The following is a 144,179-nucleotide window of genomic DNA, read 5'->3' on the forward strand; positions in this document are numbered from 1 at the left end:
GTTGCAATTAATATTCGTCGGATTGTTAAACAGAAAGATAGATTTTAGACGATCGGAGACACCATCCTTTGTTACCTACACATTGTCTTAATCTGTTATCGAAATAAAATTTTTTTTTACTATTTTTTATATATTTTTTTTCGATATCCATTTGGGGCAGATGTCATGTACGCAGAAAACGAATATGGTGCTTTCGAGAGGATGTGTTTCTATTAAATAATATTTATTCGTTACAATATTATAAGAAAAATAAAACAGACTAATTTTATTCTAAGACTAAAAACCTTTATTTACAAATATCACCCAGATCGCTAGGGGAGGCTGGTTTACTCGTTGTATGGCAATGCCAATACGTTGATCGAGGAAAGAGCCAGCACGGTTACCTACCTGTGGAACAGATACGACTTTATTTTTCAAAACACAGGCACACCCAAACAGAAAAACACATCAACGTACACATAACAGATCGTCAGACAAGCTTCTTTTTTAGAAAATTAAAAAGTTTTTGAGCATAGCCTGTGTACTATTCCAAAGATCTATCTTGACTTGACAAAATTCATCCAAATTCTACCTGCTGTTTGACTAGAAAAAATAACATACACACACAAAAGCTTTCACAATTATAACACAACTAGTATAGTGTCATCGTGCCTAAAACGTGCTCTAAGTGCTCATCACTCCTCTCCGCTCGGCAATTTAACCATACGTAATATCACTGGAATTGGTCCTTGATTAGGCAGACTGTCCCGCCCGTGATTAATGACCCCCGTGGGCAGTGGGAGGGGTAAATGTTGAGGCATTTTGGGCGGTGTATATTTTATATTCGCTAATGTTTCGGAGTGTAAGAGCTTATAATACTTTTGTGTTCAAATCAGTTTTGGTTTTAGAAGAACTATTTAATTTGTTTGATTGTGTGACGTCGTTTAAGCTGCGCAGGTTCACGGTAAATGCAGCTCCTTCCAACTGAAACAACTGGAAGTCTATGGGGCAGGCCTAGCTATGAAAAACAGTGTATGCCCTACAGCTGACATGATGATGATGATTTACAATACAATACAATAACTCTTTATCGCACACCATCACATAGTAAAAGTGCAGAAAACACAGAGATTTTCCGAGGTAAGCGATGGGGGGGAAACTGAAGTTTCTCAATTAAACTGATACACAAATCAAAATTCTGTTATGGCTACAAATATTGAGTCAGATGCTGTCTTCTTCATCATTAACACAAAACGTTCTCGCTCGTCCTTTATTATCCGGACACCTGAGGAGTGGAATGCCCTGCCTGCATCTGTGTTCCCTGATCGCTACAAATCTAGGATGAACGGTCATTTATTGGGCAAGCGTGCTCCATCTTATTCATTCATACCCACTGGAGGGCCCAGCCCTCTCAGAATGTGAAGTTTTGGGCCATAGTGTAGTCCCCACGCGGGCCCAGTGCGGATTCACACTCAGTGGGTTTTTCACCGTAAACTTCATTAGAAATTTCAAATGTAACTTCGCTAATACATTCCGAAAAACTCAGAGATGCCAGGCTCGAACCCACGACTCTGCTTGAGAGGCCATAGGTCAAATCACTAGGCTGCCACGACTTAAAGGGGAAACGGATCAGAGGACAGTCACCAACCCGATGGTTGGATCAAATTAAGGTGATCACGGGGAGACGGGTGTGGAAGCAGTTCGTCAACGTCTCCGTAAAAGCTTATCAAGACGGGCACGACCTTCAGAAATGAAGAATACGACGAAGAAGAGACCACGACTTAAGTTGTCTTTATAAAACGCAAATAAAGACTTTTTGCCTTTGTTCCACCCAGATGTCATTCACGATGACGCGTGCCGTGGTTTTTATTACAATGTCATTAATGTCTAATGTGTCTAATGGTGGCCTAGTAAGCCGTGGTGGCCTAGTGGTTTGACCTATCGCCTCTCAAGCAGAGGGTCGTGGGTTCAAACCCCGGCTCGTACCTCTGAGTTTTTCGAAATTCATGTGCGGAATTACATTTGAAATTTACCACGAGCTATGCGGTGAAGGAAAACATCGTGAGGAAACCTGCACAAACCTGCGAAGCAATTCAATGGTGTGTGTGAAGTTCCCAATCCGCACTGGGCCCGCGTGGGAACTATGGCCCAAGCCCTCTTGTTCTGAGAGGAGGCCTGTGCCCAGCAGTGGGACGTATATAGGCTGGGATGATGAATGTCTAATTTTGTCAAAATCACGCGTCTTCGTGGATGGCTCTAGGTATAGGTGGAACATTTCTGCTTTCTTCACCTTGTTCATCGTACATAACCAGCACTGGTAGGAGTCAAATTATTTTCTGATTAGGTCCTGGCGCTTCGCTCGCTCGGCTCGCGCGTTTGGAGCGCAATTGTACACAACACTTCTCTAATCGCTTCGCTCGTCGTCGTACCTACCTAATTTGCCGGATCTTAAATTAACAGTAAAAGTGGCCAAACATTACCGAAATCTCTTTGGTGCTCCACTTAGTAGGTAGTAGGACATTTTTACTGACGATTTTTATGACGCAACATAACTTTTATGTCAGAATTAGGTAATTCTGGATTCTCCTTACTCAAAATCACGAGTACTATTGGTTTAAATGAAGAAAAAAAGTGTCCCAAATTTTTTTGTCACTTTTGTGACTTTTTATTCATACAGTTTATATGGGTCGTTAAGAAATGGACACATCAATTTTTTATGGAAAATTGGGGACATTTATTATTCGTCAAAATCAATAGTGCTCGTGATTGTGAGTACGGTGAAACCTGGATTACCCAATTCTAAAAAAAAATTAACTTACGTCATTTAAAGTAGAAATGCCCAGTAATCTAAGTAAGTAGTAATCTAAGTTGGTTATCTGTACCCCTAGTGTAAGTTTTCGGTTACAAAATACGTCTCGATCGCGTTCGCGTAAAATCTCAAGTTGTATGGAAACACGAACATCGCAAACGTTCCGCTAGAGGCGCTGCTCATGTTTCCATACAAATTGAGATTTTAACGCGAACGCGATCGAAACGTATTTTGTAACCGAAAACTTACACTAAGGGCACTGGACGGATAACCATTTTTGAAATTTCGGAATCTCAATTCAATTTCCGTCTAATGGCTGACTTGAATGCACCAAATCCGGCAGCTGAAGTTTGTTAACATTTAGTTAAATACCTATCCAAACCAAGTAGGTATACCTTCGTTTTGTACAAATTAAACATCTTAAGTCTCGTTTACTCAATTATTTTATACTCTAAATTATCACGATGAGCCCACAATTTTTGTCGCACAAGTTGGCAATGCTCTTAACAAAGTCAAAGGTCTTGTCACCTTTACAAATGTAAGACCAAATCAATGTCGCACAATCTCTCAATACCAAACACTTTAATTCAAAACAAGATAGAAAACAAATCCTCAGTATTATTTACATTGTTTAATTATTGTACAGTAACTTAGGACAATCCTACAATCGCCATTTCACTAGGTACTAAACCACAATATACTAAACCGCCAGTCCGCCACATAAAAACAAAACGTCGTAACTAAAACCGCTCGAACTATTTCCAACCTTACTCACTTTAATATAAGATCTATATATAATTTATTAAAATTGGAGTTAGTGCGTTTGGTTCGTTTCCGCGTTCTATGTGGCCAGTTGTCGACATTTCCAAAATGGCGGTCGTCATCTGTCAGAAACAGCCGCGTTGTCGTTGCAAATGGACGTGTAATATTTTAACGCAGTTTTTGATAAATATACCAATGGAAAGGATTACGGTATTAAAGGGATAGAAAAAAGGTGCGCGTCGGAAGAGATTTGTTATATTAAAACGTTTTTTTATTCTGGTTTGACGTTTTGGACGCGTTAACTATTTACCTACATTGCCATGAGATTGCCATGAACATGTGCCACACAGACAAATCTATGCGAAATTTAAGGTATTAGGTATTTACCTATATTCAATTTGTAGGTCTTTTTATGTTTTTTCCAATGTAAAATGTCCCCTTACTGCGTACATTTTGCTTAGAAGCAGCAGGGCTCTGCTACCACTACTCTGGTTACTCATAGATGGGTCTATATCGGTTCGCATAATTGTTGAAAGTCATAATGTAATGTTTGTCATAACATATTGATTGTAATAACTCTTTTTTTCTCTGAATCCATTTATTTTCCAGAGTTTTTATAACACAAACCTAACCTAACCTATAGAGCTCTACAGGATATGACCATTTAAAAAATCATGAAAAATAATATTCTATGGCTGATTTTTTATGTACGCATTGTTACCTAGTTTTTGGTTTAGAATAAAAAGAGCTTTTATTTTGTTCGTTCATAAACAGAACGCTAATCAGATATCTGTCAGATAAAATAACGTGGACTTATCAGAAAATAGTGCATCAGTTTCCAAATTAGTCATACTTGTTAAGGCCATTTTTTGGCCGGATGCTGCACTTCGTGAAGAAAGCAAGCCGCTTTGCACAGTGATAGTACAGACTAAACTGAGTGATTTGACTCGCAGCAGCGGAAGTTTCACCCCTTAGGAACAGAGATGGCGCCACTTCTTTAAAAAATATTTCAAAAAATTCTACAAGCTAAAGTAATAAACCGATTTCAATGTTTAATATCTCAAATGAGAGCCTATTATATACGTTACTTATAAAAAAATACAAAAAAAATATTTACAAAAAACTTTTGTCAAAAAACGCCATCTTAAGTTTTTTTTTCTTACCTGATTTGTAGTTTTTACTTGATTGCTTAAAAAAACTGTATGTAACATGAATGGTTTAATGCATGTTCATATTACTGAGTACATAACAAGTATTTTAAAAAAAATCCGACACCGATACCTATCATATTTAACGAAATATGAAAGTTTAAATGTGAGCACAAATTTCTTTAAAAAAATTCAATAAATTCTACAAGCTAAACTAATAAACCGATTTAAATGTTTAATATCCCAAATCAAAGCTCATAAAATTCATTATGTAGAAAAAAATATTTAAAAAATATTTACTGAAAAATTTTGGCAAAAAACGCCATCTTAAGTTTTTATTTCTTACCTGATTGGTAGTTTTTACTTGATTGCTTAAAAACATTGTATGTTGTATGCAACATGAATGGTTTAATGCATACTTATATATATTTCTGAGTAAATAACAAGTATTATAAAAAAAAAACTACACCGATACCCTTCATACTTCACGAAATATTTAAGTTTAATTGTGCACGCTTTTCTTACAAATAAATTTCAACGAAATCTTCAAGTGAAACTAGTACTCTGATTATAATGTTTAATGTTAAATGAAAAGAAGAACGAAATTACCTAATTTATTAAAAAAAAAGTTTTTTCCTGGTGTTACGAAAAAATATAATTACTTTAAAATTAGTAATTATTAAGACAATAAATAAAAACTATACCGTTTCCGGCATAGTTGGTTCTGAGATGTAATATATATTGCTTAGTAGTTGGCGAATTTATTTAAAAATTAGCTTTTTATGTGATAGGTAGGGCTACAGCTTATAGATATGTCACATTTGAAATAAAAGACTATGAACATCAATGTTCATCAAATATTTAAGTTAAAACCTATAAGTCCTCTTCGGGTTCATCGGCAGATGTAGAACTGAAAAGGAAAAGTCATTTTGAAGTACTTGTGCTATTCCAATACTACAAAATCACAGATCTTTTAGACACGGACTGTGTTGCTGTAATTACTGTTGAATTATTTTTGTGCCTAGTTGATTACCATTAGATCTAAAATTTTGTGCCTACCTGTGGAAATCAGTGGTCAGCATACTAAATAACCCTGCATTGAATATTATATTAACTTACTTTTGATTTGTACAGCCACCTTTGCAGGATTTACACTGGGCAGTGCATGGTAAGCTGACCCGACGACACCCACAACGCATGGTATCGCAGCCAGATTTGCAGCCACAATGGTCCAAGAGGCTTAATTGCGACCAAATCGCTGTAACTGCCGACAATTCTGGAGTCCTTCTCTTTTGCCTTAGTCCATCCCCAAGAAGATGGACATGGTATGGACATGCTCTCTATAAACATACACTGCGTGAAGCTTACCAAGCGGGCCAAATATGGAGAAACGCTCTGAAACCAGAAGTTTCCGTACCATGTCCATCTTCTTGGGGATGGACTAAGGCAAAAGAGAGTTGGCAAAAGAAAGTAAGCCTCTTGGACCATTAAGTATTGTGGCTGCAAATCTGGCTGCGATACCATGCGTTGTGGGTGTCGTCGGGTCAGCTTACCATGCACTGCCCAGTGTAAATCCTGCAAAGGTGGCTGTACAAATCAAAAGTAAGTTAATATAATATTCAATGCAGGGTTATTTAGTATGCTGACCACTGATTTCCACAGGTAGGCACAAAATTTTAGATCTAATGGTAATCAACTAGGCACAAAAATAATTCAACAGTAATTACAGCAACACAGTCCGTGTCTAAAAGATCTGTTATTTAGTAGTATTGGAATAGCACAAGTACTTCAAAACGACTTTTCCTTTTCAGTTCTACATCTGCCGATGAACCCGAAGAGGACTTATAGGTTTTAACTTAAATATTTGATGAACATTGATGTTCATAGTCTTTTATTTCAAATGTGACATATCTATAAGCTGTAGCCCTACCTATCACATAAAAAGCTAATTTTTAAATAAATTCGCCAACTACTAAGCAATATATATTACATCTCAGAATCAACTATGCCGGAAACGGTATAGTTTTTATTTATTGTCTTAATAATTACTAATTTTAAAGTAATTATATTTTTTCGTAACACCAGGAAAAAACTTTTTTTTTAATAAATTAGGTAATTTCGTTCTTCTTTTCATTTAACATTAAACATTATAATCAGAGTACTAGTTTCACTTGAGGATTTCGTTGAAATTTATTTGTAAGAAAAGCGTGCACAATTAAACTTAAATATTTCGTGAAGTATGAAGGGTATCGGTGTAGGTTTTTTTTTTATAATACTTGTTATTTACTCAGAAATTATATAAGTATGCATTAAACCATTCATGTTGCATACAACATACAATGTTTTTAAGCAATCAAGTAAAAACTACCAATCAGGTAAGAAATAAAAACTTAAGATGGCGTTTTTTGCCAAAATTTTTCAGTAAATATTTTTTAAATATTTTTTTCTACATAATGAATTTTATGAGCTTTGATTTGGGATATTAAACATTTAAATCGGTTTATTAGTTTAGCTTGTAGAATTTATTGAATTTTTTTAAAGAAATTTGTGCTCACATTTAAACTTTCATATTTCGTGAAATATGATAGGTATCGGTGTCAATTTTTTTTTAAATACTTATTATGTACTCAGTAACATGTATATGCATTAAACCATTCATGTTGCATACAGTTTTTTTAAGCAATCAAATAAAAACTACCAATCAGGTAAGAAAAAAAAACTTGAGATGGTGTTTTTTGCCAAAAGTTTTCAGTAAATATTTTTTTTTATATTTTTTTGTAAATAATGAATGTTATGAGCTTTAATTTAAGATATTAAACATTGAAATCGGTCTATTACTTTAGCTCGTAGAATTTTTTGAAATATTTTTTAAAGAAATTTGTGCTCACATTTAAACTGTCATATTTCGTTAAATATGATAGGTATCGGTGTCGGATTTTTTTTAAATACTTGTTATGTACTCAGTAATATGAACATGCATTAAACCATTCATGTTACATACAGTTTTTTTTAAGCAATCAAGTAAAAACTACAAATCAGGTAAGAAAAAAAAACTTAAGATGGCGTTTTTTGACAAAAGTTTTTTGTAAATATTTTTTTTGTATTTTTTTATAAGTAACGTATATAATAGGCTCTCATTTGAGATATTAAACATTGAAATCGGTTTATTACTTTAGCTTGTAGAATTTTTTGAAATATTTTTTAAAGAAGTGGCGCCATCTCTGTTCCTAAGGGGTGAAACTTCCGCTGCTGCGAGTCAAATCACTCAGTTTAGTCTGTACTATCACTGTGCAAAGCGGCTTGCTTTCTTCACGAAGTGCAGCATTTTGTCTCTAACAAGTATGACTAAAATGGAGTTTTAGAGGGTTCAACACCTACCAAAAAGCCTTAGGAATCGGCAAAGTATTGACATTCCCGAGGGTTAGAATTGAATTTTTCGAGGGTACTTTGATAGTGCCCCTTGACTTGGGCCAATAACAGGACTCTTACATCTTTTGTTAGCGGGTGCACTGGCGTGCAAGATAATCCGTAATCCTACTATTATTATAGATATATTATGTAGTATGATAGTTAGTAGTGCAGTTCCCGTGAGGTCCGTTTGACGTATATTCATCATCATCCCAGCCTATATACGTCCCACTGCTGGGCACAGGCCTCCTCTGAGAACAAGAGGGCTTGGGCCATAGTTCCCACGCGGGCCCAGTGCGGATTGGGAACTTCACACGCACCATTGAATTGCTTCGCAGGTTTGTTGCAGGTTTCCTCACGATGTTTTCCTTCACCGCAAAGCTCGTGGTAAATTTCAAATGTAATTCCGCACATGAATTTCGAAAAACTCAGAGGTGCGAGCCGGGGTTTGAACCCACGACCCTCTGTTTGAGAGGCGATAGGTCAAACCACTAGGCCACCACGGCTCTTTGACGTATATTAGCTTTAGTTAAATAACTAAATTAGCCAATGAGGGCTATCGCGTATGTATTCGTCGCTAGAGGCGCTAGTGTAGCGAGAGGTCTTTGAAATGTCAAATGTCACTGTTTTGGGGTGAGATACTCGGGTTTATTTATAATTAGAATAATTTTGTAAATATTTTGCAATACCTGAAATTAATTATGACAAATATGCGTTATGGTGCAATGAATGTCTGTGTTTTGAGACAGTTTTGTCTTTCGGAAACCTTTTTCCTCCCTTTTTTCCGAATAAAACGGGACTACGTAATACTGCATGGCATGCTTGATCAAAAATAAAAAAATCAAACTCAAAATGCTTTATTTTCAATAACAATTTATACATAACATTGTTTAATGGCTGGAGCCTCCTTTTAAGCTTGATAAAGCCTGTGTCAGGAGGCACCGCTCCTCCATAGTTATAATCTGCATGTACAGTCAACATCAAAAGCAGCTATATATTTATATTTTTATGGTACGATTTTAAGATATTAAATATGATTTAAATGTAAACTTTGTTTTCACGCCCGTAATAACAAACTAATCACTATAGTAGAGGCAGGACTTTTGTCTACAGTGGCGCCAGTGTCTACAGTGAAGCAACGTCAAACGGACCTCACAACACTAACGCCATCTAGCGATATTTCGCCTGTCAAGTAGCCCTCATTATGATGGGCAAGGTTGCTGGCAGAAGAAATCGGGTGGAGAAAGAAGTATTGGCTAAGCAACATCCGGGAGTGACAGGGATCGCGAACATAGCCGAGCTTTTCCGCCTTCCCTGGGACACAGACAAGTTCGAGCAGAGAGAGAGAGAGAGAGAGAGAGAGAGAGAGAGAGAGAGAGAGAGAAGAATTTATTTACATTATTACAATATTCGATACACATAAAAGTACATTGAGGGAAAGAATATAAAGTTAACATCAATCTGATGCCGATCTTCACTAATTTAAGAGGTACTTAAAGAAGAAGAATATTATAATTACGATTGCATGCATGTTGGGAAGTGTTTGTCACTTCTTCACGTTAAAACAGCTGGAAGTGTTTGAATAAAATTGAGTGGGTAGATAGCTGAACATCTGGATTAAAAGGCTTTCCGAAACCAACAACCTTTGGGACGAAGTGTTCCTCCAGTAACTTCAGTATGTCCTCATATGGTACTTGCTGTAAATCCTTTGGCAATGCTAGATCTGCAGCGAGCTTGTAAGTACCATCGCTGAGTGTGCTTAGAAGTATCGCTCGTCGTTTAACCCCGGCCGCATCCGAAGTTGCATTTACGTCGTTTGCCAGAAACCATTGGCTTAATCGTGCTTTATAGGTTTTCCAGGCTTGCAGATTGTGGTCAAAAATAGGCAAAACGCCGTAATGCGTCGACCCCATTTTATTTTCTTGCCGTGTGGGTAGTTCGTCGCCAATGTTAAATATCGGTCGGGGAACGAGTGAAACAGCTGATGGTTACAAATACACTGTTTATTGAATAGACGAATGACAAGAGTAAACGTTCGTACACGCACACATATATAACAGTAATACGCTGCAGACCACTCTTACATCAGTAGGGCTACTACGAAATTCTAAAATTGAAGTTTGTATCGTACCGTCTCGCTGACGCTAGTATTATTTCATACTAGAGTGAGAGGGACGGTACGATACGAACTTCGATTGTCGGATCTCGTAGTAGCCCTACAGGTCCCTTTGTCGCCTTTTACGACACCCACGGGAAGAGATGGGTCCGTCATATTTTAAAATCAGACACGACACGGAATTATACTGTGATAGTGTATTCCATATACAGTTGAAGGTCAAAAGAACGTTCGATATATATTTGGCTGTATTTGCAATACGGAAACGAACCCGGAAACGTTGCAATGATGACGATATGTAGCTTTTTATAATCTAATTATGTGTTTTTATTGATGTTTTTTTGCAATGATGTTGTCAAGTGGCACTTCTGAGTAACTGTTTGAGTAATGTGATGTGGCTTGTGAAACTAATCATAAAGACAATTCTGATGGGCAAGTTTGTTTCTATCTTTGCGGAGGATCATCCTCAGGAGTGATTGCGGAAGGCTTCCCGAAAAACAGTGTTTATGACTTTTGTAAATTACCTAGCCGTTCTATTCTTAGTGCCTATAGCTAATAATTTGACATAAGAATATACTAAATAATACATTATTTTTCTTTATTGACCCCTTCTGAGTTATATAATTTCAAAAACATGTGGAAATCGGGTCAGCAGTTAAGGCGTGAATACAGACCAACAAACAAACTCATTTTTGAATTTATAATATTAGTAAGAATTTATACGTGGGAGATTAGAGGAAGATATCATTAGGTAAAACAGCGTTCAAATCAACACAGCATTTTATTTAGAAATAAAGCATTTGACCAAGAACAACAATATCATATGCAATCGATTTATCAACGTTCTAGGCAAAGAAGACAAATGACAAGGATGGTGGTGTGAATCTGCCCTCAAGTATCGATCCGTATGAGTTGGCTTACGATAAACTGTAGTTTCCAATTTACCACAGGGTCCCCGCATAACCAAAACATCTAAAAACGGCAACTGCCCATCATTCTCAATCTCCACCGTGAACTTAACCTTATCGTGCAAAGTGTTAAGGTAGTCAGAAAACTGCGACAAACTATCCCTGGACACAATCGCAAAAACGTCATCCACGTACCGCCACCAATATCTGGGAACAACGGGAGCGTTGTTTAAAGCTCTTCCCTCCAACCACTCCATAAAAATATTGGCGGTGACCGGAGCAATCGGTGAACCCATGGCCACTCCATCAACTTGCAAAAAGTAATCACCGCGCCAAACCAAAAATGGCGTTACCTGGACTACGTCAACAGCTCAGAGCACAGCTTGTGCGATGTTCGCAACTGCAGGGCTACTACGAAACTCGAAACTCGAAGTTCGTATCGTACCGTCCCTCTTGCTCTCGTATTAAATAGTATAAGTGTCAGAGGGACCGCACGACACGAACTTCGAGTTTCGTAGTAGCCCTGCTGAATGATATCTGAGCCGTCGGCGGGAGGTAGGCCCTTTTTATAAAAGCGAATACAAATGACGTCACACCGTTTGGGAGCGGTTTAGCGACTATCTTGTTTATGAGCTAATTTGGAACCGTTAAAATTCAAAATATATTAAAAACAACTCATCTCCCACATATAAATAGTCAGTGTATACTTTTCCTGCGCTTACAGTGCACAGAGCAAGCAAGAGGCAAGTTGTAAAAGTCCGGCCTTTTCGCAAGTTGTTCATTGTTAGTTGTTTAGAAGTTACCGATTGTCGTGTGTTTACGTGACGTTAGATATGATCATTAATGATATACGCGATAGTCTTATGAAAGAAAGAAGAATGAAAGAAATCATTTATTCGTGATATTAAAAAAAATAAACGAATAGTTTAAAAAAAACGATTTAAAACAAAACTCAAAAAAGGTAAAAATAACTTCAATTTACCTACGTAATTTTTTCTACTCAATCTATTAATCTTTTGCGGATAATCAATGTATTAGAACATTTTTTTAAGGCGTACCTACACAAATTTTTATTCCTCGCAAAATATTAAATGTGAAAACAAGAACTAAGGTCACAATCAAAATTGAAAATCAAATAAATAATAAACTAATACCAAATGTCAATTAAAATTTAATGTACATACGATAAAAAAAAACACGAATGAAGTTAAATCAATTAGAACAATGAGTCTATCTTAATTTGAGTTTTTGTTTTATTTAGTTTAGTTTTAGATTTATCTTTAGTTTACAAGGTAGTTTATTTGTGACATTAATATATTTCATTTGTTTGACAAATAAATAATAAGTGTTATTATTAAGATTCTCGGTCTGAGCTTATGGCTGAAAGAAAATTATTATTTCATTAAGTATGTCTCAGAAATGTAAGCTATGAGTAACGTTACTATAATATACAATATTTAGGGGCTGTTTCACCATCCATTGATTAGTGTTAACTGGCGGTTAGGTGTGATGTCGTCTCTATTTGTTTTGTTCGAATAGACGGAGACGGCATCACATTTAACCGTCGGTTAACGCTAATCAATGGATGGTGAAGCCCCTTAATGTCAGATAGAAATACAATTACATGTCAAATTACAAAATTAAAATAACTATAGTCAATGCGTCTTTATTTGTGAAAAATCAATTAGGTATTGCTTTTGCTGCCCCGTGGAAACAATGCAATTTTCTACATACATACATACATTCACGCCTTTATCCCTAAAAGGGGTAGGCAGAGCACGTGAAACTTGTGTTCCAGTACCACTTTTAGCATAAATGTGGGTATAAAAGATGGACAAAATGTGATATCGCAGTGACAGGTTGCTAGCCCATCGCCCACAACACACTTCAACCCTGTTCCCTTAGTCGACTCTTACGACACCCACAGGAAGAAAGGGGGAGGTGCTATTCTTACCCGGCACCACACGGGAAATTATTTAGTGTGTTTTCTGGGATGAAATTATTTAGTGTTAATCGAGCTAAACTAAGATAAACTGGGTAAAAGTTCGTTCAAATCCGTTGAGGATTTTTGCGGGATGCGGGATTTTTAAAATAAGTGCTTGCTATTATTTTTGTTTTGCAGACGCTGATCAAAAAAATAGTAATAAAAAATGAAAAATCTTTTTTTTTGTTGAGTTAATGTAATTTAATTAATTTTGTTTTATTTATTTTGTAACTTTATTTAATGACTGTGTTCTATTTAATTTCATATGATTGACTTAATTTTTAATTTTGTTTTATATAATTTTGTACCTAATACGTACCCACTTGCATATATTTTTATTTTTTAAATATTGTACCTACACCATGAAAATGGTAGACAATGAAAGGGCACACCAACACACGAATATCTTATTCATATACCTGTGGTCATGCAATAAACTATTTTATTTCAAAATCCAAGATCGTATAAATAAAATTAAAAAAAAAAACCTTATTTGGAGGATAATCGTGAAATGTCAATATTTAACGTTTTTAGGGAGCCGACATGTATAAATCCAGGCCTCGAACCGAATGAAATTAAAACTAAAAAAAAACAACAATGGCGGTTCCCGCGCTTTCCGCTGTCAGTGCGTGATACGACTCGGTAAAAAAGTTTATTGTTCAACATAGTGTCGCTGCTAAAACGCAACAAAAACGTATCCAATAAATACATTTATGGGTTAATGTTACTTGATAGCTACGAGAATTTGTTCCACTTGCTTTATTTGTGTTGTTCCGTTATACTATTTAGTAGGTTGTAAGGGAGTACAAAGTTTTCGTGAAATGACAATCAGACTAAAAAAAAGCTAAATTTTGTGAATATGAGTGCGTGTGTATGTTTGTTAATCCTTCACGGTAAAACGGCTGGACAGATTTAAATGAAATTTGGTATTTAGATAGCCTAGAATAATATATGGCCTACTTTTTATCCCTATATTCCCATGTCAACGGGATAAAATCCCAAAATTTTCTTCAGCTACATTTTGACACATAAAATATGTTTTATATGTAACGTTAATGAAATCTCCATTCTCCCATTTCCTCCATGGATGTCGTAAGAGGCGACACAGGATATATGTTAAGGTATATCGTAGGCGGCAGGCTAGCAACCTGTCACTATTTTACCTTTTTTTTTGTCAAACTTTAAACCTAAAATTGCTAAAAGTGGCTCCGAAGCGGTAACGATTCGTGTGCTCTGCCTACCCCATTTGGGAATACAGGCGTGATGTTTGTGTGTTGTGCCTAAAATATATTGGAATTCCCACGGGAACATAGTAAAACCATGAATTTTAATCCAACTGCCGGATCTGATTGTTAACGCGAGCAAAGCTGCAAGTAAAGTCTAATATTGAATGAATGAATAAAATTTATTTCGAAACAACAACAACAACAACAAAAAAACAGTTCACAAATTTCTTAAATCTAAAAGTGTATAAGTGTAAGTGTGGGACTGGGCTGGACATGTCTGCCGCATGCATCCAGACCGATGGTCACGAATCGTTACCGAATGGGTTCCGAAGGATGGTCAAAGGAGCAGAGGCAGACCCAAGAGGAGATGGCGGGATGACCTGAGCGCTTTTCAGCTCGATTGGCAGGTGGATGCTCATGATAGGGAAGAGTGGCGAAAGAAAGGGGAGACCTCTGCCCAGCAGTGGGACATATTACATAAAAAAAAGTGTATTGTGGCAGTTGTCTCCAAAAAGGAGTCCAATCGGGTGACACTCTTTCCCGGCCCAAATAATACCGGGATGGAAATACCGACCCTGTTTTTCGTGTACACGCCCATAGACGCTCCTGTCAGTTTCTGTGGGCGTGTACACAAAAAAAAAGGGTCGGTATTTCCATGTCGGTGCTATCCGGGCCGGGAAAGAGTGTCACCCGTCCAATCAGCATGAGTCGAGGCAGGGGGCCGCGACGCTGATTTTCAGTGGGTCATATCATTATTTTTAACCCCGACGAAAAAGAGGGGTGTTATAAGTTTGACCGCTATGTGTGTGTGTCTCTGTGTGTCTGTGTGTCTGTCTGTGGCACCGTAGCTCTTAAACGGGTGGACCGATTTGAATGCGGTTTTTTTTATTTGAAAGCTGGTTTTCTAGCGATGGATCTTAGACATGATTTATCAAAATCGGTTCAGCCGTTTCAAGATCATCAGATCTTTTGTTCGCTGCGGTAGGAATCTTAGACGCATAATGGATATTTACTTTACTTTCAAACATATTTGGGACCTAAAATTTGAAACACCCATGTATGCTATATTTTTGTTTTATTTGTTTTTTTTGTTAGTAAATTTTTTTTATCTAAGCGTTGTCGTGTCGGGGGACCGCTAAGGTTAATACTTTAAAAAATACAACATATTTAGTTTCATGTTAACCTTAGCGGTCCCCCGACACCGACAACGCTTAGATAAAAAAATATTACTAGATACTTTATACTAAATTAACTTAGGCTAATTTTGCGGGAAATCAGCATAGTCCCCGCGGGATAGAGATAACGAATTCTTCGCAGATGAAGTCGCGCGGCAACAGCTAGGTAGCGCATAATTATTTTTTACTTTTTAATTGTCTTTTCAAGCAGCGTTTTTTTCGGGCGTTTTTATTTTTATTTTTGCTGGCGTTTTTTAAGTCGGGGGTTTTTTAAATTTTAAATTTAATGAGTAGCAAACTAAAAACGAAAACTAACGGGCTCGTATCTAAATATATTTGAATATTATGTTTGTACTCGCACAGTCTAGGTTATTTATCTGCGATTTTTAAACCAGAAATCTGACTGACATAATTGAAAAATAAATAGATAATAGGTACATAGACAGAGAGACTTATAGAAGATAGGCATGGTTACACGTGTGCATTGTATGTATAAGTATGCATGTGTGAAGATGTGTTGTTTACCTGTGTTTTCTGTTCTGCCTACTATGTGTTGGTGTTGGTGTTCAATAAAGAGTTATTGTAGGTATTGTATTGTGTACTACCCTAAAATTACCAGAATTAAATTCATGTGTTCTGCCCAGGAATACAGACGTTAGGATATGTATGTATACTTGTTACAGACGCAGGTTGCTAGGCATTAGACTTTTGATTAGTAAGTAGGTGATGTTAAGTACAGAAATATATATCATACTTTTGATTAGTATAAGTAGGTGATGTTAAGTACAGAAATATATCATACTTTTGATTAGTAAGTAGGTGATATTAAGTACAGAAATATATCATACTTTTGATTAGTAAGTAGGTGATGTTAAATACAGAAATATATCATACTTATCACGTGAAATTAAAAATCCTGACCTTTACGGACTTCATTTGGATATTACCGAGTATTTTTATTTTTAGTACAGTATGAAAGAAATGATATTGACTCAAAAATAAAGGTATATTTTCATTTGACGGGGTGACTATGCACATAATAAATTAACTACACTATATCCCACATGTGCTTTTAAGTACTGGCTGGCTGCAATACTGTTTAAGTGATGAGATGTAAGCGTGTCAAAGAGGATATTCAATTAAAAAACGAGATAATGAAATGGAGTCGGACCTTGAAGCTCCAAAAGTAAAATGTGCATCGTTAGAAATGAAAATTAAAAGTGTTTGATTTTTTTTTTATGTTTTCCTTATTATACATATGAGTACGCTGGAACCTATTGGTTATTTCGGAAAAATGTACTCCTACCTAATATTTTAGGATTGTTGCAGTTAATATTGCATTGTATGGACAAATCAATTCTCATTAATAATTATAATTCTTATAATATTCTAATAAGTATTTATAATTATTTTCTTTTGGAGGAAAGTCTAAATTACTTAATTATAAGACTGTGCAGATCATACTCTTGTCAGATAGTCCTGCCAGAGATCAGTTAAGGGGGAAAATTTTACTGGTTTACTAGAGTGTTCTGAGTAGATTCTAGTTACAATCGCTGCCTCTTATACCTTGTACACGATCCAGTTCGTCGATTAATTTACCATTAATTATGAAATATGAGCTTCTTAATTTGCTTTAATAAGCATTGTATTAATGGACAGTATGAAAACTGTGCCCGAAAATGCTGAAATGAATGTTAAACTTTCGATAATTTATCAGTAGGTAACTCGTCAGGATGTGGTTGATGTATGTCCGATAATTGACAACCTGAAATGTAAGTACGACAGTGTGTGCACACCCTGATTATTCGTGACGAAGTAATTTGTAAACAGTACATGAAATAGGTGGCCTTGTTGTTTAGCCTATGGCCACTTAAGCCTCTGTTTCCTCTGACCCTCTGGTCATGATGAGTCCCGGCTCATACTTCTCAGCTTTCTGAAAATTAAAAATCCCTTCATTAAAAAAATCAGATCGCAAGAATCCATATCATTAAATAAGTAATCCATTTATTTCCAGAACAACATAAGTCCAAATTTACAACTGTAATAAATACATACAAACTTGATTATTTACTTACATTATATAATATCTTAAACTAAGTTAATAATTATTAGTAAAGGAAAATAAAGGATAATAAACTATAACTAGATTTTATTTATTTTTATTTTTTCAAAAATCAGTCAATTCATGTGGACAATTTGCCATTCGGACTAACTGACAGTAAATCTTCAAGAGTCCACTTTAAAAACTTTAAACCGAAACCTCTTCGACTCCAAAACTTCCCAGCGACCGCAAACCAACGAAATCCGCTACAAAGTACCGCGTTCTATATCAGTCGAGTTCTTAGAACGCTAAAAAATATTTACAGCCCTAGGGCGCCGGCCCCATAAAATGGACTTTTGGACTCCTACCAAGACGCTATAATGTGGGTTTGCATTACGTCCAGTAACAGCTTGGTTGGTAAATTATAAATGTGTTAGCTCTTGCCTGCGATTTCATCTGCCATGGATTCATATTAAATATATTGACCCGGATAACTCACGTCTTAAATCGAGTTGAAAAATACGAATGTTTGTTCTCGAGTGTTGGGTGTTTAGTATTTATTTAAATATGTATCTCTCTATTTAACTACGTTTATCCATTGCTAAGTGCCTACCCATAACACGCAAGCTTTAATATCTTTGGGACTGGTCAAATTGGTGTCAAGTGTCCCGTGATATATTTGCTATTCATTCTAGCCTAATACGTCCCACTGCTGGGCACAGGCCTCCTCTCAGAACAAGAGGGTTTGGGCCATAGTTCCCACGCGGGCTCAGTGCGGATTGGGAACTTCACACGCACCATTGAATTCTGTGCAGTTTCCTCACGATGTTTTCCTTCACCGCAAAGCTCGTGGTAAATTTCAAATGTAATACCGCACATGAATTTCGAAAAACTCAGAGGTTCGAGCCGAGGTTTGAAGCTGAACCCACGACCCTCTGCTTGAGAGGCGATAGGTGAATCCACTAGGCCACCACGGCTTCCTATTGCTATTATCTGCTATTAATAACACTGAACCTTAACTGTTCACTATTTTCCACCATTTTCCTAGCGTTTTGTAACATGCTAGCTATCAACGTACCTTCAAGATCATCCTGGCATCCATCCCTCATTATCCGAGTTCATTATATCTAGAGCCCTGGTTTGTATGGACGCACTGGCGATTCAGGGCTCAAGCGACGCTGGACCAGTTAGTGTAGCAAACAAATTGGTCTTCCTTCCCAACAGGAACTCGTGTTTGACACGGTTTCGCCGTTTTTGTATGACATTGATGTTTGTATGAGGTTTTTGTATGATTGCTATTTTTCTATTTATCGTTGAGGTCTACAAACAGTGACATCTTGGTATTCTAAAGTTGGTGTTTACTTCTGTGCATCGTTATTATTTTTAGGTAGGTGGATAGATATATAAATGTATTTATACATTCTTAAATTCTACTAAAATATGAATGCGAAAGTGTGTGAGTATGTGTGTGTATGTTTGTTACTCCTTCAAAGTAAAACGGCTAGACAGATTTGGATTTAATTTGGTATGTAGATAGCTGGACATCTGGAATAACACATAGGCTAGTCTTAAAGCAATTTAACATAGGATGAATTACAGCTAAAGAGATCTCAATAATAAATAGCGAGCAGCTAGTGTCGTACTGCATAATCTCTGTTACAAGCATATGGCATATGGCATCCCTAACCGTGGTCATTTGTGAGTGCGGATGTGTGTGTGTGTTTGTGTGTGTGTGTGTGTGTGTGTGCGCGCGCGCGTGCGTGTGCTTTCAGAGCATGACATGAGTGCGTGTGAGCTAACTTTGGGGGCGGCAGACGTGAACTTGCCTTCGAAATCCAAAAGCTTAATGGTTACTTGACCTGAAATGTATATTTCAGAACTAAATTATTGTTCTTATTATTTTAAAATTTATGACGGTGGAAGCATTCTACACTTCCACTGAACGTAGATATAGTTTAGATATAGTTGGTGTTTAGTATTGTAACTAAGGGACCCCATACATCCCTGTATTATTATAATTTTTTTTAATTGTATACTATAGTTTTGAAGTATTTTATTTGTAATTATACCTATTATTATGAAAAAATGACTTTCTGCCAAGTTTCTTGCGGCGCATTCTTTTTGGCAATGATGGTCTTTCCGAAAGCGCTAGTAGTTTAAAAAATGACGTGTAAAAGTGCCCATTGCGGCCTATTTACTGAATAAATGATTTGAATTTTGAATTTGAATTTTGTGTGTGTGTGTGTGTGTGTTGGGTGTGTATGCGCTGTGTGCGTTTTTGTGTGTATTTGTGCGTTATGATGTGTAATGTTACTTATGAGGCAATTGTGTGTGTATGTTTTATTACAAAATTGACATGAACCCGATATTTGACATTTCATTCAAAATATTCAAATGAGTGAACCCGGCTCATCTCCTTTAATTAGGTGTCGCGAGAATAATGAATATTGCTTTAATGATTTCGTTAAATATAACATACGAGACGGGTACGACACGATTTAAACTTAGCACCTTTCTTATATGTTTTTTTATTTAATTTTTTTTTTCGACTGGATGGCAAACGAGCAAGTGGGTCTCCTGATCGTAAGAGATCACCACCGCTCATAAACATCTGCAACACCAGGGGTAGAGGCCTAAGATGGGATACCTCAAGTGCCAGTAATTTCACCGGCTGTCTTACTCTCCACGCCGAAACACAACAGTGCAAGCACTGCTGCTTCACGGCAGGATTAGCGAGCAAGATGGTGGTAGCAATCCGGGCGGACCTTGCACAAGGTCCTGCCACCTGTAAATACTAAATACTTCGCCCGCAACTATACGAAAAATTACAATTATATCCCAGGGTTTCAAACTAACTCCGCAGTAACGGAAACAAAATTAATAAATAAAAATAAAACACCTAGTCACGTCGCGTCCGACCTAGATTTGAACTTGTGTAGCTGCCGAAACCCTGGCTGCTGAAGTAGAGGGTTTCCTAGCGATGCCTGAATAAAACTTCGATAAAGATTCGACTGTAGTATCCGTGTTCTGTGTGTTCGGAGGTAGCCGGTGTACATAGGAAAGTGCCTAATAACTGTGTGTCTTTAGACGGTTACATAGCTTTTTTTTATAGTACATGCGAAGCTGTGATTGGTCAATATTTTAACTTCATGATCTCTGTAGTGCGTTTTGATTTTACTTTGCAGCTTAAGTAATTTTATGTATAAATTTAAAACATAAATGACAAAATAAAAACAGTTGCGTTTGCAAAAACTTGAGACCTCCAGTTTATAAGTCCAACACTACATCGTTTTACAGTCGAGCTCATAGTCTTGTGAGCAATAATTTGATCAAAAATATCTGAACACGACTCTATTGTTAACGGCGTAGAAGCGTGTCCAGATATATTTTTGTTCAAATTTTTTCTCACCAAGTTTATGAACTCGACTTTACCACCACACTGATGACATTAAACTTAAAAAAATATATACCTAATTCGAAAACACACGTTTTCTCAAAGATAGAATCAAGCTATAGGTATCATTCGTTCGCAACCGAAAACCTTGCCCCGAAACAGCAAATTTCGTCGAAATCGTTAGAGCAGGGTTCCGAGGTCCCAGATATAAATTAATATACAATTGCTCGTTTAAATATACCTTTACTATATCCTTATACTGATACTAATCATAACACTAATACTAATAATAAAGAAAAAAAGACAAAGAAAATAACGTTATCATAAAAATTAAATTTTTAATACAAGGTTTTTGCTGATTGTACTTTTTGTTGACTGTACTTGCATTATCACCCAAACTACATTTGCATACCAAATTTCAAGTCGATGCTATTAACCGTTGAAGAGGTCCGTCCTGCGGAGACGATCCTGGCTGGAGTGCCAGGATGTCACTACTAGATTATTGTACTGTCACGCGATTTACATAGTATTCCAAATTTCAAGTCAATCTGACTACTGGAAATCAAATTTAACTTGCAAGATTTGATTACAGACAAACAGCCAACGGGACAGGTAAGTTAATAAAAGCTTGTGAAAAGAACAAAGAGTTTAAAAAATAAAGTTTTACAATACAATACAATACTAAATATTCGTATTCGTATTCTTTTTATTTTTTATTTATATGTATTGTTTATTCATTATTTTTGGTTTATTTGTGTATATATATATATATATATATATATATATATATGTCATACTAATTGTTGTTTATTAAGTGTTTTTATTTATATGTTATATATCTATTCCTTTCTTCTCACTGTGCATAAATTACTGATTACTGTTCGCTATCTTTAAGTTTTCCTTTCCTGTTTAGGTTAGCTTGAAAAGATCCCTTTAGGGATAACTTCGCCTTTGTACTCTTTTGTTTTGTTGTTTTCTTTTTGCATTATTTTTGTGTTTTATGTACAATAAAGTATTTACATACATACACAAATAATACTGATACTGATGCTGTTGATGATGCTGATACTGATACTAATACTGATTCTATATACTAATATTTAAAGATATAAGACATAAACGTGAATTATAAAAGGCCATTGACGACAGTGCGGCGGCAAAAGTATTAAATCGGTTTCCATAATCTTATTATGAGTTTCAAGCCTCGGATAAAGGAATTAAATTAACGATTGGTTTAGTTTGTGTTCATTTGCTGGAATGAATAAATTAATAATTAGTAAGATGTGGTTAACGTACTCGATTAATGGAAAAGTGGCTGCTCGCTTTTGGAAACAAAGAACACAGAATTTTCGCAAGACTGCTTTGAGGCGCCATCCCTGGTTTATGCCCCACTATGCCTACCCTACCGTCTATCGTATTGTTGTCTGTTGTTGTTTGTTTTATTGCCTATTTTACTGTTATGGATGGATGCTTATTTGGCTGATGTTCGTTACTCTTTCACGCAAAAACTACTGAACGTATTTCCATGAAATTTGGCATACAGGTAATATATAGCCTGGATTAACATATAGGCTACTTTTTTTCCCGATATTCCTACGAGATAGGGATAAAATCTTGAAATAACAACCGCTGGGCTCAGAGTCATTTAATTTTGGACAGTTGTTCTTCTGCGCTTGAGGGGTGGGGTAACTCGAACCGGTGCGGGGCGGAGCGTGGCCATTCTGTACGTTAGTACTATTGTATATTCTGTGACTCTAGTAAAGAATATTAGTATTATGTTGTATTGTATGCAGCATGCAGCACAGACCTTATCTTCCTCCTCCTTACTTCCTAGTCGTTGCACTAAAGTCAGAGTGGTCCTCGCGAGAGTGGTGGTGGTGGACCATATCTTAGATGAAGAGAATTGTCGGTTGCACTCGACGAGCACTATAGCCTGCCCACTACCACTTAAATCTGACAACTCTCCGAGCTATGATTCTTCTTCGGATCTCATTCCTGTCTAAATCGCTTCTTAATTTTTATAACCGTTAAAATTAAATACAAACGTAACTCACGTAGTACTTAGAAACGATTCCCTGAAGCTCTAGATGATTTAAATGATTTCATGAAAAGTTTCCACATTCTGCGTATGTTTACCTGTAATATATTTAGCACCTCTACCTCCCCGTATCTGTAAACGATACATTAACTAGATTAAATAGCAGTCAACATATAAACTTAGCTTTATTGCTCATTTGAGCTTAATTGAAATAGCGACATATTAGACAACTATTAACACAACGTAATTGCGTTTACACTTTATTACAGACTAACCTAAACCCGCGGCTTTGCACGCGTAAATCATAAAGCATAGCAATTGAATTAAAATTCCGGGATTTCGTAAAAATTCCGTGGGAATGTCTTGCATAAAAGTTAAAACCCCGCACCAACATGTCTCTAAGACTGCGGTTCAACCAGAGGTGTGCGAGGTATGGTGTTTTTATGAACCAATAGAAATGCTTTATTTACCTCGCCTCGCTCCGCTCAGCTGTTTCCACCAGAGCGGTGCTGTGCGAGGCGAGGTAAATGAAGCGTTCTATTAATTAGTAAGGTATAACAATTTTGTTTGTTACTTGATATGTAAACTGTGTAGGTTATTTTATTAAAATGCTTTGTAACAGACGCATAAACTATTTTAAGAACTATTATTAGTTATTAGATATTATTTTTGACTTTGGAACAATTTGTATGAAAGAGCGAATTCCTCCTAATACAAGTGCTTCACTTAAAAGGAGGATTCAACACTAGTTTTAAAACAAACGTTGAAAATAAATATTTTATTTTTATTGGGTCATGAAAAACACATTTCTCGCAACACATTCTCGCACTTTTCTGGTGGGAACACAGCGTAATCCTTGCGGTTGTAATGTAACATGCTAAGGTGACATTTGAAAAAATTGTAAAGTCATTAACTTTCCTTACAACTATTAATTTTCCGCGAATCTTTTTTTTTCGTACGAACTTTTCACAAAGTATTTGAAAACTTAAAATAAAAATGGATGAAATCGGCTGTCGTTTTGGTTTTGGAAACAATTTTTTTTTTAATTATTATGAGTGAAACGCAAACGGGAAATAATCATCATTGCCTATGAGTACCTACCAAGAACTCAAGTAGAGTCATTGTTCTGTTGCTGGTCTTAAAAGAAACTAAAAAAACCCTTTTATTGAAATCCCCGATGTCAATTTAAAGTGCATTCAATTCTTTTTGAATAATCCCCTGAATCCTGAATTTAAAAAGTCAGAGGCGTGAGCCCGATATTTAATCTACCATTCTCTGCTTAAGAGGTTATTTAAGATCATACTGTTAGGCTGCAACTAGAGGTTTATTTTCATTTGCATAGGCAAATATGCAAATGCATAAAATCCGATGTCACGCGTTACATTGCGGCGCTCGCTTGACTATATCAAATCCAAGCGCGTTACGGCCTCGCAATGTATTGCACGAATTTTCCCGCATCTCTAAACTAGGCTTTAGATTGATTTTTAAATGAAAATAATAGTGCGTTTTCGTTTCGGAAAGCTAGGCGCGGCTGGGGAGGGGCGCGGGGCAAAATGGCGCCGGTTACGTCACTTTCAAGAGGCGTACAACGTTCATTTTGAAATTAGATCAGTAGCTTGCCGCCTTCGCGCAGAGCGTGTCGCGTGCCCGCCATTTTATATTTTAGTCCGAGAAATAACCGCGACCAGTGATTTTTAATTTCAGTTTTGTGTTTTTTTTTTCTGTTTCTCCAGCTTAAACATGGATCTGAGACGTAAGTTTTACTGGCTTAGAGCTTTCCCTTAGCGAGGAACTTTCGTGCTTTTTTTCATGATCTCAGTCAGTTTTTTTGATGTAATCGATATATTTTATATCAAGAAAGCTCGTTCATGATCTAAACTGCGGCCGATAAAAAGCTTTACATATAAGCGTCCGAATGCCAAGTTCTTTTACGCCGTCATGGGAATGGGCACGCAAAAAACGTTTCTTTCGCTAACCCGACCGGCAAAAACTAAGTACATATACTTAAACCCAAAACTGATTCTAATTTCACTTAAAGACTTAGAATAAAAAAGCGAAAAAGTCCATTTAATTCTGTCTTTGTTCGTTAATCTTCGGAATAGCTCAAAAAGATAGTTAGGTTTCTGAAGTTGCGATTCTTTGTTCCGCTTTTTTGACCTTTTGATCGTCCACTGTTGGCCCAGTGATCCATAAAACCGACCTTTCTCTTTGTTTATTCCCCATCCAAGATTGAGAAAGGCATTTTAAAATAACAAGACAAGTATTATTAAAAAGAACTTAAAACTAGAAAAATATGCCGTAAGCGCTGCGGATTTTGAATTTGGTGCCGCCCTTCTTATAGCTCATGTAAAGCTCATAATATATATTGAAGAGTAGTAGAGCTCAGAGAAAAAGGCAGCATAGCTAAAAGTCGTCTATATATCTAATTAACTTTCTTGAGATATTTTACTCGCTAACTTAATTCAATATTAGCCAAGCCAAGCCAAGTCATTTTGTTGAAGAAAAAAAAACGTATACCTAGTTAAATATGATTTACGTAGTTTTATAAATCAGAATTCAGGTTTTAAGACTATTTTTTAAAATCAATTTGTCGTAAAAATATTTCACTATAATTTCACATATTTTTCTAATGAAAGGGAAAGCAATTTACCTTAAGTATTATAAAATTTTATTTATTTTAATCTGCGTCAATAATTATTCATAAAAAATAAAATTAAATGCATTTTTTATTGGTACAGCTAGAGCCACCTCATACATTTAACTAGCTAATTTTAGAATACAAGAAAATGAATTAAAACCAGTAATACTACTCCGTGATAACACGTACAAGAAAACTGCGTCTGCGCGGCACATTACAAAGTCAATTTAAGTTAACTCAAAATAACGCACTATTTTAATTCAGACGTTCCAGAAATTGAATTAAGTCTAAATTAAAATGATATTATTTCGACTTGATTCACTGTTGATTGAGCCCAATACCCAATACTGCTTCACTTAAAGAGACAAACTATAGCAGAAGATTACAAGGACATATAGCTGTCAAGGTCCTTGTAATCGTTTCTTTTTCATTTCACTTCGCAAAAAGCGCAAATCGTTAAAACTGGATCACGATCATTTGACATTGAAAACGGAAAAATCGAACCTCATTTATTATAAGGAGGAAAATCTAGTGGCATTAACATCCGCTTCCCGTCTTCCCATATTTTATTATCTCACCAAAAATCTCGCCGAAAATCCTCATAATACCCCTGAACTTCATTCCTGAGAGAATAAGGCAAATCTGATATATATTTAGGTAGTGCCACGAGAGTTGAAGTGAATGATTAGATGATTACACACACAGCTACACGAAGAACCGATTGCATAAAAGGAGAATGAATTAAATGAATGAGTAAATGTCAAAATTTCGCTGTCATTACATGACATGTTCATGTGTGCGTGACCTCAACACTGGCGCACTACCTATATATGACTAATTACTACTAATACATTATAACAAAACACATAATTACATTAAAACTACGAGTACAAATAAAAAAAATGGAAAATGTGTTGGTTTTAATTATATTTTTCTCTTTCTATTTGTTAATCTATATTGTGTTTTAAAAACACACACTCGCATCAGCATAAAACAGCTAATCAAATCCACATGTGACTATTTAAGTTACTACAGTAATATCTGGGATTTAGTAGTAGACAGACATATGAGGGGTAGGCTTAGTGAAGGGGTCCTTCCCTTTATCAATTTTTGACCACCGATGCAAAAAGAGGGGTGTTATAAGTTTTTAGTTTGACGCTAATGTCTGGTCTGTGGTATCTGGTATCGTAGCTCTCAAACGGATGGATCAATTTCGATGTTGGTTGTTTTTTACGTAAAAGCGAGTTTCCTCAGCTACTTATATGTTCTAATAATAATAATATTTAAACTCAAGGCTTCATATTAAGAATAATAATTAAATAACAATATTAAATGACATAATCACAATCAAAATAAAGTAACTACATGTCGGAGTTAGTCGATCTAAGTAGATTTGTTAAAATTTATGTTGAAAATAGCCTGAATGGCTTCGAGAAAAGTATTGTACGGCCGTGCCTTTGTTTTTGTTTTGCTCGACTTGGCGGGGGCACTCCCGTGCCCCCAGATGTAAGTTCGCCCGTTTTAACAAAAACGAATCATAAGATTTAGATAGGATAGAGCATGATACGAAGTTACCTGAAAATTTACACAAAAGGCAAATAGACGAAAGTATGAGAAGAACTCTTCCTTTTTGGAGTAGTATAAAAAAATAACTGATTCTGGTAAAAAGAACAACATTTCATTACATTACGATAAGCAGCTTTTTTTGCAAAACTAGTTTTCTAAGTTTTCGCCAAAATTATTTTTCCCAAAAATGATTATTTTCCTGTTTCATATGGACGAACGATTTTTTTTAACTGTAAGTGGTTAAGGATTGTTATAAAATCTGACCTAACAGGGTTCTACAGGATAGTCCTGTAATATATCCTGAATAGTTTACAGTTATAGAAAAAAAATTGTTCGTCCAGTGAAACAGTTGGGAAACGGATCATTCGAGAAAAATATTTTCGGCGAAAAGCCAGGTTTGATTCGTTTTGTAGATTGTTTGATCGAATTTAATTTGATTCTTGTCTAGTTTAATAAAAAATATTTTCATTTTCACAGTATAGTCAGATCTAGATATAGAAAAAAAACATCGAATAATAATGTTATGTGTCAAATCTGTGAAGGAATACAGTTGAAAAACATCAGACGAAAAAAAACGACATTTCAAACTTTTAACCAATCACGCTCGCGACATTGTGACAAATGACAGTCGCGAGAAACATTTGTCATTCGGATGAAAGAGTCGTTCACTCCGATTCCGACTGACGGTGATTTCATCCCATTGTCTTTTTTACGTTGATTTTCGCTCACAGAGCACTTTCGACAGGAGGCAACTCTTCTGTCAAAAATGTGACAGACAATGGCCTTGTCAAGGGCAGCGTTAAGGTGTGTGCGTGTTACACTAAGGGTCTGTTTCACCACTCATGGGTAAAATTTATTTAACAGATAAATGTGATGACGACTCCGTCTATTCGGACAAAGCAAACCGAGACGGCATCACAGATATCTGTAACATAAAATTAATCAATGAACGGTAAACAGGGGGTTGACGGATTACGCTAATTTGCCAAACCACTACTAGGCTGCCGCGACCCACGAAGAGGCAGAAAAAATGTAGAGCAAATGTAAGTTACAGGCTACTCCGGTAATAGGTACTTTATGCTCGTGAAGTATGAACGAAACACACGTAATTACGGCGATAACGAATTAAAGAAACCTCGTATCGTGATAACAGTCTCATTAACGTTTAAAAAAGAGTTTTCCTCTCTAACTTAACTATTAAATTAATGGCTCAGAAAATAATAACAATGTGTTACATTTTGGACTGCCCAGTTTGAACTTAATAGCGTAGTTTGGAACCTGTTCACCGCATATATGTACAGTCAAGGGCAAAGATATCGACACGGCCAAAGTTGCAAAAATATGTATACACGGCCTTAATGTTAAGTGTATAAAGTCGTGTATACATATCGTTATCTTTGCCCTTGACTGTACCATGTTGAGTTTCCATTATATTTACCAAAGAAAACCATCGCAAAATTGTCTGTGAAAAGTAGCAGCCTGATGGCTTCGAATTTTGAGATTGCTGAAGTTTTTTTAGATGCCAGTTCAAAAAGATAGAGACATAATTGCGAATGATACTGGCCTGTAATAATGCTTTATATGCAATACTTGTGATAGATGTATCCACAAAAAAAAAATGCTCTGAAAGCAGCTGCAACGTAAAATAATATCGTTTTTCTATCATTATCTACAAATCTGTTCGAAATGCTCGGTGCACGAGTCCGACTCGCGCTTGGCCGGTTTTTGGACCCACCCACATATCTTTTTGTATGTTACTGGCATGTAATACATCGCTTGAACGTCTCACGTTCAAAATTGGAATAGAACGCGCTTCGTATTCGCTTTTTGAATTGAAGAACAACAGAAGCGTTGTGCTGAGGTCACGCGCCGTCCATTATACGTTGAGCCATTCAATGTTCTTCTGCCGAGCATTTGTTTTATTAAGTGGGGGTGTGGGGGGATCTCGGTAGAATGGCCATCGGTCATAGTGGGCGAGCGACCTACATAGTTTAATTATTGCTGGGATGCGACTCGTAGGCGCCATTTGTGGGCGAAGTACAGTCACAACGAAAATCCATCAATTTTATGTGACGCCTTGCGGTGTATGGATCGATGCGATTGATTGGTTGATACAGTAGTGCGGCTAAATCTGATATACTGGCCGGCAAAATTAACACGTCATTTTTCTATACGAAGTATAGAACGTTAAGCTTTAATTAAATTATGCGTCTGGTTACTGAAACATTACTGTAGAATTAGTCACACGCAGAGACGCCAGATTATATTCATCATCATCATCATTAGCGTTCACTGTTGAACAAAGGCCTCTCTTAGAATGCCACCATAGATGACAACTCCCCACTTGCATCCACCGGTTACCTGTAACTCTCGCGATGTCGTCAGTCCATCTAGTGGGAGGCCTGCCAACGCTTCGTCTTCCGGTTCGTGGTCGCCACTCGAGGACTTTTGTCCCCCAACGATTATCCGATGTCCGGGCGATGTACGAAACTCACACACACAACATCACGCCTGTATTCCCAAATGGGGCAGGCAGAGCACACGAAACGTTTCCGCTTTGCAGCCACTTTTAGCAATTTTAGGTTTTAAGTTTGACAAAAACGGTACAATAGTGAGTGTACGAAACTGTCTTAAAATTACTTTACTCGGAAAAGTTGAAAATCCCCGTAATTTTTATTTCAAACTCTAATATCTCAAAAACTATAATACGAGTAGATAGACAGCTGAAATGTGTAGATACATAATGTATGTTTTTTAATAAAAGGAACTAAGTGGAGATTTTCTTTTTATTATACATTATAAAGACAGACAAAAAAAACTGAGAAGCGTTCAGCGGAATATTTGGACGCACGTGTGATGTGTGTGTCTGTCTGTGTGTGTGTGTGTGTTTTTTTTTATTCGACTGGATGGCAAACGAGCAAGTGGGTCTCCTGATGGTAAGAGATCACCACCGCCCATAAACATCTGGAACACCAACCTAGAGGCCTAAGATGGTATACCTCAAGTGCCAGTAATTTGACCGGCTGTCTTACTCTTCACGCCGAAACACAACAGTGCAAGCACTGCTGCTTCACGGCAGGATTAGCGAGCAAGATGGTGGTAGCAATCCGGGCGGACCTTGCACAAGGTCCTATACCACCTGCAACCTACCACCTGCTGTGTGGTGTACATTAATAAAAAAGTAATAAGTTCATAGCGTTCCGCCAGTTATGACTAGTTTATGTCAAAATTTAGTTTACCTGCTTCGTAATGTATGAATGTTTGCAGTCCTTGAGTCACAGTTTGCAGACTCGATAGCGGTAATCTGCAATAGCTAGACAAGCAGGACATTAGGTGTGCAATTAAAGAACTCGGATAACCGTTCTAATTAGAATGAGGTCAGTTTTCGATGTTCAGTTGTTTGAATTGACTGTCTTTTGTTCAAAATTGTATAAAATGATTGGTGCGTTGTTGTCAAAAATTAAATTAGTAGTAATTCGTACCGAATATACTACGTTTGTTGCTTGGGGAACTTCTTCAATTTTATGTTTGGTTCCATTCTGTTTTATGTTTCTACTTGAGTTTACCCGCGGCTTCGCACGCGTAAACTATTCGATCCGGTAGTTACAATTGAAATTCCGGGATTTTACAATATTCCTCTGGGAAATCCCAAAATTTATATCGTGGTCTTCACAACTTTACAAATTTTCATGACTCTAAAGCCAGCGGTTGAAATCTCGAGATTTTATCCCTATCCCATGGGAATATCGGAATAAAAAATAGCGTATGTGTTATTCCAGACGTCCAGCTATCTACGTACCAAATTTCATCCAAATCTGTCCAGCTTTTTAGCGTGAAGGAGTAACAAACATACTCACACACACACACACACACACAAACTTTCGCATTTATAATATATAAGTAGGAAGTAGGATAGGATGTGACACTTTCATTAATAGAACTTAGGCAGGACTAGAGGAACAAAAACATGATGGAAATAACAAAGAAAGAAATAACAATTTATTTTTAAATTATATTCATCACTTCATCATGTACAGGTTTTAACTTAAATCTAAACAAACAAAAAGGTGAGTTTAAAATTATTCCAAATAAAGGATACCACTCAGTAGGTGTATATGTCGGAGCACATAGAGCAATGACGCTGATTTTCAGTGGGTCACGAAACCAAAAAAAACTAGCCTATTCTACCTAACCCCTAACCTATGTCCGAAACGAAATTGCAAGTAAAAATCCAATGTCAATCTTACAATTTTGTTTCCGACATACTTTACCTACTACTACATAATTATGTGTATGTGTTTGATTCCTTTAGATATGGAACCCTAACCCTCGCAAAAGCATGTTTATGCAGAACGTAGCCGCCCCCTAAAGTCAAATTCACCCAAAAAGTTGGTCTCGGTGACTTCCCTGACCCCGTCAGCTGTTGACCTCCCCCCTCCCCTGCCTTCACTCCCCCTTCGCAGATGCCCGCTGACTCAGCGCTGCGCCCGCGCAGGGAACTCGCGCACGAAACTGTTGACGATAGTTGAAAGAAGTTTTAAAATATTTTTTTTCTGAATTGCGACACCGCGAAACGTTGACAGCAAGAAATAAAGAGAATCTTTGGTGAACTTCAAACGTGGATAAAGTTTAAAAAGTGTGTTAAGTTTAAAATGTGTGTACTTAAATAGATTTTAAAATGTGAGTAGAGTTTGTAGAGTTGGAAACGTGTATTAAGTTTACAATCCCTATAGAGTGTAAAATGTGAATAGAGTTTGAATAGTGTTTAGAGTTTGAAACGTGTAGAGTTAAAATGTGAGTAGAAGTTGAAAAGTGTATAGAGCTTGAAACGTATATATAAACTTTTAAATGTGTGCATAGAGTCTACACTACAGTACAGTGCAGTAGAGTTTGAAAGATATTTAAATCGTAAAAGTATTTATAAAGTCTAAATTAAGTAGAGTTTGAAAAGTGTGTAAAATTTACGCCTTGTGTTAAGTTTAATATGTATATTATAGTCCTAGTGAGTATTTTGAAAAAAGAGTTCTAAACATGGTAGAGTTTAATGCCTTAGCGACGTAACAATGGTATTGGTGATTATAAGGATCTGTGTGAAAGCGATTGTTTGTTGGTTGGCTTAAAAAAAAACATTTGGACGTAGCTATTTTCGTGGAGTAGAAAGTTTATTTTTGCAAAATTACCAATTTTTAGTTGGTCCATATTTAAATTATGGAAGATTACGTTATCATTACGACCTTTAGTTTTTATCATTTCAATTTCTGTAATTGTTTGCGTACATAGTTCAAACACTATCTGTTTTACTTCTCATATCACTTGTGATAAAAGTAACAGGTGAATCTTAAATACCGCTGTACTTATCTGCCGTACGCAGAGACGTTGATTAAAATTTAACTAAAGTGACGGGAATCATCTCGGTCTATTAACGTATTACAGCTGGGCCAGGCCCGAATGAGAGGGTTTGGGTCGTAGTTCCCACGCTGGCCTAGTCCGGATAGAGAACTTCAGACTCACCAACAAATTAAAAAAAAAACTACTGTATATAAGGAGTGTTCCTCCCAGTGGGACCCAAAAAACTCCCGCTTATACCCCGTGTCCCCCGTAAAGTTGGTATCACTATCTTACAAGTTTCCTCACACAGATGAATAGATAGTACCTATTAGGACGGCCGGAAAGGGGCCCAAAGTTACCATTGATAACATCGTCATCTTGGGCAGACAAAATGCAATAATCAAAAGGTTTCCGTATCTCGAATTGTGAGTGCTTTGGAAGTTTTTGCGAGAAGGGTTTTTGGTTGTAGATAGTTTTTTAACCGATTTTAGATGAGAAAATGCTACATGTTTTTATACACACTGTTTTTACACTATACTTACTTACTGCTGTGGCACAAATAAAAGCACAAACGTACGCACAGAGGCCGACACCAAACTTAGAACCCCTTTTTTACATAAAGTTTTAGTAGACAGATTTTGCTCAAGAGCATTCAAAAACTAAACCGAACACACATTTGAAATATGGTAGTCATAATCTTGACTTGATTAGTTAATTTTTTCAAAATTCTCACTGGAGCAACCTATTATTTATTTTTTCTCGAGGACAAAGCCACGGGAATAAGCAGGTTCAAACAAATCCCAAGCTAGATTATATCTTATACACTCCGATGAAATCCAATCTCCTACTCATTCAAAATATAACGGCCACAATTTAATTAAAAAAAACCGATAAATTCAAGGTTCATTATGAGCAGAAAATGTTTTATTGGTTTCCAATTTTAATTATGATTACCGGGCAAAAGGTTTGGGGCACGGAAAATTAAAATCACCCTGTAATTTATTACCCGCGTTTAACAGGTATTAAGTACACTGGATCGCCATTGGTATTGCTTTCATTTGACATTAATTTTAATGAATACCTGCAGGGCTACTACGAAACTCGAAACTCGAAGTTCGTGTCGTGCGGTCCCTCTGACACTTATACTATTTAATACGAGAGCGAGAGGGACGGTACCTACGACACGAAGTTCGAGTTTCGAATTTCGTAGTAGCCCTGCGCGGGCGTTACCTTTCTAAGTAGTTTGGATATTCGTCAAAAGATGGCACCACTGATTGAAATTTTTTTTTTTACCGGAAATGTGATTCTTAGACCAAAACATTCTTAACGTAAGATTTTTGATTACTATATTTAAATCTACGTATATGTCTATCTACTATTACATAAAAAGTTATTGCTCGTTTATCTGTATAGATAGGATGATTTTTGAAATCTAACACACGGGAGTTTGTGAAAATAGCCAAATCTTTTGTCTCGCTCACTCACTGACTCTTTTTAAACGATTTTATTTTTTATGTAAAATTTTAACTCATGTTTTTTACTCATCAGATTTTTTTTTGAATAATTTTCTTTCATACAAAACTTATCCTAACAATTTAATATAATAATTTGACTTTTATTTATTTTTTAATCTTAATATATAATGGAACTTTGATCAAAAGGTAATGAACATGTCAGTTCCAAAAGGCCTAAACTATAAAAACAACACAACAGCCATACGATTTAAATTAATTAATTTATTATTATTTATTTATTTGTCAACAAAAAATTACAGCATAAATGGACTTTTATTCAGAAATTCGATTAGTATAAAAGTTTTTAACGTTTCCTGTTGCCAAAAATACACATTAAATTCTAAGATGTCACATTTTTTTTAATAATTTTTTTTTCAATTTCGTATTGCGTAGGTACCCGAAGGACCATAGTCCAGAACCTTATTAATATCGCTGCACTGTACAACATCTGCTCGTTTTTCCGTTGGTTTGTCTCTGTGTGTGTATGTCTAACAATTACAAACACACCAAAAAGCAATAGATAAAAATGCAGTTCCTACTTCAATCGCACGCCAGTGTACACTCAAACCAACTAAATCGTAACCCACTGTGGAACCTTTTCGTAAGAACTCATAGTGACATCGCATTGCTTGACAAGGGAATTTATTATGGGTCAAAAATCAAATGGTTCGACTGTACACAGAGATGTTGGAGCGTCTAATTTCAAAAACTCGCCCCAAAACAATCTCGGGCTCTACATCGCTCTACATTCGCAACCGATCGTATGTCACCATCTAACTCTGTGAAGCCCAACGACCAATTGACCTGATTTTTAACCCAATAGACTTTATCATACGGGTGTGCTCAATAAACGAGGGGGAGGGGGAGGGGGGTCTTATCACTCAGCTGATAATCGACGCATCCCCTTGCAGACACTTCATACGTGTTGACGTAAATGTAGGGGGGGCATGAATGCTGGCAAAGTGGGGACAAAACTATTTACGTTTTTTGTTATTTTAGTTTTATGTATGGATTCACGCGTTGGCAGGCTTCCCTCTAGGACGACACATTCTAGAGTTAGAGGCAACCGGTGGAAGCAAATGCCGAGTTGTCCTTAATTGTGTATTGATAAAGGAAAGGCATTTTTCAACAGTCAACGGCTTCCGGCTGATGATGAAGATTATTTACGAACTCACTTAGTATTAAAAAGATTTTTTATAAAAACAAATGTTATATTATGTGTTTTAGTATCATTAAATCTAGTGGTTTTCTTTTTTTCTATTATTATTCTTATTAGAATGTTTTCGATTTTGAATACTTAATATTATGATTGGTTTTTCTGAAGTCTTTTTGTATTTTTTATTTCAACTCCAAATTTTGTTACTTTCACGGGTATCCCATGAAACCATATCGAAAATACAAACTGAGACTGTGTGAGACTGATTCGTGTCTAGATTCCTGTCCAGCAGTGGTGTAGGGGTTATAGCACGCAGCACGGATTGCTGAGAACCTGGGTTCGATTCCCAGTGCTGGTCTCTATTTCTGGTTTTTCTATGCATCCATGTCTCAGTTTGTATTTTCAAAATACTTAATATGTTTGGAAAACAAACAGACAGGTATAATTGCACTCTTATGAGACACACTTTAAGTTATAATTACATATTAACTCTAAAATCCATCCACCAGTTCCTTGCTAAAGATTTCATTCGTTTTTGCCGTCTCTTTCGTATAATTTCTGCCTTTTGAAGTTTTTTTTGGTCAAATATCAGTATAAAACTTCTGTTATACCTTATTTTACTTCACCATGGTCACCCTAGCTGTAACTTCATATGGCAGCGCTAAGTGCCAACTGATTGCCGCTTCCAAGGGTACACATATATAACATAGTACATTTATATCTCTATGGTATGGGATCGATATTAATCAACTTGTTGGCTTCGCTGTGAGTTTTCATTGCGTTTTAATTGGTGCTTGGTGTTTTTTTTTAGCAGTGGAGTAAAGAGTAGTTTGAGTATAGAAATAAAGAAAGAAAATTTCTAATATATATTTTCCTTTTTTTTGACGTTAAGAGCATTCTTATACTTCCACTGATCGTAGATATAATAGTTAAGATACATAACTTTTTTTATGTATGTTTTTTATTTATTTTATATTGTAATTTATTATAATAAGTATTTTGTTCGTATTTTTTTTACTGTGCCGAGATATCAAGCTTCTTTAAAATCAAGGTACGTGGAACAAAACCCGAATTTAAGTCATAAAATTTGTATTTTTTTTATTTACTTTTTAATTACCTACTGTCTGCCAAGTTTCTTTCGGCGCATTTTTCTTGGCAATGATAGTCTTGCCGAAAACGCTGGTAGTTTAAAAAGTGACATGTAAAGAGCCCTTTGCGGCAGTTAAAACGCTTAGATTTTGAAAGAAAATAAATAAATTAATAAAACATTTATTGGTACATTAACGAAAATAAACAAATGAAAATACTTAAGTATCACGATCACGAAATATGGTCCCAAATCAGCATAATGCCGTCTTTACGAAAGGTCGGTCTTACTTTGGGACCATGTATGGAAGAGTAAAAGGGTTAAAGTTGTGGGTTCACGGTGGATGAAGGCCGCTGCCAAGCGAAACAACTGGAGGTCTGTGGGGGACGCCTATGTCCAACAATGGACGTCCTACGGCTGAGATGATGATGATGATGGAAGAGTAGCTTGAATGATGTTTCATTTTAAAAAACCGGCCAATTGCGAGACGGAATCATGCACCGAAGGTTCCATAGGTAGCCGTCGATAAATCAGTGTTAGCAGAACCCTGCTTCTAAGCAAAATGTACGCAAAGTTGGGTCATTTTAAATTGGTTTTTGAGCTCCCTTGGTAGGTATTTATTGTTGTAGGAGTATTTGACATACACGTCATGTAGGTATATATTTCAAGTCAAGTCAAGTCAAAATATCTTTATTAAATTTTGGCTATAACAAGCACTTATGAATGTCAAAAAAAAACTACCGCCGGTATCGGAAAAACCTCTGTTGAGAAGAATCCGGCAAGAAACTTAACGAGGTATTTTTTTTAAACAGATTTAAAATATTATTAAATTATATCTATGCATCACAACTATTTACTTAACACAACTTTATTGTTAAAACTTTATTGTTAAAACACTGTAGGTTCGCTATTTGAAGGGATCGCTAATGCGGATCGGAATTATTTCCAAATATCCCTGTCCATGATGTAATCATTAACTTTATATACCTGAATAACATATATCTGAATTTTGTATCTGTTTCATTAATAATATTTTTTGGAATTTTATTATAAAAACGTATGCAATTTCCCAGAAACGACTTTTTGGTTTTAGCCAGTCTGTAAGATGGAACTTTAAGCTTCCCTGTGTTTCTAGTAGCCTTTAGCTTATCGACGTTAGTAGGAAAATCACATATGTTCTTCCTTACATACATGATTATTTCAAAAACATAAAGCGACGGCAGGGTTAGGATACCTGTTTCCTTAAAAAAAGATCTTAAAGATTCACGCGTCTTCAAATTATAAATTGCTCTAATTGCTCTCTTTTGTAAGATAAAAATTGACTCAATGTCTGCAGCAGATCCCCATAAAATAAGGCTAAATTTCTGCTGTCTATTTACGGATCTTCTGTTATAGTTCTCTGACTTACAGTGAAGTGACATTAATAGTTCTATTTGTCATCCTTCGGGTAGGTGCGCAACACGCAACCCTTAAAGTTTTAACAAAAACTTTAAGTTTAATCAATATGCTTAATTATTCAAAAAAATTATCATATATTAGAATTTAATGTACCTATGTATATGTAGGTTGTCTAGTATATTATTTTTGGCAACAGGAAATGATAAAAGAATTCGTCGAATTTCTGATTAGAAGCCAAAGGTTATCTGACATCTTGCTTTGTATAGCAAATGAATATTAGGTAAATTAAATGAATATTTAATTAGTGTTCGTTGCTTTTCAAATTTCAAGTCTCTTTCATTTATCTAACTCAGAGATTTTCACTCAGTCAGAATGAAAAGTAGCTGTACACTTTCGTACTTTGTCTTTTTACAGCTACGTACTAAACGCCATGCAAGATTATCAATGTGTCAATGCCACAGAGTAAAAAAGTGATCCGCTACTTTTGATGCTGACTGTACGTGGTTTTACAAACATACGGAGACAAGAAACCAGTTTTGGCGTACACTATTTTTAATTACTTTAGCTTAGTTGCGTTGCGAGTACCTACCTACTTAATGTCATTGAGTTTTTATTTTGTATAAATGACTTACTTGCTTTTTAGCGCAATTAGTTAAGCAGTTAAGACCTGTTCGTTTCAAGACAAACATTTACAATATAAAATAATTAAATGTCATGGGACAATGACACCCATATGGACCTAGTCCCAAAATACGACCAGATGGCCTAGTGGTTAGAGAACCTGGCTACGAAGCTTGAGGTCCCGGGTTCGATTCCCGTGTCGGGGCAGATATTTGTATGAAAAATACGAATGTTTGTTCTCGGGTCTTAGGTGTTTAACATGTATTTAAGTATGTATCTATCTATATTATTATATTTTTCCGTTGCTTAGTACCCATAACACAAGCTATGCTAAGGTTACTTTGGGACTAGGTCAATTGGTGTGAATTGTCCCTTGATATTTATTTATTTATTTATTAATAAGCAAAACACTTTAAAAACGTACTGTAATAATAAAAAGGACAGCAAATGTCGATTCTTAAACAAAAGAAAAACAAAGAAGGCCAACAAAGTGCTTCGATGTTCCCTCCGAACTGAAGACTTCCAAAAATGAGGAAATATTGCTTTACATAAACAAAAAAACGTAACAAATCCAAATACAAATTTAGAACGGGTGCCATACTAATTTTACTTATCGCCTCCTAACTCCACCAAGGTCCAATATACATTTTAAGACTATGCAAACGTAAACTTTAACTGAACGGAAGTAGGTTTAATCTGGGTTGTTCGTAAAACTGGAACACCGTCGAAAAATGTCTAATTTTGTATAGTCAATGGCTATAAATAAAATTACGTCCAAGGAACGACATTTTCTCGCAGGAATGCCGCTATATCCGTTTCCTTTTTACTCGACGTCGAGTCACTGTTTAACATTTTTTTGGTTGACTGTACCTTCGATTTAAGGCAAGGTCGTTTGAAAGGTGTCACAGTTATTTAAGACTAGATATTTCCTGAATGTGGTATTTGTTTGAAGGACGAAATCTAGTCTGCATATGTACAGTCAAGTGTAAAAATATGAACTTATTCAAAGTTTCAAAAATAAGTACCACGGACTCTTATTCCGACGCAATAAGGCCGTAGTAACATGTTTTTGAATGGTTCGAATAGAGACTTATTTCTGACTCTAGAGTCAGAAATATGTACAGTCAAGTGCAAAAATGAGTCTAGAAAAAGGAGCATTCTCTAGAAAGTTGTAACCAAATTATTTTTCGCTTTTTCTAATATTATTTGTTGTTTGCCCCCGACGCAAAAAGATGGGTATTATAAATTTTAATTTTCAACTTTGATTTGATTTTTTTAACTTTTCTTAGTTAGGTTATTATTAGCTAATAAGTAAAGACAAATAACTCTAGGTACATAGATATTTCAAAGGAACTAAATATTACTAATATTATAAATACAAAAACTAAATATGTATTTTGGATGTCAATGCAAGTACACTTAACATAAATTACAGTCAACAAAATAATTATTACCTTACATTAACTTACCTACATATTTAAGAGCCTAACCTTTTTATAACCACTGCATTATAACCTTGACCAATTAAATAGCTATAAGTATATATATTTTTTTGCAAAAACTTACAAATTCGCGACCGCGACCTTAGACGTTCATTAGCCGAGAATGTCTACAGCAGCATACAAAAACGATCGCATAACATTGTGTAAGTCTGACTCACTGTTCGTCACTACATCCTTGCTAAGTCACGTAATTTTGTGCCTTAAAAGGATACGAGAACAATGTAATTGCGATTAACGAGAGGGTAGACTGTAGCCTAGTGGGGCTATTTAATTTATATACTCAAAAAAGATATATGTATATATATTATGTCGACGAGAGCGGAGAAGAGAGATGAGATGATGATGATGGATGGAATGAGACTACGTCCGCCTCACTCATATTAAATATAATGATATAACTAGTACTTAAGTAGTTGAGCTCGACAGTTTCTTGGCCCTTTCTTCAGCAAGAAACATGTCCTAAACCGGTGGATGATTTTTTTTGACATTCATGAAGTGCTTGTTATAGCCATAAACTGAATAAAGATATTTTGACTTTGATTCAATAATAACTTCTTTTGGAGCACAGTTGTTTTATTTCACCAAAGTAAGACGAGCTGACAACAGTACGGCTGACCATAATAAGCAGGGTTTATCTTAAGTTGGACATTATGCACGTGCATAAAGCCGTCTACTTAATATTAAGGGGATCCCATGCCCCAATGACCTTCGATCTGTCGATCACAACTATTTTCCAAAAATAAGTGTTTGATCGGAGTTCGAATTCTGGACCTTTTGCCTCAGATTCAAGTCTGTTTATTTGTTACTTCATCACGTCTAAGCCATTGAACCGATTTAGATGAAATTCGGTATATAGATAGTTTGAGTCCCGGAGAAGGACAAGGACAGGATAGTTTATTCCGGAAAATTGCATAGTTCCCGCGGGATAGCGATAAACGAGTTCTACGCGGGCGGAGTCGCGGGTAACAGGCTAGTAGGTATTATAAATGCAAAGATTCGTGTGCGTTTGTTACTCTTTGATCCTAAACCGACTAAATATATATATATATTATATATATATATATAGTTTTTTTTTCTTTTCCCGCAATAATTACGCGTTCGGTTACGTGGGTGCACACTCACCGGGGTTCACGAATAACTTTTCTGCAGCTCCGGTTACAGGGCTACGGCACATAATGAGGTGAGTCCTTTTGGCATCACACTACAGACAATATCATCTTATTTTCCTCTTTCTCCTATTTATGTTTTTACTGTGTTTTTGTTGTGCATGAGTGTGTTTTTCTGGTCACTAAATGTTGCATAAGTTTGAGTAGGAAGACCAATTTGGATGAAATTTGAAAGAAAGAACAATCCTGAACACTATAGATGCTAACGCGGATATGATCTTTGTTCGGCATAAAATGGGAAAGATCGAGGGAAGAGAGGGATCGATATGCAACGTTAATGAAAGGACGCACGACATAAGGATTGTAAATATGGAAGACCCCAGAATTTTAATACAGGTAAAAGCTATAATATGTTCGTGAAGCTAAGCGTACTAAATTTAGTACATGTCAAAGCAAATTTCAACTTTTCTTTATTGACAAGTTTCAAATTGCGATGGTTCTTACGAGGATATTATGATGACTAAGCGAGACAGCAACACGTAATCGCAGCCTGAGTTACGGCGATGTGCTGACAGAAATAAATCAGAGTTATTTGCATAACAATAATAATAAATCACAAACTTATATTTGCGGTCGCAGCCACTTGTCACCTGTCAGCAGGGATGTCACACTGTTGATTATTTATCTTATATTTGAAACTCAAGTCATTTTATTCGATACTAGATTTTACCCGCGGTTTCACGTGCAATTCAGGTATTTTAGTAAGTTCTAGTGGTAATTCCCCAAAATTACACTTTTCATTGACGTTGTATGCCAAAATTGACAAACAACCGTGCCAAAATGACTCTTGACCCAGCGGTTGAGTTTTCAAAATCATATCCCAATCCCGTTTGAACATCGGAATAAAAAATATACCTATTGTGTTATTCAAGATGTCCAGCTATCGTATCAAATTTCATCCAAATACGATCAGCCGTTTACGACAAAAAATACAGTCGGTAATTAAACTTTTAACATAAACTTATTACAGGTAACCTACCTATACTAAGCTACACTAGAATTCATTGGAACCTTCATATTAAGATCACCATAACAACTAATCCTACTAATATTATAAATGCGAAAGTTTGTGTGTGTGTGTGTATGTGTGTGAAAACGGATGGTCTGGAATAACATATAGGCTACTTTTTATCCCGATATTCCCACGGGATAGGGATAAAATTTTGAAAATGCTACAATGTCTAATGCTTTAGAATCTGGAAATTTTGGACAGTTGTTCTTAACACAACCTCATTGCAGACCACGATGTATATTTTGGGAACTCGCAGGGGAATTTTGTAAAATCACAAAATTTCAGTTGTAACTACCAGATCGAATAGTTACGCGTACGAAGCTGCGGGTAAACTGTAGTAATGAAATAAAAAACATCCAGAGAATACGGTTCATTACAATTTTATGCAGCCGATCCAAACGGAACCCTGTAGTGTTGGTTCGCACGGTCCCAGAAGGGCGTTGACCCCCGTAACCTATAAAGCCGGCTTTACACGACCTAATCCTAAAAAGCCTTTTCCACACGCTCGTGGCGACGTGGCCTAGCTTTTACTTTTATGGTATACTTACTTTGACGGGCTAGTAAATTCTAAAGTTTGTTTTGCAAATTGTGCAAAAATAAATGGCTTTATACCAAAAAACTGAAATATTTGTCAAATTTTGCAGGTGGTAAGACCTTGTGCAAGGTCCGCCCGGATTGCTACCACCATCTTGCTCGCTAGTCCTGCCGTGAAGCAGCAGTGCTTGCATTGTTGTGTTTCGGCGTGGAGAGTAAGCCGGCCGACAGCCGGTGAAATTACTGGCACTTGAGGTATCCCACCTTAGGCCTCTAGGTTGACGCATCTGCAATACCCCTGGTGTTGCAGATGTTTATGGGCGGTGGTGATCTCTTACCATCAGGAGAGCCACTTGCTCGTTTGCCACCCAGTCAAATTAAAATAAAATTGTGGACCTTCGAGTTTTTTTTAACAATTAAAAGTAACGAATGATTTTCTGGATGTAACAAATAAAATAAAGAGATGAACTGAACGTCAATCGGTCAATTATTTTTCTTCTCTCTTCTCCTCTCTTTCTCAGCATATATTTGTCCACTGCTGGACATATGCCTCTTCCATGGATTAGGATTTGTAATTTTTATATGACAACAAATAAACAAATTCAAATGATTTATTCAGTAAAAAGGCCGCAATGGGCACGTTTACACGTCATTTTTTTTTAACTACTAGCGCTTTCGGAAAGACCATCATACATATCATATTTTGTCATCACCAAACAAACTAATAGACATACTAACTTTCGCATTTAAAACCTTAGTGAGGATTTTGAACATTAAAGTGAGACAATCTCTGAAACAATATTGCTATTTCACAAAAACCCTAACGTTACATTTTTACCAAATGCAATTTTCGCACACGTTTTAAATTGGGACCCCTTTCATACATTGTTTGCGAACCCTTTAGGGGTCGTGGCCTTGTGTCAAGAAAAGATAATTTTGGAAATACAAAAGTGAAGCATTGTTCACAGCCCTAATTTTAAATTGAAGTCAATTTAAAATGGTCTCCGAAACAGACTTACACTATTCAAATATGGCTTGACCATGACAATAAAATAAAAAATAAAAACCGTTTATTTCAGACCATGAGATCCATATTAGGTGTTAAAGCACTATCCATAGGTGTCAGTTACAAACACACACAATGCACGGCGAGTTTTTTTTTCATAATACCTATACATGTACTAAGTAATCCGTACTAATATCGAAGATCATCATTTAGCGCAATAAGGAGAAACCCCCTTATTCATAAAACTTAACAAGCCTATGTTAACTAACAAATGCTTTGTCCCTTTCTAACAAATACAAATGTCGAAGTGACAGATAAGGACAAACGAATTTTAGCGGCATTTTAACTAAAATAGGTTTGATTGTCGTTTATGAATAAGGGGGTTAGAATAGGCTAGAAAGCGCTACCAGAAAAGTTGGTTAGGTTAGAACAGTGACCTCGTCAGAAACGACTCGCTACTAGAAAAGTAGGTTAGGTTAGGTTAGAATTGCGACCACATCAGAAAACGAATTGCATGTTTTTCTTGTTAATAAGTTTTATAATAACTAAATAATATGATAATAATGAATATTTGATTTGTTATTCTTTGATATGAATATCCAAACAAAAATTTATATTTATAACAAAAATCAATGTTTTAAATTTCTTCAAAGTAAGTGTTCTGCGTATTGATTATTCTATGAAACAATAATATGATAAAAAATGACTGTTAAACGAAATTCTATTAAAATGTTGTCTGTAAAACAACGTACAACCATTATTTATGGTCGTGATGATAGTAATGATGAAGTACAAATTCGGGACAGTGAAATATAAGCGTAAAGGAGCGACCACACTGCTCAAAATACGGAATCGCAGTGACGTGCCGTAAGGCTGCGTTTCTACCAAAGATGGGCGAGGCTGTGTTGTGAGGAATGTGTTCTTCGTTTACTTATCCTCGCATAGCGCCTCTATGGTGGAAACAGCTGAGCGGATCGACGCTAGATAAATGAAGCGATGCTGTTGGTTCATGAAAAACATATTACTCGCAACACATCCTTAAACATCTCCGGTTGAGACGCATCTTAAGCGTCACGACTTTACCGCATGCTGTCCACTCAAAATATTTGTTTTTTCACAATACCAATTTAGCTCCAATGACATAAATAATCAAAATAATCAATTATATTGTTCATAAGTATAAAATGACACTAATAATTTATGGATTTTACTATTATTTTATGTTTTTTTTTTGGCCTAGTGGTTAGAGAACCTGACTACGAAGCTAGAGGTCCGGGTTCGATTCCGTGTCGGGGCAGATATTTGTATGAAAAATACGAATGTTTGTTCTCGGGTCTTGGGTGTTTAATATGTATTTAAGTATGTATCTATCTATATAATTATATTTATCCGTTGCTTAGTACCCATAACACAAGCTTAAAGCTTACTTTGGGACTAGGTCAATTGGTTTGAATTGTCCGGTGATATTTTATTTATTTACTATCTGAAAAAAAAATATTTTTTTTATTAAAATCGTGACGTTTACGGCACGTCACTGCGATTCCGTACCGTCTCCGCATTTTGAGCAACGGTGTGGTCGCTCCTTTAACAAACAAGCGCCAACTATCGGTCACTGTCTATTCGCGTTTTATTGTGGCCGCGTCGTTCCGGTTCAAAACCGGTTTGCAATCGTGATATAGAGCAACCTTTTGTTCTAAGATTTAGTGCAAGCGTGGTGTTTAAGAGATAAACTAATCTTATCTGCATCTGTGCGACACATGCTTTATGTTTTTATCACTATTGAGATACACTTTTGGCCTCATTTGCACATTTCATCAGGTAAAGATCAAGCGCGGGTCAGTTTTATGTAAAAAACAAAAAGTACTTACTAGTAAAAACATAGATGTCGCTAGTGTCGCTGCTTAAGTGACTAAATAAGAGTGGTGCACACGAAAATTCGTGTCTGTACTCCTGTCCTGTGGTAGTGTAGGGGTATGGCACGCAGCACGGAATACTGAGGACCTGGGTTCTATTCCCAGCGCTGGTCTCTTTTTCTGGTTTTTCTGTGCGTCTATGTTTCAGTTTGTATTTTCGATACTTACTAGTAATAAAACAGGCGATTGATTATGAACGGTCAATAAAGAAAGAAGCGCAAATAACTACATACCTACTGCATAGTACTTATATAAAAAACAAATATTTTTTGTGACTCAGTGAAATTCCGATTTTTCTGTTTACTTCTATCGTGAGGCCATAAAATACTTGTCAATTTTCATAATTCTATTCACATTCCCATATTTTTTATTTATTGATTCCCATATTTTTTATGAAAAAGTAAGGAAATGAGTATATTTCGAAAAGGTATAATATATCTTTATGAATTAGATACTCCCACCCGCATAGTATAACCCCCTTATTCATAAAACTTAACAAGCCTATGTTAACTAACAAATGCTTTGTCCCTTTCTAACAAATACAAATGTCGAAGTGACAGATAAGGACAAACGAATATTAGCGGCATTTTAACTAAAATAGGTTTGATTGTCGTTTATGAATAAGGGGGTAAGAATCTACTAAGCTGTTGCCCGCGACGCCATCCGCGTAAATACATTTATCGCTATCCCGCGGGAATTATGTAAATTTCCAGGATAAAAACTATCCTATGTCCTTCCCCGGGACTCAAGACAACAGCTGCTGGTCCAGCAGTGGTGTAGGGGTTATAGCATGCAGCACGGATTGCTGAGGACCTGGGCTCGATTCCCAGTGCTGGTCTCTTTTTCTGGTTTTTCTGTGCATCCATGTCTCAGTTTGTATTTTCGATAAGGTAACAAACAAACAGACTTACAATGGAATGAAAGAAAGATTTATTTTGGCTCCATAAGTACCAGCACCTTACAATAATGGGTTTCCACTCAGCATGACAATGTGTTGCCGCACATTATGTGCGGTAACGCTGGTTTTCTCTGGAGCAATGGCATTAAAGATTATACCACGCGCCATATAAATCTGCCTAAAAGTTCATTACTTAATACTCAGTTTTGACGCATTGTTGAGATACATTTTTTATGCGACGACTTTACGTTACTCCCGAATTGTGTTCGAATCGCTTAACGGTATAGTGCCTATTCAATTATTGGAATTATACCTTTATAGTTTTTGTGGTACTAGTAGTGGCAATGAACTTTTAGGCAAAGTTACGCGGCGGAAGGTATTGAATGATTTTAATTTCAACGGGTCGGCTTAAAACTCTTGTACGTTAATAACAAAAAAAACTAGAGGTTGTACGCTACTGAACTGAGAGCCGTGTGACTAGCAACACTAAAAAAAGTCCCGGACATGTTCGACAAGCTCCCGGACATACCGAGGGCCCCGGGACATGTTAGTTTACCCAGGATTTATGTCCGGCACCCGGAGTGGATCGACTGAAATTGACAGCGAGGTTGTTTGAGCTCGGTGTTTAGGTTTAGAATAAATTGTAATGGTTTTTTGTTGACTTTTTTAGTAACTGCAACATATGTTACAATAACCTACTGAACTACTTTTTGGAGCTGAAATACGTTTTAAGGAGGGAGAGCCCTGCTTTTAGACATAATGTATGCAGTACGGGGTGATTTTAGATTAGTTAATGATATATACAGAGATATGAAAAAGATTTAATTTTCAAGCATTTATTTTTGGTTGTGCTATAAGAATATTTATCGTGAGGAAACTTGCACATGCCTGCGAAGAAATTTAATGGTGTGTGAAGTTCCCAATTTGCACTGGAACGGGAACTACGGCCCAAGCCCTCTCACCCTGTGCAGTAGTGAGACGTATGTAGGCCGAGATGAGGGAGATTAAATAAGCTAAATAACAACAAATAGCTTTATTATTCTTTAGAGCTTTACATTATATTGTAGCAACCTTTGTAATACGAAACAAAAAGGACTTAATAAAAAACTTAGAACATAGAGTCGGAGGGTAAAGACAACTTTGCCTATTTATTTTAAACATAGTAATAATTTCCAACAGAACGTAGCAGGTGTCCTTCATTACAGGACCCCGAAGTGGGTCACAACTCGGCTTTACGAATAATAAATAGAATTCGTAATCAGTTACGAATTTACGTGAATGTCGGTGTCGGTAAGGGGACGAGACATGACGACAAACAAAATAAATATCGATCACTCATGAGCTTTCCAATTATTCAACATTTTATTAAGCTATCCAAACTAATAATAGATAAAAATAACTTTGTCTGTCCATCTGTCTCTTACATTTTCACGTCTAAACCGCTGAAACAAAGATGATGGTAATATAGAGATAGTTTGATTTCCGGGTAAGGATATAGGATAGTTATATCCCGCAAAAATCTACAGTTCCCGCGGGATAGCGATAAAAAAAGTTTTCACAGATGGAGTAGCGGGCAACAAATACTTATAGGATATGAATTAAGATATCAGTGATTCATTTGTTTTAGTTTTGACAGGCATATTTTGGATAAGAAGAACTGTCATCTAAATACAAATACACAAAAGTTAAAGCGTAAATTAATATTATAAATGCGAAAGTAACCAGTCATTTGCCTGTCTATTACGTATTCACGCCTAAACTACTCGACCAATTTCGATATTTTTCTGATATAGAAAAACGGGATTGTTTTTAAGACGTCCTGTACGTCTATTATATAACATGGAAACTAACAGAATCTTCTATCATGTCAAAAAAATGTGCCCACGTAAATCAAACCGAAAAAACTCTCGAATAAAGACCTAACCAGGATACTTTTAATTCCAGAAAATTGCAATATTTTTAAGAATAACGATATCAAAGTGCCCGGACGAAGTTCTTGGCAACAAACAAATAATATTAATGTTTCAAAATTGGCTTTCGCAACCGTCGTCAAAGGGGAAAAGAATTAAAAAATCGCCAGACGTTTAAAACAAGTCAGATATTTCGCGGTAAGGGTACTCCTCCCATTCCCCCTTGACCCTTGTCCTTACCCCACCTGTCTTTAGGGGTTTCTTTTTAGTATCCTCTTAATAGCTTTTTATATCCCATGCCATCCCCTAAATGGCTCATGGCCGCGAGTAGAATAATCACATTTTAAGCTTATGAAACACATAAAAGGTTTTGTAAGAGAAATAACTATACTCATTCATAAAAAATAGGGATTGATATTTCAAGTTAAGACGTGATCAGCTTCTGCTTTGTCTAACAATTTTTATCTGACGTTTGTTGTGAGATTATTCTCCGGTATGTTGTCTGTACTCCTGTAGAAGTTTTTTTTTGTTGTTGCAGGATCAACAATATGCTGATGGCCTTCTCCAACTATTTTGGTAAGTAGTTTTTTTTAATTTTATACAAGTTTTTTTAATATTTATTTGGAATATTGCAGCAGATGATAAAGTTAATGCATTGAAGATTAATTTAACCCTAATATCAATATAAACTCAAAACAAACAAATACAAAGGTCTCGGCCCTGAATACAACTTTGTTCCATTCGGGCTTGAGACCCTAGGTCCGTGGGTGCCCAGCGCAAAAAATATCTTTAAAGAATTATCCAAACGTCTCTCGGATACCACAGGGGACCGTAGAGCTGGCAGCTTCCTCGCACAACGTATCAGCATTGCTATAGCGAGGAAATGCTGCCAGAATCTTTGGGTCCATTCCGCGGGGGGATACTTTTTCAAATTTCTTTTAGTTATAGTTTAGTTATTAGTTTGTTTTACTTTTATTAATATTTTTAAATTAGTCTTATTTTAATTTATTATTGTGCACATTAATTTATTTTAATATAGATTTTAATTATTTAGTGTGCAATATTACTATTACTAATTATTTCTGCTTATTGATTTATTTTTATCTTAATAAATGTTTATATATTTTATTAGATATTGTATTACAGCCTTTTTTACTCATCTAAAAACCTTAACATTTTCACACCATATCGCAGCATAGTTACGCCACACGCCCAAACTAAAACATAGTAAAATCCCATAATCCAAGCTGTAAATCCTCAGGAATTTGCCAGATACCGCGTCTACGAAACTGTTTGCACTGACATCACTGCGTTAGATCATTCAAGTTTCTGCTATGAAAAATGAAGTATACTGGCTTGAGTGTGATCTCTATAATGTTCTGGCTGCAAAATGGCTGCTGTGGCTGAGTAAAGTTTGATGATGGAAGCTAGAAATATGATGTTTGTTAACATATACAAATTGTTTTACTTGATTTTCCTTTACTGAAAAAAAAAGATTTACTTACAATAACAAAAAAATTCGTTGCTTGTCACATAACTATAGTGACTACAAAACTAAGGCCTACTAGTAGCTAAAAGTTAGGTGATGTCTTACAAAATCAGTTTTGCAATATTAGCATTATTTTGGTTCCTAATTTAATTAGTATCTAGGTAAATTTTGGCTAAACGTCAAGTAGCCAAACTAGTTCAGCAATAAAAAAAATCAGTGTAACTTTAGCTGAAGGCTCAGTTCACTGATACAAACTACCTGGTTATTAACTGTATGGCCAAATATATAAAAAAATATACCTTTGGTATGCCAAATGAGACCGTTATGCATCTATTTTACTCACGTGTGACTTCCATATGTGATTATCGAAAAAAATCCGGACGGATCCGTCACACGGCAGACGAAAGGTTTTTCATACAGATAAAAGCTTCACAGTCATTGCTAAATGTCAAATTGTAAAATTTCCAAATTTGACGAAATTGACGTAACACATGTATAAGACCTTACCGTAACGTGACGAAAGTATGGGATGTCAACATGACATTAGATAACAAAGGTTCTACCCTGGTAGATGATTCAGTTAGTTCGACTGTACACGTCATGTCCCTTTTTATTTCATGCAAATACTTATATCTATATACCTAGTTTCAGAGTGCTACTAAAGTAGAGGTCAAAGACCCTAGCGAGGTAGCGTCAGCAAATTGTACGAGCACTCTTCCCTCTTGGGGTTTGGCCCAATCATCATGATTGGCACGCCGCATTTAAAGAATTGGGCCCGTGTCACAGAATATGTAATAGTGCGTAGAGTGGGCATTATCCCATACCCCATAATCTACAATAATATATATGTTGATGATGATGATTAAAGCACATCTCGCGTTTGTGGTCAATGACATGTACATACCTACTCCATAATTGTCATGTATATCGGAGTAAAGTACCTGTAAATATATAGTTTATAATATGGCTCAAACTATAATAATTATACATCATGTGGATGTACTTTATTAATATACAAACTCTTGAATTTGCCTTATCCCATATATCTTTACATATACATATAATATATACCGATAAAATTAAAAAACAAACAGCGCGGAGAGAAATGAAGGAAAATTGTGTGTTTGTAGCCATCGTCCGCGCGGAGAGTTAATTTTACGATAAAGATATTTTTTTTTTCTGTATTTTACACCCCAAAGATCAGTGTATAGTCTGCAGACAAGCTTCATTCTAACTGCAACATAAAGAACTGTAGCTACCACACTATGACATGACAGCTAGCATGTAGTTTTGCCGATTGCACTGGAATTGCCATCTGCCTCGTCAAAGGCACGACTACACTTTTGAACCAAAAAAGCCCATGAAAAATGAAAAGCTAAACTCGATTTAAGACGTGAGTTATCCGGGTCAATATATTTAATACCCATGAAAAATCTTTACATGGTTCAGTCAGAGTAACCCAATGATCAAGAAAGAATTTAAAGACACCTTTTGTGTATTTAAGGTCTATAACTTTTTAGGGTTAATCCAATTGCTGGTTCTTGTGGGTTGTTCCAAATAATAAAGTGTCTTGTACTTGACTCCATTTATTACTAAGAAACACATGTTAGTATCCGGTGGCGTAACCATATCGCAAGCTAAGCAATCATGTGTCCCTACAACTTCATTGGTTTCGATTTTTTATGTATTTAATCCATTTTCACTCCTATAAGCATGATGTTTTTTATTATTTTCAATGAATAATGCAACTTCATCATCATCATTATATCAGCCGTAGGACATCCACTGTTGAACAATAGGCCTCCCAACTGACCTCTAGTCGCTTCGGTTGGAAGCGGCCTACATCCCCGCGAACCTGCGGCTTTAACCAAGTCATCCGTCCATCTCGTTGGTAAACGTCCTACGCTACCCTTGCCGACGCACGGTCTCCATTCGAGAACATTCGGCCCCAAAGCACAACTTAAAATTTGGCATTTCTAGAATCAGCAGTTTCCAAGCCTCATACTAATTCATACCTAATCTAGACTTACGAAACAAACACCTAATTTTCTAGAGTTCTTTCGAAACTAGGCTACCTACTCTCGACGAACAAAGAACAGTAAATCAAAAGAAAACATTTGCCTAATTAAATAACATTACGATACCCAAAATGGTAACGTCTTTGAAACTCCATGTTGTAACCAGACAAAATAGAACAAATTTAACTTTTCGCTCTCAAAACTCGTCCAAATACTTTCAAAGGCTTTATTGCGCAAGCTCTAAGAGTTATATTCAAATTGCATAGCGTTTTTTAGTTGAAAAAGAAATTTGTAGGAGCCAGATGTAGGACATGGTGGTCTAATTTAAGTTGAGCCGTGGGAAGTCTTTGTACTCCCTGTGTTTTGACCAATATTTGTAGGCGAGGGAGGGGCGCGGAAGCTCGAGATAGGCTGGCACTGTTGTGATTTATTCTTTCTTTGTTTGAACTTGGAACAAATGTTGACAATTTTGATTGGATAATATTGTCGCTTGGAACACTGACGTAATGCCTTAGTCCCGTGATACTTAAAAAAAAACCGTGTTGAAGTAATCGAAATTTAAACGTCAAAAACTGTCGTACAGTACAATCAAAGAAGTAGTTATGTAACCATTAAAGAAACAGATTAGTCACTACTTTGTAAATTCTTGCTTAATGTTTTAATTTATATTGCAAAAAAACGAGAACCTAATTTGATTTGAAGTGGAAATAAGATAAATATTTGCCGATTCTTTTATTTCATGACTCAAGTAACGGAATCTGAGATAATATTGAGATTATTCTTCACCGCGATTTAAGTATTGCGGTTGTGTAGGCGGTTTGTTGTTGTGGTTCAATTTAGAACTTCACTTTGTTTTTGTTAGTAAACTTGTATGGTAGATATTTCGTTTTCCTATTGTTTTTGAGAGTAAAGAAATACTTACGGTCCGCAGTGATATGTTAGCTATTAAACTATGTAGTTTGACATTTCTCATTCATTTCTCTATATATTTTGGCAAATCATTGTACCTATGTATACATATACATAAATGTCATTCGAGAAAATTCAAATCAGTACAAACTGAATGACTCCAGACTATGTGTTTATTCTGTCAAAATACTAAGATAATAATTATAGGTAATTAAAAACTAAATTTAGTTTCTGTAATGTGTTTACTAGGTGTATTTGAAATGGATTATCCTTTTGACTTCATCTTCTCTATAAATAAAAATGAATCGTAAAATGTGTTGCTAAGTGCAAAACTCGGGAACGGCTGCACCGATTTCGCTAATTCTTTTTTTGTTGTGTTCGTTGCTGCCAGGAGAAGTTTTTATGGAAGAAAATACAGAAAAACTACAACGGGGGCGAAGCCGCGGGCAACAGCTAGTTTAGTATAAAGCTAAGTTTGTATTTGAGAAATAATAAAATACCTACGAAAATTAATCAAATGAATTTTCCCGAGATATTTTCGTCGAAATCGTTATAACTGTTTACTTGTAAACTTGTAAATCAATGTCAATACATTAAAAATAACAAGCTTAATAATATTACATAGGATTATATCGTTACACTAAAACATAATGTCAAACTACAAAACATTGCCGAGTCAAATGTCAACGAATACAGATGTAAAGTGTCACATAAATGTCAACGCGCGCATAATAGCGTGCGCGAACAAAGAGATGGGGTTCGACTCCCGTGAGACGCAATAAGCGAAAATAGAATACACGTGTATAGATTTTGGGTCTATGTTAGTTATAGGCATATATACTGCTTAGAGTTTATGCAGAGGTTGTCGAATAGTAAGCCACGTTAAGCAGCCGCTGGGGCTTCTATTCAAAATCAAAGTCAAAGTCGAAGTGAAAATATCTTCCACAAGCAAAAGCAAGCCAGAAATACGACGAGGTATTTTATTTTTTGAAACAGATCTGGATCTTCAACGTGTTACATGACTTTACATCATAAGTTCTTTATTTGAAGTAAGGGATCGCCAATTTCGGAATTGATCCATGATATAATCATTAATTTAAAAATACGCTTTAGATTTTTATATTTATTGCTGCTCATTTACTGCTATGGTTATTTACCAACCACCAGAAAATAAAATAACTACCTATTTTTTTTCAATCGATCATAAAAAACCCTAATGTTTTAATAACAGTTGTAAAAATTATTTACCTTTGGTTTTAGACAGTCTTTAAAAGAGCTAACTTTAAGCTTAGACAATCTGGAGGAAGTGGTTTATAAATAATAGTTGTACCCTATCTCTTTCTAGGCTCCCAAGCTTGTTAGGTTGCGTGACGAAATACTAAGCTGGGTGCGTCGCGAAATAAAAAGTTTTGAAATCCCTAGTGTTAAAATAAAATTTAAAATGAAATAGTAGATTGTTCAACAAGGGACTAAAAAAGACACTACTTTTCACTTTGAATGCGAGGAAAAAAAACGACGTTCTGTTCAAAATTACAAATAACTTTTCAATAACGTACGCTCTATACGACTAATCGACATCTGTTCAAAATTCAAATAGAATCGTTCCGCGGTTTTTTCTTTTCTTTTAATTTTTTTAAAGTGTCGCTTTAATTGCTTGCATGTTTAGCCAACAGATTCAAAATTGAAAACTATTTTAAAACTAATTGGACTATGCATAATAAAATGAATTCATCCTTAATACAATTGAATAGATTCATATTCGTAATCATTACCTGTCTGTTAAAATAGTCTTTGACAAAGTTATTTATAAAAATCTCTAGGCAGTTGAGATATAAAACCATGTACTTTTGATAACACAAAATGGACCTAATTACCTTAATGTTGGGTCACATGGCACCGTCCGTGGATCACGACGTGGACGTCTTCTCGTGACCGCCGCTAAGATATGGCCGGCACGTCGAGGTGGATGAAACATTACGTATAAGTACGTGACCACCTGTTTCATTATGAGATAGTAACAGCAGGGCTACTACGAAACTCGAAACTCGAAGTTCGGTTCGTACCGTCCCTCTCGCTCTCGTATTAGTCAAAGTCAAAGTCAAAATATCTTTATTCAATTTAGGCTATAACAAGCACTTATGAATGTCAAAAAAATCGACCACCAGTTCGGAAAAACCTCTGTTGAGAAGAATCCGGCAAGAAACTCAACGAGGTATATTTTTTTAAACAGATTTACAATATTATTAAATGATATCTATACATCACAAGTATTTAACACAACTTTATTTTTAACACAGTAGGTTCGCTATTTGAAGGGATCGCTAATGCGGATCGGAATTATTTCCAAATATCCCTGTCCATGATAAAATCATTAACTTTATAATACGCCTTAGATAGTCTTCTTGACAATAGATCTAAATTTTGTATCCGTTTCATATGTAATATTTTTTGGAATTTTATTATAAAAACGTATGCAATTTCCCAAAAACGACTTTTTGGTTTAAATATTATTATAATAAACATTGAAATTTACCACGAGCTTTGCACATCGTGAGGAACCTGCACAAACCTGCGAAGATTCAATGGTTCGTGCGAAGTTCCCAATCCGCACTGGGCCGCGTGGGAACTATGGCCCAAGCCCTCTTGTGAGAGGAGGCCTGTGCCCAGCAGTGGATATATAATGATATTAAATAGTATAAGTGTCAGAGGGACCGCACGACACGAACTTCGAGTTTCGAGTTTCGTAGCAGCCCTGCTGAAGGTTCGCTGCGTTTCTACGAAAGAGTGCGTGAAAAGAGTAAGAGAAAGATTTTTTTTTTTTACAATATAGACTTGCGTTTGGCTACAATCACGCTGATGGAAAGCGAGGATGAGGCCTACGAACCCCCGACGCAAAAAGAGGGGTGTTATAAATTCGACCGCTATGTGTGTGGCGTCTGTCTGTGGCAACGTAGCTCTTAAACGGGTAGACCGATTTGAATGCGGTTTTTTTATTTGAAATCAGGTTATGATTGGTTTTTTGGAGTCTTTTTGTATTTTTTATTTCAGGTCCAAATTTGTTACTTATTTGTTTGTTATTTGTTAGCACGGATTGCTGAGGATCCGTGGTGGCCTAGTGGTTTGACCTATCGCCTCTCAAGCAAAGGGTCGTGGGTTCAAACCCCGGCTCGCACCTCTGATTTTTTCGAAATTCATGTGCGGAATTACATTTGAAATTTACCATGAGCTTGCGGTGAAGGAAAACATCGTGAGGAAACCTGCACAAACCTGCGAAGCAATTCAATGGTGCGTGTGAAGTTCCCAATCCGCACTGGGCCCACGTGGGAACTACGGCCCAAGCCCTCTTGTTCTGAGAGGAGGCCTGTGCCCAGAAGTGGGACGTATATAGGCTGGGATGACGATTGCTGAGGACCTGGGTTCGATTCCGAGTGCTGGTCTCTTTATCTGGTTTTTCTGTGCATCCATGTCTCAGTTTGTATTTTCGATTTTAAATCAGGTTTTCTGGCGATGACTCTTAGACATGTTTCATCAAAATCGGTTCAGCCGTTTGTGAGATATTGAACTTTTAAGTAACAAAATTCGGCACGTGTGTTTTTTATGTTTCGTTAAATTCCACTATGTGTATTTGGATGCATTTAGATTTTTTTTCATTCAGTTCAAGCAGCAACGCAGGGGTAGTGTAACATAAGCTAACAGCACCTGGGCGACCGAGCTTTGCTCGGGCTAAAACTCAACAACAAACGTTTTCCCAGAAATAAGACCAAGATAGATCGATTATTCATCCCCGAAAACCCCTACAGTACCACATTTCATCGAAATCATTGGAGCCGTTTCCAAGAAATATATATACAAGAATTGCTCGTTTAAAGGTATTAGATAGATAGATAAGACCACGATTTTATTTTATGGGAATTCTCATTTAAAAGTAGAATCTCAGAATTTTAATTCAACTGCCACACCGAGCGAACTTTGTTATAAAAACATTATCTGATGATAATAACTGTTTTCCGTGAAGAAATATACAAGTCTTCATTCACTTCAAACAAATCAGCAAATGATGATTTATCAAATGCTTGCCATGAAACAGCATCAAACTGGACACCGACAGTTCTAGACCACCCACTTACTAATCTGACCTATTAAATACTATATTAATCTTCATACAAACATACAAACTTCATTCAGTACGACGCCATACATACAAAAGATAACGCTCATTTGTACGTTTAAAGGCCCCATTCACTACAACAACCCATTCTTTGACACGCTTTACAAACATACACGTACGCTTACGCAACATACCCCAGACCCTTATTCTAACTCGTTAAGCAACAATATAGAAAACCTTTCAATTTCCGAGCTGTAAACATAAATTTGCAATAACGACGCCCATTCAATGAACTATAAAGTCACTTACTTGTATTGCTTTGAGGTGTATTTTCGTTTGGTTCCCGAACAGAAGATTCCAATTTGAAAAAGGAACACGTGCGATGCGACGATAGGGTTGCCACTGTTAAAAGGGAGAAGGACGAGTACTTTAATAACATACATTTCATCATAAGCATTTCTGACCCAAAAACACACCACTGCTGGGCATAAGACTCCTGTAAAAAAGAGAGGATTTTTTCTGCAGTTCCCATGAGGGTCCAATACGGATCGGTAACTTCTGACACACTATATTGTACTCACAGGTGTAGGTATAAATTTCTTCGCATGGTTTTATTGCACCGGAACGTCTTAACGGAACGCCTTCGTACGTAAATTTCGAAAACTCAGACGTGTGAGTTCCGGTCCGGTCCGGAATGTGAGTCTTATGTGAATATTTTGACCATTATGGAAGGCTGAACGTATTGAAATCGAGTTTAGCTTGGATTGTTCGCAAAATTCTATTCAACTTCACGTTCACGTGAAATATGATTTTTTGTTTCTTTTCTTTGAACATGAAACTCACTCATATTAAATGATATTGTAAAGGACGTGAGTCTCAAATCGAGTTTAGCTCGACATGTTTCGGGCTAATTCGTAGCCCTTCTTCCTCAGAGCAATGCGACTCGGCGGCTGAGCGGAACTCGATTTTAATATCATTTAACATTTTTGTTTCTTTATCATACTGCTATTGTTATTTAAGAATTACCGATGTAGTCCAGTTTATTTATTATCTAACGCATTTGGAATCGTAACTGTTTAATTTCACCACTTTATCTCTCACGTATTACGGGATGAGGGTAGAAAGAGACCGCGAATACAATTCTTAGAATATTAGGTCCAGGGTAGCGATAAAAGACGTCCATTTGTTCGGAATTATGTTGCAAGAACAGCTTTTAAAAACTACCTTTAACGGAGAATACATAAACATATTTAGAAACTATCCGTATATCTCAGTAGTGAACCGATTCATCGCGTAACTAAAAACTATACCGCATAGTTTTTTTCAAGTTGGCAACCCTAGATGCGACGTGCGGCCCAGTTGCGTTCGGAAACGTATGCAAATCCCTTTGTTGTCTGCAAGCGTTGCGTCATAGTAACGGGGCCTCGGTTTCCGAACGGACTTTATGGCTGTTCGTGATTACAGCCTTTGGCTCGGCGGAGGATTAAAAAAGTGTCAAGAGATTTTTTTAAACAGCGTACTTTGCAAACGTATCGTCTTATTTCGTCTTCTTCCATATGTTTCGAACCAATAAGCGCCTTAAGGCCCGGCTACACGCAACGACTTGCAAGCGCAAACGTTTGTGCAAAAATTGGCGTAAAAACTGTATGGCGTCCACAAGCCATTTGTGCTGTTACCGTTTTGTCTTAACGCACATGTTTGTTTGTGCAAATTGGAATTTACGTTAGTAAGATTGAGCATCTAGCCGGACCTTTAGATGTAATACATTTCGGGATAGCAAGTATGCGTTTTAGAATAACTCTTAACGTCCTACCCGTCATGGCATACGGAGCTGAAACGTGGACACTCACAGTACGGGTAATCCACCACTTCAAGGTCGCTCAGCGAGCTATGGAACGAGCGTGCACGAAGTTTCTCTGAAAGATACACAGAACTAAAGTCATCAACATAGCTCAGAGAATTAGCAAGTTGAAGTGGCAATGGGTTGGTCATATCTGTCGAAGAACCGACAACCGACGAGTTCTTGAGTGGAGACCGCGTCTTAGCAAACGTAGTCTAGGGCACCCTCCGGCCAGGTGGAGTGACGATCTGCGAAAGACTGCTGGTAGAAGCTGGATGCGTCTAGCCGAGGACAGGGTGCAATGGCGCTTATTGGGGGAGGCATATGTCCAGCAGTGGACTGCTATAGGCTGTTGATGATGATGATGAAGAACTTTTTATGGCAAGTGTACTTATTGGATAGTGTCACGAATAAATAGTAAAGCGTACATTTCAAGAAAGCACCGTATTTTCTTCCAAGTCGCTACACTCTAGACAGAATGGTCGTGGTGGTCAGCCAAGGATTAGGAGTAAACCTTCATGAGTACTTTCTTGGGAAAAGAGCGTGGCGATTGATGTTTCACGTTCGCGATGAAATTTCAAAACGTCATCAGAGCATCAGAGTCAAAAAAGTTGCGGACGCTAGGTGGCGCTGATGTCGTGCACAGAGCCAATACTATTACTATTAGCATGCTTAGGAGATGAGCCATGAAGGGATTGCCTTAAAACTGTTACAATTCCTAACTTTTAGTGGATTTGTAAGTACCCCATAAAATGATGCTTTTAATAAGTGGCTCAGGAGACGTTACCATGGCAACACGACACACTAAAAAGTTGCTTAAGAGCGTTTATACCTGCTGAGCTGGCAACGTTGCATTTTTGTTAGTTTTTCTCGATTATTCCATAAATTGAATGAAAATTAAAAATGTGGTCTGTTAGAACTGTTCTTAATATTTAAGTCATTGTGTCTACTGCAATAATTATTCGTGATAGACTTTTATATTCTTTAAAAACTAACAAATGTTTTGTAACGGTTTTTAAAGAAAGTAAAATTATATCACGAATAATTATTGCAGTAAACACATTAACTTATATATTAAGAACAGTTTTAACAAACCACACTTTGAATTTTCATTATATTTTTTATGGAATACTTATTCGAGAAAAACTAACAACAACGCAACGCTGCCAGCTCAACAGGTATAAACGCTCAAGTGATGGCGTCCCTATTTAATTGAACAAAACAGAGATGGCATCACAGGTCCTATCATCCTGTCTCTTCTGTTCATTAGACCGTTTCACGGTTTCCCTGAGATACCTAAGTTTATTCACTTCTTAGTGAGAGCGCACTTCTTCTTAGCCGTACCTTCCATTAAGAAAAGATTTTATATTTCATACATTTTAATAAAACTTACCTTTGACTTCAATTTTAATATTGTAGAGTGCAAGAGGCTTGGAAAAGCTCGAACAGCTTTGCAGAAAGCTTATTCTAAAATTATTCAAGTAGCATGAAGAACTATTTTAAATTCATTATAATGTTATTAGGTGCGGTGTTTCATTCTCACAAAGGGAAGAGATTACTTTAGCCTACGTTTTAGCGAACCAATACGTTTTCAAGAGCCATTATGTTATCATCATTTAGACCTATAATATGTCCCAACTTAACCACAACTGCCGCTGCCCATACATTTTTCGTTGCAGTTCGATTGCAGTCGGCACAACTGCAATTGAAATAGAAAGAAAGAAAGAAAGAAAGAAAGAAAGAAAGAAAATACATTTATTCACAACACAAGACAACAAAATTATTAGGTACAAAAAAAACAACACAAAGGTATGTGTCATTGCGGTTGTGAATCGGACACTGGCTCAGCATAATGCTGAAGCGTTAAAAACACCCCAGCGCTGATTTTCAGCCAGCACCGTCGGCAACCCTCGGGCCGTTATAAAGACATACTACACACCATCAACTACATAAAACTACATAAATAAATAGATATTTTGTAAACTATAAAACTAATTTATTGTGTGACTTTAAAAACATAAAAATAAATGTATTAGGTACGTAGATATATATAATTAATTTTACAACTATTATTATTATGCACTCACTTGCCAAGTATACACCCTAACGCGGGCTAAAAAGAAAAATTAAATTAAAGAAAGAAATCGAAACAAAAAAAAAAAATATGAGCAGTCGGCAGTTGGCAGTTCCGTTGCTGTTGGAATGCAGTCCGTATGTACTGGCCCTAATAGTTTACGTGTGCGAAGCCGCGGGAAAAGTCTATGTATTGCTTATATACCTACGTTTGACACTTTGTGCGATCAGATATTTTTGGCTGGACGTATGCAAAGAAATTATTGAAAAACATCGTGCTTAGATATTTATGGAATTGCAATAGCTATGATAAAAACGGTATTTACAGTGTGCAGAATTTATTGAAATTTGGTCTTCCTCAGAAATATTTGGACACCTTGGCCGCTAAAATATATTATTATCTGATGGCGACATACATTCATTGGGTTCGATTCCCGTGTCGGGGCAGATATTTGTATGAAAAATACGAATGTTTGTTCTCGGGTCATGGGTGTTTTCTATGTATTTAAGTATGTATCTATCTATATAATTATATTTATCCGTTGCTTAGTACCCATAACACAAGCTTTGCTAAGCTTACTTTGGGACTAGGTCAATTGGTGTGAATTGTTCCGTGATATTTATTATTTATTATTTATTGAAATTTCTTGCTTACGACCTCTCATTTCTTCAAATAATGGGACAGGAAACTGATAGCGGCTGAAATGCTTGTAGAACTACCCAAATTTGACTTTTCCATGAAAGGGTTCCACAGCGGGTCACGTCAGTTGTTTCAATAGTACACGAAACCCCAAAAACGCCAACACCTTTTAATTACCACATGTTTCAGTCCATTTTAGTTTAATTAGTAGGTACCTAATTATGGTTGTAACCACTGGCCTTGCGACATCCTTCGAATGGAGTGACGCGATTGGCTGATATGGGCGCGTCGCTATTGGCTGTTTTAGGTCTTCCGTATTGCTAAACGTGACGTATTGGCTGCGAACACGTCATAATGATTTAATTTATTTTCACGGCTGGCTTCCCGTTTGGAATAGTTTGTTACATTAAGATTGGTTTTTTGGAATCTTTTTGTATTTTTTATTTCAATTCCAAATTTTTACTTTTACGGTCATCCCGTAAAACCTAAATTGAAAATACAAACTGAAATATAGATGCACAGAAAAAACAGAAAAATAAGACCATCACTGGGAATCGAACCCAGGTCCTCGGTAATCCGTACCGCGTGCTATACCGCTACACCACTGATGGTCCATCAGTGGTCGCTAGACCATCAGTGGTGTAGCGGTATAGCACGCGATACGGATTACCGAGGACCTGGGTTCGATTCCCAGTGATGGTCTTATTTTTCTGTTTTTTCTGTGCATCTATATTTCAGTTTGTATTTTCAGTTTGTTACATTTTTAAGTTAAGGTTTTTTAAGAAAAAGATGCATTTAATAAATACGCTAGCTAGCTGTTGCCCGCGAGTCCGTCCGCGTAGAATTCATTCATCAGTATCTAACAACGCAATTTTCCAGGACGAAAACTATCCTATGTCCTTCTTCGGGACTCAAGCTATCTGTACTTATTTTCGGAGAACCAACAGCTGTAAATATTTTATAGTAACAATAAAGCCAATTACACAATGTCACAAGTAGAAATCGCGGCGTGTGTATACCGAATCTCATCTAAATCGATTCAGCGGTTTAAACATGAAGAGATAAGAACAAACAAACAGACTTACAAATTTTTGCATTTATAATATTGCGTATTTATAAAAAAGCCGTGGTGGCCGAGTGGTTTGACCTATCGCCTCTCAAGCAGAGGGTCGGTTCAGCGGTTTCGAAACATGTGCGGAATTACATTTGACGATGAAGGAAAACATCAAACCTGCACAACTGCGAACTTCAACAAATCCGCACTTGGGAACTATGCAAGCCCTCTTGTTCTGAGAATAGTTGCGATGATGATGGATGAATAGTGGGATTTAAATAAAGAAACCAACTTAGTTAAGTTGAAAAAATTATTTCCGTCATTGTCATTTCAAAGTTTATAATATCTCATTAACTGTTAAAACCAATTATGATGAAACATAATTAAGAACCACCGCATGGAAACTGGCTTTCACGTTAAAAAAAAGCATTGAAAACGGTCCATCCGTTTTAAAATCTCTACCCACTACAGCGTATCATACCATGGCCGTAATAGGAACATGTCAGACAAAAATATATTCTTTAATAATTGTTTCCACTGTTGCTATTTCTTTTCCTCGCAATCTAATTGAAAAGCAAAGTGTAAAACTCGAGCATTAAACCAATTTTCCCCTCGACGTGTCTATCCACCCTCGCCGTACCGGCTCGGGTGGCTATATGAACGTCTTGGCTTAAATGGCTCGTTTTATGCTCTTGTTGTACATTCTACTATTTTGCTTTTTTGGTGCAATACCCACGGTATTTATATTAAATGCTACAAATACTGCACCTATTTCCATTACACAATATCGTTCTATGACGTCACTGATTGGATCAACGTATCGTTTGTAACAATGGAAACCTACGGCTACTGGTATTGAGCATGACTCATCGATAGAATCGAACTAATAATCATGAGTTTGCCGCAAGGGATGAGCGACGAGCGTTTTTACAAAGCTACGTCTGGCCAAGTGCGAGTTGAACACGCGCGCTGAAGGATCCGTACACATTTGTGGGTTTTATTTACTACAAACGCCCTTATCTGGGTAGTTCTTCAAGCGTTTCAACCGCTATCAGTTTCCTGTAGCTTATACTGAAGAAATAAGTCAGGTAGAATGGAAGTACTTTATAAAACGATGCGGTGTGCTTTCGGTAGTCGCGATTCATTACTTTTTTTGCTGACGGTCTCTCATTTCTTCAATATATGCGACAGGAAACTGGTAGCGGTTGAAACGCTCGTAGAACAACCCCTAAATAGGCCGCATGGTTTAAAACACCAAGTAACTGTCATCTTAACTATGATTGCGGATAGGATGACTCGTGCATTATGCACTGTTGTGGACATTTACAAGCCCAGTAACAGTAAGATGGTGTGAAATTGCTACCTACGAGTTTGGTGCCATCAATTTTGTATCCAATTAATTTATATTTCATTTGAACATTAAAAATGGTTGCAAATTTGTTTTTATTTTAAATGGGATATAATTTAGACCATCTACCAGTACTTTAATTATAAACAAATGACGAACATAAATACAATACAACACAAATATTATTTATTGAACACCACAAATCAGGTCAAAAATACAAACAAACTAGCATTAAAACATGACCGGTAAAACATAAAATTCAATGTTGGATGCCTGCTAGCTAAGTCACAATACAAGTAGTATAATAATATACTTTTTTTTTCTATCGGATGGCAAACGAGCACCACTTGCTCCTCTCCTGATGGTAAGAGATCACCACCGCCCATAAACATCTGCAACACCAGGGGTATTGCAGATGCGTTGCCAACCTAGAGGCCTAATATGGGATACCTCAAGTGCTAGTAATTTCACCGGCTGTCTTACTCTCCACGCCGAAACACAACAGTGCAAGCACTGCTGCTTCACGGCAGGATTAGCGAGCAAGGTGGTGGTAGCAATCTGGGCGGACCTTGCACAAGGTCCTACCACCTGCAACACATACTTACTTGTATTGTGGCTAAGTGGAGAGTGTTCTAATTGATGAACTAATAATCACAATTGTAGGAGAGAAGAAGAAGCTTCTAATTGTCAAGAATGTTGGAGTCATTTCGACTTTACATCATTGAATTAAAGTCGAATCTTATACTTGAAAAAATGAAGCCAGTAGTGTTAATTGGTATTAATTTGAATAGACAGTTGAAGATAGTTTTTATTGTCTATGTTTTAGAGTTCAGTTTTGTTAGTATAGTTGATGGCGAAGTAGGAAGTGTAATGAGGCGTTAATTTAATTATGTTCATTTTTAGAGCAACTTTCGAATGTTAATTTTTGAATCATACTGTATAGGACATTGCCCGTAACTTTATTAGTCTAGGATTGTTCGAATTCAGAAAATTCGGCTATCAATTATAAAAAATCTGTTTTCAAATTAAGTGGCCAATTTTGATAACCATGAGCAAATTGTATCTTTGCTTATTATGTAGGGTAATTTCCACTATTCATGGATAAAAATGGTTTCGAAAACTTTTCTTCTATTTCGTACGTACATTGTTTCTTAAATTTCATTCGGAATTCAGCGTACCTACTGAAACACCTATTAAATATTTTTCTACAAAATTAAACACCATCACAAAGGGATTTAACGGAGGAACTTAACATTAATTTTCGCAGTTTACATCCTGCAGTTTTTGAATCCAAGTCAATTATTTTCTGAAATATTTCGGACTAACATTACCTATAATATTTACGATTCGCAACCGCAATGACGACACTTAAATCGATGCCTGCCACTGAGTCAATTATTTTTGTTTCGGACTAACATTACCTATAATATTTACTTATTGTGTATGTTGTTGAATGAATAAATGTAATTTGTACATTACAAGATGGATGCAAGTTAGGGTGGAGTGTTTGTGTATGGAGAAAAAAAAGAGTTGTTTAATCAGTCTCGAGTACGTCTAAAAAGTTGTATATGGATTAGTTTCTTGCGTAAATATGTTAATTATTATTATTAGTCAAAATAACACCACCGGGACTTATCACGCTAACACACACCAGTAATATTTACCTCGACGTTTCGGCAACATGAAAATCACGAAAGTTTAAAACGTTATATTTTGATTCTTGTATGAAAACTTCGTTATTTTGCATAACAATAAATAAATAATGTTTTATGCTGAAAAGTGACGGGACCATCAACTTGAATCAAAAATTGTATCAATACATACAGGTTTGTGTTACAAGTCACATAAACATACTTAAACGAAAATTGGTGATATTGGTAGTTTTGGTAGTCTATTTTATTTAAAATTTTGACATTCAGTGCGTTACAAAGGCGTTTTGCTTAAACTAAAGTATATTTAAAATAAGATGACAACATAGTTTTAGGTAAAACACAATATTTTACAAAATTTCCCTTAACAGTTATTTCAAATCTTTGAATGACAGTGGAGGGCTCAAAGTAGGTTTAAATATATATATTTTTTTCATAAATCTTTGACCAAATCGCAACTTTTTAGCACTATTCAGCATTCAGAATCCAGTTCTAAGGGAGGCCTTTGTTCCGCAGTGGACGTCTTCCGGCTGATTATGATGATATTACAAGAAATGCATCGCTCACCGTTTGTCCCTTACACTACGACGGAAGCATTATAGTTATTTTTATAAACGACGATTGTTTGAGACGCGCCTTCGATCCCAGACTACTTACGACTGGTGGTAAAATATCAAACTTACTGCCTAAACAATAAAGTATGATTTTCAAATTGCTTAAATGAAGCACGAAGAAAATGTTTTAAGTATTGGTTTAAAGTGGCCATTGATATTTTGACTGATTTATAAGTTTAGAAATATGAGCTTCAAGCTTTTAAAAGCAATGGCTGGAATTCCAATCGAGTAATGATTGATTATGTAAAAATAGAACTCGGGTTGTATGCGGAAATTCGTCAAAGAACTAAACGACATAGCTGGAAAAATATGCAAATTGAAGTGGCAATGGACGGGCCACATCGCTCGAAGAACAGATAACCGTTGGGGGAGAAAAGTCCTCGTTTGCTGACCACGAACCGGAAGACAAAGCGTTGGTAGGCCTCCCACTAGTGGACTGGCGACATTTTGAGTTTCGGACAACTGGTAGATGCAAGTGGCGAGTTGTCGTTCAAGTTGGTGTTCTAAGGGGACGCCTTTGTACAGCAGTGGACGTCTTCTGGCTGATGATGATGATGATGATGATGTACCTAGACATATTAGTGGTATATGGCTTCTGTGTGATATAACATTGAGTACAGTCAAAACCGTTCATAGCGCACCAGGTATAATGACATTATCGGATGTAATGACCTAGGAAAAAGTCCCAGCACGATCTTATATAGGTACCTAACCTAACCTAACCAACAAAAAGTTGGAAAACCCTCGACTTTGTCACTGCAAAGCCCAATAACTCTTGTGATATCGGTTCACCTAGTGGGAGGGTGCTAGGCAGCAACGATATTACTTCCGGTATTTTGTGTAGCCATCCAGGCTATATTTGTGTGCCAAATTACATTCAAATCCATTTAGGCACACAATACGCACCATTCATCAGTAATGTCAAAGTTTAATAACTTTAATTAATTTCAAAAAGGGATGAACGGATTTTTATCAAAAAATGTACTTTTCTTTTTAGCATTTGAAAGAAGGTAGGTAAGCGATCTTGACGTGTCTTTTTATTGCAAAACACTTTTGAAAAATAGGCCACAGGAATGATTATTTACATTATTTTGGTATCATAAAACAGTTCGTGTTTTTTTTAAAACGTTTTTCAATAAAAAGACTCGTCTAGATTGTTTACCCTTTACCTTTCTAATACTAAAAAAAGAAGTATAGACATAGCTAAGAAATACCACAAAGAAACTTGCTTTCAAACGGTCCATCCGTTTGAGAGCTACGATACTACAGACAGACAGATATTGACGTCAAACTTATAACACCCTCTTTTTGTGTCGGGGGTTAATAAACATTCTCATTCATAATGTTAGTAGCAAGTAGACTTTACAGGTGTCTCTAAGTAGTAAAACACACCTTTTTTATTCCCTTCGTAAATTTCCATTTCATCAAAACCAATTGTTTTATTTATAGCTGAATTCTATTTCAAACTCCCCTTTATGTGCGTGTTGCTTGATCAAATATTAACCCGGTTGCCAGTGTCGGGAATAACGCGGAGTTTAAATCATCGCGGCATACCGCCATCTTCCGGGTCCGGTTGTAAACTTGGAGCGTTTGTCTATCGGTTGTTTTAAAATTCGATTTTTTTTTAAATTTAGCGATGGGATGCACCAGAGCAGAGGCAGATCTAGGAAGTGGCGGGACCATTTGGATCGTTTCCAGTCAGACTGGAGAGACTTGTCCAAAATTAGACACACCTTAAGCTAAATAAAAAAATTGCGAAATTGGGTTACTTGATTTATTTGATAGTACTTAAGTGGACACACTACCAACTATCGAAACCAGGAGAAACTGTTTTACCTAACATTTGACAAGGTGTGCAAAGTCTATTATGTAAAATATCATATCATCTAATGTTAAGTGTACAGAGATCTTGGATAGCCCAAGTTTTCAATTATCTAGACAAAATTAAAAAGTATATACATACATTTCAACAGCAGACATGAAAAAGACTTAAGTACCTACCTATGTCAAAGTTGCTTTACACAATAGTACGCCACCTAGGTACTTTCTTTCGTTCTATGAAACAGAGTGTTAATATTAAATCTAATGCAGTAGGTACCTAATCATAAATTAGACTGAAAACAGGCAAAAACATACAATTTTACGTAATCTTTACACTATTATTAACGTTAACTCCAATTGTATAGCTGCTTTCAACATGTTAAGGTTTCTATGAAAATTATATAATATTAAAACAAAACATTATGCCAACTGACCTCTATAACATCTAAATTTATACCAACCCACCTAATCCAATTTAGACGGCGCTGTCCGTTACGTAATTCTTCCAAGCTTGATAAATCAGCGCCCCACCCTACGATAACAGAACCTCCATCTTCACCATTTGCGTAAGGGGAGCGCCGGCCATATAGCTCTATTAGGCCATAATCGCCCCTATCAAGTATTAGTATTAGGCCTGCCCCGTCCAATAAGTCAGAACAACCGATAAAGACTAAACGGCCTTAAACTAAAATAAACAGATGATCTGACCCGTTGCAATAAAGGTGTGTAGCCTTTCCCCTAATAAGGCCAGTTTATGGGGCGCGCTAGCATTTAGTTTATGAGCTTGCGCGCGCAACCCCTTGTGGCTTTAAAAGAAGTGACATTCTTCGTAAACGTTCAGTTTACACGTGACAGCGAGCGTTTACGGAGCTCGCTTGAATCGACAGTGCAAAAAGCCTTCAAAGCTTAGCTTCAAAGTGATTTAAATTTACTTGCTTCTTGGTAAAAAAAGTTTCCTTCGGTATTTCGCATGATTAGAGATGTCACTAGTACGAGGATGATGTTTACTACTTAAATGATTAAACGAAACTATTAACTTTAATGATTATAAATTTGTTTCTTTTTCTCTTTGAAAATAACATATACCTACTTCAAATAGTTTTGAAACATATTTGTCAATATTTTTTCTTACTGATCTCTCTTCTATTACTAAGAGATGATAGCAATATGACTGTGAAGATTTAAGTCAGTCAAAGGCAATAAAACACTAGTGGTATAATTATTTTTTAAAATTTTGCACAAAAATAATCAATTTTAAAATCAGTGAATCGCGCCCGCTCGTGGTTTGGGCGCCAGTTTCGAGGCGTTTTTGATCGGAGATTTTGTCGATGGATAGAATCGTTAGATTCCATTCCACGTTCCATTTGATTCGCGATAGCTTTCGGTCGATTTCACAAGATGGCGTCGATCTAGGGGATCGAGGAACTTTGGTAAGCATTAAGATTATGACATTGCTAAATTGCATTACATTGTTGTAGCATTTACTGTACAGAAATGTAAAGACAACAAGTTTTTAAATAAACGAGTTACACACTTTCAAAAATTGAAAATCCCTCAACTCTGAAGTTCATCTCAAAAACGGCTAAAATTATTTTGATGTTATAGTTCAAGAGAAATCGCTTTTATATAAATAAAACCACATCGAAATCGGTAAATCCGTTTTAGAACTACGATGCCACAGACAGACATTCACACAATCAAACTGCAATTGCGAAGGCGTACCGTAAGGTGAATTTTAAAACCTAGTCAGTGAGTGCGTTAAAATTGTTTAATAATTATTACAAATAATACTTACAATAGAACAAACATAATGATAAACATAAATTACAACTCATCATCAGCAGAAAGGCGTCCACCGGTCTTGTGCTTTCCGCATCCACCGCGATCCCGCGATCCTAACCAGTCGTGGCTCCATCTTGTTGGAGGCCTACCGACAAATTACAACTATTTACGTAAAACTATCCTAAACATAAAATACTTACATTCAATAAAATTCAATAAAACCAAAAACCAAAACAAATTTCTTAGTGTTAGCCCCCTTAGGCAAGGTCCCGAAGATGCTGGCAGCATTCCTCTTTGAATAGCCAAGCTAAGTCTTTGTCCGAGAAAGTTGCCAGCTCTTAGATCCCCTGTGACGTCTAACCTTTATGATATTTCTTTAAAAAAGTTTAAGGCGCTAGGACCCCACGGACCAAGGGTTAAAACAAAACTTGATTTTACTAGCAATATAGATGTTAACATAAAAATGCTGTAAATAGGTAATCTTTAGTTCATAGTTACTTTGCGGGAAAACCATAACTCCGACAATCTTTTATTATCGTTTACGTATTTACCGAAGATTTTCATTTTTCCTTCCTCACTCACGAACGACTAATTATAGGTTTCTTGTTCTCATTTAGGTACTCTTTTCAAGTTACTGTAATATTTTTACGTGCAATTTACTTTTAATGCAATAATTACAGTTCTAGCGTGGTGCGGGTGACAGTTGCGCACCGTTTCGTTTTACTCAAAAAAAGTTGCTGCGGTCTAAATATAATGGAAGTATATTTCAGTTGTAGCCTGAATATGACGGGCGTAAAATATTTGAACATAAAAACTATGTTATGCGTAATAAATTTAACCTATCAGATGTTTATAATCTACCTATTAATAAAATTCAAAGCACAATTAAGTGAAGAAACGTAATATGCATGTAACGTAACACCAGAGACTCGTTTAGTGATGAGGCCTAATGGATCTTGAGTTATATCGGTACTTATTAATTGGTAACTAGCTAACATTCTTGTAAACTTGCGTTGCCTTACTAAAGTGGCAAATAATATTCCAACCTAGAATTTCACTAATATTGTCATCAAAATTAGCGTAATCATCGGTTTAGTTATGACATTAATTTCATATTAAATATAATGACCCGGATAACTCACGTCTTAAATCGAGTTTAGCTCGACATGTTTCGGGCTAATCCGTAGCCCTTCGTCTCCGGAGCAACGCGACTCAGCGGCTGCTGCAACACGCGCACTGATGTGCTAAACTCGATGTAAGACGTGAGTTATCCGGGTCATTATATTTAATATGAGTGAGTCTCACGGTAGTTTCATGTTCAATACATTAATTTCATTTAAAATATATTAATTTAAATATTTAGATTATTAGTTTCGGCGCCGTTTTTGACGCTCCGTGTATGACACGCGACGGCGACGGTTGTTTGAGAAACGTGCTAGTGGGCATAGTCATACTTTTCCATACAAAGAATATATTTTTGCCTGACACGTTCTACGTACTACGGTTTAGGTATGGTAGGTACGTACGGTGCAGTGGGTAGAGACTTTTATGCAAAAATACTTTTTTTTTTTAGCCTATTTTTGTGTCCCACTGCTGGGCAAAGGCCTCTCCTCTCTTGCTCCACTCCTGCCTATCAAAGGCGAGCTCCCGCCATCCCGCAAAAATACTTAACTTACTTAAATAGTCAACGGACTTGGCCAACTGCGGCTGGTCTTCAGTTGTCGCAAATTTGCAAATGCCACACAAAAAGTAATTTAAATGTAACGAGTATGTATGTAGCTGTCATTATGGCATGAACACCCGAACAAACACGTACAAGAAGCTCCAAACATTATAAATTTACCTTTCGTTTATCCCTAGTGGGTAGAAGTTATCAGAAAAAGTACTCTTGCAAGGTCTCAAAGTACAATCGTATTTTTGTTAAAAATAGGTGGCGTGCGAAAAATGGACTGACCCAAATAACTTCCCATTACCGGAGGAGTCCATTTTGTTCATTGGATTTGAAAGAAAGAAAGAAAGAAAGAAAATACATTTATTTAACGCCATAAAAACAAACATAGGAACAAACAGAACAAATAAAGACATACATGACGCTAAACAGGTCCCCACTCAGCATAATGCCACGGCAAGCCGTGGCGCTGATTTTCAGTGAGGACCTTATCTAAAAACTAACTTAAAATAAAAATTTAAAATAAAATAAAACAAATATTAAATTGTATGGCAACACCGGCTTAAACAGTTCAATCGTGTGCAGTTGAAATGTTTTAAGTCACCGCCAAAAGTATACTTTGCAAATATGAATAATGCATATTACTGTTAAAATGGTTATTTAAAAACAACATGCTACATACTTGACTCCTTAAAACAAAAACACAGGTATTTCTATTAAAAGTATCTTACTTGACTAAATAATACGCCAACCAACAGTGGATACATTTTTGAGATCGTAACGTAACGTAATAAACCGAACTCATTCAGTCTACCGCCAATTGGTAAAGCGAAATCGACGTTTCTAGCTTATTAATAAGGACAACAAACATTATGAGCGCCTAAAGTGAAAAAGAAAAATAAATAAAAAAAATCCAAGGTAAGATTGAGAGGTGCCTACTTATTCATTTTCTCAATTGTAAGTTTAAAAAATGGTTTTTACATTTAAATTTAAAACCAGTTGTTGATTTTAGCGCACGAATGGGTGGAGGAATGTTGTTCCAACATTTGGTGGCGGCGTAACGAAAACTACCACGAAATGCAGCTGATTTGTGTCGAGGATAAGTTAGCTGCAGGAACCTGCAGGACCTAACTTGGGGCGATCTTGCGTTACGTGCCCAGGCTAGCTTACTGTAAAGGTACGAGGGCGACTGTTGCTTCATAATGCCAAACATAAGGCAAGCTAAATGTAATTTTTGGCGGGAGTACATATTCAGAATCCTATTTTGATTTAAATATGGTGATACATGCGCACGTGGCGGTATATGGAAGCAAAAACGCGCGCAGGCGTTTTGAACCCTCTGAACCAGCCTATGGGTCCGTGCCAGAAGGCGAGGCCCGTACACAGTGTCACAATAATTTAGTTTAGAGAGCACAAGTGCCTCACATAACCGCACTCTAAGCTCAATATCAATAAAATCACGAATTCTGTAAAGGATTTTAAGCCTATAGAAGCAGTTACGAACTGTGCTAAGTATATAATCTTCAAACCGTAACTGCTCGTCCATTAAAATTCCCAAGTTTCGAGCTTTTTCTACGCGTTCAAGGCAATTATGATTTATGTGTACTGTGAAATTGCTTTTTGATAATTCATCTATTTGTTTTTTTGTGCCTAGTAATAAGTATTTAGATTTAGTAGGATTTAATGCAAGAGAATTTAAAAATGACCACCTAGAAATGTTTTCAAGATCCTCATTAAGTTTTTCAACCTCTGATTTTATGCTGTTTACATCACACGAAATATATAATTGCAAGTCATCTGCATAAATATGATATTGACAATGTTTAATGACTTGCGTGATATCACAACTGTACAGAATAAAAAGAATAGGACCCAAAATTGAGCCCTGTGGAACACCTCTGGGTACGGGATGGATATCCGACTTGCAACTCCCACCATTAGGTCCCTGGATTTCCACAAGCTGGCTTCGATTACCGAGATAGCTAGCAAACCATTTAACGGTGTTAGGCTCAAATCCATAATAAGTCATTTTTGACAGCAGTAAGGATATATTGATGGTATCGAACGCCCTCGAAAAATCCAACAGTGTGAGTATCGTACCACGGCCCCTGTCCTGAGCAGTTAAAATATTGTCTGTTACGTCGAGTAAGGCAGTTGCCGTGCTTCGGTGCTTACGAAAGCCCGATTGAACCACCGGTAGAATCTCAGTAAACTCCAAGTAGTCAGTTAACTGTTGACAAACTATTCTCTCAAGTACTTTAGAAAGGCAAGGTAATATACTAATCGGTCGTAGGTCTTTTACGTATACTGGATTAGGAATTTTAGGAATAGGACGTACCACAGAAACTTTCCAAGCATCTGGAAATGATTGGGTTTTTATCGATAAATTCATCATCGCAGTTATGACTCCTAGGGTACGAGGTAAAGTGAGGAGAATCATGTTCAAAGCTATTTCATCAACGCCCTGAGCATTAGACTTTAGGCTCTGAATAATTTTAAGAACTAGTTCCTCTGTGACTGACTTCAGTGTAAATGTGGAGGACCCAAAAGAGTTAAATTCGTAAAATGTAAGTTGACTGATTGAGATTTCATTGCTACTAGGTAGATTTAGAAAGTGTTCATTAATAGTATTAGGGTCATTAAAATGTTTAGGCAATTGCTTCTCATTACTAATAAAAACATCATTCTTAAGATTTTTCCACAGAACTTTAGAGTTATTAGCACAACGGTTTATCCTGTGTGAAAAATACGCACGCTTCTCATTAAATATAGCACAGGTAACCAAACGCTTTAAATCCTTATAGTACTCCTTGTGCACTTGAGAGTTTGTGCGTTTATACCTTGCGTGAGCATCATTGCGGAGACTAATCATTTTCTTTACCGTATGTGTAATCCAGGGGCTGTTACGGGGCTTGATATAGGTGGACCTAACCGGAGCGTGTACGTCGAACAAGGAGATAAGATTAGCGTTGAATGCGTCTACCATTTCACTCACGTTAGACAAACTAAGAATATTTTCCCACTCAATGTTGTTGAGATCACGGTTGAAGTCGGGCTCGTGGATGTCTTTTAATGGTCTGTGTGAAATAAGTCTTGGGACAGGTTTTCTATCTTAATGTTAAGTTGGCAGGTAACGAATGCGTGAGAGCTAAGATCCGGTATGTAATTAACGTGAGTGCAGCACACAGGTGCGTCGGTACAAACCAGGTCCAAAAGCGTACTACTGTTATCAGTGAAGTGAGTAGGCTCATTTACACATTGTAAAAGGTCAAAACAGCGTAAGAAATTCGTAAGTTTTTGCGTACGTATATCACTAATATTTGTCATGTTAACATTAAAATCCCCAAGTAGAATAATGAAGTCGTACCTTGCAAATGAGCTGACAGAACCGGTTAATGCGTCAATAAAGGTATCTATTTCAAGCCAGGGCGGACGATATGCAGTACCAATAGCGACCCTCGCACCCCTGACACTAAGGCTAAGCCACATTTGCTCGACGAGCGGTGCAACAGGATGTTTACAAACGCGTGCATTAATACCGTGTTTAACAAAAACCCTACCCCTCCACCCCTCGAGCGCACATCCAAAGGTCGCGGCACGTGTTTTAATGTAAATCCGGGAACGACTGGTGCGCGCGCATCCTCGCCCTCTCTCAGCCAAGTTTCGTTTATGGCCATAATGTCAACGGAATGAGTTTGCATTGCCACTATGAATTCCTCATGTTTTGTGCCCAATGAGCAGGGATTTAACAAACCAACTAATAGTTTGCTGCATTTATTTACCATGATGATAAGTTCGGAGTGATTAAATAGAATAAATACAAGTAACAAAGAATGGCAGATGGCGAAGAGAAATATTGACATAATTGTAGTAAATGTAGACAGTATAGGCATAAGCACAAGTAAATAATCGACGGAGTACACACGAAGTATGATAATTGTATGATAATATTGAAATAGGCTATATTGTTATCTCGGTTATGAACATAATTTTTTATTGCGATAAAGTGCGATTTTTCCTTTTTATAATGTTGATAAGAATTGTTTTTTTTGCACAAAAGTAAACGTGACATATAAATGAGTATGGTTGAATAAATTCATCAAAAAGCACCCGTGGCAAAAACCTTCCCAATATCCGCCTCCGAGCGTATCCGACTGGCAGCAGAGTCCTTGTGACGACGAACATAAACCCGGCCGTCCTTCGTCCAGTGGAACCTCCACCCCAGGCGCACACACTCCTGCCGCGCAAGGTAAAAGAGCGACCTATTTAGTCTGGTGAGTCGCTCATTCACATAGAACCTGCTCGGATTACCCGGCAGGTCAAAGCCGGAGGTGTCCGCTCCCCGGCGCACACGCGCAGCGCGCAGCAGCTCACCTCGCGGCCCGCGGCGCGCGAGCCGCACGATCAGTGGGCGCGGGCGCGCGCTCATACCAGAAACTGCTTGTCCAGTGCCATCCACAGAGCTCTGCGTCAGCGGCGACATCGCGGACGGCATGGACTCGCCCGCAGGCAGCCGACGACGCGGACCCACTCGCTCAGCAAATACGATGTCGCGTTCATCCAGGCCGACACCGAGCTTATGAGCAACTAAACACACGAGATGGGTTGGACTCTCATTGGAGTGTTCAGGTATCCCCGTCAGCTCGAGGTCATTTAAAAGGAGATCCTGATCGCGGTCGCAGAGCTCGAGCTTAAGCGCGGCGACAGTGGCGGCCAGCTCCCCGTCGGCGGCTGCCCGCCGCCACCGGCCGCTCCTCTATACGCTCCTCCAAGCGCTTCACTCTCTCCTCCATACCGACGAACCGAGCCTGGAAACCCTCAATAAATCGGTGCAGTTCCACCATCTCCTGCCGAAGGCCCGCCATCTCATCCCTCACAGCACTAAATTCCGTGCGGAAGAGGCGAAGTTGTTCAGCGACTTCCTGGTTCTGACTGGGCGATGGCGTGCCGCCTCCGCTCTCACCGAGCTCACTGCACTTGATAGGCGTGTCCGTATCTGCGGACGGACACCTGCGGGGGGCCTTTGCCTTACATGCGGCACATGTCCAGGTAGTGGACACGCGAGCGGTTTGCGGGATGCTGACGCAGCCCTTATGGTACACCGCCGCGCATTCGGTGCATTTGGCGACCCCTGACGACGAAATAAATTTTCCACAACCTGAACAGTTAGCCATATTTATAATGAAGCAAAGTTAGCTATAATCACACAGCAATTTGTTCACAGCCTCACAGATGCAACCCACCAGTCCAAACGTACGCGCACTCACTATTTCTAATTAATCTTTGACCGCGGGATTACGGCGGTTGAATGACAAACGATCAATCACAGCGCGCGCGACTTTCGCACTTGAGTCAATCCCGTGAGCCGCGTAACTTGCGTGCAGAGCGTTTACTTTATAATATTTGCGCTTCACTACCCGACGGTGATCACAAGAACTTGTTTATAAATTGTCTAGTTTTATTGATGTTTGTCACAAATCACTTATCATAACGCTTAGTGTTTATTGTTTAAGTCTTATTTATGTTAGTTTCACGTTTCAACTAGTATTAAAAACTGTATTTTAAAATATACTTTATAAGAGCAGTGACGCAGTGATGTTTACTATCTGACAAGCCGGTCAAAGATTTAATGGAATGGGTCAAGGGTGAGCCCATGTTTAAGCCAAACTACTAAACTAAACTGGTTTGAATTGGTTTCATCCGGTTTGTGAAAATTGTAAGTCCCATTTTACACATAAAACAATAGTGCTCCTGAACACGGTACTATAGAGAAAGTAGAGAAAATGAACAAAATCAGGAATTCTAACTATAGGCTGTTATGATTATTCATCAAGACGTCCACTGCTGGACAAAGGCCTCCCCCTTAGAACGCCACAATGAACGACAACTCGCCACTTGCATCCACCGGTTTCCCGCTACTCTCACGATGTCGTCAGTCCACCTGGTGGGAGGCCTGCCAACGCTTCGTCTTCCGGTTCGTGGTCGCCACTCGAGGACTTTTCTCCCCCAACGGTTATCTGTGTGTTATGATTATTAATCTTCTGAAATTGTACTAACTAAAATGCCGGGCAATAGATTAAAAAGGACCAAGATAATTATGCCACGGAGGCCATTTCTAGATTTAGTTTAGTTTTAACGAACTAGTATTATCGAAAATACAAACTGAAAAATAGAGGCCCGAAAAACCAGAAAAATAGACTAGCGCTGGAAATCGAACCCAGGTCCTCGGCATTCCGTGCCACGTGCTATATCTATGTTTCAGTTTGTATTTTCGATATGGGTTTTACAAGACGACCGTAAAAGAAACAAAATTTGGAGTTGAAATAAAAAAATACAAAAAGACTCCAAAAACCAATCTGAACTAGTATTAATTATTTTAGTATTCATTTATTTAATGTAAGCGAGCTATGGAGAGAGCTATGCTTGGGGTTTCTCTACGGGATCGAATCAGAAATGAGGAGATACGTAGAAGAACAAGGGTCACCGACATAGCCAAGCGAATTAGCTCGTTGAAGTGGCAATGGGCAGGCCTTAGCACGCAGAACAGATAGGCCGAAAGGTTCTCGAGTGGAGACCGCGGATCGGCAAGCGCAGCGTAGGACGTCCACCAACGAGATGGACGGATGACCTGGTTAAAGTCGTTCACGGTGGATGTAAGCCGCTTCCGACGGAGGCAACTGGAGGTCTATGGGGGAGGCTCTTAGTGTCATCAAAATCGGTTGAAATGACAAAGTCGGGGGTTTTTAAACTTTTTGTTGGTTAGGGTATAAATGAAACATAGCTAAGAATCATCTCTCAATCTCATCAATACTGTCGTTAATATTTATTTTATACTTGTTTTATTTTGTGTACTTACTTATAATATGTAATTTGCGAATTAGCGAATAAACGTTTCTATTTCTATTTATTTATTTCTATATTTCTATCACAAGGAAACTCGCTTTTACTCTAACTAAATAAACCTATTAACATTTATTTTGTTGTTTCAGGTATTATTATTTTCACTGGCAAGCGGGAAAAAATCTGGTAATGTAATAAGTAAAAGTGTCACCATCACTATGTTAGTTATTTAGTATAACCTTAGTTAACCTTTTTTGACGACCGGATGGCCAAGTGGTTAGAGAACCTGACTACGAAGCTTAAAGTCCCGGGTTCGAATCCCGGCCGGGGCAGATATTTGTATGAATAATACGAATGTTTGTTCTCGGGTCTTGGATGTTTAATATGTATTTAAGTATGTATTTATCTATATAAGTATGTTTATCCGTTGCCTAGTGTCCATAGTACAAGCTTTGCTTAGTTTGGGACTAGGTCAATTGGTGTCAAATGTCCCATGATATTTATTATTATTATTATTATTAGTTACGAAGTCTTAAATGCAATCCACCAACTGAAAAATAAGTATAATATCCTTGGTGCTAACACAACTACGAAGCAATTTAATGCTATGTGAAGTTCCCAGTCAACACTGGATCCGTATGTGAACTTCAGCTTCTTTATAACCTAACCAACAAAAAGTTGGAAAACTCCCGACTTTGTCACTTCAACGGCTGAACCGATTTTTATAAAACATATCTAAGAACCATCGCTAGAAAACTTGGTTTCAAATAAAAAACCGCATTCAAATCGGTCCACCCGTTTAAGAGCTACGGTGCCACAGACAGACAGACACACATAGCGGTCAAACTTATAACACTCTCTTTTTGCATGCTGTATAGTATTATGTATGTTTAAGGGTGTATTGTATGTATATTTATTTTTATGTATTTTCGTTTTTGTTTCTACCTATACAGGGTATCTCTGACCACGGGGCTTCAAATTCAAGGTTAGATTCTACACGCATAACTAAGTTACTTTTGTTTTATAATATTTTCATATAATTTGAATTTAGATAATTTTATTCACCCACAAAGTTTAATCGTCAAAGCAATGTATGTGACATGGCGATGTTACCGCTGTCTCTTGGTACAGGGTCCTTTAAATAATTTTTGTCATTTCTTAGGTAAACATTTACCAATGTGCTGTCAATTTTGTATTGTATCGCATACATTGAAAATAACATCTAATCTGTATGAAAAAAAAAATTGCAGAATAAAAGTACCTAGCTCAGTTATGTGAGTAAACTCGAACCTTGGATTTAAAGCCCCATGTTCAGAGACACCTGTATATGCTCTAAATGCATCTGCTTTAATTTATGCCTCTCTTTGTTCAGTTGCGATTGTTCTGAAGCGATTTGTGTTTTCCTTATTGCTTGCTTACCTACTAGCTTATGCCCGCGACTTCGTTTTTTTTTTATTATTTTTTATTTGACTGGATGGCAAACGAGCAAGTGGGTCTCCTGATGGTAAGAGATCACCACCGCCCATAGACACCTGCAATACCAGGGGGATTGCAGATGCGTTGCCAACCTAGAGGCCTAAGATGGGATACCTCAAGTGCCAGTAATTTCACCGGCTGTCTTACTCTCCACACCGAAACACAACAGTGCAAGCACTGCTGCTTCACGGCAGGATTAGCGAGCAAGATGGTGGTAGCAATCCGGGCGGACCTTGCACAAGGTCCTACCACCTGCAAGATCGTCTGCGCGGATCTAGGTTATCGCGCGGTGGCGCCCTCTACCGGAATAAAAGGTATCCTATGTTGGGATTCAAACTACCTATATACCAAATTGCATCAAAATTTGCGGCGGCAAAATTGCTAAACTCGGCTTTACCGAGGGTATAGGGTTGCTGTATGTATGTGGTGTATCTAGTCTTCTTACTTGATATAACTTCGACAGTAAACATCCAAATCCCACTCGATCATTACGCCAACAAGTTATAAAAATAGTCTCGAGTGTTGTCCAAACATTTGACCAAACACGAGGTGTCAGACCATTACTATTACCCTTAGAAGGACTCACAAACATTGTTACGCTTGGCAAACATTTGTCCACAATTTGTATGACTGACTCACAAATAGTGATAATTTGTTTACTTCACCGTTTGTGAGCTTTTTAGAGGTGTCGTGTTTATTTGAGTGAGACGTAACGATGAATGAGCAAGTGTTAGAACGTGGGCGGGGTTTTTGGGGTTGCGTGAGGTAAAGGACAATAGAAACTCGTATAGAGTCACTTTGAAGCCGTGGTGGCCTAGTGGTTTGACCTATCGCCTCTCAAGCAGAGGGTGGGTTCGAACCCCGGCTCGCGCCTCTGAGTTTTTCGGAATTCATGTGCGGAATTACATTTGAAATTTACCATGAGCTTTGCGGTGAAGGAAAACCTGCGAAGCGATTCAATGGTTCGTGCGAAGTTCCCAATCCGCACTGGGCCCGCGTGGGATCTATGGCCCAAGCCCTCTTGTTCTAAGAGGAGGCCTGTGCCCAGCAGTGGGACGTATATAGGCTGGGATGATGGATGATGATAGAGTCACTTCGTTGTCAGTTTGTCTGCAGATCATGACCAAACCCCGTACATTTGGTGCCGTTGACATAAACTCTCCACTCGAAAGAGTGGTCCGGTTTAAGTACTTGGGCCACATTGTTACGACCGACCTCAGGGACGATGCTGACATAGAACGGGAGCGGAGAGCGCTGTGCGTCAGGGCAAATATGATAGCTCGCAGGTTCGCGCGATGTTCCAGGGATGTGAAGATAACGCTGTTCAAAGCGTACTGCACGTCGCTTTACACGTGTAGCCTGTGGGCTAACTACACACAGAAGGCGTACAACGCTCTTCGTGTCCAATACAACAACGCGTTCAGGGCGTTGATGGGCTGCCGCGCTGGTGTAGTGCGTCGGGCATGTTCGCGGAGGCGCGCACAGCGTGCTTCCACGCGAGCATGCGCGTGCGCGCTGCGGCCCTGGTGCGCCGGGTGCGCGACAGCTCCAACACCGTCCTGGTGATGATAGCCGACAAACCGAACTGCCCCTACATTAGGCACTGTTGTAGCCGGCATGTTAGTGGATAGGATAGGTAGATTTCAGTGATTCAACGACTATTCTTTATAATTTTAATTTTAATTTATTTTCTGTAATTTTGACTGTTATTGTATTATTTTTAATTTTAGAACTATGACATCCTATTTTATTTTATTGTTTTGATAAATTCAATCGCAACTAATTAAACTACTAACATTATCATTATAAGACTGTAACTAACACGAAGTATATGGGACTAGAGCCTGAAATAACGTTAAATTATTATTATTATTATTATAAAATCCACGTCACGCTTCGTATAGGCTGATTCAATTTACTTTTTTCGTAATTATTAATTACGTTCATATTTAACCGTTATCGATATTTAAAATAAACAAAGATATGATATATATAAAGCGCCTGTGATTGACTTTGACTGATTGTCATTCACCTACACAGTACATTAATTATAAAGTCATATAAACATTTAAATAGTTATTTTTGGAATTGTATGTATGTATGCATGTAAATACTTTATTGTACATAAAACACAAAATAATACAAAACAAAAGAGTACAAAGGCGAATTGTGATTTACGTTTGGTACAGTCAACGTCATAAATGATTGATCACTTTTATACCTTGTCACTTTTAACGTCATGTTTGAAAAGTCATACGAAATTGTGTAACGACTGAAAGCGACAAGGTACAGACATGATCACTTATTTATGACGTTGACTGTACCATTAAAATAGGTATCTCGCCGGAAGACCAGCGCTGGCTCCACTAAAGGAGGCATTTTATGCTGAGGCGGGACCATTTCGGGCGCATATATATAAGTATATATTTTTTTCTCTTTTTTAATTATTTTTGTATTTTGTAATCTCATTTTATTTTATTTCACTTTATTATTGTTCCTTTTATGGAACTCTCTTCCCCTAGATGTGAGGAAAGCTAAATCTCTTCCTATTTCAAAAATCTCGTCAAAGCTCACTTCTTGACACTGCCTTCTTAGCTCTGTCCTCAGTCTTTCTGTGTTTATCTATTTTATTTCCTAATTTCTTATCCTTTTTCTCCATTGCGGCCTTATTGTTAATTTATATTGCTGTATTATGTTAGTGGTTTATGTATTGTATAGTATTGCGTGTATGTATTTAATATAGTGTTTCATTTGTATTATTTAATGTTATTGATATTTTGTTGTTTTTATTTTCTGTTTCTGTTTCCGCCACCTATTTTTGTAACATATATAATTTCTTGTTCCCAAATGGTTGTCTGGAAGAGATCGCTTTTAAGCGATAAGACCGCCTATTGTCTACCGTGAATCTAAGTGTTTATATTATAAAGTATTTTTACTGCTTTATGGTGTGCAATAAAGAATAATTTCTATTGTATTGTATTGTATTATTATGTTATTGTTCTGTATCTATTATTTATATGTGTGTGTCCGGAATAAATCTTTTCATTTTCATTTTTCACTTTCATTTTATAATCATAATTATCACAGTATCATGTTTAGAGGAATTTTGTAACAAATATCCGGCTTTAATTGTAAACGGCGGCAACGTGTTTTGCTCTAGTTATTTTTTTCCTCGTTGTTTTATTATTAAAAATATTGAAATGCCAAATGTGTATTATTGTTTAGGTACATTATTAATACATTCATAGGTTTTAGTAAATTTAAAAAACGATTCAGTAACTTAAATTGCCTTTTGTGTTAAAAATAACACCATGTGCGTGAAAATACGCCACTTCGCTCCCGTCGTCTGTATTTCCGGATAAATACAATCTAAGGCTCTTCAAAGCTAGAGTGAATAGGCTGTTACTGAACCAGCGTGAAACACTTTTGGCCTCATCTGCACTTAACATCAGGTGAGATGGTTCAATCACGGTCAGTGCCCTTAGTGTATTTTTTCGGTCACAAAATACGTCTCGATCGCGTTTGCGTTAAAATCTTAATTTGTATGGAAACACGAACAGCGCCTCTAGCGGCACGTTTGCGCAACAACTTTTGCGAGTGTAGGTCTGCTTGTCAAATTAACGTAAACTATTTCGTCCGCGAATCGTAAAGTTAACGTAAACCCGATCGACTCGACTAATCAAAACGAATGGGGATGCCAGATGTTTCAGGTTTCGCGGGATTCTCCCGAATTTTAGTATGTCCTCCCGACTCCCAACAAAGTCAAAAAAAATCATAAAAACAATATAATATAATACAATACAATACAAAGACTCTTTATTGTACACCAGAAATAACAACTACTAACAACAACCACAACACCTACAACAACAACAACTTCATTTTATAAAACAATAATTTTAAGTTCCAAATGCTTGCACTGAATGACATCAAATCCCTTTTCTTGGCATAGTACCTAACACCCAGTAACAGCCGTGATGCAAAGAATTTTAAAAAATCACGGTTTTTTTTAAGCATTTTTTTACTGATTGTTTTCCTGGTTGTAGTAAATGTGAAAAAAATACTTTATTTAAGAATTATTTGATCTTGCCATGATAGCGGGTAAATGGTGAAAAGGGACAAAAATGTAATATACATACTTATATGAACAGTAACACGATATTCGAGTAAAAAATAAATGACGTAGGTAACAAGAAAACCGTTTTCTGATTTATTTATTTATTTATGTAAACACTAGCTGTTGTCCGCGACTCCGTCTGTGTAGAATTTGTTTAGCACCATCCCGCGGAAATTATGCAATTTTCGACATAAAATGTATCCCATGTTCTTTTCCGAAGACTCAAACTATTTGTATTCCGAATTTAATCTTAATCGGTTCAGCGGTTTAGACGTGACGAGGTAACAAACAAACCGACTTACAAACTTTCACATTTATAATATTGGTGGGATTTCTCTCGCAGCACACAAAATGTTAAATGGTTTTGTTTTTAATATACTTACTTATATTTGAATTTATTATTGTTTCTCCCGTCCAAAGTACCAAAATCCCGATAAATCGTTATTTTTATCGATAATAGGGTCATTCGATCTGGCAACCCTACCTAACTACAAAACAAATGTCAGACTGACACCGCCCTAATTTACATCGTCTCAGTTCAAGAAAAAACTTAAATGTTATTACATATATTATTTGGTCGCGCTGTCATCGTTGTAAAGTGGATGCTCCATAGATGTGAAGCTGGAGGAAGATGCTTGTGATATCATGGACGGAATTTCGCACCAAAGTGCCCATACTCCATAGTTATAGACCATAGTTTAGTATACAGCACATACTGCAGTACTTGGAACTTCTTCAGGCGGGATGGATGGCGACTCCATAGAACAGCTGGTCGTGCAGGGAGGAGTGGAAGGAATCAGGTTGCACGTCAGGTCACCTCTGGACTGACCAAGTGAAGGCCACTGTAGAAAACCAAAAAGACAGTTTGCCAACAGAGAGATATGGTAGGAGATCGTACGAAGAGCTGTCCGCCTCTACCCATGACGCGGACGCATCAATATGCCTACGCCTGGTCTGCCAAGAGCGAAACGACAAAGAATAAAGTTTCATACTAATGGTTTGAAAATGTCATTCAAATACAATTGGTTGACACTTCAGGTGGCATCGTTTTTTAAATTGAGATCCGATTTTTCCAGATAGAATACATTGTTCACTATTGATACCATGCACAAACTATGGGCTTGGACTTTAATTAACATATTGTGTCACAACTGTCAAGTGAGAAGTAAGTAAACATTGTATGGTCAAACAAATTGAATCATGACCCAGGGTGGAACCTTTTTATAATCAATTTCACTATGATTTTCTTGACAAAAGTATGAGATGTCAACATGACATTAGTAGCACAAAGGTTCCACCCTGAGTCATGATACAAATTGTGCGACTTTACCTAATAATTTCACTGAAATCTCATGATATTTGTTAGACAATTCTGGATGATGATTTCAATTATTGTAATAGTTTTCAGTTAAAAATTAACTTGCTTGTTTCAGAAATGAGGTTTTGTGCCATAACCCATGAATTTCTTCTTATGGCAATTATACACTTATTTCATTATTATTTTCTTTTGCCACCATGCTTTTAGAAATCTGTAGAATTTGCAATCAGTATTCTTGCTTGTGTTTTTGTAATTCATAAGAACACATCATGTTAGGACCATATTTATTTACTCATCCTCGCCCAAACTAAGCATTGACTATGGATACTAGGCAACGGATAAACATACTTAATAATATAAAATCATTTTTATTTATAGGTATAGATAATACAAATTTCATATTAACATTTTCTACTATCATGGAACTCAAGAGTAACACAATATGTTAATCAATCAGGCATTCCTTCTAGATTAACAAGTAAAAGTTGTCAATTCAACAATTTTTTTTTTCAGATAAATTGAAATGCTCACCTATTCTCAAGATACTGTAAACCTCACAAGGACTAAGAAATGCACTGAGAAATTGAAAAGAGATGCAGCGGCGGCCTTAGGGAGTGGCGAACAGGGCAATCGCGCAGGGCCTCGCGCAACAACTTAAGCTAATTAAAAAAATATAGATTTTTTTAACTATATAGACCTGCTGCCCGGGGCCTCGCAATGGGTAAGGCTGCTGCTGAAGAGATGTTATTGAATATTTACATTTACTTACCAGTGATGCTTAGATTAAAATTTGTTTGAAATCTTGCCTTCTTTGTTTTATTTACATTCCATGTCTATAAAAAAGATATATTGAACCAGGTTTCTGGGACAGCATTTCCGGAGCGAGCGACGGAGGAATTTTTAAAACTCGAGCCTATCAGTCTCTAAGGACTGAACACACCTGTGATATAGGTAGTGCCACCAGAGTTGAGTTCACACACACAAGAATATATGTTGCCTATGTAATGACATCAGATTTCATTTTATTTTTCGATTTTCCATGTATGAAATGTGATTTGGTGCTGGATGATAGAAGCGATTTCAACTACAGAATAACAGTTAACTTGAATAATTATTTACCTACTTACATACTTTATTATGGACAGTAAACTACCTAATTATTTTTATAGGCTACTTTTTATCCCAATATTCCCATGGAGTAAGGATTAAATCTTGAAGTTTCAACCACTGGGTTTAGTCATGAAATTTATTTAACTTTAAAATAATTTATTAAATGTGATTTGGTGCTGGATGATAGAAGCGATTTGAACTGCAGAATAACAGTTAACTTGAATAATTATTTACCTACTTACATACTTTATTATGGACAGTAGACTATCTAATTAGTTTTATTGGCTACTTTTTATCCCAATATTCCCATGGAGTAGGGATTAAATCTTGAAATTTCAACCACTGGGTTTAGTCATGAAATTTTAATGAAATTTATCTTTTCAAATATAATTTTTTTAGATAAATAAATTTTTTAAATAGATAATTATTAAAATTGCTGTATTATTATTATTATTTCATTTAAACTGCAAAGTTGTTGTTGCAAGTGCAACTAATCAGTGTTACAGACTTATAATAAGTTCCTTTACTAATACTTCAATAGAAGTATTAAGATTCTTTACTAATTACTACCACTTCTTTCATTCTTTCCACCATTTTCACCCCTTGTAAAGAAACAAGTGCAAAAAAAAACAATACTTCCATTGAACAAAAAACTAAGTACAATATTACACAAAACATTGATTTTCTTGGAAGATATATGATGAAGCTTTGAGGGGGTAAATAAAAAAAACAAGTTTAAGATTTTAAAGAAACTTGAAGGCATAAAATCAGTTTTTATTACACTTATCAAATTTAAGTTTTTGTCAGAAACGTAATCCATACTTATATTATAAATGCGAAAGTGTCTCTGTCTTTTTGTTAACTCTTCACGCTTGAACTGAATGATTAATTTAAGATAGTTCGAGTCCCGGGGAATCAGATTTTTATCCTGGAAAATACACATTACCCGTGCAAGAGTGATAAACAAATTCTGGTCAGACAAAATCACAGGTGAAAACTAGTTTAAAACAAACTACCTTAACTAATTACAAACAAATAAACTTAAGAAATGGGAAAATTAGACTTACAGATTTTTAAAACAACTTGTGTTTAAAGTAAGTTAAAAACCTAAAGCTTGTAAAAAACAATAATAAACAAATTTGTGCACACTAATATATTCTTTCTGCTTTAGGCAATTGTATATTAACAAGGATAATTTGTATAATAAGATTAGAAGTTGAGCACAGGGCAGACATCTTGTGTAGCTTTGTAAATAGAATATAATACATATGAAAGGATTTGAAGAACAGATGGCAACCACAAACTGGAAGATACTGCAGCCCTCCCACTAGGTAGACCAGTAATGTCGGGAAAATTGTGTTGTTTTACAATCTTCATTCAACAGTTGGACCCCTTCTGTTTTTGGTGATGATCCAGATCCATGCAGTCTCCTAAGAAAATATCAATTGACAATATTAGATAGGCAGTCACTGAGTCTATAATTTAATTTTTGCAGGTGGTAGGACCTTGTGCAAGGTCCGCCCGGATTGCTACCACCATCTTGCTTGCTAATCCTGCTGTGAAGCAGCAGTGCTTGCGCTGTTGTGTTTCGGGGTGGAGAGTAAGACAGCCAGTGGAATTACTGGCACTTGAGTATTTTATCTTCGGCCTCTTAGGATTTTAGGGCGGTGGTGATCTCTTACTATCAGGAGGCCCACTTGCTCGTTTGCCAACCATTCAAATGAAAAAAAAAATTGCATTCCTGAATTGCAGTTAGTCTGTCAAAAATAATGGTTACATGAGCGAAGCTATGTGTAAAGGCAAGTTCATAATTCCATACTATTATTTAATGTTATAAATGCGAAAGTGGCTGTCTATCTGTCTGTTCCTGCTGAACCAATAAAAATGAAATGTTGTACAGAGATAAACAGTATGTACCTATCAGGGCCGTGCGGAGGCCCTGGCCTGGAGCACACAAGAACTTGGGGCGCTTTTGAAAATTAAAGAAAGTTTTACTTAAAAACATTTTTTCTCCGTTTTTTGACCTTTTGGGTGTCCCATTGGCTGGGGGGCACTGATGGGCACGGGTCCCGTGTGCCCTTATGGTATAGATAGGATTAGTAAAGAGGGAAAAAGGATAGTTTTTATCAAGGAGCGATAAACGAGTTCGAGGTAGACCAAGTCGCAGGCAACGGACAATATTATGTAAATTTATATTACCATCTTTTCAAGAGATAAAGAACCGTTTTTCGAAATCTGTTTGTCAACAAAACATAGTGTGTAAAATTGAGATATTATTGAATTCTCGAGAACTATTGATATGGAACAGGAAAATATGAGAGAAAAAAAATGCATCAACAGTACGATTGGTAAATAAATAAACAAAATTCTTACCTACCAGTCAAAGCTGCGAACATTGGTCTCAGCCTCACCCAACAAACAGTTGCAGGAAACTTCCATTTCTACAATTTCCACATCCTAAATCTTCAACTTGTGGTAAGGTACAGCAGTAAATAAAAATTGATCATCTTCAATTCAATGATTTTGTCCTTTAGCAAAGGTCGTACACATCATAATCACTTTTTTTCTGCGGCTACTATTTTGTCACATACAATAAGAAGTCAATTTCAGAAGGCACAAATTTATGCCCAAATTCCTTTGATCCTGTTATCCTGGAAGATGACAGATTATTAGAGCAGCTGGTCTTGTTACGTACAATGGCCTCCATCTTTAATTTACGTTACTTCGAGTCGATCGAGCACACGCAATCGAAATAGTGACAAACGGAAGACGCGAATGTTTCGTTTAAAATTCGTACGAATCGAGTATCGAACGCTCGCCGCGGCAATAGTTGCGTTCAGAAAATGATCAACGGAATTATGTACGTCAACTTAGAGCTACCTCTAGTTGCTTCAAGTTGTTTTGGCCAATGATCACCATTCATTCTTTGCTTTTCGCTGTGCGTGCACGACATTAGCGCCACCTAGCGTCCGCGACTTTTCTGGCTTGTTGCTCTGACGTTTTGAAATTTCATCGCGACATTGTGACCAAAATCAAACCTTTAACCATCCTATAACGTATCAATTTATAATACAAAATTACTGAGATATAATTGTTCTATATCGCTAGTAATAAATGAAATATCGTTTTCAGATCAAAATGAGTATCATTTTAAAGACCGGTTTTGTGAGTATCACTTAATATAAAATTTCAACAATTCATAAGGAAAATTGTTGCTGGACATGTCCGAGATGTAAAGGAATTAAGAACAAAATAGGGACAGTGTTCAATAATTCAAGCTCGCATCATAACAGTAACATCTATTACTAGAATTAGGTAGTTAAAGTCTATACAAATTGCTTTGTTAATGACAGATTCATATGAGTATGACAGATGACAGAGCCAGAACTATTTCTACTTTTGGCCACCATGAGGGCTGCGATAGATTTCATTACCAATAGTACTTCGCACCCTCCCAATAGAGATAAAAGCACAGAATAAGTAATAGGACAAGTGCAGAAGCTTCTCTGCCGTAAAAAATCTACTTTTAGGCATAGGAAATAAGAACTTTATGCTTCCCTGTCTGTTCTGATACGATATGCGAAAGTTTGTAAGTAAGATAAGATATTACTTGTACTAGTTGTACTTACGTGAATTATGACTTGTACCTATTATTTTCTGGAATTTCCTTTTACTGAGGTAAGTACTAGTACTACTGGTGTATAGGTACCTAGGTACCTATACACCAGTGGGGACATGTTTCTCCTACGTTTGTCCTACGTTTTATACTAAGTTTATATTTAATTTAAAACATTACTACACGTACTCACTACTCATACAGATTTTTTTTCTGCGCAAATACAACGGGAAGATTATTTTATATCTTCCCGTTGTATTTGCGAAGTTGAACAATTTATAATTACCGTGCGAAAATTCGACTTCCAATAGCAAGGACACAAAAACACACGGTTTGATTATCCGAACTTTTGATTGTCCGATCTATTCTCAATTATTTCGGATAACCAAGGTACGTGCTAACTTGACGCACATTGCTTTCATATGAGAAATGAAATCCTACTGCGTGTGTGTGTGTGTGTGTGTGTACTTGTGGTTGCGTGAGCGCGTGTATATGTATTATTTGTTCAGGAATGGTGTTAGATCGTTCTAAATGGAAAGTAATTTCTTCTTCCTATTCTCCACATCACTTTTTTCACAGGATATGAATTATGACAGCAGTCATAAGGCAAGTGACAACTTTACTTTAAAATTACGCAGCGTTAGCGAGCTCCTCGCAAACTATTGCGAACGTGAAAATCGGTAGGAACTCACACTCGCAATTGTTCGTCTCAAACATTACGCAGTCGAAGTGAGTTGCTATTCTATTCGAAAAGTGAACCGTACTCACTGTATTTCTTAGGAAACGTATCGACGATCGAGGGTTACGTATCGACGATCGAAAGTTACGTATTCGACGATCGAACGCTCGATTTACGTCGTCGAATAGTAAACGACTGTTTTGTGAAAACGCTACACTAGAGGCACAGTATTTAAAAAAAAAACTTTTACGACGGAGGCACCAAATATACGCGGTCTGTGCCCTTAGTGTAAGTTATCGGTTACAAAATACGTCTCGATCGCGTTCGCGTTAAAATCTCAATTTGTATGGAAACACGAACATCGCAAGATTTTAACGCGAACGCGATCGAGACGTATTTTGTAACCGATAACTTACACTAAGGGCACTGTACCAATAGTAAGTTTACAGTGACCGTACTCGATAGCGACGGCGTAAATTATTTGTATGGAGAATTGTACAGCGCCTCTACAAATAATTTACGCCGTCGCTATCGAGTACGGTCACTGTAAACTCATAGTAGTGGTAATGATCAAGACCTTTCCTCAGGCAGGCGTGGAAAATTATTATTATTATTGCCAGCTTACTGAGCAAAGGCCTCCTCCCCCCCTCTGATTCCACTGCTCTCGGTCCACTGCATTACAAGGGCCAGTCCTTCCGCAGTCGGCAGTATCGACATGGAAGTATAGTCAAAATAAACAACTTGACTCTGAGATCTCTTGGATCTGTGACGAAACAAGAACTTCATGCGATCGATTTTTTGATTGTGTTTTCATGCAAAAACTGAGGCAGTCAGAACTTATGGGGTAGAATTCCGTTGACATATAATTATGAAATTCGGCAATTAAGACGGGAGACTTCACAGCATAATTAATAGAAAAAACCATAATCTGCATGTAAGCTTTCCTGTGACTTGTCTATGACTAGGTCTATATATGCAATCCTCAAGAGCAATTTGCTTGTTGGGAATAACTTTTTTTTTTATAGAAATTTTAAGTAACAAACCGTCACGATAACGGTAATGCCGCAAAATGGTCTCGAGCGTGGAAAAAGGACTAATTTAATTGATCAGATTTTTCATACTTCGCTCCGCTTGTATATAAGAGCATATAGTGGAAATATTATATATATTATAATAAGGGAATAGTGCTTATTCTAAGGAGCGTACTTAATTTTTGAAACAAAAATTACATTTCCAATAATTCTCAGACGAACTATTTAGGATATCAAGTTTATCTTTCAAACGTCCTGCCAAAGCGTATATCACACGGACGTTAACGTGGAGCTTTTTATACGGCGATAAATGTAAAAGCTTTGCAATAAATAAATAAAGCTTTTAAGCTTCTGGGATTTTATGCGGCGAAAAAAGCTTTTCACCAATGAAGCGTGCTCAGTTCACATTACATAATGTATGATCGTGATTGTATTTTTAGTTATGGTATCGTGCAATGTCCTATTTTTAGTAATGACGGTTCCTTGACATACCGCTAGATGGCGTTAGTATCGAGAGGTCTATTTGACGTTACAGCGTTGCTTGCTATTGGCTCATTTAATTATTTTTCATCACACTTGCTCGTAAACAGTGTCGTAACATGCAGGCTACCTTGGTTGCTAACCCGCAAATAAAACCTTAATGTGCTTGTCATGAAGCCCGTGGTTGGTAAATGAGTCATTGCCCGTACTAATTTTCATGTCATGAAGCCCAAGGTCGGTAAATGAGTTTGATACTGCATGGCGTGCTGCAGCGCGGCGCGCGCACGGCGGGCACATGCTGCGTGGGGTGGGGCGGCGCGGAGGCTGGCGCTGCCAAGAGCGCAGTCAGCGGTATCGGCAATTTTTGAAAAAATATTAGTTTTTCTTTTACAAATATACAATTTTACTCGCAAATGTGATGAAAAACATTGTATGTCGCACGGGCGGTACTAGAATTACGAACATCGACTCATTAAAGCCCTCAGTCTTCGACTTCGGGCTTCTAATAGACTCGTTCGTAATTCCTTATTTACCGCCCTTAAGACACAATGTACTATAATCAATCATCAACGTGACACAAAGTTGTCAAACACACCTCACGATATAAGCACCAACTAGATTGTCACAGAAATTCTCATTTAATCTAGATTTTTTATTTACTTTGGTTGCTTGAACTAATTAAATCTGTCCGATCGATTTTGGTCATAGTGAACGCTTAGTCCAATATGACCTAAAGGCCAGTATCTAACAGTATGTAGGTACAGGCTGCATTCCACCTGCAACGTACCTGCCATTTGCCGACTGCCCCATTTTTTAAGTCCTTTTGTGCCCTAAGATAATGTACCCAATTTTGGTGGTTAAGCTGCTGTAAGGAAATGGCTGCAGAAGGTTTAGCCTTTAATTCGTCGTGTTTGACTTCGGATATTCATGTCACCAATCTAAAAACTTTATCCTAAAAACGTAAAAGTCTAAGTATGTCGTCCTTGTTCCTTGATTCCCGAGGACAGCAACGGACAATCACTTTTTCTTGGATTCCAATCAGTTCAAATATGAATGTGGTGTGAGAGCATTTTGCAGGGGTCTTTGCATAAGCCTGGGCCTTGCCTTGGACGCCGCATCATCAGCTCTCCTTCTTCAATCCTTTCATGCTGCTTTACCAATATTATCATCCTATGTGGCTACAGGAAGACCTGCGCTACTCAGTGACATGCCATGGAAGAAACATATGTCCAGCAGTTGACACAGGCTGATGATGATGATGATGATGATGAATTTGGCCACACTGTACTCTCAGACCTTCCAAAACCTGCAGTATTCAAATCGACGACATTTAATTTAAAAACTAATAAAATTGCTGAAAAAGTGGTGGTTTAACTGATTTGTTTAGTCTAGGTCGATGATAAAAGAAATTTTAAATTCCCCGGCTTTGAATTGCCGCTATCCCGCATTCCAAAGCTTTTGTTTCATTGTATAATGACGTCAATGTCCCACGGGAAATCTAATATAAAATGCAATCCGCCTTTGCCGTTTACCTCTAGATCGTCTTTGATTCGAGAGCTCTCTATGGACTTCGTGTATGGATTAAAAAAAATCTCTTTTGTCTTTTCCTTCTTATTGAAATAGGATCTAAATCTTGGCTAGACTAGCTTTTAGCTTTATTGGAACTTAACAAAATTATTATATTGTATATGAGTTTAAAAGTACCTAATGAAAAAAATATAATAAGACAATAATATAAAACGCTTTGTGTTGAAAAGCTTAAAGAGGCCGTGGCCCCACTCAGCATACTCTACTCATCTTTGAAACAAGTGTCGACTTTGATCACAAATTCTAAATATACGGGCAGTATTTTCCTGTTATTATTATTTTTTACTAAATTGATAGCAGAAGATTTATTATCTTAGTTAAAACCAATATTCTCAATTCCGTCTAATACTTTTATCACAACTATTTAGGGTTACCAGTTCCCTTTCAAGCGTTTACGCGTGAGCAGGCAACCATGCCACTTAATTGGGCGAACGGAAAATATTTGAGACAAGGAATTTAGTTTATTCTTTGAAGGAAACTATTATTCTTAGCCATTAGTTGGTCTTTTGGTTGACTACAAAGGCAAAGTTGAGGATGGATTTTCTGAGAAATGTTTATAGTTGGAATAAGTAAGTTGAAGAAAGGTAAAAGGGGAGTACAAGGGGTTGTTGCATCTTTTTAAATACAGCTTTTTGTCGCTGACTGTGTTAAGTTATCACATCAAGATAATAATTAAACACGAACACGTAGAACTCAACGCCTGGTTTTGTTTCGATATTAGCACGACCATTTAGCTATCATGCTCTCACCTGATGATGAGTACTAGATTGAGATTGAAGTCTAAAATATTATTTTTGTTTTAAATATTCTTCTTCAAACAAAATAAGCAACGGTAAAATTATTTGGCATAATGCCTAGCATCCAACAATTACGACAGTATAGCGCTAAATTACATAATCATGCGCAAATGTCAAATTATAATTTTACTCGTTCATTTTTGGTCATTTAGGCTGGAAACAGTGCTCGACCGACGGTCAGCGCTGACCGTCCGTCAGCGTAGCTATATCTATGCGAGTCTATGAATGCGCACACAGCTACGCTGACAGTACGCGCGTTATTTGGTGCGCGAGTACGGTCGGTCGAGCCGTCGGTCCGGCTCGTCGGTCGCGCGGCGTCGGTCGACCGTCGAGCTATGAGATTGTATGGATGCGTTCAGTGCTTCGCTGGCGGAGCGACCGACCTGTGAACTGTACACACGCGTCGCAGTTCGCCGTCAGCGTAGCACTGAATGAATTTTCGCAACCGACGGTCAGCGCTGATGGTCAGGACGTACGGTCAGGACGTACCGTAAGTCGAGCACTGTTTCCAGCCTTATAAATACACTTATTTCCAGGTAATAGAATAGATGGAGTTTTATTTTGACAGGAATTATTGGGACTTATTACCATAAAGGAAAGAATATAAAACACCTATTCAACACGATAGCATATTTAACAAATAATTTGGAGACGCTGGTGGTGGTGGTGGAACAGTTGCATGTTAGATTTTAAGTCCTCATGATAATTTTTATGTTAGTTAACAATTGTTTGTTGTTTTAAGCCGTGTATGTGTTTGGAAATAAAGTTTTTTATCTATCTATCTGGTGGAAGGGAGCGATAAGTGGCAGTTGCTCCATCGAAAAGAGTACAATCTTGGTTTGCTATGTTTTGATGATGATGACAACTTAAATTCTGCACAAGTCAGAGTAATCAGAGTAATCGCATAAAGACATTATCCATACATTCCAATGTAAAAATTATAACGCAGAGCCGCTCTTAGCAAAGAAACTTGAGTGTGTGCCAAAAAATATTAATCTTGCCTCCCAAAATACATTAATGCGAGATCGATCCGTTGCGTACACCAAACTGCGGCGGTTTATGGGAAGAGGGCGTGGAGAGTATCAAAATGTAGTAAATTAAACTTTTAAAAGTTGAGAAGATAGATTGGTTGTGGTTTGCTTATTTATATAGTATATAGAAGACTATAAGATCCGTAGTGATGATAATTGTTTAGTTATATTATCAATATACCTATGTCATTTCATTATACACTTTGACATAAGCAAGTTCTGGTAAATATTCTTTACATTAGTAAAAAAAAACAACTAAATAGTTCTTGAGAGATGTTTTAATCCACTATCAGAACATTTAGCTCAATTCTTAATTCATTGGCTCAAGAATAAGGGCTGACAAAAATACAATTATACTAAATGTAATCGGTTTCCATTAAGTGTATCTACGAAAAATGTTTAAAAGAGAAAACAAATATTGAAAGTCTAATGCTTCTAACTTGGACCACACATGAATGACGCCGACACAGCCGTGTCTGGCGCATGTCCGTCAAATTGTCGGCGCACGCGCATGCCACGCACCAATCAGCTTTATCTCTATCATCATAAGATCTTTTTTCCAATGAAAAAGTATCGCAAATTTTCAAATCTGTTATCTGTAATTTTTAAACGTTGCGTGTTGTAAAATAGAATGGGATCCATTTTGAATTAAATTAATTGCATTTATCATTTTATTTTACAATGCACTCAAGAGATTTGGTTTTATTACAGTATTTTATCTTCTTTATTTAGAAATATAATAATAACTGATTGCAATGACGAAGCCCTTAAATTTGAAATTATTACCGTACATCCGCTAAATATACTCTTCATGATCCCAGCCTATGTACGCCCACTGCTGGGCACACGCCTCTTCTCAGAATGAGAGGGCTTGGGCCGTAGTTCCCACGCGGGCCCAGTGCGGATTGGGAACTTCACACACACCATTGAATTGCTTCGAAGGTGTGGGAAGGTGCATTACGCTTGAATCACGATATTTTTGCACAAACCGAAACGAAGACGCATCTCCCGGTGTATCTAAAGCTATTTATTCCTAAAGTCTCTATGCCTTTAGACGAAAAGACAATGCGAAGATCCTTAATAATAATGAACACTAATGGGACTTAGTCATCCATTAGAGCGCGCGACTCATAAATTGATAATTAACCTAATTTTTATCATCTAGCCGCCCGGTCCATTATCAGGACGCCATTTTGGGTTCAGAAATGCTCTTGAATTGTTGGTGATGGAGGGAAAATAAAAAACCGGCCAAGAGCGTGTCGGACACGCCCGAAATAGGGTTCCGTAGCCATTACGAAAAAATTAAGTAATATTTTTCTAAGGATTTCGTATTTTGTACGGAATATTCCAAGTTTATAGGTACCTATATTTTCTCTTAAATTACTTATAATTCTCAAGAAAACTTAACTGTTATAGTTTTTCTTGTAAGTTTGAGATATCTACTACCATCCTGAATTTTTTCAAGTTTCTCCACCCACCGGTTTAGATTTTAGAGCGGGGAGGGGAAGCTCTATTTTAATGAAAATTTGCACTTTAAAGTTGAACATTTTGCAAACAAATCACTGAACCGAAAAATCGATTTAGCAACCTAAGACCTATTCAACGATACCCCACACTACAAAGTTGGATGAGAAAAAAAAATCTCCCCCACTTTACGTATATTTGAGGTACTACTCTAAAAAAATTTGCATAAAGGCAATCTAATCACTGCTAGGTCATCTTTCAAGGAAAACAAATGTGGCGTGCCGCAGGGAAGCATACTTGGGCCACTGCTATTCCTTCTTTACATAAATGATCTTCCAAATGTTACGAATCACAAATGTGTATTATTTGCAGATGACACCACAATTCTGTTCAAATGTAAGGATAAAGACCGTTTTGAAAATGAAATAAATCTGGTAATTGGTGATGTGGTGGATTGGATGCATAAAAATAATCTGAAAGTTAACATCAGCAAAACCAAAGCGATTCAATTTAAAACTAGTAGAGGTCAGAAATTACCCCTAAATTTGACCTCTGCTGGTAACACAATACATTTGGTCGATTCTGCTGTTTTTCTAGGTATAACTCTTGATGAAAACTGCAATTGGAAAAAACACGCAGATCTGGTTTGTCTAAAAGTTAACCGCTTTGTTTTTGCTCTTCGTCGTTTGAGAAGGATTGCTTCCTTGCAGACAGCACTCAATGCGTACCATGGATATGTTGCCTCGGTCTTGCGCTACGGCATCATATTCTGGGGCAACTGCACAGACATTGAAAGAGTGTTTAAGGCGCAAAAGAAATGCATCAGGGCATTGTGTGGTATTGGGACTAGAGAATCATGCCGACCTATGTTTAAACGGCTTAAAGTTCTCCCAGTAACTTGCATATACATAGCGGAAATGTGCATCTTTGTTAAAAACCACAGTGAGTATTTCACTTCAGTCTCACAATTCAATCCTGAGGCTAGGAGTTCGCGCAGATACAAATTGCTTGTTCCCAAAGATAGACTAGCTCTGTGCCGCAGCAATGTGTACAGCATGGCTATAAAAATTTATAATAAGCTTCCGCTAACGCTTTTGTCAATGCCGCGAAATAAATTTAAAGGGGGCATATTACATTGGCTTGCTCTGCATAATTTTTATAATTTAAATGAGTATTTCGATAAAAGTTTGCGAGGCGAATCATAATGGTAACCAGAATAGAATTGAAATTCACTTTGATTATATATTTATTTAATTTACTAATTTTCTCCATATATTTTATAGTTTCTTTTCAATTAGATAATTTAAATTTCTGTAAACTTGACAGTGAATCAAGTTATTACTTATTCCCTTTTAATTTTGTCTTTAGTTCTGTAATTAATTTAAGTAAGTATTTCAGTAACAAATTGCGTTACACGTCATAATTACAACTTAAATAAAATTGTATCTTACGTTATTAATGATGTTTCGTTTAAATTGACAATTTGGATTGTATTCATACTTAAATAATTGTGTTGTTGACATTGAATTTAATTATTATTATCCTTGTTTCGTCTTATTTATATTCAACATTTTTTGCATGCCTACTCTTATAAGGTAATTGTCATCATTGAGACTATCAGTCTTATATACTTTTAACATCTCAACATGAACATGATGTTTTGCAAATAAATTTCATTTCATTTCATTTCATTTCATTTCATTTCATTTCATTTCATTTCATTTCATTTTTTTTATTGTAATTACCATTTTGTCGGCATAGTTTACATACATATATACTCGTGCAAAATTACAGCTTTCTAGCATTGATAGTCCCTGAGCAAAGCCGCGGACGGACAGACAGACAGACCATGACGAAACTATAAGGGTTCCGTTTTTGCCATTTTGGCTACGGAACCCTAAAACAGTAATACTTTACTTAACCATGCATTGTTTTCATTCAACTGATGCACCAGTACTTAGACATATATTTGAAATACCTACGATATTTCACTACGCCTAAATTTGATTACACACAAATATATAGTGACGATTTTTTTTATCTATATGTCGGAGTAATAGCCATAGACTATGGCGCTAAACGCAAGTAACACAATGAGTGTTGCTTTGGCAGTCTCGGTGTAAAGCAGTGAAGTACAGGAGACGGCTTGAGACAGACGCTTCCCCGAGGAACTGTCTTAAGTTTAGTAGTGTCCATTAATTAAGATAATTAGTTACTTATAAAAAATAATCAAGTTAGTAATTAACAATAACCAAGACATTTAAAACTGTTATTTAAAGTTATAGTGTTTCTTCTATGAGAGAAATATGAGTGATAATCAGCAAGAGACACCTCCTTCTCCGTCATATATAATATGTTTTTTTTAATGCTTTTCTCTATGCAGTAGGTTAAGCGGTACTTACTTGCAAGTGTCGTCCCACGCTATTATTTATTTGTCTCTATAATCTTGAATTGCAAACCTTTAATAAATCTAAATATTAAGTATATGTAAGGGAAGCTTAAAAAAGTTTCCGTCCGCACACGCATTGGCAAGCTTTTGATAAGTATGTTTATCCGTTGCCTAGTGTCCATAGTACAAGCTTTGCTTAGTTTGGGACTAGGTCAATTGGTGTCAAGTGTCCTATGATATTTATTTATTTATAAAACAAATAAAAAATAGTTAAATTTCAAATTTCAAATCATTTGTTCAGTAAGGCCGCAATGGGCACTTTTACACGTCACTTTTTAAACTACCAGCGCTTTCGGAATGACCATCATTGCCAAAAGTCATTTTTTCAAAATAAAATAATTAAAAATAAAATACTTAAAAATTACAGTAGGTATAAAATTAAATTAAAAAAATACATGAAAAGAACACTAATAATAAATAGGGATAATATATGGGGTCCCGTACTTACAAAAATAAAACTAAACATGTAACTATACTATCTACGTTCAGAGAAAGTGCAGAATGCTTCCACCATCACAAATAAAAAAAAAATTCTGAAATATACATTTCACGTCAAGTAACCATTAAGCTTTTGGAAATATTATGTTTTAAACTTTCGTAGTTTCCAATCCTAGTTATTATTAAATTCAAGACTTAGACGTGACTATATTGTTAAACCACAGCTTTTATTTTGTATTTACTGTTAATCAATTGTACACACACAAACACAAACATCACGCCCGTATTCCCAAATGGCGTAGGCAGAGCACGAATCAATAATAAATCAATTGTCTTGTCAAAATATTAAAGACCCTAATGCGGCCTGTGTCGTAAGTATTTTGACAATTTGACTTAGAGCGTCACATTATCCGATTCGATATCGGTTCGGACAACGATGGACGACACCAACGACAAAATCGTTCCACTCTGTCTCTCTCACTCGTCACGCATAGCACACATACAAACATTATCGTCCGACTGCCCACGGGCGTCCGATGGTTGCGCCAACATACCGGTGTCGGTTCCGATATCCGATATCGGGCCGGACAATGGGAAAGACTCATCATCCCATCATCATCCCAGCCTATATACGTCCCACTGCTGGGCACAGGCCTCCTCTCAGAACAAGAGGGCTTGGGCCATAGTTCCCACGCGGGCCCAGTGCGCATTGGGAACTTCGCACGCACCATTGAATCGCTTCGCAGGTTTGTGCAGGTTTCCTCACGATGTTTTCCTTCACCGCAAAGCTCGTGGTAAATTTCAAATGTAATTCCGCACATGAATTTCGAAAAACTCAGAGATGCGAGCCGGGGTTTAAACCCACGACCCTCTGCTTGAGAGGCGATAGGTCAAACCACTAGGCCACCACGGCTGAATGGGAAAGACTGGTACATAAGTATTTCATACATTTTACTTGCCCCGATATCGTATCGTCGTCCCGAAAACGCTCTTACCATTCCAATAATGTTTAAAATTTCGTGATTTTCACTCATAATTTACCACACGAGTAATATTTACCTTGACGTTTCGATCACATAGGTGACCGTTGTCACGAGTAGAATTTGGAAAGACTACTTGTAACCTCGTGAATGTTGTCGAAACGGAGAGGTAAATATTACTCGTGTATTTAGCGTGATAAGTCCTGTTGTATTTTAATTAAGTACCATTCCATTTCTATTCTTTCTTATTTCCAAGTGAATCTCCTTACAAGTTCAAATCCCACCAAGAATCACTCCAGCCCAAGTCTTTGGAAACACAAGCTTTTGTTCTTGTATAAATTACATCAGTATTTGACTCAGAGCCGCAAACTTTGCAATCTCTTCTATCCTCAAACCATGTTACTTAAAACATTGAATGCTGACAAAATATTATTAACGAAGTTACAAATTACAACCGAATAGGGCTACCATCTCTGTCTTTAAACTTTCGTGATTTTCACTCATACCCATTTCAACACCAGGGACTTAATTATCACACTTAACTAAACTAGTAATATTACCTCGACGTTTCGGCTACATTACAGTCGCCGCGATCACGTGTAGACCACGAACTTAGTGGTAGAGTAGTTAAGTCTACTCATCTCATGACCACGGCCACTGTAATGTGGCCGATACGTCGAGGTATTTATTACTCGTTTCGTTAAGCGTGATAAGTCCCGTTGGAATAGTTAAGAAATCTCTAGAGACATAATGAGATCGGACGTATTGTAGGAAAAACTAGCTATGGATCTAAAACTGTACTCTGGATGGGCTTTAAGCTAATACTGCCTTTAACATTCCAGATTTAATATAACGGGTGTGGCCTGATATGCGCAAATAATAAAAACATATATCATAATCGTCAAACTGAACAACATTAGTTCAGCGACTTTTAAAAATGATTAGCTTTTTAATTTTTATTACACTTTAAACTTTATGCGAAGAAGCAATGTAAAGCAAAAGGCTTGTTGTTTGCAGGGTGACAGGCGATGTCAGTTGTATTCTAGGATGGCGTACATTGATAGCAGTATTTAATTTGTATGAAAAAGGGTTAATCTAAATACTCAATTATTTTTAAAAGTCGCTGAACTAATGTTGTTCAGATTGACGAGTACGATCTATGTTTTAATTTTTTGCTCGTATTACAGGCCACACCCGGTAAAAGATCTTGCCTTTCCTCTACGATAGCGAACCCGTTGAAAGTTTTCTATTGTCCAAGCTCAGGTTAAATGTCCTTAAAAATCACGCGTATGCAACGACAACTAACTAATATTATGCACATCACAACTAAAACCCTCTCTTGATATAGTAGTTTTAGAATAATTATTAGAAATTATTGAAATTAACGTGCCAACTTTTGCCGAGTTCAAAATAACACTAATTGCACGCGCAGACCATAGCCTGGTGACACTATTTACCGGCACGGACAATACCGACATGGAAATACCGTCCCGATATTTCGTGTACACGCCCATACACACTAGTGTCAAACTGACAAGAGTTTATATGGGCGTGTAAACGAAATATCAGGTCGGTATTTCCATGTCGGTATTGTAGGCCGGTAAGTAATAGTATCACCCTTATAACCAACAACTTCTATAGGCAGTATTTTGTTTCAGCTGGACTTGGCGCAACGCTTTCCTTTTTTTCTACTTGTAAATAGGTGGTAGGGGTACATTACGTTAAATCAATTCTATAAAATCTTTCGCTGACAGAGTTTTCTTATTTTTAATCATAACAGACTCTTTTTACCGCAGTAAAAACACAGACGAAATTGCGGCAGCAAATATTATTTAATTAAAAGTTATTCTAACGGATTACAGCGAATATATCTAGCACCACGGATTTATATTTATATGTGCGCTAAATATTCAGAGAACTGGATCACATATTAAAACAATATTTAAAAATTATCTGATAAAGTCAAAAATAAAAAAAAAACACAGGCAAAGGCCACACCAAAATTCGTATGTCCGGAAAAAATCGAAAGGACGGCAACCCGTCAACCAACCTTCTTCGAGGGGTTTACGCCCTGTAATAAAAGGGGTGCAAATTGGGATCTACTTCTTAGATTAGAGCCTGTAATTTTGGTTTTATTCTCAAGGATTTGCGATTTTATACGTAAATATAATCATCAGGGACCCAAAAGAGGTCCTGATTGAAGGGAAACAAATAACATCTAATTTAAACATACAAACATACAAAATACAGTCTCAGTAATAGGGTTCCGTTGGCACCCTTTGGGTACGGAACCCTAAAAATGTAGTCAAAATAGGTGTTAACCACTATATCGATGCGACCTTAATCTACGCTGTCTTGATTGGTACTGAGGCTGACTGAAGTATCATGACAAATACGAACATTCCCGAGAAAATACGATAGGATAGGATAACTCATTACATCCGTACATCGATTTCCAACTTCTTGTAGAAAAATCAGACGGATTTTTTAATCGATACGGATATGTAGTTGATGGCAACCCAGGTAGAGCCAACAAGAAAAAATTACAAAAAAAAATCTTTATAAAAAGTATTCTTTAGAGCTACGAATAAACGACTATTAGTATTTCATAACCCCAATTCGAGGTCATTGGTACGAAGTTATAAAAGCAAACGTACTAAATTTGCAATTGACCTATTCCGCCAAAATAAACTACTTACTTTTAATTGAGATGGCCTAGATGTTATAACGAATTTACTCGCAACTATGTTATGTTGTGTCCATTAGATCATGTTGAGGGAATGTTCCATTTGAAGTAGAACACGGTGGGTTCACATTTGTATCATTTTGCGTGATCGCCGACGGGTATGATTGGATGGATTAGATAGCTAAAATAATAATGGTCCGAGTAGGTATAATGCCTAACGACCTTACTCAAAAAATGTAATTATTAACTCTTTAAAGGTATAAATAATAATTATACCGACAAAAAACCGGCCAAGTGCGAGTCGGACTCGCGCACCGAGGGTTCCGTACAAATATTTTTATTATATGATGCAACTAAAATTTTATGCTTTTCGCAATTTTTCCTTTATCTGTGCTGTAAGACGTTGCTTCGTACCAAATGGCAAGATTCTGAGTTCACGGGAAGTACTCGTACCCTGTAGGTTTTCATTCCCTTGCGAGTGTCGAAAATTTGCAGCATAAACGGCTGTATCTTTTGATTGCGTTGCTTAGATGTTTGATTTTTTCACAGCTCCAAGGGACAGTAGACTCGAGTATTTGGTACGAATTTCAGCTTGATACCTCCACGCGTTCCTGAGAAAAAGGGTCTTGACAGACAGACAGACGGACAGCTAAGTGATCTTATGATAAGGGTTCCCCTTTTTCCTTTTGAGGTACGGAACACTAAAATATGAAAAAACATTATTATAATGGATCTCCCTATACTTCAACGTGCATATTTTTCGAGCTAAGTATATCGGTGACTTTAGTTCGTCGGCGTATTTTCGTATTCCAGATTGTGTGCATTACACGGAGAATTTAATGTTCTGGTTTATTCTATATTCCAAGCATGTAAGGAACCCTAAAACGCTTCACCTTAAGCACATTCAATATACAGAGAGTTGCCATAGATCCCGAGCCAGAGGTGCGACTCAATTTAATAATATAAGGGAAAATATATTTCCTTTAGGCTAAAGGTTCGGGCGTCAGCTGTGGATGCGAATGAATTGAATAATGGTATAAATGAATATATTTAAATTTCGTGAGCAAAATGGTATAACTGGATGTTAAAACTCCCTGTTGGTGCAAAGCTTTTAACGTAAATAGATGAAATTATGAGGGTGAAAAGTGGTTTTTCTACACCCATATAGTAAATCCTCAATTATGCGTTCAAAAACCATAGGTAATGACCAGCATTACGACATACGTGTTTGTATGTCTGTCCAATAATAATAATAATAATAACAGGCGTTATTCCATAAACACTTCATGCTAGCCTCCGCGCTCTCGACATACACCCATCCGCATACACACTCTTACAGAAAGCAGTCATCCTCAATACATGCCGCATAGTACGTAAATTGTTATCCATGTCATAGTTTAAACATTATTTAAAAAGCCTTATGAGAGATATTAGATAGATAGATAGAAACTTTAATCCTCATAACAAAAAAAAATAACATGGCTCTATACACGTTTTTGATAAAAACAAAGGAATAAACGTTAAGAAGAAAAAAACACGTTAACAATCATACAGAGAACATAAAGATACAAAACAGATATTGCTAGCAATAAGAAAATAATAATATTATTATTATTATGTTTGTCCGTTTTTCACGTCGAATCAGAGCGACGGATCGACGTGATTTCTGGCATAGAGATAGTTTATGGGCTAAAGAGTGACATAGGCTACTTTTTATACCGGGAAAATGCACAGTTCCCGAATAGCCGAATTCCACGCGGACGAAGCCGCGGGCAAAAGCTACTTTATTTATATTTATTATTTAACCCTCGATGCAAAAATAAGGGTGTTATACGTTTGTCTGTCTGGTCGTGGCATTGTAGCTCTCAAACGGATAGATCGATTTCAATGCGGTTTTTTTACGTGACAGCAAAATTCCTTGCAGGGGTTCTTAGCTATGTTTGATTCAAATTAGTTCAGCCGTTTTTGACATATTGAGCTTTGAAATGACGATAATATCGGGGGTTTTCTAAATGGGTTTGTTTTAGGTTATTTAATTTTTAAACTACTAATATGGGTCAATCGACGATTTCAGTGTGTGATATTATGTCTAATACTTAGGGGACATTTAGTGATTCACTTAGAACAACGTTTGCAATTGTATACTATACGGAGTGGCACAAAATTTGGCACACTCGACATACAAAATTACCTGTAACTGCATACATATGGGGCCAGATATTTTGCCGCTCAGTATAATAAAATTATATTAGCATGCTTAGAAGACGGGCCATGAAGGAATTGCCTTAAAACAGTCACAACTCCTAACTTTTAGTGGATTTGTAAAATCATACTTTTATAGATGGTAGGACCTTGTGCAAGGTCCGCCCAGATTGCTACCACCATCTTGCTCGCTAATCCCGCCGTGAAGCAGCAGTGCTTGCACTGTTGTGTTTCGACGTGGAGAGTAAGACATGCAGCCGGTGAAATTACTGGCACTTGAGGTATCCCATCTTAGGCCTCTATGTTGGCAACGCATCTGCAATACCCATGGTGTTGCAGATGTTTATGGGCGGTGGTGATCTCTTACCATCAGGAGACCCACTTGCTCGTTTGCCATCCAGTCGAATAAAAAAAAATTAAGTAACTCAGGAGACGTCACCATGTCTAAATCTAGCTATATTAAACAGCTGAATGACGACCCATTTACTCTGAATCACACCAGACTGAGCTGAGCAACTCCAGGGGGCCTACCATGATCTTTTCATAAACGATCCAAACGCAGAGCAGTTCAATTTAGGTACCTAAACTGAATCGTCGAAATTGGTACCACGACGTTTATTTCTCAGAGCTGAGTCTCAATGGTTTACAAGTGAATGAAAGACCGATATTGTCTCTGGTCCGAAACTGAAACGCTAAGTCGCGAAAGGGATGCCGCTATATGCAAACCAAATATTGTATACTAAAACCTCTTTATTTTTGGAAAACCATAACTCTATGTCATTCCGTGTTCTTAGCAACAATGTGTTGATTACAAATAAAATGTTAACGCTGTCACTAATCCACGAGTCTCTTTTCTCACTGAAAAGTTAGTTTTATCAATGAAGAGTTAAGAAGCAAAATGTCGTGAGTACCTATGAAAAGTTATAAAACTTGAATAAAAGTTTAAAAGTTCTTGAAATTTAAAAATATTACAAGTAAAACACTTAAAATTCCAAAAGAATTGACAGAATGAGTAACTTATACTGAATCGCTAAATTTGACACTGAAGCGATTCAATTCCCACTCAAGTTAAGCGTCATGGTACTAAAACCGCTTGAAGTGAGTGAATGAAAATGTCTGTATCGCTGTCGCTAAAACGTGCTTGAACTGAATCGCAAAAGTAACGTCGTGGTACGAAATAGCGATGCAGTTCAGTTTAGAGCCTAAACTGAATCGTATTAAGAGAGCGTGGTAGGCCCCCAGTAAGGAGAAATTATGTCGTAGAAGTCCTTGAACACACGTCTATGCTCTTCGCTTTATTATATTAAAACAATGTGCCCCTTCTAATTGCCTAAGTGCCCTCGCTATCATACGAGTATTAATTGCACATCAATCTAAGTCCAATGTCGATATAGATAAAAGTTTAACTAACAAATTGAACCAGGAAAAATTACTGCACTTTTTACGATTGAATTGATAAGTTAATTGAATTAAACGGTAATTGATATTGGCTTGTCTGATCCAGTTAACTACACAAAGTGTTTTAAATTAATCTGGTATATTTTAGCAGCTGATTGGGTTTATTTCAACGAACAGTTTTGTAAATGATTATCATTGGAATTTAAGATCCAAAATTATAGTCTGCTTTTGGTGCTATACACTCTGAATAATGAAGTTATATGGCAACACTAGAGTTTACTCGCGACTTCGCACGTTTAAACCATTACAACTGGTAGTTGGATTGAAATTTCGGGACTTGACTAAATTTCTATGGAAATACTACTTAAATACTATGACGACCCGATGGCCAAGTGGTTAGAGAACCTGACTGCGAAGCTTGAGGTCCCGGGTTTGATTCCCGGCCGGGGCAGATATTTGTGATGTACGAATGTTTGTTCTCGGGTCTTGGATGTTTTAGTACATTGCGTATTAAGGGCGGTAAATAAGGAATTACGAACGAGAGTCTATTAGAAGCCCGAAGTCGAAGACTGAGGTCGTTTAATGAGTCGATGTTCGTAATTCTATTACCGCCCGTGCGACATACAATGTTTTTCATCACATTTGCGAGTAAAATTTTATATTTCTAAAAGAAGAAAAAATATAATTCTTCCAAATATTGGCGATAGGTACCTTAGGCTGCGCTCTTGGTAGCGCCACACTCCCCCTCCCCCTCCCGCGCAGCAGCCATCAGTACGCACATTGACTCATTTACCGACCACGGGTTTCATGACAAGCACATTAAGGTCGAGGGTTTTATTTGGGGGGTTGCAAGCAAGGTAGCCTGCATGTTTCGGCACTGTTTACGAGCAAGTGTAATGAAAAAAATGTTAAGATTGGTTTTTGGAGTCTTTTTGTATTTTTTATTTAAACTCCAAATTTTGTTACTTTGACGGTCATCCCGTAAAATCCATATCGTTAGTTCCGATGGGGTGCTGAAACTTTCTCGATGAGGGCTCAAGCATAGATGTCGCTAGTGTCGCTGCTTAAGTGACTAAATAAGAAACAAACAAGCTGAGATATATTATGTGGTGCAAAGGAGAAATTTGTGTCTGTACTCCTGTCCAGTGGTGGTGTAGCGGTATAGCAGGCAGCACGGAATGCTTAGGTAAGTATAATATTATTAGTAAGATTTTGTCAACCTCAATAAGAGATTAATTTTATGGCATTTTCCTTAACACATGTCCTCTATAAAAAAATGTTATTATCTATCTTTTAAAATCTACCTAAGTACACCTCTCGTACTAAACTTGGCCAAAACCAAATTGCTTACATTTTACGATAACGTAAGTGGATGAAATGGGAATTGATATTGGTTAATTCAATTACCAATATTACCACAAATAAACCACTTGCTTCATTCAACATTCGACCTTAATGCATAGGAATTAAATACGCCCTGGCCGCAGTAAATGAACAATAGCTTAAGGCTTTTGTAATGTACCCAAGCTATTAGAAAATAGACTTTGTTGCTTTGTAATAGAAGAATTGGCATGTGCGTGCATATGTTAGTAATGGTGGTTGAGGTGGACACGCGATTAGCGATGCTTAGACTGGGAGCTCACTGTAAAAATGATTAGTCAATTATCTATGGTCTAAATTAAATCGATTCTTAAGGTGAGTTTGTTTGTAATGAACCCAACCATACCAGCCAATACACGTCTCACTGCTCACTGGAAATTTGGTCTGTGAATAAAACAATTTTCTTAGACAATGTCTTGACATTTATAACGCGTAAACCAATATCCGGGATTTTATACGGTTGGTGTCGAATTTCGAGTTCTTTTTTTTTTCACCGTGTCATGTTTTTATTTTCAAAGACTGTCAATATAATATTTTGATAACTAAATAACTAGCTATAGTCAGTTGTTCTGCTTCTATAGAAAAAAATTGGCTAATTCTGTAGCCGTGAGAATTTCCATAAAAATATTTTTAGGGCACTTTTATGATTTAGATCTAAATAGGATTAGGTTCAGTGGTTTAGGCTACGCGTTTTTTGTTAACCTACCAGCTACGTTACTTTTTTATACGTAAAAACGATTTTTTACTGACAGTCATCAAAGCGTAGTCCAATGAACTAAAGTATTAGTAAGTTCTTAAGGTCGCGGGTGAGAAGAGAAATTATTTCAGTTCATTAATATGGACCTCCGCATAGCAACGCCTGATTCAATAAATTATCTAAAGTTTACTCCAAATAGAGGTTCTGTCTGACGGCAAAGAATAAAGAATGCTTCGAAATAATTTTTGTTTTGAAAAAATTACTTTCTCTCGATTTCCTTATGATACATTTAAATAGTTGAGCTTTTTGTAAAGTAAATAGAAAACTCATTTAACAAAGAATATACCAGCCAATCTGTAACTCGCCGACCTCACTAGTGCTTTTTCGCTACAGGAGCTACGTAGGTTACGTTAGAGTTTGTATCCGATATTATGATAGTAAAGACGACAGATGAATGGTATCAGAACTACGCACAAATACCAAGTTTTGTGTCGATCCTACTAATATTATACATATGGAAGTGAGCGCTAAACTGATTTAGATGAAATTCGATAGCCTAAGTTCCGAGGAGGATAGGATAGTTTTTATCCCGGAAAATTGCATAGTTCCCGCGATAAACAAATTCTACACGAATGGAGTCGCGTGCAACAGCTAAGCGTGAAAGTCATGTTTTAATGTTTATTTGGGTACAAACGGTACAATATGGCTGATTACAAATGAAAAATTAGCTAATACACCAACCAGTAAGGTTACCACAGGTTATTATTACATATTACTAACCTTAGGAATAAAAAAAATAAAAAAAAAATTCGTTACATTCGTATATACATAAATACAAATTAAGCTAATATTATAAGCGTGTTGTAAAGGGAATCTGCCTGTTGCATAGTTTCGACGACGCTCGTTGCAATTCAATCCTCAATTGCAAGGTTCAGTTTTTGAGCAACGTAAGATCGTGCTCTGGTTTGTTCAAAACTTAATGGTACTTGAAGAAACCTGAAGAATAAACACAAAAATGTTTAACCTCAGAACTTTACGAAGTTATGCGGTTAGTCTGAACCCGGCAAATTGGTCGTATCTCCCCAGCAACCGTACTCTATTAATCTTTTGGAAAACAATTTTGGGTGAACGTTGTACGAATCGAAATAACAGTGGATGGGGGAAGTTTTATCTTCACTAAGCTTTTGTTTGAGTTTGTTTCAAGCCGTTATTTGACTTGCCGTGACTTAGAAATTTATTCTGCGGCGTAAACGATTTTAGGTGATTTTTTGCGTCAGTTATTAGCTAACTTTTTTAACAACAAGCCGTGGTGGCCTAGTGGTTTGACGTATAGCCTCGGAAGCAGAGGATCGTAGGTACAAACCCCCTCGCACCTCTGAGTTTTTTGAAATTCATGTGCGAAATTACATTTGAATTGTACCACGAGTTTTACGGTGAAGTAAAACATTATGAGGAAACCTGCACAAACCTGCAAAACAATTAAATAGTGCGCGTGAAGTTCTAACCAATAACCATTAGATATTTGGTCACGGAAAAAAAGTTTGGTTCCATGTAACTACGGCTTCAACCCAAATTAGAGAAATTGGTACAGAGTACTAAACTGACCGTGTATATCATTATTCTCATCAGAGATTATTCCAGAGTTTTTTTCTCATAATCATTGCTTAGAATATAGTTACTCCCGCGCTAAAAAGGGCGTACATGGTAATAAATAGTCATCAACTTATGATTTAGTCATTCATACATAAATACATGTATGAATAATATGACAACTGCAAATTCAGTGGGCGGTATACCACGAACAAGCCTTGGATTAATTGTAGAACTTGCCTAAGATATTTATAAAAATGATGATATCATTCTTTTAAATATATAAACATGGTCCCATGACTCAGATTAACATTTACTTTCTAGAAAGTCAACGGGTTTTTTTACAAAAGCGTTTTTTAGTCCACAAACTAGAAAGAAGAAAGAAAGAGGTTTTAAGAACGATATTTTTTTCTTCGAATTTACCTACATGGGATGAAAATATTTTTAGCCGAATTTAGAACCTACTCCTTTTATAAAACAATTGAAATAATTATTTTATTTTTGCAAATATCCCCCTTACATTTCAGCTAGGTATCATTGTTTTATCAGATTCCTACTGCTATACTTTCATATTTTAATACGACGATCTTTATACCTGTTTAATGGAATGATACCGCATTATTAATGATCTGAAGATTCCTTAAAGTCCTTAGTAATATTTCGTTAATTCTCCTTATTTAATTGAATAAATTATCCCATTTCCCTTATTAATGTGAGCTCATAAAATCCTATAGAATTCTTAATTCTCGCCAGCATCTTTGGGTCCATGACGCGGGGGGTTCCATTAACCAAATTTTTCTAGGTTATAGTTTAGTTATTAGTTACTTTTATTTTACTTTTAGTTATAATTTTAACTTAGTTTAGTATATCTTGTATAATGAAGTTTGTATTTCAAAAAAGTAATATTTTATAAAAAGAAGTGAAGATAAAAAAAATCTTAATGCGACTTAATATTTCGCCATTTTGGATGAGCTATTTGTGGATAATCTCTGGTCTATATGTATCCTATTTGTGGGCATAGGCCTCCACTCAGAGTAGAAGAGAGAAGGCTCTTTGTGAAGACTTGGGCTGTAGTTCCCAGACGGGCCTAGTGCAGATTGGGAGCTTCACGCGCACCGTTGAATTGATTCCCATGTACGTAAAGGTAACTTTACCGCTCATGGCTCAAAACTACTTTTGATAAGTAGGTACAATTTGCTTTTAAAAGGTTATTTGTTAATATAGCCTAGGCGTACGATTTGGTTTACGTTTGAGATTCCTCGGGAGAAGAGCCTATGTTAAATAATTATTTGTGAAAGATTTTTCTTAATCTATTCAGTAGTGCCATAGACTTCCATCCATCGTATCTGTACTTAGAATTGATTATGAAACTTAAGTTATACTGTTATAAGGTACCTATGACTAAGTAGGTACCTATTATTCATAAGAAGTTACCTCATAACATTGTTTTGCTTACCTACTTAGAGGTTTTATAATCAAACAACGTAAATTTAGCAGTAAAATCTCTTTTTAATACCACGAGTATCATGCTACAAAATTTTACTTAAAAATACTGTTTTTTCCTCGAGATTCCCATCTATACTACCTAAAACAAAATGACAACAAAAAAGCTATCGCCTTATGGCACAAGCTCTCTGGTTCCTGTGTCATTAATCACACGTTCCCGCCATTAATTGACAGCTGTCAAACGCGAGGTTTTCGCGCCTTTCCGCCGCCATGCTTGTTTGTCATAATGATGTAGATTTTGAGTTAAGATTGTGTTCGTCAATAAAACGTTTTTATTGCTTTTCTTTTTGTTTTACGTCTATATCGGCTTGTTAAGCGTGTTTTATGTCTTTTAGTTCATAAAAGTATGATGCAATAAGTATTCAGATGTTATATTTATTTATGGTGCTGTTGATTTGCCGCGTAACTTTTCTTCGGATTTTGCCGTCGAAAAATAACTTCGTTTATCATTATCATTCTATCCACTTCCTATCACGTTAGGGAGGTTAGGTTTTATGGCGGATATAACAGCGAATATCCCATATTAACCAATCGCATCTGCGAAACGCATAAACGATTAAGAGTTGTGCTATATTTTTTCTCTTTATTTAAGTTTCGAGTTATATATTCGTTGCTGGCTCTTTGAAAAAAAAGAAGTTTCATTTTTGGAAGTGCACCGTTGTATTTAAATCATATGTTCATTACTTTTTACTTTGTTTGACGTATTGTTTCGTTTAAAATATAAAAAAATCTCGTTGCCATTTAATAAAACAAAAACACAATCGAACTCCCGGCCTATGTCTACAGATGATTTAAGAAAAGTGGAGTGTAAGAACTAGAAGCAATAAGGAGAAGATAGAAGAAAGAAGAAGAGTCTGGTACACTGATGGGCCTGAATTGTTGCTCTAACCTGTTTTAATACTAGGTGAGCAAACTTTCAGGTGTGTTAGTGCCGGCTGGTCTACAGAACATTCTAGAAGATGGAAGAATATTTTGAAAGTCCCATGGCAACGAATAATTATACGACATTCATACCATTATTGTTTCTTAATATTATGTATTGCAGCGTAATCGTTATTCTAAAAACATGATATTCTGCTAACTCTCATTTGTTTACAAGTGAACAGACAGAAGAAGTTTCAATTTTTTAACGGACTGCAAAAAAGAGGTAGGATTTTAATTAAATTGTTTTTTTTATAAGATACTTTTACCGATACCTATTCCTACGGGCTCAGGATTTACGCTTATGAAATCTCAAAATATTAACTATTAACTTCATGCAACGCAAACGAAGACTACACTATAATTTTTGGAAATTCAGCTGGGAGTTCAATAATTTCTTCGAATTTTACTCTTACTTCTGAAAACATTTTGCATGCCAGCTACTAGTAAAATGTGTGTATTAGATATTACAATAAATGCATACCATCATTTTGTACCAAATTTTAAGCAGAATAAATGACTTTGACTTTAAGCTAGCAAGCGAACCCGCGGGTAAAGGAAGGTTAGTAAAAAAAGGCATTTGACAGGTAACTTGTATACAGCGTGTATTTTTGATACTACCTCAAACTGTAAGGGTAGTTAGTGAAGGCCCTAATAATCACATTTTATTAGGCTTTAATAAAAAAAACTTATTTATTTTCCTTACAAAATTAATTATCACGCAATGTATCACTACGTGATACCTACTGCTTTGTTTTTATTCAAAACGTCGCACTTGTTCAAGTGACAGCTGTCACAGAACGTTTCTCTCTCGTATCTAATTATCTCGTACGCATTACATTGCTGTTCGAAAATATTTCGAATAATAATTACGCTCTGGTAGTTAATTTTAAATTAACAATTTGTTTTTATATACCAATATGAACCATCACAGCACTTAAGTCGTCGTCTGGTTACAGTTTAAGGTAGTACACGTATCAAAAATACACGCTGTATGATTGTAAAGATTCTGTACATTGGCTCTCTAATTTTTTGCCTAAAATAATTTTCCCAAATGTTTAATTATTGAACTGTTTCATATGGAAAAACGATTTTTTTAAAACAGCAAGTACTTCAGGATTGATATAAAGCTAACCCAAACTATAGGGTTGTAAAAAATAGTCCTTAAAATTAAATATATCGTGAATATATCGTCCATATCAAACAGTTGGGAAATTAAAATTTTGGGAAAACAATCGGCGAAAAGGATCCCCTGTATATCTTATATCTGCTTAAATGGAAGCTCACCTTATACTGTGACACAGTACCTAAACTAAGACGTCTTCCCTTCCCACCGAGAGACGCGTCAGCTAAAAATATCCCCACTTAAGGCATCTAGTTGTCGCCTCTAGCTGAATTTTAAAGCGACATGGAAATGCATTTTTCAGCCGACAGTAGAAAATTGAAATCTAGTGTCGTTGTACCCTGAGAATACTGTGAATATAAAAGTTTTTGGTGTAAGTTCATTTTTTTATTCAACTGGATGGCAAACGAGCACCCGGGTCTCCTGATGGTAAGAGATCACCACCGCCCATAGCACCTGCAACACCAGAGGAATTACAAATGCGTTGCCAACCTAGAGGCATAAGATGGGATACCTCAAGTGCCAGTAATTTCACCGGCTGTCTTACTCTCCACGCCGGAACACAACAGTGCAAGCACTGCTGTTTCACGGAAGGATTAGCGAGCAAGATGGTGGTAGCAATCCGGGCGGACCTCCAAACATAAACTTTTAGTGAACTTTACGAGGAATATCCCTGTCATGACATGTAGAGCTAACTTTTACTTGATACAGTTATTTGGGCCAGATATTTGTATGAATAATACGAATGTTTGTTCTCGAGTTTTGGATGTTTAATATGATATTCAAGTGTGTATTTATCTATATAAGCATGTTTATCCGTTGCCTAGTATCCATAGTACAAGCTTTAGTTAGTTTGGGACTAGGTCAAATTGGTGTCAAGTGCCCCATGATATTTTTTTTTAATATATTTTTTACAGGATGTAAACCGTGATTACTTTTAATGAGCCCCTCATAATAATAGGGTGTCTCCTAATATACAGGAAAATGAGTGAGTACAGTGACCTGCGTTAATATCTGCTACAGCGGAGCGTGCAAAAATTGTGAGTAGGCCTACTGGCCCTAGAAATAGAGTTGTATCAGATATTTATGCATATTATTGTATCAAATATTGGTGTGGTTGACTGTACATAACAAAGTACAAATAAAAAAAACATTACGGCCTTGGCGTAATTCATACTAAAATATCCTTGGGTTTTACTTAGGGAGGTTGCTTAGTCCAAACGTAGTGATTTGGTATCGAAGAGACTGGCCAACTTATTTGTGAATTAGACCAAGCAATGCTATAATTCATTCGAATGGTATGAAGACTTTTATATTCACACATGAGTTGGTCAATCTATGAATGAGTGAGTGTATTAAAAATTACTTATATGAATCAGATGTATCACAGATACACAGGAGTTACTGAACGAGTGATGTAGCTCTCGAAAGCTGAAGATACATAATCACTTTTCAATCAAGTTACACATTTCGCACAACTTTGTTTTCTCTTGTTTTTTTTATGATTAAAGACGCATTAGAATAATTTCAGGAAACTAAAATGAGTTTTAAGATTGTTAAGATTAATTAACAGATTGAAATATTACTTCAACAATGTATGAGGAACTTTCTTTGTGAACACATCAATTATCGACCGCTTACTTTCTCAACCTCGTATCTACCCGAATCGTATACAACAAATCAACACTATAATACTTGATATAAAGATGTTTTTAAAGCAAATTAATGTGGACAGATACGAGGTTGAGAAAGTAAGCGGTCGATATTATTTTGAAGGTGCACCCGTGGTGCACCCCTGTTATCATAACGTTCGAATTTCAAAAACCTTTTCACACCACTCATTCAGAAAAGTAACTTTTTCCAGCCAAGAGGATTAAAAAGCGTTTTTCCACGCAGATTTCGAAGAATAAAGAAAGCCTTTTCGAGCTAGTGAGGTGAAATAACTATTTTATGTATTTATTTACAAAATATTTAGTAGGTAAGTGATTTCGGAGATAAGGGGAGTGGGGCCGTATGTTTTATTAAATTACTAAAAAAAACTATAAATCAAAAACTTTAGAGATATCTGTAACCAGACATTTCATTCGACGTTTTCTATGAAAATTTGCCTCCCAAAGCGCACTAAATTCAAAATTCATTAATTTCCATTAACATCGTTCGTTTTGCGCAATATGAATCCTTAACACATAAGCTCATTCTCAACTATAAATTAGTCAGGTAGATTTGGAGCAAATTTACTGTGACAAACAGACCGACAGATAAACAGGAGTGATTCTAAATAAATGAGGCGTTACTTTGTGAAGGTCTAGAACTAGAACAGCAATTACCCGCGATCTCATTAATATGATACTCGTAGCTACGCAAGACGTAGCTATGCAAGATATGTGTGTTCATGCAGTTCCTCCACCTTCACCCTGTAAGAACACACATAAATCACTCAAACCCATCTATCACCACCACCACACTACACTGACGCGTTTTGAGCTCAACCACAGCTCACCTTCAGAGCAACACAACTATATACACCATGCTAACAGGTGTTAGACTATTTTTATTTTATTTAAAATATGGCTTCTGTCCTATTTTAGCGACGTACGGTGATTGTAGTTTTTGCAACTTGATAGTATAATTCCAAAAACCACGTGGAGACAACTTGCGCATTAAAAAGTGTCAGACACGAGAGCAATATATAATTTTGTGATCACTGTTCACTGTTAAGGTTAATCGCCGCATAAAACACTATCAAATTATACTTTAACTAGCCAAAGAAACCAGAAACACTACAATTAGATACTGTTATTTTTTTGTCTACATCCGCCATGTTCGAATGCTACAAACGTTTTAATATGTCACTGTAATGTAACTCCCTAAGTACCCACCTATATTTTTCTCAAACAAAATACCCACAACATATTAATAAATTTTAATCGTCACATAAAGCTACCTTGAATTTTTATTTATTTGCTGCTAAGGCGTGTTTTATTAATTCTAGCTGTTATTGCTGAAATTAGACCCAAGGACAGGAACAGGAAGGGATATGATACTAAATTTACCTGTTCATTAATAATAATAATAGACCCCATGTTGTTATACCTAATTGCGGCAAAGGGTTTAGTCTCGATGTTCTGGAATGCATGGAAATAATTAGAAATATTGTAGCCTTCGCAAGTTGTAAAGCTCTTATACACAAACCAGAGAGGTACCTAGAGAAGTCAATCATATATTGGTTGTAGGTACACTTCACTTTTCATACCTACGTTCGGCTGCCGCTCAAGGGTTGTCAACTATGGCTTATTATATGCAAAAAAAAAACTATCGTGGTAGTAGCACTCTTATCTAGTTGTTTGATTTATTGAGAATGAAACGGGAAGAATGGATAGGTACATCAATTAATAATAACTAAAGTATTTTAAATTTAATGTCATTGTTACCACTGGTAACTTTAAAAAACGTAATTCACTATTTAATGTTGATTTTAAACAACCGTCCACTGAACAGTTTTAATAACTTTTTTTTGTTACTCCATTATTGCACGAAAAAGTTCACAGACGCGTGTCTCAAGCGGATGGCACACGCGCTCGCACTGGTCCCAACCGGTCCAAGATATCGTGTCCGTGAGCAGTGTCTATGTGTGCGTTGCTCGAGCGCACTTTGTATATATGTAGATTGATTTCTCTACCTATCTGTTTTGTGTCTTATCTTATTCTTCGCTCTGCTCGGGTGGCTAAACATCTCGTGTCATTATGGCTTGTTTTAGTCCCTTGTTGAACAACCTACTATAAATCCCCAGGATCAGAGACACCCTATATATTATTCTATTTTATCGGTTAGTAAGGTTTACAGAATATTTTTTTGTCAATTAAACAAAAAAATAGAAAGATGAGGCGCATCACAGTTCGAGAGTTCAGAGCTGAGCCTGATAGGTACCTGCTGAGCTGGCAACGTTGCATTTTTGTTCGTTTTTCTCGATTATTCCATAAAAATTGAATGAAAATTAAAAATGTGGTCTGATAGAACTCTTTTTGTTATGGACTTTTATTTTCTTTAAAAACCGTTAATAAACATTTGTTCGTTTTTAAAGAAAATAAAAGTCCATAACGAATAATTATTGGAGTAAAATCATTAACTTATATATTAAGAAGAGTTCTATCAAATCACATATTTAATTTTCATTAAATTTTTATGGAATAATCGAGAAAAACTAACAAAAATGCAACGTTGCCAGCTGAGCACATTAAAAACTGTGGCATGGCGTGACGTCACGCGGAGCTTTTTAACTGGCTAAATAACCATTTGGTTATAATATCTTCATTATTTTTCGTTTAATTTTAAAAAATACGTCTATCTGTGTGTTTGTGTGTTTTCTGATCGATAATCTACCTGATGACTGAACTTTTTTACGAAAGTAACCCATTGCTTTGGTAAGAATTGCGATGTTTTTCGTCAGCGTAAAGTTTCTGATAAATTTTGAAAACACGAATTTGCTTATAATTGGTTATTTGCAGCCTTTTTGTTTTTATTTCAACACCAAATTTGTTACTTTTACGGTCATCCCGTAAAACCATATCGAAAATACAAACTGAGACATAGATGCACAGAAAAACCAGAAAAAGAGAGCAGCGCTGGGAATCAAACCCCGGTCCTCAGCGTTCCGTGCTGCGTGCCATACCCCTACACTACCACTGGACAGGAGTACAGACACGAATTTCTCCTATGCACACATATCTCAGGTTGCTTTTTTTCCACTACACTACTTAAGCAGCAGCACTAGCGACATCTATGTTTCGCTTTCATCGAGAGACGTAACACTCTTTCGGAACTAACCGCTCACCCAGACAAGAGATGTCGCTGCTAAGCAATCAAATTATGGTTGGTTATTTGGAGTCATTTTGTATTTTGATTTCAACTCCAAATGTGTTCGTTTCTTTTTTAGCGCTGGTCTCTTTTTCTGATTTTTCTGTGCATCCATGTCTCAGTTTTATATTTTCGATATGGTTTTACGGATGACCGTAAAAGTGACAAATTTGGAGTTGAAATAAAAAATACAAAAATACTCCAAATAACCAATCATAATAATGATGAATATCATAACTTCTGGGTAAAGTTATTTTTTTCCCCCACCACTTTGCCTAGTTCTGTGCCAGTCTCATTCTCTGTTCCAACCATTCAACTTTCATGCGTAGTACATAATCATCATCATCATCTCTGCCAACATACATCCCACTGGGCACAGGCCTCCTGTTATAGTGAGAGGGCTTGGGCTGTAGTTTCCACGCAGGTCCAGTCCGGACTTAAAACTTCACACAAACCATTGAATGACAGTCTTAAATATTATAAGTCGCTAGGTATACATTTTGGAAGTGTGTATGTTCGTGAGAGAGAATATGCACCTTTTCTACAAAATTAAAGATGCCCCAAACAGAAAATAGTCCATATGTTAGATTTATAAAAATTTACAATAAAATTCCAGAATTATAAATCTGAAGAAAAGCATCATTTATTTAAATTTAAGTTAAGGAACCTACTTACTAAAAAAAAAAAACATATTATACTGTAACGAACTATTTAATGATGATAATAGAACTTGACATGAAATAAATTGATATTGTATACTTATTGTTTAGTTTAGTTTAGTTTAGTTTAGTTTATTTATTCATTCAATACATCATTACATTATAATTTACATAAATGTCAGTTATAAGAATTTGTATTGAAATCGTCAAAGGTAATATGATTAGTAATAATTATAAAAAATAAAATTCTAAGCATGTCATGTGAATGTAAACAATTTAAATTAGACTGGTTCTCCTCAAGGGATCGTCAGACTGAAAACACATTGAAATGTATATAAAGAATAAATGTCAAGGATATGTAAAGATTAATAATTGAGTAACAATTTAAATGTCAATGTAAAAACAATAAAATAAAAACAAGAAATAATAATAACAATTTAAACAATAAAATTAAAATGTCAGATTCATAAATTCATTTACGGAATAAAACGCTTTTTCCAACAAAAGGTCTTTTAGTCGACGGCTAAACGTTTCATCGTTCTTTTCGCTTTTTAGGTGTGAGGGTAGGTGTTCATAGTATTTGGCCCTATAACGCGCGGGTTTTTTCCCGCTAATGCCATTCTATGAGGGACTGCCCGTAAGCGACCCGTGTTGCGAGTGATTTTACCAGCTACGCCCATTCGACTGAAGTTAGATATGTTTGTGCGCGTATACATAATAACTTGAAACAAATACAACGAAGATAGGGTCATGATACCAAGTTCTGTGAAAATTTTTTTGCACGACTGCCTTTGGTTGATACCGGCAATAACCCGCACTGCCCGCTTCTGCAGAACCATTACGCGCTCACAGTCCGTGGAGTTTCCCCATAGTATGGTACCATACGAAAGCAACGAGTGGAGTTGTTAAGTTTAGGTTAATTTATGTGACATTACCATGCCCGCCCAGGCCCATATGGAACGAAATGTATCTACTAAGCAATTAAGATCTGGTACAATACTATGGATGCAGTATGACTAATGACTCTTGACAGAATGGTCTTGGTGACCCGATAAGGATCACAAGTGAACCTTCATGGCGAGTTTCTTGGGAATATAGTACGGAGGTTTAAAAGACCCGCGGGTAGGGGTTGATAGGTGTGTGTCTTTTTGGGAAACTGGTCACGGTATGGATTGGCTTAGGTATAGTCAACCAATTTGAATCCTAGGGCACCATGGAACCCTGTCATAATGAATAATATTAATTGTCTATAACAACGTTTATCGAATGACGTAAAATGAAATTTAAGTACGACACGGTTCTGTGATGGCTTTGGAATTAACTTGGTTGCTGTACATCCATACTATAATATTATAAATGCGAAAGTGTGTGTGTTTGGGTGTATGTTTGTCCGTCTTTAATGTCGAAACGGAGCGACGGATCGACGTGATTTTTGGCATAGAGATAGTTTATGGGCCAGAGAGTGACATAGGCTATTTTTTATCCCGGAAAAATGCACAGTTCCCGAGGGAACAGCGCCCGATAACCGAATTCCACGCGGGCGAGCCGCGGGCAAAAGCTAGTAGTTCTATATATTTCAATGTACCGTCTATATAAATCAATTTAATATAATTCAACACTACCATATGACACACGCAATAACATTTCAATCCCAAATCGGGTCACAGAAGCGATAAAGCGCACAGAACGTACATAATTTTATATTTTCATTCATAATACGAACTCGCGCGTTACGACGCGTCGTCTTCTTTATGGATGTAGTTAAAACGGGCATAGATTAAAACTTGAACGGATGTTGAAGTGTTTTGCAGAGGGGACAGAGTGGTAGGTAACGGTTTGTGGATGCGACGTGAGTGCCTCAGAAAGGTTACGGAGCTTAATTGAATTGACATAAATTATTCAGTGAAATGACTATCAGATAGATTAAAGCTCATTACATCCACCCGGCACCCGACCAGCACCGCCTCGCCTCGAGGGGTTAGTATTAATATGAATTTGTATGGGTAGGTGCTCACTACATCAACTCCGTAGCGTCACCAGATCGCCTCACTCAAGAGGTGTCCACGCGCGGAAGGCGAGTGGATCACTCGGCGACAGCCCGCTGCTCGCCGCCATAGTGACTACTAGGAAATTCGTGGACCACGCGAGGTCCACTCGTTGTCAACGCGGCGTCCACCCGTGGACCGCCTGCCGACGAGTGGACGCCGAAAGTCGAGGCGGTGCTGGTCGGGTGCCGCATGCCGGGTGGCTCTGATGAGCTGTGACCTTAAGTCGTGCAAGCCTAGTGGTTTGACCTACGGTCTATCGGGAACTGCGGCCTAAGCCATTTTATTCCTAGGCCTGTGGCCTATATAGGCCGATATGATAATGACGAGATTAATTTATCACAAGTCTCAAAAATTTGATAAATATTAAGTAAACAGTTCTGAGAGGAGGCCTGTGCCCAGCAGTGGGACGTATATAGGCTGGGATGATGAAGTAAACAGATTATACTTAAAAAGTTTAGGTAATTAACTAATTGTAAACAAACTTCAGCTGCCAGATTTGGCACGTTCATGGATTTTAAATATTTTACTATGGGTGTATTGTTGTTCAATACATGATTGAACATTAATAGGAACCGTTAGTTCCATTTCTTTTTCTTCTCTGTAGTTGTTCGCCTGGCAACACTAGTTGTACAAAAGCTTGCAATGCAGGCTCAACATATTATATTGTAAAATGGTTATTCCATAATAAACAATTAAAATATTCTACTCTGTTATTTTATTGAACAATTGTAATACAAACTAAGCTAATGTATTTCAATACATAAATGTAAATGTTAAGATAAATGGGCGAATTTCAATATTTAAGACACCAATTGACGTAGTTTTGTTTACATTTAGATAATTACCTAAACTTTTTAAATAGGTAGGTACTTTATATTATAGTAATCTACCTATAGTTAGCTACTTTTTTTCGATAATACATAATTTTCAAATAAGTGGGTATTATCTGCTGTGAACCCAATATTAAAAAGTTATCTTATCGGATATTTATTTTGGGGTATAAATTATGCTGACGTTTATAAAAAAGTGAGCCGTAATTATTTTGCTACCTTAACCATATAACATTAAAATAGAGTTGGTTTAATTTGTCCTTTTAAACTGTACTAGTAGACTACAAGCTGTAAAATACAATGTTCCTTTCCGTTTAGGAAATGTCATAAGGTTTACCATTCGCTTGCCATAAAACAGCAAGGTCTAATTTTACTTACAACATCAATTGAACATTCAACTTTTATACATTCGTGATTTCCTATTCCCTGTATTATAATAGTAGATTATTGTCGTGGCCTGGAAGTAGGCAATTGCTGGCTGAGTATGAGTATTAAACGGACGAGCTGCGAGTCCGTTTAACTAATACGAAGCCAGCAATTGCTATTCCAGCCGAGACTAATATAAAGCTTTTCTCAAAAATGGTGAATAATTCTGAAATAGAATAAACTTTTTCTCAAAATATATTATAAAATTTAATTTTATTCCAATATTTTTCTTATGCTTTCCCGCCTTTTTTCATTAAAAATAAACTGTAGGTGTATTTTTCCATCGAAAACACCACAAGCTATTTCAGACCCAGTAGAAAAAGTCCGGAGTTCCAACAAAATATCTGATACCGGCCATTAGACTTGGCTGTATACGACTTGTGCCAACATTTACATGGCCTTTTAACATCAAAAAAAAATTGTGACTTATTGCAGGCGCGCTTATTCATTATTGTCGAGATATTCGCTGACCATAAACTATGCACTTCACCTTCTGATATGTAAAGAATAATGTCAACTTTTACGGACATTTTTGAGAAAATATTTATACTAACATAACTTATTGGAAAGTAAAACATGGACTGTTAAAATTGAGGAATTACAGATATTATAACATTAGGTTTAAATACTCTAAGTAACATCAATCATTTTATATATACACGTCCTAGTAGATATCCCAATTTCATAAAATTTCATATACGAGGTTGAGTCAGATAGCCGTCGACATTAGGGTTTTGATAGATATTACTCAAGAAAGGAGTGTCAGCATAAAAAAGCGACAACATAGAAATTAATAACAATAAAGTTTTCTTAACAGAAAAGTAAACGGACATTTCTTTTTCTTCTTTGTAGAATTTTGTGATTCTGAGTTCTTCTTGCTCATAATCATGCAGGAGTACTATTGATTGACAAAAAAGGTCCCCAATTTTCCATACAAATTATAATATGATACTGTATGAAAGTCACAAAACTGATAAAAAATCGGTACACTTTTTCTCACTATTCAACTCAGTTGCTAAGGATTCAGGTAAAAGAAGAGCCCAAAGTACTTAAAACGAAGGGCTGCACTTAAAACGAAGATACCCAAAAACCAGAAACAAACTTTAATTAAAATTAGATGTTTCAAAAAACGCAAGTCAACATTATGATTCACACGATGAAAAACAAATTCGTTGACAGTTCTTGTTCTACGCTTTTTTGATACTGTTTGAATGATGTCACTCTATCTTCAGATTGTGTCATACGCTGTCACTTAATAATGTCATCACGACTGTCACTCCCAAATACGGTGGTTATTTTACATTACATGCAAAGATGCATCCCTGCTACAAAGTAACTACCGTTACTTTGTAGCAGGGATGTTACGGAGCTCCGGTTCCGTTTCTGTTAAGTCGGAACATCCGTTTCATACTAAACATCCGTTTCGGTTCCGGTTCCGTTACTTTTGAAACGGAAGCTATATCGGATGTCAATGCTTAGCGCGGCGCAGTGGTGGGACATGAGAGGCGTACATCAAAAACAAACAGAAGGTTAACTAATTAATTATGTAAAGTTTCTGACACTCGCGATCACAATCTAATGACAGTTTTTATATGCAAAAACTATCATTTGATTGTGAGAAACGTTACGCAATAGACCCTCAGGTTTAGTAGACCCACAACATCTCGTCCACCTATCACTCAGGCTCTGATTCTGGTTCCGGTTCCGTTTTCGGTTCCGATTCCGTTTCTGGTTCCGATAAACTAAATTGAAAACATCTGGTTCCGCTTTCGGTTCTGATAAAACCAAATCCGTTACATCCCTGCTTTGTAGTAAGAAAGCAACTACAGACGAAGAAACTGAATCGCGTATTAGAGTGGTACCTTTTCATAAATATGATTAGTATTTTTTATTTCAACTTGCTTTAACGGGTATCCCGTGAAACCATATCGAAAATACAAACTGAGACATGGATGTACAGAAAAACCATAAAAAGAGACCAGAGCTGCTAAGTGCCCAGTAAGTGACCAGTGCTGCGCTGTTAAGTAGCGTAGTGGACAAAAGCAACCTGAGATATGTGTGCACAGGAGAAATTCGTGTCTAGACTCCTGTCCAGCGGTGGTGTAAGGGTTATAGCACGCAGCACGGATTGCTGAGGACCTGGGTTCGATTCCCAGCGCTGGTCTCTTTTTCTGGTTTTCCTGTGCATCCATGTCTCAGTTTGTATTTTCGATATGGTTTCCATAATTAATTTCGATATGATTCCTTTGCCAGATAAATGAGATATCAACATGACATAAGTAGCACAAAGGTTCAACCCTGTTACGTGATTCAGTTTCTTTGAATGTACTTTGTTACTAAAGTAAAAAGTCACCGACAGCTCTAAGCTTAGAATATGCAAGTTGAAGTGGCTAAGGGCGGGACACATCGCTCGAAGAACGGATCGATGGGGGAGAAAGGTCCTCGAGTGGCGACGAACCGGAAGACAAAACGCTGGCATGTCTCCCACTGATTGACAATATCGCAAGTTGTGGGCTATCTAGTTCTTGTGGCGTTCTAAAGGCGGTCTTTGTTCACCAGTAGACGTCTTCCGGCTGGTGATGATGTTGAAAAGTAAATAATTTATTAAGAAAAGCAAGAAGTACAAAACGAAAAATATCTAGACGAAAACGAATTTAAAATTGTTTAAAATGTCAAATAAGTAGGTAGGTTCGTACTTATACTGTAGTGTAGCGCATTCCAATCAATTATTTTTTTTCTTTTTTTTCACATATGAAAAAAATCTTTTCATATAAGTATCCCAATATTTTTTTTCCATCTTTCTTAAAAACAAACCCAAACAAACAAACTCCTTTCTAACAATTGGCATAATAAAAAATAACCAGCCAATCAAACCATCCAACCGTCACATGAAGCGTAAAAAAATAAAAAAAACACACCATTAGGCAAATAGGCAATATGGGACGCGTCTATTTTTATACTCTTTAGGAAACTTTACGAGCCCTCAGTCCCACCCTCGTTCTTAAGGGGTGACAAAAAAATACCGTGCAAAGAATCCCCCTTAATAATATGGTGGATATCAGTCTTAATGGCACGGTCAGCGGTGGTATAGTTGTAGTCGTAAGGTTTAGCGGCCGTACAAATCTGAATAAAGGGGTTGACTGTGTTGGTTTCATTTTTCATTTTTACCCGACTGCTGCCGCAAGGAGGTATTAACTGATTTAAAAAAGAGATAGTGACATGCAAGCGTAATTTAAATAAATAAATAAATATCATGGGACAAGTCCCAAACTAAGCAAAGCTTGTTACTATGGACACTAGGCAACGGATAAACATACTTATATACATAAATAAATACGTACTTAAATACATATTAAACTTCCAAGACCCGAGAGCAAACATTCGTATTATTCATGCAAAAAGATGCACCGGCGGGAATCGAACCCGGGACCTCTAGCTTCGTAGTCAGGCTGGCCATCCGGTCATCCGGTTCGGTCGTTAATTCAAGGAATAAATAAGCCTGGTAATAATTTTGATCTAAGGCTTTTAATGATTCACGGTTAAAGGTTTATACTCAAAAAAATACCACAAACAGAACTTATCACGCTAAAACACACGAGTATTATTTATCTCGACGTTTCGACCACATTACAGTGGCCGTGGTCACGAGTAGACTGAAGTGTGGGTGCCAAGTCTGCCTAGTAGCGTATGTATTAAGTAAAATACACTAAAATTAGTCAACTTTATCATCTCCAATGTGCTGAAATTCAGTTTTAAATTGAAATAAATTAACACTTTCAAGAAACAAGCACTACATTGTATTTATACCCAAGCTGCAAAGTAACCCACCTGCTTTCCGAAAATCATTTCTTTAAAAGGGTTTTATATCAACGTTTTAATACAAACAAAACTAAAACTTATGTTGAAAACATAAGGCTATTAATTTGTTAGCTAGTAGAGATACATAGGATCTTTCGTAAGTGAGAATGTTAAATTTATTCCCTCTCCTAGTTTGGCAGCTTCTGGAATAGTAATTATTTTGCTCTGATTAAGAGTTTGATGCCGGAACGAAAATGTTGCAGAAAGGAAACGATGAAATTACACGGGTCAGTACGAGTAAATATAGTAGCTTGTACAACAAGTGCGTAAACCTCGACTTATCTAACAACCCTTACTTGCGGCTTCAGTGGATATAGCTATTTATCTGGGGTAAGATGAGTTTTATAAACGAATTGTATATAACACTGCCGCCTTTCACTTCGATTGTGTAAAAATTAGATAAAAGAGCTGCTACGCGTACCTAATAAAATTAAATGCTCACTTCAACCTTGTAAGTTTCCTGTAGTATGTTTTTTTTTTACAGTATTCTTACCATAGCATAGTTTTATTGGTTTAATAATTAAAATAATTTCTCAAATAGTATTTTATGCAACAGTTGTATAATAGGGGTCAAAAAAGGTGAGTGGCGTGAGTTACGATGTGAGTGTAGCGAACATCGTAAGAAGAGACGCCACCAGCTTTTTTCAGATAGTTATACAACGTTACATACCATACTTTTTCTACGACTATGTACTTATTAAATAAAATACTTTTTTTTTGTCTTTGACTTTTGGCATACCTAGAGATAGTTTATGGGCCCGAGAGTGACATAGGCTACTTTTTATCCCGGAAAAATGCACAGTTTCCGAGGGAACAGCGCGCTTTAACCGAATACCACGCGGGCGGAGCCGCGGGCAAAAGCTAGTTATAGATTCGATCCAGTGGACAAGAATTTTGATGAAATCGGTTTGTTTACACTTTTAATAAATTGGATAGGAATAACGTATATGTTCTTCTATCACTGTTCGTGATTGAGTAAATCACAGATATAATACAAGAGTAGAAAAACTATTTCAAAGTTAAAGGGGTAAGCGTACGTCATGCAACGTTAATGAAGGAAACGGCATAATTTTCTGAAAAGACGAATTATATCGAAAATTGCCCGTCTAAAATTCTATGTAACGATAATAAACATTGATAATCCATATATTGCGTGTTATGCAGTGGACACGTACGTGTTATAGTCCGTTTATTCAGATCACGACCGCGAAATGATGTCAGATGAGTGGAGCGAATGTAAAGACTGCATGGCATTGTTTTGTCACATGGTCGCATAATAATTATATACACTACTACCTTTAACTCGCGGTTTCGCCCACGCTAGAAATTCCCCGAGAAACATTAACTGTCTTAGATTCTTCTTCTTGAATTTAAGAGCTATGCTCTTGTCGGTGGAGTAATCGCCACTCCGCACGGTCTTTGGCCAGCTGTTATGTTGTTATGATGTTTAGATATTGGCAAATTGTTACTTTTACTCGTAAAAAAATATTGTGTAAGTACATACTTAATGCCTTAAGCCGTGGTGGCCGAGTGGTTTGACCTATGGCCTCTCAAGCAGAGGATCGTGGGTTCAAACCCCGGCTCGCACCTCTGAGTTTTTCGAAATTCATGTGCGGAATTACATTTGAAATTTACCACGAGCTTTGCGGTGAAGGAAAACATCGTGAGGAAACCTGCACAAACCTGCGAAGCAATTCAATGGTGTGTGTGAAGTTCCCAATCCGCACTGGGCCCGCGTGGAACTACTGCCCAAGCCCTCTCATTCTGAGGGGAGGCCTGTGCCCTGCAGTGGGACGTTTATAGGCTGGGATGATACATACTTAATAAGATCCTTCATTATTCAACGGTTGTATAAAATACTATTTCATGCTCATTAATAATTTTCAAACTTTTTCCTTTACTTTTTCGAGGTCTTCCGTCATACGATTTTGGTATGAAAACACACTTGAAAATGTTTTACAATTAATCACTGGGATACCATTGCTTATTTAACTATACGTTTAAAAATCATAGATACACCTATGAGATCAAATAAATAGAACCAATAATTATAGGTACATATATAATACCATACATTACATATATCATAATATTACGTTACTGTACTTCTTTAAAATAAATTACATACAACCCAACACTGTGCCTTGGGAACTGCCCAACAGAGCAAAGCGATCTCATGGTGCTACGTCACACGTTTTATGGAGCAGCTGTAGATGGCAATGGACTAAGTGGGGGGAGAATGAATGCATAAAATATCCCTAGGGATCTGTGCATAAGATCATACGAAATGAAAATAATACATTTCTTGCTTTGTTTATCAACATTCAAAGTTGAATTCAGACGTACTATAGGAAATTATTTTTCAACCTATTTGGCTGTACGTACCGTTGTGTTGTAGGTTTGAAACGTACAACGAATTAAGAAACAAACAACACTGATCATCATCATCATCATCCCAGCCTATATACGTCCCACTGCTGGGCGCAGGCCTCCTCTCAGAACAAGAGGGCTTGGGCGATAGTCCCCACGCGGGCCCAGTGCGGATTGGGAACTCCACACGCACCATTGAATTGCATCGCAGGTTTGTGCAGGTTTCCTCAAGATGTTTTCCTACACCGCAAAGCTCGTGGTAAATTTCAAATGTAATTCCGCACATCAATTTCGAAAAACTCAGAGGTGCAAGCCGGGTTTGAACCCACGACCCTCTGCTTGAGAGGCGATAGGTCAAACCGCTAGGCCACCACGGCTTTTTTTAACGGCACTGATATTTTTCGAAAAATAATATTTTTTTCCTTTAATCATCATTTTATACTTGAAGGACAAAAAATACTCTTCTCCCTTCTCTGTACTCAAAAATATGGTAAATAACATTCTCTCTCGCACAGAAGGCACTGGAATTACGAACATAGACTCATTCAAGCCCCCAGTCTTTAACTTCGAGCTTCTAAATTATCATTTTATGATTTAAATTCGGGTTTTGTTTCGCGTACCTTGATTTTAGAGAAGCTCGATATTTCGGCACAGTTGCGTGCGCCATGATCACGACACGAGACGACTCGAACCCGAATTTAAGTAAATCATAAAATTAATAATGACCGCGTTAGTCTAAACATTGTGTTCTAAACTCTCGTCCGTAATCCTTCTTTATTGCCCTTAAACGCAATGTACCTCTATTACAGCCCTTGAGTTTAATGCGAGAATTATTTTTATTTAGAGCGTTGCATATCATTTAGGAGGGAGAATTGCATAGGGTAAATGTAGCTTGGCAGAGGTGGAGAGCGCTCACGGGTGTGCTCTGTGTCCATCCTATACCGATAAAGACCAAAGGCAAGGTCTACAAAACAGCTGTGAGACCAGCGTGTGTACGGCGCTGGATGCTGGGTGATCAATAAAGGGCATAAACCAACACTCCATGTCAATGAGATGAAGAATATGAAGATGTTGAGATGGGTGACAGGTGTAACGAGTCTCGATAAAGTGCGTAACGAACATATCAGAGGAAGTTACAAGGTCGCACCCATCGCAGACAAGGTTAAGGAATCTCGCATGTCGTGAAGAAAGCTCTCGCACTACCGGACAACAAGAGAGGCAAAGTCTCCCACTTGATACATGGTGTGGTCCACCAGATCAAAGGATTTGAAACAGGCCCAGTTGAACGAAAAGACAACCCAGGATCGACGGACCTGGCGCATGAGAACGAGGAGGGCCGACCCTATTGAGAAGAGACGCAGAAAGAAGAAGTTGCATACAATTTAGCCTGCGTGTTAGGGCACTGTTTACGAGCAAGAGTGATGAAAAAAATGCTTACTTTTTTATCAAATAGCTGGCAAACGAGCATACGGGTCACCTGATGGTAAGCGATCACCGCCAAACATGGACACCTACAGCATTATTAGAACTGCGAGTGCGTTGCCGACCTAAAGGGGAGGGGGATAGAGGAGGGAAAGGGGGAGGGGAGTTGGGCCTCCGGATCTCCCGCTCCACCGTACGAAACATAATAGCAAAACTACTATTTCACGCCGGTATTCTGTGGGTCTGTGGGAGTGTGGTACTAGCCCGGTCGAGCCGGCCCATTCGTACTGCAGCAAGTGGTTACAGTGAGGCTCTAACACATGTAGTTACTTAGCTAAAAGCGCACAACTAACGTAACCATTTAGTGTAACGCTTTGTGGTTATGTAAAACTAAAACAATACAGTTGCGTTGTTTTTTATTGTGTTTAGCTCATTGTTTGACGGCTTTTGTACGAGTAAACTGTTGTAATATATCGCTATTAACGGTATTACTGGTTTAGTTAAAGTCATCGTCATCATCATCAGCCGGAGACGTCCATTCTTGAATAAAGGCCTACCCCTTAGCTAAAACTACTTGATTACTTATTCTGTGCTACAATTAGCAATGTGTATGTACGTTGCCTGCAACTCTTGTGCTGTAAATTTGCCTTGGAAAAGTTAGCTCTTATGTCTGGATGGAATAATGCTAGGTGAAGGTGAAGGCTTGGTCTAACCTCCTGAGTCCTGACATTTTTTAATAAACTTAGTGCTTAAGACCTAGACGTGGTTGACCTGCTTTGCTATTTTGGATATTACTTATTTCGAAATTCTTAGAATTATTTATTCAATGAACGATTTGTACTTTATAAGTACATTCGGCCGTTACTCTTAGTGTTAATTGGTCCTTTATAAAATACCCCAGGACTCAAGAGGCTAGAATAGACCGTACATAAAACATCATCCATCATCATTATCATTTAGTCGGAAGATGTCCGATGTTAACAAATGCCCGTTGAAAATCACAAAAAAATAATATATAATATGAATAATAAACATAGGGGCGTAACTCTGCTATATTTATATTATCCGGTGCAATTACTGGCACTTGAGGTATCCCATCTTAGGCCTCTAGGTTGGCAACGCATCTGCAATACCCCTGGTGCTGCAGATGTTTATGGGCGGTGGTGATCTCTTACCATCAGGAGACCCACTTGCTCGTTTGCCATCCAGTCGAATAAATAAAAAAAAAACTTTTCAACGGTCGTCTCGAATTCTAGATACCTATTAGATACAAGTGAAGCTAATAAAAACGTGTTAATAAAGTAGTCATAAGAGCATCGGCCTCAAAACAGAGCGAGGCCTAAAAAATCTATACGGACAGACGGATAAATAAAGCAAAAGCGCTAATTCGCAGAATCAGCTTTCCGTTTTTGCGCCAAAATAAAACTCACTGAACAGCATTCAATTACAGAGATTCAGTTATAAAGTGGATGTTTTCTCAAATAGATGCAGTGTAGAATGATGTTATTGGGTCCGTTGGGTCACATCGTTGCGGCTTGAATTTCTACTGTTCAATTCTTAGAAAAGTTTTTCCTTTTCAATGTTACCTAACCCGCAAAAAGTTGGAAAACCCCCAACTTTGTCACTTCAAAGTTCAATATCTCAAAAACCGATTTTGATGAAACATGTCTAAGAAAGAAAACCTGCTTTCAAATAAAAAAACCGCATTCAAATCTGTCCACCCGTTAAAGAGCTACGGTGCCACAGACATACACACATAGCGGTCAAACTTATAACACCCCTCTTTTTGCGTAGGGGGTTAAAACCTTGTGTATCGAATATTTGTTCTCCCTTTCTATTAGTGTCCTTTTTCAGGGTTCCGTACCCGATCCCTAAGTTGTTCCGCACGAGCGAAAGCGGTAGCGAGTTAGCTGCGTATAGCGCCAAAGACACCTTATTATTATTGTACGAGAGTCTACAGTATAGGTAATAACTCGCTGCGCGCTGGCAGCGTCGCAGCGACATCGTTGCGCGCTCGCAGCGAACACGCTGCCCGCTCGCCTCGCTTTCAACTCACCCGTAAATCGTTAGTGTTATAAGGCCTTTAGGGATCTTAAAAAAATGAGCCGATCCTCAAAGGGCCGGCAACGAATATTTAACTCATTTTTTTTTATTCGATTGGATGGCAAACGAGCAAGAGGGGCTCCTGATGGTAAAAGATCACCACCGCCCATAGACACCTGCAACACCAGGGGGATTGCAGTTGCGTTGCCAACCTAGAGCCTAAGATGGATACCTCAGTGCCAGTAGTTTCACGGCTGTCTTACTCTCCACGCCGAAACACAACAGTGCAAGCACTGCTGCTTCACGACAGGATTAGCGAGCAAGATGGTGGTAGCAATTCAAAATTCAAATGATTTATTCAGTAAATAGGCCGCAATGGGCACTTTTACACGTCATTTTTTTAAACTACCAGCGCTTTCGGAAAGACCATCATTGCCAAGATGAATGCGCCGCAAGAAACTTGGCCAGAAAGTCACTTTTTCATTAAAATATAATTACAAATAAAATACTTAAAAACTATATTATACAATTAAAAGTCCCATAAGCTCTATGGATCGTCTTGGTACTTCGACGTCGCGAGCCTGTGACTAGAATTTAAACTAAAAATATAAAAGTTTAAAATCCATAAGCTTAACAATATACAGCCTTAACATAACAAAGGGATGTATAAAGTCCCTGAGTAATAATAAAATTATTATACAGCAAGGGATGTATGAAGTCCCTATGTTAATAATAAAATTCCTAATCTAATAATTCAGAGATGTATATAGTCTCTAAATGTCAAAGTAAACTAATTAAATTAACCAAATTATACAATCTTCAGAGGTGTAAAAAGCCTCCAAGGTCAAAAACTAACAATAACCATTAAAATAAAGAAATGGAGATGCACAAGGCCTCCAAATGTCAAACTAATAAATATTATAAATTAAATTCTGCAACGCGGACAACGGCAACAGAACCAGAAACTAGACACGAAATGCGCCGGGACACTGCCAAGTCACACTTCACAACACTATACAATACAAATACACCGACATAAACACACACACACACACACACACAAACACGAGTACATCACATCACACATTCAACATCCCAATTTTTCATCGGCTTTCAGTTTTGGCCATGTTCGCATCATCACATAAGTACTCCTCAACTTTATAGTAAGCTTTCTTCAGGAGTGCACTCTTTATGTATTCTTTAAAAGAGTTGTGTGGCAATTTCCATGCTTCTACAGGAACTTTATTGTAAAATCTCACGCAGTTTCCCACAAAAGATTTGCTTACTTTCCGTAGACGGAATTTAGGAACTGCAAGCTTGTGCTTATTACGAGTATTGATATCATGTACGTCTGACACTTTCTTGAAGGACTCGATATTCATGTGTGTATACAATATCACATCATGTACGTACTGTGAAGCTACTGTGAGGATGTTTATCTCCTTAAAGCGTTCTCTAAGTGAATCTCGGGAGCCAAGGTTGTAGATCGACCGGACTGCCCTCTTCTGTAAAATGAAGATAGTTTCTATGTCGGCTGCCTTGCCACAAATCAGCATACCGTAGGACATTATGCTGTGAAAATAACTGAAATAAACTAGCCGGGCAGTTTCTACGTTGGTAAATTGCCTGATTCTTCGTACAGCATAGGCGGCAGAGCTCAATCTACCAGCAAGACCAGAAATATGCGGGCTCCATTGTAAATTACGACCCAACGTAAGACCAGAAAAACAGTCTCATGCACAAGATTCAGATTCTCTCCGTTTAAGAGTCCGCAGCAAGCTTGATTCTCCATACAAATCGTAGTTACGTCCTATTTTTAAAATAACAAGTAGCATCATCATGATTTTTGTAAATACAATGAGATAAGCATATCTAGGCCTGAAATTAGTTTATGACTCTTGAAATGGTATTACAAAGAAAATAGAACGAGTACAAGTTTTGCATTTTAAGAGCCAAAAACCCTGTGCAGTTCGGTTAAATACTACGGCCAAAATATAGTTCAGATTGAAGTCAAAACCTATTTCCGGCATCGACTAAACTATGTAGTTTCATAAGAAAAAGCATTTTTCCGAAATGATTTTGTGGTTTCAAATGAGAACGAAACTACGAAAATCAGTAAAAAAACTATACATTTTTTATGCGAATCTGCAGCGAATCACTCTAGCGCGGAACGGTACGGGGGAGGGCGGTACGCGCCGCCCTTTGTCCTTGGTTTACGCTGGCCCTGCGTGTGCGTGCGTCGCTCGTTAGTAGTGACTCGTCAGCTGTGCGCGAGAGTTACGTAATATTATTTTGGTGAATTCTCTTCGTATCATAAACGCGATCTAACTACTTACGACTTGGACTGATAACGGATTGATATTTCTTGGTGATACTGGTGGTGTGTGTGCACATACTGTTCGACGACCTTGGCTTTCTTATATGGACTTTGCATTTTATGTTACAAAAATGGATAAACAGGGTAAGTACCTACCTAGATGCATTTTAGTCAATTTTACCAAGTACTTATAAAAAATGGGTCCATATATCGGCTCGCATACTGACAAACGATGATTTGGACAAAAAATAATTATGGTTTTTACTAGAAAAGAAAAGAGTACCTATGCGAACTATGGCGCTCCCATAAAAAATAATTATTAATGTTCTTGTTTCCAGAAGTGAAAAGATCATCGAAGACAAGATTATGGTTATCGGCTCGTAGGAAAAAAAAAGGACCGGCTCGTCATAAAAAAGAAAACATTAATCCTAATAGGTAAGTTATAACTAGGACAGTAGCGTAAGATTTTCTTCCTTGTCCTCTATTACAAGCTTTTATTTAGTTTCACCTGTCCCGATATTTGTCTGTAATCAAATCTTGCATTCGACCAACTTCTAGCAGTCGGATTGACTTGAAATTTTGCATAATTATGTAAATTGCGTGACAATACAATAATCTGGTAGCTGACATCCTGGTAGTCCGGCCAGAATCGTCTCCGAAGACGGAACTCTTCAACTGTTACAATGTTATCGACTTGTTTTTGGTATAGGTACAAATAAATGTAGTTTGGGTAACAATGCTAGTAAAGTCGACAAAAAGTACAGTCAGCAAAAAAGCTTGTATTTAAAATGAATTTTCGTACTCGTACCTTTATTTATTATTTTTGTACGACGTAGGTATGTGGTACAGCACTATGCGTCCGCACAGAACTGCCAAGCTTCGCCCCGCACTATGGCCTGCGGGGGAGCAAAGGAGGGCGGAGAGCTGCCGGCGCTCACGCCGCACGCCGCCAGTTGCCGAGACCTCGCCCGCGCGGAACGCACGCTTCCCTTACTGCTTCTCGCAACGCTCAACTCTCGTACTCACTCGCTCGCTTTCAATTAACGCCAATAATCCGTTTCTCTATCTTCAATTAATTTACTAACCGCTGTACTCTTATCGCAATTAAATATCCGTAACTCAAGCAACCAAGTTTTCATTCCGACTCGCTAACTACTTATATATAGGGCCTACCCCTATAACTGGTGACCCGCGACGGTGCTTTTAAAAATCAAACAGCTTATCATTAGTAAAGTAATATCAAACGCGCCGCGGCAAGATGACCGAGCAAGAGGAGGCGACACATGGCCTTAAAGACGCCGCCGCCGGCGGCACCGGAAGCGGCATGGCGGTCGACCGCGTGGCGGTACGTTTGCCACCGTTTTGGCCCGAAGACGCGGAGGTTTGGTTCGCGCAAGTCGAAGCCCAATTCGCCATCGGAGGCATCAAATGCGATTCCACAAAATATTTTCAAGTCATCCGCGAACTGGACCATAAAACGGCGCGCGAAGTACGCGACATATTGACGAACCCGCCGCCATTACAAAAATACGACAAATTGAAAAATGAGTTGATCAGCAGACTTTCAATATCAAACGAAAATAGGCAACGGCAGCTTTTGACACACGAAGAATTGGGAGACCGCAGACCATCGCAATTTTATCGTCATCTTAAAGGTTTGGCTAAAGACAGTGTCAGCGAAGATTTTTTGAAAACCATGTGGTCAAGCCGTTTGCCGACGCACGTCCAGGCAATAATCGCTTCCCAGAAGTCAGCGACCCTTGAAGATTTAGCGACTTTGGCGGACCAGATAATGGACGTGGCTCCCGCTCCACCTCAGGTAGCGAGCGCTGCAGACACCAGTTCCGGTTTGTACAGGAAAATCGAAGAATTATCTCTGCAGATCGCGCAATTAACAGCAGGTAACGAGCGACGCTCCCGTTGGAACAACAGGTCGAAGTCACGCAACCGGTCGAAGTCACGCGGTCGGAGCCAGGCCCGGAAACCAGGTATGTGCTGGTACCACAGTAATTATGATGATAAAGCTAAGAAATGCGTGCCGCCTTGCAACTATAAGGCGGAAAACTAACGCGGCAGTCCATAGAAGCGACTACTGGCTGTCGCGCTAATACAAGTCGCTTATTTATAACTGACAAAGCTAGTAAAATACAATATCTCATAGACACTGGTTCCGACCTATGCGTGCTACCTCGTAAATTCAAATTTAATATAAAAGCACCTGATACTTACACATTAACAGCAGCAAATGGATCTGTAATACATACCTACGGACTTCTTAAGCAGCAACTGGACCTGGGATTAAGAAGGAATTTCACCTGGAATTTTGTTGTCGCAGATGTGGACAAACCTATAATCGGTGCAGATTTCCTCGCTCATTATGGACTCCTTATTGATTGCAGACAGAAAAAGCTTGTCGACAGCCTCACCTCAGTGTCATCTGCGGGTATGCTCCAGCAGTGTGAACAGGCAAGCATCAAAGCTATCTCCGGCCATAGTGAGTACCACAATTTATTAAAACAATACCCCAGTTTGCTGAAGCCATCTGGTGTGCCACAGGAAGTCAAACATTCCACTGTTCACTATATCAGAACGACTCCTGGCCCACCTGCTTTCTGTAGGCCAAGAAGATTAGCACCAGACCGACTAAAAATTGCCAAACAACAGTTCGAAGAAATGCTACATGAGGGTGTCGCGCGTCGATCTGATTCTCCTTGGGCTTCTGCCCTTCATCTTGTCCCGAAGAAAGGGAATGGCTGGCGACCATGTGGGGATTACCGAGCGCTCAACGCGCGCACAATCCCTGATAGGTATCCCGTCCGTCACATAGAAGATTATTCACATCGCTTGGCTGGTTGCAAAATATTTTCAAAAATTGATTTAGTTAAAGCCTACCATCAAATTCCCGTGTTTGAGGATGATGTTTGCAAGACAGCAATTACAACACCATTTGGCATGTTTGAATTCCCCTTCATGTCATTTGGACTAAGGAATGCTGCACAGACTTTCCAAAGATTTTTGGATGAGGTGCTAAGAGGTCTGGATTTTGTATTTTCTTACATTGACGATGTTCTTATTTTCTCTCATGACCATCAGGAGCACCTGGAACACCTGCAACAAGTCTTCAGCAGATTCCAAGACTACGGGATCCTCATCAACGAATCAAAGTGCTCATTTGGACAACAGGAAGTCAATTTCCTCGGCTTCATCATCTCAGCAGAAGGTACACGACCTATGGATGACAAGGTACAGACATTATTAGATTTCCCTGCACCCAAGACTGTTGGTGGTCTCCGTCGATTTCTTGGGATGCTTAATTTCTACCGAAGATTTGTCCCTCATGCTGCTGACAACCAAGCTCCTCTCAACAATATGCTGGCAGGTCCGAAAATTAAAAGTTCAACTGAACTAACTTGGAACCCAGACCAGCTGGTTGCTTTTCAAAACTGTAAGTCCAGTCTAGCTAAAGCTACATTATTAGCTCATCCAGAGGCAGATGCACCGCTGGCTCTTGTAACTGATGCGTCAAGTACAGCTTTGGGCGCAGTTCTACAACAACTAGTACATGATAAATGGCAACCTTTAGCTTTCTTCTCCAAGAAAATGTCACGAACACAGCAGCAATACAGTGCTTACGATCGGGAGTTACTCGCGATATATGAGAGTGTGAAACACTTTAGGTACATGGTCGAAGGAAGACATTTTGTGATTTATACAGACCACAAGCCAATAACGTTCGCATTCCAACAAAAAGACAGAAAGTGTTCCCCGAGGCAATTTAACTATTTAGATTTTATTTCGCAGTTCACGACTGACCTGCGACATATCTCAGGAAAAGATAACATCACTGCGGACACACTCTCGCGCATCGAGGCCATCTCCGTGCCACCTGACTTCGACGCCATCGCAGAAGCTCAACAGAGAGACGCTGAGCTGCGAGAACTCATTGCTACCCCATCTACATCTTTACGGTTGGAGAAAATACCCGTGCCAGGTACCAATGTTTACTTATATTGTGACACATCTCAGGCGAAACCTCGTCCTTTTGTCGTTCAAGAGCATCGAAGAAGGATTTTCAATGCAGTGCATGGCCTGTGTCACCCAGGAACAAAATCAACAACTAAGCTGGTCACTGATCGATTTGTATGGCCCTCTGTACGGAAAGATTGTCGTCTTTGGACACAAATGTGTGACCAGTGCCAACGCGCCAAAGTGCAGCGGCATACTTCTTCTCCATTGGAAAGGTTCAAAATGCCAGGAGAAAGATTTAGTCATGTACACATTGACCTAATAGGCCCGCTGCCTCCATCATCTGAATACAAATATTGTTTCACAGCAGTAGATAGATTTACCCGTTGGCCAGAAGTAAAAACCACTTAAAGACATCTCAGCCGAAACTGTAGCTAATGCTTTATTGGAAACATGGATCTCACGCTTTGGTTGTCCACAGACTATTACCACTGACCAGGGAAGTCAGTTCACTTCACAACTCTTCAAGGCCTTGACAGACCTCTGCGGCATCCAGCTGAGACACACTACAGCATACCACCCAGCAGCTAATGGTATGGTCGAGCGCCTTCATCGCTGGTTGAAAGGAGCTATCATGGCCCACAACGACACGCGCTGGACGGACGTGCTACCAGTGGTGCTGCTCGGTCTACGCAGCGCCTGGAAGGACGATCTGAAATGCTCGGCTGCAGAGATGGTGTATGGTGAGCCCTTGCGAATACCTGGTGAGTTCTTTCAAACCACTAACTCTAACACGCTGCAGCCAGCAGAATTTGTGAGCCAACTGAGAGAGCATATTTCTAAAGTAAAACCAGTGCCTGCATCTAGTCATTGTACGAAGTCAGTTTTTGTACACAAAGATTTAAAAACTTGCACCCATATTTATCTGCGCAAAGATGCACTCAGAGGTGCATTGCAACCGCCATACACTGGCCCACATCGTGTTCTCAGTAGAACAGACAAGACCGTCACTGTTGAATTATCCAGAGGACCAGTGACCGTCTCAATTGATCGTGTCAAACCTTCCTACTCTCAGAATGACACAGTTCCAACTTACCCTTTTTCTCCTCAGACTAATAGAAATGTTCCTGTCCGTTTACCTACACCTGCACCTCCTGCCCCAGCTCCAGCTCCACTCCTAACTCCAGTTTCTGCTCCTCGTCCGGTCAAAACCACACGGTCTGGCCGACAAGTAAAATTTCCCGTTTGTTTTTCACCAGAACGCTGATTCTCCCAGGGGGTGGTGTGGTACAGCACTATGCGTCCGCACAGAACTGCCAAGCTTCGCCCCGCACTATGGCCTGCGGGGGGAGCAAAGGAGGGGCGGAGAGCTGCCGGCGCTCACGCCGCACGCCGCCAGTTGCCGAGACCTCGCCCGCGCGGAACGCACGCTTCCCTTACTGCTTGCTCGCAACGCTCAACTCTCGTACTCACTCGCTCGCTTTCAATTAACGCCAATAATCCGTTTCTCTATCTTCAATTAATTTACTAACCGCTGTACTCTTATCGCAATTAAATATCCGTAACTCAAGCAACCAAGTTTTCATTCCGACTCGCTAACTACTTATATATAGGCCTACCCCTATAGGTACCACCACACAAACTTGTTATTTCACTTATACAGGTCATAGCACTGTAATAGCACATTGTGTATTAGGGCGGTAAGTAAGGTATTACGAACGAAGTATTACCTCTGGTAGTCTCTGTTATTACTTTGACTAATGGCGACTGACGTCATTTCACCATGTATGTATTTTTCACATGTGCAGTACGCTTGGCACCGGAGAGCATGCCAGTGAGCAGTCTGATAGTGATAACAATACCGATCCTCCACCTCAACCTCTAAATTTAAGCAGGTTAGTGTTTTTATTATTATTTTTACTAGTTTACAATCTTTTATTTAACTTGCAATGTATGTACCTATGTACTCGTATGTATGTATGTGAGGCTCAAATCCTGCGAGTTGAATTTGACTCAGTTTCAGTGGTCGAATTGACTTGAAATTGGTTATACTTATGTGAATTGCGTGACAATACAATAATCTGTAGCTGACATCCTGGTAGTCCGGCCAGGATCGTCTCCGCAGGACGGAATTCTTCAACGGTTAATGGCATCGACTTGAAATTTCGTATGATGTAGTTTAATAGGTAACAATGCTAGTAAAGTCGACAAAAAGTACAGTCAGCAAAAAAAAAAGCTTGAACAGATTTTTTTTTACCAAAACTTATTTCACAGCTACTTACGTTTTTCACTTGTAGTTTTATTTTCGCTCTTGACTGCAACTGCACTGAGACTAGTACCTACTCGTACCTATATTGACACGGCTATTAAAGATGATTTCAGTTTATTATCTTGACGATGTACACCGCACTTCTGTTATTTCACTTATACAGGTCATAGCACTAATATCCCATTGTTCATTAAGGGCGATAAGTAAGGTATTACGAACGAAGTATTACCTCTGGTAGTTCTCTGTTATTACTTTGACTAATGGCGACTGACGTCATTTCACTATGTATGTATTTTTACATGTGCAGTACGCTTGGCACCGGAGAGCATATGCCAGTGAGCAGTCTGATAGTGATAACAATACCGATCCTCCGCCTCAATTTCAAAATTTTAGCAGGTTGGTGTTTTATTATTATTTTTACAAGCTTTTACCTTGCAATAGTTGCAATGTATGTACCTATGAAATGTATGTGCAGGTAAAATCTTGCGAGTTGAATTTGACCCACTTCTTCCACATTTGGTACGGAAAAAGTAGTTTGGATGAAAATGCAAGTACAGTCAGCAAAAAGCTTGTATTAAAAATGTAGTCGCGCGCACAATATGGCACCGAAAATCGAAACGTATTTTTTGCATAGCGTCACCGGCGTTAGAAGTTTCTGTAGTAGTGTACGCCTCATAATGCAGTATCAAATATTTTTATTTCACCGTATACTCTGATTTAACCTTGCATGGTATAAATATAACGTAACTTTTTTTTTCCTTTCAGAAATTTGAGTCCGAGTACTCCGTCCTCGACACCATCATTACAAATTGAACTTGATCATGATAGCAATGAGGAAGTCGTACGTAAAATGACAGGTCGACGAATTTTCAATGTTCAATATTTATTTGAACAAATGAAGGCTGTGGATCATAGTCCATTTAATTGCAGCTTTAAAGATATGGATTTTGTGAAGGAGTCGAGAATCGGATTCCAGTCAACTTTTCTTTTCAAATGCAAAATGTGTGGCAAAAAAGAAGCATTTAATAATGAAAAACTAGAGTCTAAAATTAATAAAAATGTTGTTCACAGCAGTCGCGTATGTTCGGGTAGTGGCTTTTCCCAATTAGATGAGCTTTGCGCTCATTTAGATATGCNATGCCATTTGTTTTTCTTCGAGTCCTGCCTCAAACATGCTCTTCAAAGAGATATCTTTTAAAAACATCCCCAAGCAACAAATTCTCTTTCCCAAAATGTTTTCTCCGCTATACATGGCATATCTAAAATGAGCGCAAAGCTCATCTAATTGGGAAAAAGCCACTACCGAACATACGACTGCTTGAACAACATTTTTATTAATTTTAGACTCTAGTTTTTCATTTATTAAATGCTTCTTTTTTGCCACACATTTTGCATTTGAAAAGAAAAGTTGACTGGAATCCGATTCTCGACTCCTTCACAAAATCCATATCTTTAAAAGCTGCATTAAATGGACTATGATCCACAGCCTTCATTTGTTCAAATAAATATTGAACATTGAAAATTCGTCGACCTGTCATTTTACGTACGACTTCCTCATTGCTATCATGATCAAGTTCAATTTGTAATGATGGTGTCGAGGACGGAGTACTCGGACTCAAATTTCTGAAAGGAAAAAAAAGTTACGTTATATTTATACCATGCAAGGTTAAATCAGAGTATACGGTGAAATAAAAATATTTGATACTGCATTATGAGGCGTACACTACTACAGAAAACTTCTAACGCCGGTGACGCTATGCAAAAATACGTTTCGATTTTCGGTGCCATATTGTGCGCGCGACTACATTTTTAATACAAGCTTTTTGCTGACTGTACTTGCATTTTCATCCAAACTACTTTTCCGTACCAAATGTGGAAGAAGTGGGTCAAATTCAACTCGCAAGATTTTACCTGCACATACATTCATAGGTACATACATTGCAACTATTGCAAGGTAAAAGCTTGTAAAAATAATAATAAAAACACCAACCTGCTAAAATTTTGAAATTGAGGCGGAGGATCGGTATTGTTATCACTATCAGACTGCTCACTGGCATGCTCTCCGGTGCCAAGCGTACTGCACATGTAAAAATACATACATAGTGAAATGACGTCAGTCGCCATTAGTCAAAGTAATAACAGAGACTACCAGAGGTAATACTTCGTTCGTAATACCTTACTTATCGCCCTTAATGAACAATGGGATATTATAGTGCTATGACCTGTATAAGTGAAATAACAGAAGTGCGGTGTACATCGATCAAGATAATAAACTGAAATCATCTTTAATAGCCGTGTCAATATAGGTACGAGTAGGTACTAGTCTCAGTGCAGTTGCAGTCAAGAGCGAAAATAAAACTACAAGTGAAAAACGTAAGTAGCTGTGAAATAAGTTTTTGGTAAAAAAAAAAATCTGTTCAAGCTTTTTTTTTGCTGACTGTACTTTTTGTCGACTTTACTAGCATTGTTACCTATTAACTACATCATACGAAATTTCAAGTCGATGCCATTAACCGTTGAAGAATTCCGTCCTGCGGAGACGATCCTGGCCGGACTACCAGGATGTCAGCTACCAGATTATTGTATTGTCACGCAATTCACATAAGTATACCAAATTTCAAGTCAATTCGACCACTGAAACTGAGTCAAATTCAACTCGCAGGATTTGAGCCTCACATACATACATACGAGTACATAGGTACATACATTGCAAGTTAAATAAAAGATTGTAAACTAGTAAAATAATAATAAAAAACACTAACCTGCTTAAATTTAGAGGTTGAGGTGGAGGATCGGTATTGTTATCACTATCAGACTGCTCACTGGCATGCTCTCCGGTGCCAAGCGTACTGCACATGTGAAAAATACATACATGGTGAAATGACGTCAGTCGCCATTAGTCAAAGTAATAACAGAGACTACCAGAGGTAATACTTCGTTCGTAATACCT

The 144,179-nt window shown here is 37.3% G+C and overlaps 2 protein-coding genes and 2 long non-coding RNA genes across 4 annotated transcripts; all 4 read left to right on the forward strand.

Moving 5' to 3' along the window:
- Nucleotides 1–24,623: 24,623 nt before the first annotated feature.
- LOC141438678 (uncharacterized) lies at nucleotides 24,624–78,326 on the forward strand. Its single transcript, XR_012452499.1, has 3 exons — nucleotides 24,624–24,741; nucleotides 48,776–48,813; nucleotides 78,241–78,326. It is a non-coding gene; the product is annotated as an uncharacterized lncRNA (long non-coding RNA).
- A 5,722-nt stretch (nucleotides 78,327–84,048) lies between these two features.
- On the forward strand, nucleotides 84,049–85,807 carry LOC141438679 (uncharacterized). The gene is made up of 2 exons (XR_012452500.1): nucleotides 84,049–84,849; nucleotides 85,516–85,807. It is a non-coding gene; the product is annotated as an uncharacterized lncRNA (long non-coding RNA).
- Nucleotides 85,808–135,038: 49,231 nt separating this feature from the next.
- LOC141438572 (uncharacterized) lies at nucleotides 135,039–142,338 on the forward strand. The gene is made up of 5 exons (XM_074102443.1): nucleotides 135,039–135,138; nucleotides 135,333–135,429; nucleotides 140,769–140,855; nucleotides 141,537–141,625; nucleotides 142,301–142,338. The coding sequence occupies exons 1-5, from the start codon at nucleotides 135,099–135,101 to the stop codon at nucleotides 142,336–142,338; spliced, it is 351 nt and encodes a 116-aa protein (XP_073958544.1). The 5' UTR covers nucleotides 135,039–135,098.
- LOC141438779 (uncharacterized) lies at nucleotides 136,000–140,530 on the forward strand. The gene is made up of 4 exons (XM_074102737.1): nucleotides 136,000–136,982; nucleotides 137,394–137,488; nucleotides 138,088–138,985; nucleotides 139,442–140,530. The coding sequence occupies exons 1-4, from the start codon at nucleotides 136,253–136,255 to the stop codon at nucleotides 139,453–139,455; spliced, it is 1,737 nt and encodes a 578-aa protein (XP_073958838.1). The 5' UTR covers nucleotides 136,000–136,252; the 3' UTR covers nucleotides 139,456–140,530.
- Nucleotides 142,339–144,179: the final 1,841 nt, after the last annotated feature.

This window comes from Choristoneura fumiferana, chromosome 19 (genome assembly GCF_025370935.1).
Source record: "Choristoneura fumiferana chromosome 19, NRCan_CFum_1, whole genome shotgun sequence".
Classification (NCBI taxonomy): domain Eukaryota; kingdom Metazoa; phylum Arthropoda; class Insecta; order Lepidoptera; family Tortricidae; genus Choristoneura; species Choristoneura fumiferana.

What these genes read in the sequence shown, in the direction of transcription:
- LOC141438572 (XM_074102443.1), top strand. Translation starts at nt 135,099, where the DNA reads ATGGACTTTGCATTTTATGTTACAAAAATGGATAAACAGG. An exon ending in GAAAACATTAATCCTAATAG is followed by an intron (nt 135,430 to 140,768) that starts GTAAGTTATAAC and finishes TCACATGTGCAG; the next exon opens with TACGCTTGGCACCGGAGAGC. An exon ending in CAACCTCTAAATTTAAGCAG is followed by an intron (nt 140,856 to 141,536) that starts GTTAGTGTTTTT and finishes TTACATGTGCAG; the next exon opens with TACGCTTGGCACCGGAGAGC.
- LOC141438779 (XM_074102737.1), top strand. Translation starts at nt 136,253, where the DNA reads ATGACCGAGCAAGAGGAGGCGACACATGGCCTTAAAGACGCCGCCGCC. An exon ending in GAGCCAGGCCCGGAAACCAG is followed by an intron (nt 136,983 to 137,393) that starts GTATGTGCTGGT and finishes TATTGATTGCAG; the next exon opens with ACAGAAAAAGCTTGTCGACA. An exon ending in CAAAGCTATCTCCGGCCATA is followed by an intron (nt 137,489 to 138,087) that starts GTGAGTACCACA and finishes CATGACCATCAG; the next exon opens with GAGCACCTGGAACACCTGCA.